This window comes from Tamandua tetradactyla, chromosome X, assembly GCF_023851605.1.
Source record: "Tamandua tetradactyla isolate mTamTet1 chromosome X, mTamTet1.pri, whole genome shotgun sequence".
In the NCBI taxonomy this organism is placed as follows: Eukaryota; Metazoa; Chordata; class Mammalia; order Pilosa; family Myrmecophagidae; genus Tamandua; species Tamandua tetradactyla.
The window spans coordinates 64,224,384-64,368,562 of NC_135353.1; the positions used below are offsets into that span (position 1 = coordinate 64,224,384).

At 39.3% G+C, this 144,179-nt stretch overlaps 1 long non-coding RNA gene across 1 annotated transcript; it reads right to left on the reverse strand.

Annotated features, from left to right (window-relative positions):
* Nucleotides 1–14,600: 14,600 nt before the first annotated feature.
* Nucleotides 14,601–99,414, reverse strand: LOC143670317 (uncharacterized). The gene is made up of 3 exons (XR_013169324.1): nt 99,340–99,414; nt 98,490–98,554; nt 14,601–14,901 (listed from the first exon to the last, which is right to left on the reverse strand). It is a non-coding gene; the product is annotated as an uncharacterized LOC143670317 (long non-coding RNA).
* Nucleotides 99,415–144,179: the final 44,765 nt, after the last annotated feature.

Here is a 144,179-nt window from a genome sequence, read left to right on the forward strand (position 1 = left end):
AGGTTTTTACAATCACAGTGGAAGAAAATAAAGGCTATACAGTCTTATCAGAGATTGAGGCAGGTGGATTACAATTTAGAGACTTCGGGTATTTCTGTCTATCTACTCCAATATTCCAGAAAGCAAAATGAATATCTATATAATGATTCAGTAATCAAAATTGCCCCTTAAATCCTGATTTTTTGCTTACAGTCTAACAAAAGATCCTGTAGATACTTGCCTATGTTTTCTTCTAGGAATGTGGTAGATTGATCTCATTTAGGCCTTTTATCCATTTTGAGTTGATTTTTGTATAAGGTGTTAGGTAAGAGTCATTTTCTCTCTTGCTCTCGCTCTCTCTCTTTTTCTTTCTGCAATTGGAGATCCAGTTATCCCAGCAATATTTGTTGAAGAGACTATACTTTCCCAATTAAGTGGTCTTTGGCCTCTTGTCAAAAATTAGGTGGGCATTAACATGAGGGTTGATTTCTGAGCTCTCAATTCAATTCCATTCATCTATATGTCTGTCCTTGTGCCAATACCATGTGGTCTTGATTACTGTGGTTTTGTCATAAGTTTTAAAGTCAGGAAATTTGAGTATCCCAACTTCATTTTTCTTTGCATGGGCAGGCACTGGGAAACAAACCCAGTTCTCTGGCATGGTAGGCGAGAACTCTGCCTTCTTGTATCTTCTTTTTCAAGATAAATTTTGCTATTCGGGGCCCCTTACATTTCCAAATCATTTTTTGTTGTTGTTGCTATAAAGACATTACCCTTTTTTTTAATTTTTAAATTTTTTTAAACATAATAACATACAAACATGAACATTCTTATCCTATGATCATTCCATTCTTGGTATATAATCAATAACTCACAATATCATCACATAGTTGTATATTATTCACCACGATCACCTCTCAGAACATTTGCATCAATCCAGAAAAAAAATAAAAAGAATAAAGAAAAAAATTCATACATACCATATCCCCTCCTCCTCCCCCTCACCAAATCACCAGCATTTCAATCTACTAAATTTATTTAACATTTGTTCCCCCTATTATTTATTTATTTTTAATCCATATGTTTTACTTATCTGTCAATAAGGTAGATAAAAGGAACATCAGACACAAGGTTTTCACAATCACACAGTCACATTGCAAGATCTGTATCATTATACAATCATCTTCAAGAAACATGGCTACTGGAACACAGCTCTACATTTTCAGGCAGTTCTCTCCACTTCTCCATTACACCTTAACTAAAAAGGTGATATCTATATGATGCATAAGAATAACTTCCAGGATAACCTTTTTACTCTGTTTGGAATCTCTCAGCCATTGACAATTTATTTTGCCTCACTTCACTCTTTCCCCTTTTGGTCGAGAATGTTTTCTCAATCCCTTGATGCTAAGTCCCAGCTCATTCTAGGATTTCTGTCCCACATTGCCAGGAAGGTCCACATTCCTGGGAGTCATGTCCCATGTAGAGAGAGGGAGGGTGGTGAGCTTGCTTGTCATGTTGGCTAAGAGGGAGGCCACATCTGAGCAACAAAAGAATTTCTCTGGGGGTGACTCTTAGGTCTAATTTTAAGTAGGCTTAGCCAATCCTTTGTAGGGTTAAGTTTCATATGAACAAACCCTAAGATTGAGGGCTTGGCCTATTGCTTTCGTTGTCCCCACTGCTTGTGAGAATATCAGGAATTCTCCACTTGGAGAAGTTGAATTTTGCCCCTTTCTCACCATTCTCCCAAGGGGACTTTGCAAATACTTTTATTCACTGTTCAAATCACTCTGGGATTTATCAGGGCATCACTCTGGACAAATCTACATAATCTCATGCCCTACTCAAGGTTCCATGCATTTATGGTGTTCAATTAAACTGTCCACATAAGTTATATTAGGATATACACTAGTCAAAGTATAAATTTTGTACCAAATCAACATTTTTTGCTTTAGTCTAACACATAAAGTGTAAAATATTAATTACCATCTATTTTCAACACCCTACAGTGTTGACATTCCTTTGTTCTTCCTCATGCAAAAGCATTTTTAAATTTGTATATTTAGTCACTATCATTATACACTCTAGGCATTTATAGATTATACCATCTCAGTTTTTATCATCTATCTTTCCTTCTGATTTCATTTGTGCCCCCAGGCCTCCTCCCTCTATCATTCTCACATTCAGCTTCATTCAGTGTTCTAACATTATTATTTTGATGATTGGCCTTTCAATTATGCAACAAGGTTGTTGGAATTTTTATTGGGATTGCATTGAATCTATAAATTGCTTTGGGTAGGATTGACATCTTAATGATATTTAGTCTTCCAATCTATGAATAGAGTGTATCCAGCCATGTATTTAAATCTTCTTTGATTTCCTTTAGCAATGTTTTTTAGTTTCCTGTTTACAAATCCTTTACATCCTTGGTTAGATTTATTCCTGGATATTTTATTATTTTAGCTCCTATTGTAAATGGACCCTTTTCTTAATTTCATCCTCAGATTGCTCATATTAATGTAAAAACATACTTCTGATTGGCACCACATTGCTAATTCATTTATTAGCCCTAGGAGCTTTGTCGTGGGTTTTCCAGGGTTTTCTCTAATTGGATCATATTATCTGGAAACAGGGAAAATTATACTTCTTTCTTTCCAATTTGGATGCCTTCTATTTCTTTATTTCTTTTTCATGTCTAATTGCACTGGCAAGAACTTCCAATACAATGTTGAATAACAGTGGTGACAGTGGGCATCCTTGCTTTGTTCCTGTTCTTGGAGGGACAGTGTAGTAGTCAGGGTTCTCTAGAGAAAGAGAACCAATAGGAGGTACCTGTAAATAGTATGAGATTTTATAAAAGTGTCTCATGCATGTGCAGGGATGCATGAGTCAAAATTCTGTAGGGCAGGCTGCAAACTGGCAATTTCAATGAAGGTTTTTGATGAATTCTCCAGGAGAGGTTGGCTGGCTGAAGTAGAGATGAAAGTTTTCTTTCTGACTGTTGAAGTGATCCACTCCCCCTTAATAGCCTTCAACTGATTAAACATCTCTCATTGTGGAAGACACTCCCCTTAGCCAACTGATGATGTAATCAGCCATAAATGCAATCAACGTGCTGACAATTTAAGTCTATAAAATGTCCTCACAGCAGCAGATAGGCCGGTACTTGCTTTACTAGACAAATGGGCATCATCACATGGTCAAGTTGACACATGAACCTAACCATCACAGAGAGTTTTCAGTCTTTCACTATTAAGATCACTAGCTGTGATCTTTTCTTTTTTTAAAAGCATTTTTAAATGTGAAATATAACAACATAACAGAAAAGTGTTGAATTTCAGGTATGGTTTAACAAGTAGTTATAGAACAATTTCTGTGAATTTTTCTTATAAACCCTTTACCACGTAGAGTAAGTTTCCTTCTTTTCCTAGTATTCTAAGTGGTTTTATTAAGAAGAGGTGCTGGATTTTGTCAAATGATGCCTTTTCTGCATCAATTGAGATGATCATGTGGTTTTTATCCTTCATTACATTGATATGGTATATTATATTAATTGATGTTCCTATTTTGAACTGATCTTGCATACGAGTGATACACCTCACTTGATCAAGGTATATAGTTATTTAACATGCTGTTGAGTTTGCTTTGCTAATATTTTGTTAAGGATTTTGCATTTATATTAATAAGAGATACTGGTCTGTAAATTTCTTTTCCTCTTGGTATTTTTATCTGGCTTTGGTATGAGGTTGATGTTGACCTCTTAGAATGAATTAGAGAGTGTTTTCTCTGCTTTAATTTTTTGGAAAAGTTTGATCAGAATTGGAGTTATGTCTTCTTGTAATGTTTGGTAGAATTCCCCTTGAAGTCATCTGGTCTGGGATTTTCTTTATTGGGAAGTTTTTGTTTAATTCCAGATTCAATCTCTTTACTGGTAACTGGTCTGTTGAGATCTTCTATTTGTTTTTTCAGTCTATGTAGATATTTGTGTGTTTCTAATAATTTGTTAATTTCATCTAGGTTATCTAATTTGTTGGTATTAGAGTTGTTCATGGTAACCTCTTAAAGTTATTTTATTTCAGCGGGGTCTGTAGTAATGCTTCCCTTTTCATTTATGATTTTACTTATTTATGAAATAATCATCTCCTTTTTTGTCAACCTGGCTAAAGATTTGTCAATTTTATGGATACTTTCAAAAAGAACAAGTTTTAGTTTTGTCGATTCTCTCTTTTTTTTTTGTTTGTCTGTTTTCTTTTCATTTACCTTTGCTATAATCTTTGTTATTTGCTTCCTTTTGCTTGCTTTGGATTTAGTTTGCTCTTGTTTTTATAATTTTTCCAGTTTTTAGGTAAGGTTTTTTCCTTTTTAAATGTCAGCTTTTAGAGCTATAAATTTTCCTTTCAGCACTTTCTTTGCTGCAACCCATAAGTTTTGGTATGTTGTAATTTCAGTTTCATTCACCTCAAGATATTTCCTAATTTTGCTTCTGATTTCCTCTTTAACTCATTGGTTGTTTAAGAATATGTGGTTTAATTTCCAGATATTTGTGGTATTTCCTTTCTCCTTCTGTTATTGATTTATTGCTTCATTTTGTTGTGGTCAGAGTATGTGTGTTTTACAATTTCAATATTTTCAAATTTATTGAGAAATTTTTTGACCTAAAAAATGGTTGATCCTGGAGAATGATCCACATGCACTGGGGAAGAATATATATATTCTGTTTTTGTTGGGTGACGTGTTCTATATGTGTCTGTTAGGTCTAATAGGTTTAGACTATCATTCACATCTTGCATTTCCTTATTGGTCTTCTCACTAGATGTTCTATCTATCATTAAAAGGGTGCATTAATTATTAATATAGAGCCATAATGTCTTCCTTCAAATCTGTGTATATTTGCCTCATATACTTTGGGGCTTTGCTGTTAAGAACATATATTTGTTTAATTGGTTCCTTTATAGTAAATAATTACTGTATTTGTCCCTCATAATAGTTGTATACTTAAGTTTTATTTTATCTGATATTGGCACAACTACCCCAGCTCTCTTTTGGTTACTACTTACATCGTATATATATTTTCCATCATTTCAATTTCAACCTACTTGTATTTTGTAGTTTAAGGTGAGTCTCTTGCAGACTGCATATAGTTGGATCATGCTTTTAATATCCATGTTGCCAATCTCTGACTTTTGATGGGAGAGTTTAATCCATTTATATTTCAAATCTCTTTGATAATACAGGACTTTCTTACATCATTTTGCTGTTTAGCCTTTTTGTAAATCTTATATCTTTTTTATCCCTCACTTCCATTAATGCCTACTTTTATTTATAGTTGCTTTTTTTGTATTGTATCATATTAAATGTCTTCTCATTTCTATTTGCATATAATTGTCATTGTTTTTCTTGTAGTTACCATGGGGTCAAAATTTAAAATCCTAAATATATAACAATCATACTTGGTTTGATACCAATTTAACTTCCAGGCATGTGCATATACTTTTCCTAAACCCCTCCTTTTTTTGTACTTGTTATCACTTATGTCTTTTCATGTTTTATGTCCAAAACCATAGATTTATCATTACTTTTTATGCATTTGCATTTTAGCACCTGTAAGAAGTAAGAAGTGCAGTTGCATACCAAACAATATGCTACAATAATACTGGCATTTATAATTACCCCAAAAGGTTACCGTTACATAAGTCTTTATTTCTTTATGCCACTGAACCACTGTCTAATGTTCTTTCCCTTCAGTGTGAAGAACTCCTTTTGGTATTGCTTGTAGGACAGGTCTAGGGTGATGAACTCCCTCAGGTTTTGTTTATCTGAGAATGTCTTTATTTCTCCCTCAGTTTCAAAGGAAAGTCTCCCTGGATATACATTTCTTGGCTGGCAGTTCTTTTCTTTCAGCACTTTAAGTAGTTTTAACCCACCGCTTTCTTGCCTTCATAATTTCTGATGAGAAATTGGCACTCAATCTAATTGAGACTAACTTGTACATAATATGTACTTTTCTTTTACACCTTTTCAGAACTCTGTCTTTGTCCTTTGCATTTGATAGTGTCACCAATATATGATGGGGTGTATTTTTCTTCATTTTTATTTTTTTGCTACCTAACTGCACTTCTATTTACTGTTTTTTCATGTTTATTGTTTGATATGTAACTGGGTTTCTTGAATGTGCATATTCATGTCTTTTGCTAAGTTTGAAAAGTTCCCTGTCATTTTTCTTTGAATATTTCTTTTGCCCCTTTCTCTCTTTCTTCACCTTCTGGGACTCCCATAATACATATATTCATATGCTTGATGGTGCTCCAGAGGTGTCTTAGGCTATTTTTGCTTTTAGTAATTTTTCTTTTTACCCCACAAACACATTTCTTTCTACTCCACAAACACATTTCAAGTGTTTGTGCTTGAGTTCACTTATTATTTCTTCTGTCAGCTCCAATATGCTGTTGAGATTTGTTGGGAATTTTTCATTTCAGTTATTATCTTCCACTCTAGTAGTTCTTTTTGATTCCTTTAAAACATTACTATTTTTTATTAAAATTCTCATATTTCTCATTCATTGCTTTCCTGATATCATTTAGTTCTTTCTCTGTACTTTTTTTCACCTCCTTGATAATTTTTAAGATAAATTTTTAAAGGCTTTTTTCAGTATGTACATTGATGTTTTCTGGATTCTTATCCTCTTCTTTTGGATGGTCCATCATTTTCTGTTTCTTTGTCTGTACTCTTTCATTGCACAGTGAATATTTTAATATGTTAACTCTGGAACTTAGTCCCTGAGATGTCTGTTTCTTGATTTTGTAACCACCAGGTAATAAGACAGAGTTTTTCTTGAGCTTCAGCCCTCTTATCAGGAATGTCTGTCCGAGGCAAATGCACTGGGCAGGATTTTCTGTCTTTCTGAGCCTTGTCTTGTTCTGGGTTTTTGCTTGTTGGTTGTTTTGGAGTTCCCCTATTTACAGGAGTTTGTCCCTTGTATTTCCCAGGAGACAAACTTCTTCTCCCAGGTGACTGAAGCCAGTAGGCCTTTGCCCGAGATTATCTGCCTCTAGGGTTTCTTACACTTGTTTTGTTGTCTCAAGCTGCTTTTGCCTAGAGGGCAAATTCTGGGAGGAGTGGCAGGACAGAGAGAACTTTCACAAGTCAATCTTTCCTAGTCAAAAAAGGACCTGGGATCCACGAAGGAGGTGTGTAATGGCTATAAAGTGCCCTAGGGATGGGGTTCTGAAAGGGTACCAAGAGCTTCTCTGACAGGTTCCCAAATCTGAGCTTTCCTAGCCTGCCCAACAAATGCAGCCTTTCAGCTAACTGTCCCCTACAGTCCTGAAGAAGTTCAGCATCCTAACATCTCCACTGATACAATCCCTCTCTGGGATGGGGTGAAACAGTGGCTGCCACTGCTTTTGACTGGGGGAGGGGGGATTGTTGAAACAATGGCTGCCCACAGTGCTGGGCCTCTAGCCATCCAAATTTGCTAATCAAAAGCTGTGATCATTGTTTGGCTATGTCCACCCCTGGTATTGGCTAAGAGGCATTTTGTGTCCCTGTCTTTCACGAGCATGCTAGCCAGAGGATGGATACCATGGCAGCCTGTAGCGAGTTTGGCAGATGGGCAATGGTAGCTGCCTCATAGAGAGAGAAATTTATTGTTTTACCGTAATTTATCAGCTTCTTCATCCTGCTCTTCCCTGGGTACTCTATAGTGCTGTTTTGGACTTCAACGTTTCAGAATGGTTGTTTTAGGCAGTTCCTACCTGCTTAATAGTTGTTTTGTGGAAGGACTGAGTCCTGGAGCTCCCTACTTCATCATATGCCTGCAATTCTCCTTTCTTCTTTTTAAATGGAGGCATTAAGAGCTATAAAATTTCCCCCTCTGCACTGTCTCTGCTGCATCCCGTAAGTTTTGGTATGATCTGTTTTCATTCTCCTCAAGGTATTTCCTAATATCTCTTGTGATTTCTTCTTGACCCACTGGTTGTTTAAGAATACGTTTGTGAATTTTTCATTTCTCTCTTTGCAATTGATGTATAGCTTCATTCTGTTGTGGTCAGAATATATACATTGTATTATTTCAATATTTTTAACTTTTTGAGACTTTCTTGGTGATCTAAACTATGGTCTGTATTGGAGAATGATCCATGTACACTAGAAAAGAATGTGTATTCTGCTGTAGGATGAAATGTTCTAAATATGTCTTTTATGTTACTGGGTTTAGAGTATTGTTCAAGTCTTGTGTTTCCTTATTGATATTCTGTCTAGATGCTTTATACATAAGTGAAAATAGTACATCAAAGTCTCCTACTATTTTGTAGGACCATCTATTTCTCCCTTCAAATCTGCCAATATTTGCTTCATATATATTGGAACTCTGCTGTTAGCTGCATATATATATTTATAACTGTTATATCTTATTGCTGTATTGACCTTTTATCAATATACAATGACCTTCTTTGTCTCTCATAACAGTTTTTTCCCTTAAAGTCTATTATTTTTCTGTTCCTACTATAACTAGCTCATCCCTCTTTTGGTTACTATTTGCAGGATATATATATTTTCATCCTTTAATTTTCAACTTACTTATGTCTTTGATTTTAAAGTGAGTCTCTTGTAAACCACATATAGTTGTGTCATGCTTTTTCATCCATTCTGCAATCTCTGCTTTTTGACTAAAGAGTTTAATTCATTTACATTTAAGGTAACTACTGAGAATGCAGGAGCTGCTTCTGCCATTTTTCTTTTTGTTTAAGAGTCTTTTATTGTGAAATATAACATATATACACAAAAGCAATAAGTTTCCAAGTACATTTTAACAAGTAGTTATAGAACACATTTTAATCTGCTATTTTCTATTTTGCTTTTGCCATGTTTTATACCTTATTTTCTTCCTTGATTCTTCCAATAATGCTTACTTTCATATTTTTTGGATTTTTAAATTGTATCATTTTGAATCCTGTCATGGTCAGGTTCATGTGTCAACTTGGCTGGGTTGTGGTACCTGTTTTTCTGGTTAGCAAGTGCTGGCCTGTCTGTTGCTATAAGGATATTTCATAGAATTAAATCATGATCACATTGGCTGTATCCACAGCTGATTCCATTTGTAATCAGCCAAGGGGAGTGTCTTCTGCAACGAGTGATGTTTAATCCAATCAATGGGAGGCTTTTAAGGAGGATTCAGAGGAGACAGTTTCTCTCTTCCTGCTTCAGCCAGTCAGCCTCTCCTGTGGAGTTCATCCAGACCCTCCATTGTAGTCATCAGCTTCACTGGCTGCCTTGTGGATTTTGGACTCTACATTCCCATGGTTACATGAGACAATTTTATAAATTTTATATTTATAGATTTTCCTGTTGATTCTGTTTCTCTAGAGAATGCTAACTATTAAAAATCCCTCCCAACTTCTTTTTGGATGTATTTTTCATGTATATTCTTTGTGGTACCATGGGGTTAAAACTTAACACCCTTATCAGGGGAAGGCTTATTATAAAAGTTCCTAGATTGTAAGATCTTACAGAATTCATTCCTATTCTTAATTTGTAATTGTTAATTTTAAATTCTGCGATGCTAAGCTCTTTGTGTATAACTTGATTGTTCCCTGAAAATTTGGGTATCTGTGTGATGCCTGAGACTCAGATCTAGAGATATATAGCTATGAAACTCAGTATTTCCCCATACAGAAACTGTTAACAAAAAACTGAAAAAGAGATCAGATTTCAATTAGAGAACTGAATGAAGCTGATCTGGTTAGACTGAGGTAAATAGACTGAAGGGTAAAGGATGATACTGACTTTATTTTAAAACTTCAACTTCTGTGTGAGATCAAAGTAAGAGATGTTGACTTGATGCAAAATTTATATCTTCTGTAATGCACTGCCTAATTTAACTTGTATGGTCAGTTTATTCAAACACCATAATTACATGTAACCTTGAATAGGGAGTGAGATTTTGTTGGTTTGTACAGATTAGTGTGATGACTTGATATACTTCAGAGTAATCTGGGCAGAAGATAAAAAAGCATTTGCTAAGCTCCCTTGAAAGACTGGGGAAAAAGGTGGAAATATTTAACTTCCCCACCTGGAGAAGGCTTGATATTCTCACAAACATTGGGAACTACCAATTTAATAGACCAAGCCCTCGATCTTGGAGCTTGCCCTTATGAAACTTATTCCTGCAAAGGAGAATCTAAGACTATTTATAATTATGCCTATGAGTTACATCCAGAGAACCTCTTTTGCTGCTCAGACGTAGCCTTTCTCTAAACTGACTCTGCAGGCAAACTCAATGCCCTGCCATGAAAGAGAAATGAAACAAAATAAAGTTTCAATGGCTGAGAGATTTCAAATAGAGTCAAAAGGTCATTCTGGAGGTTATTCTTATGTATTATATAGATATCCGTTTTCAGATTTTGGTGTTTTAGAATAGTTAGAGGGAAATGCCTAAAACTGCTCAACTGTAATCCACTAGCCTTGATTCTTGGAGATAATTGTATAACTATATATTTTTTATGGTGTGACGATGTTATTGTGAAAACCTTGTGGCTGACACTCCCTTTATCCAGTGTATGGCAGATGAGTAATGAAAATGCTCAAAAATCTATGATGATAATGAATGCACAACTATATGATACTGTGAACCATTAATTGCATACTTAGGATGATTATATGGTATGTAAATATATCTCAATAAAATTGCATTGAAAAATGTAACACCCTAAATCTATAAAAATCATATTTGATTTGATATAAATTTAACTTCAGTAACATATACTATTCCTATACCTTCCATCCCTCACCCTTCTTTTTGTAATTACTGCAAATGATATATTTTTATATTTTATGTCTCAAACCACACTTTCAATAGTATTTTTAAAAGCTTAATTGAGGTATAAATGACTCACAAAACTGCACATGTTTAAAATGTATCTTTTCATAATTTTGAATATGTATATACATCTGAAACCATCCACACAATCAGAAGTTTCCTCAGGTCTCTTTGTAATTCACTATCTCCTTCCCTCAGGAAACCACTGATCAGCTTTCTGTCACTATAGATTATGATTTTATATAATGGTATTATGTTTTATATATACTTCTGTGCCTGATTTCTTTCACTCATCATAATATTTGTGAGATTCATGCATGCTGTTATGTGTATCAGTATTCAATTCTTCTTACTGCTGAGTAGTAGCCCATGGTATGGATATACCACAATTTTCTTATTCATTTACCTTTACTGGACATTTGTGTTGTTACCAATTTTTGGCAATTGTGAGTAAAGTTTCTACTAACACTTGTGTACAGTTTTTGGGTGTACATAAGTTTTCATTTCTCTTGGATAGTTTACCCATGGATGGATCATTTGGTAGGGATGTGTTTAACTTTATAAGACATTGCCAAAGTGCCTTCCAGATTGATTGTACCATTTTGAAATCCTGCCAGCAATTAATGAGCATTCTAGGTGTTCCACACCCTTGTCAAAATTTGGTATTGACTTTTTAAAAATTTTAATATCTAGTAGCTGTTTAGATATATGTTACTGTAGTTTTAATTTGCATTTATTGAATGACCATTTTTTTCATGTATTCTTATGAGCCATGTGTATATATCTTTGTTTGTAAAGTGACTGTTCAAACTTTTTGCCCATTTTAAAAATTGATTTGTCTCAAAAAGCCTTTATACAAATAAGAGTTCTTTATCTGATATATGTCCTTTGTCAGATATATGATTTCCAAGTATTTTCTTCTATTTGTAGCTTGTCTTTTCATTCTCTTAAAAGTGTTTTTTGCAAAGCAAAATGTTCACACTCTTAATTCCAAATTCACTATTTTTTTCCTGTATAGGTAATACTTTTGGTGCCTTGTCTAAGAACTCTTTGCTTAAGGCAAGGTCACAAAGATGTTCTCCTAACTTTTCTTCTAAAATTTTATAGTTTTAAGTTTTACAATTAGATCTAATTACCATTTTATGTTCATTTTTATGAAAGGCATGAGGTTTAAGTTGAAGTTGTTTTTTAATTTAAAAAAACATGGATGTCCAATTGTTCCAGCATTATTTGTTGAAAATGCTATCTTTTCTCCTTTAATTTTCTTTTGCATCTTTGTCAAAAAAAGTCTCTTTGTATAGGTTTCTTTCTATTGTTCTATTAGTCTAACACCACATTGGCTTTATTACCCATCTTTATAAGATCTTAAAGTCATGCAGTGTGTTTCTTCAATTTTATTCTTTTTTTTACATGGGCAGGCACCGGGAATCGAACCCGGGTCCTCGGGCTTGGCAGGCAAGCATTCTTACTGCTGAGCCACCGTGGCCCACCCTTATTCTTTTTTAATAAAAGCTATTTTGATTTTTCTAATTCCTTTGCCTTTTCATATTAGTTTTAGAATGAACCTGTCTATGTCTACAAGAGACCATCTGGGATTTTGAAAGAAATTGCATTGAATCTATAGATTAATTTGAGGATAATTGGTATTTTAATCATGTTGAGCCTTCCAATCCATGAACATGGTATATTTCTCCATCTATTTAGGTTAATTTTAGTTTTTACATCAGTGTTTTATCATTTCCAGCATAAATATCCTTCACATGGCTGGGAACTGTGACTTTTAAAAAAGTCCTCATGATGTTCAGTTAGCTTTAACAGTCAGAAAACTCTTGTCTTTCATCAGCATTGGGAAGTTTTATTCTATTACTTCTTTGATATTTTTCCCCCTCCTTCTTTTTGGAATTTCTAATAGTTGGATATGAGATGTTGAACCTTTTGGTTTCTTTTTTTCATTATGGCTTTCCCCCACCTTTATTTTCATCTCTTTTTTCTTCATGGGAGATTTCCTTAACCTTATCTTCCAACCCTTCTGTGGTTGACAGAATTCTAAGATGGCCCCAAAGATTCCTGCCCTCTTGTGTTCATACTCTATATAATCCTCTTCCCTTGATTATGGGTGGGATCTATGAATATGATGGGATGTCATTGCCATGGTTAGATTTATGGCTAAGATGAAGGGATTTTGCAGATATAATTAAGGTCCCAGATTAGTTGTGTTTTAATCAAAAGGGAGATTATCCTGAGTTGGCATGACCTAGTCAGGCAAGACCTTTAAAAGGGGTCTGGGAGTCAGAGACAAAAGCAGTCATAAAGATTCACCTGCTGGCCTTGCAAAAGCAAACAGCCATATCATGAACTGCATACAGAGAATCCCTGCCTCTAGATGCTGAGGGCTTCATTCTTACAACTTCAAGAAATTGAATTCTACCAAGAATCTAAATGCACTTAGAAAAAAATCCCAGGCTCAAGATAGGGCTGCAGCTTGGTCAACATCTTCACTGCATCCTTGTAAGACATTGAGTAAGTTACCCAGTGTTTTAGTTTACTTTCACTGCTCAAGAAAATATCATGAAAATGGGTGTGAGGCTGGGAAAAAGTCCTAATCAAGTTTTCATCAAGGGGATGCTTTCTCCCTGAAGACTGTGATGCTCTAGGGCTGGCCACTGGTGATCCTTGGTTTTTAGCTTGTCACATGGCAAGGCACATGGCTGTGACTCCTGGTCTCTTTCTTTTCTTCTGAGTTCTGTTGATATTCAGCTTCTTGCTTCCTGTGGCTTTCTCTCTCTGTGTCTGAATTTCATTTTGCCTATAAAGGACTCATGTAATAGGATTAAGGCCCATCCTAATTGAGGTAGGACACACCTTGACTGAAGTAACCTAATAAAAGGGTTCTACTTATGATGGTTTCACACCAATAGGAATGGGTTAGGTTTAAGAACATTTTTTTCTGGAGTACACACAGATTCAAAGCACCACACACAGCTATGCCACACCTGGCTTCTGAACTACAGAAACTTTGAGATAATAAACGTGTGTTGTTTTAAGCTGCTAAACTTGTGGTAATTTGTTATATGGCAACAGAAAAAATGATACACCTTCTATGGCATTTTACTTTACACCATTAATTTATTTCCAAGAGCTCATAATCTTTAACACAATTTCTTTCAAATAATGCCTACATATGGCTCAAAAATCAAAACAATAAGCTTACATTCAGAAGTTTTGCAAAAAGCTCAGTTGTATTCTTCCTATTTTTGTAACATTCTATTTTTGTTTTACAGATATATTTCCAGATTTCTCTGTGGATATTACTGGGAGTTTTATTTAAATCTACATTTAGTTCCCTGAATTAACCCTGCTTCTATTTATCTTGCAGTTTCTCATTAATGCTCTAGATTTCCTCAAATGTCTAGTGTTCTGTCATTTCCTGTTCATCTTTTAAAATGAGGCAATAAAGAGTCTGACTGGAGCTGGGTGTTTATGAGAAGACTTACCAATGGGCAGATTTTGCTGAAGGATGTCAGGAGGGAAGCTGGTCATTAATCTTTTGGAGTGATTGGGGGTGGGGGTCCTCCAAATACCAGACCACAGAAGGCCTAGCTCTGAGGTACCGATGCCCAACTAGTTGCCCTGATTCTTTCTAGACAGTTTGTTCAATATCTGTAATGAGGAATCCAATTGTTTTTAAGGTAGCTGGTAAATATTTGGGTGTCCAATGTTCCCATGTAGGGGTTGGGGGGCTACTGCTCTTTATATAGGCCTTTAATTAATTACCCTTTTGTCAGCCATACTTTTCACTCTTTTTATTTGTCGTACTTGCAGTCTCTGAGTTTGCAAGGTAGATAGGCTGCATCTTTAGCAGCATCCCCTTCAACAGTTTAAAATGATTGTTTGCTCCACTCTGCTTCATCAGCTTCCACATTCCTCCAGATGATTTTTTACTTCAGAAGTTTCTTTAAATTTCTCATTCACTGATGGCCTCCTCCTTTTCCCTTTCTGGTGGGAATTATGCATTTTAAAGTTTGTGCTCTATTGTTTTAATGAGGTCTCTGAAGGAAGAAGACTTAAATTCTTCTCTTAAATTGTGCTCAGTCTATCATCTTGAACTGGAAATAAAATGAGGATAATAGTGGTGATTATTACATAAGCTTTTTTGGGGGGGATTAAATTTAAAAGCATGTAAATTGCATAGCACAGTGCCCAGCACATATTTGAATGTTAACTGTTATTATTGTCATGACAACCAATTGGAGAATAGGTATCTGGGCAGGGAACCCTTTCTTGATGCCATTGAAAATGATGTCAGGCAGGCAAACACTGCAGCTAGCATCAGGTAAGCCTGTTCTAAATATGAGCTTTTACAGTGCTTTTGGTTCTTAAAATGATGTTCCAGGAAACAGCTTTAGGTTTGGGGAGAAGGACGAGCTGAAATGGAAGCAATGAAGCAGGACCTGAACAAAAAAATCTCAATTTTTCCTTGAAGCAAACTGGGGAGCCAGCACTGCTAATGAATGGCGGGTGGTCAGCAGCTGCACCAGCAGGGTCAAATAGAGACCAGAACCAAGGCAAAGAAGCTAACAGCAAAGTACTCAGATTTTCCATTGATCTAAGGACACCAAAGGGGGTGGGGTCTGTAATCAGAAGGTGAATGAATAGGAATTGGAGTTATTTTTCTCTCAGAAGGGTTGGACATCTTCCCACTAGCAACTCATTCTTTTCCTTGTTCATCAGGCTTCCTCCTGAGTGTGGGCACTGAGACTGGCTGAGCCCATAACTCCTAAACAGAGGCCAGAAGGACCAGCTGCTGTAGTCTTCCCTTTCTGCATAGCCAGCTCCCTGAAGATGAGGCCAACCCTACATGGTGTAGGAGTAGGTAGCTTGTGTAGGTTTTGTGAAATCTTTAGCAGAGCTGCCAAAACACAGTCCTGCCCAGGGATACCTCTCTAGTTAGCCCAAGATGCTGCCTAAAATTTCACACTTCTTTTGTGTTTGGTGTCTTCAGACTCCCTAGTTAAAATACAAATACCATGGAAAGTTTGATATTCAGACATGATGCCATTACCAGCCAGAAGACACTAGACCTAGTTCATTTATTCCATCAATCAGCCACCTAGCAGGCTTCCCAAAAGAGGTGGAAGGGAAGTGAAAGAAGGCTACCTGTATCTGGTAGACAGAGAGGCAGATTTTAGAATTGAATGGAAAGCTGGAATGCTTTCCAAGGTCCTTTCTCTCCAGTGATTCTATGATTTAAAATTTTGAGAGGCTAGAAAGTAAAATGATTTGGGTATTCCTCTTGCTTATTTGGGAATTCCCTTAGAATTCAGACACTTGGGAAAAGAAGGAAAAACAACAGGGTCTTGGGAATGGATGAGATGGTTGGAAAAGAATTTAGGTCAAAGCTCTGTGAGGCTCCTTTCCATCACAGCACCTTCAGGAAAACACAGTAGAGCTAAAACAGAACTGAGATCTGGCTTTAGGGCTATATTTTATCCCAAACTCACTCTAATCCCCAGGGCAATCACTTGATTTCTCTGTCTCCATTTTCTTATCTATGCAATGGGGATGGTATTCCCTGCCTTACCTATTTCCACAGGACTGCTGTAAGTATCAAGTGAACTGATGACCATGACAGTGGTCCAAATTTTCCTGAGCTTTTTAAATATAAAATATTTGTATATATTAGGCAGAGCAATATACAAAATCATAGCAGTTGGCCTCAATTTGAAGGGAGCTGTTTTAAATAACTTTTTTTCCTGATTGTGAAAGTAATTAATTATGGAAAATATAGAGAGGTATAAAATATGAAATTAAAGTCACCCTTAATCCCAACCAGAAATAGGTACCTTTAATGCTTTGGATTTTAGCATGTTTCTTATCTCTTTTCCTCCATGAAGAAAAAGACTGTGTGTTTGGCCCCCTGTTGTATCCCAAGAATCTATTACCATGCCCAGGACATAGTAGATCCTCAATAAATAATTGTTGAATTAATGAATTCATATACTTCTTCCATTAAAAATTATTCTCTGTGTACAGTTTTGTATCCTGTTTTTTTTTTACCTAATTATGTCCTAGTAATTTCCATGACAATACTATCCAAAAACGTCATTTTTTAAAACTTATTTTTATTGTACAGTATAACATATATACAAAGTAAAGAAATAAAAAAGCAATAGTTTTCAAAGCACTCTTCAAAAAGTGGTTACAGTAGAGATCCCAGAGTTTGTCATGGGTTACCATATGATCCTCTCATATTTTTCCTTCTAGCTGCTCCAGAGTATAGGAGGCTAGAGGTCTTAAATACTTTTTATCATCACAATCAATCTTTTTTTCCTTCTCTTTTTGTGAACAATAGCATATATACCAAAAATCTATAAATTTCCAAACACAGCTCCACAATTAGTTGTAGAACATATTTCAGACTTTGACGTGGGTTACAATTTCACAATTTTAGGTTTTTTGTAGCTGTTCTAAAATGCTGGAGACTAAAAAAGATATCAGTTTAATGATTCAGCATTCATTTTTCATTTGGAAAGTCCTATCTTCTATGTATAATTTCACCATCACCTTTAATCTTTCCATACCTCTCTTTGGGGTTGTTTTGGCTATGGCAATTCTAAATTTTTGATATTGGAAGGGTCTGTCACTAATATGGGGTAGGGAGATGAAACTATCTGATGTTCTGGAGATGCTGGACTACGTTTCAGGGTTTATCTGGACCAGGGAACCACCTGGAGGTTGTAGGTTTCTGGCAAATTACTCTAGTGCCTGGAACCCTTGTGGAATCTTATATATTGCCCTAAGTGTTCTTTAGGATTGGCTGGAATGGTCCTGGTTGGGGGTTGGCAGGTTATGATAGGTAGAAAGGTCTAACTGAACCTTGCATAAGAGCAACCTCCAAAGCAACCTTTCAAGTCTATTTGAACTCTTTCTGCCATTGATACTTTATTAATTACACTTCTTTCCCCCCATTTGGTCAGGATGGAATTATTGATCCCATGGTGCCAGGTCTGGATTCATCCCTGGGCATCCTCTCCCATGTTACCAGGGAGACTTTCACCCCTGGATGTCATGCTCTGTTTAGGGGTAAGGGCAATGATTTCACTTGCAGAGGTGGGCTTAGAGACTGAAGCCACATCTGAACAACAACAGAGGTCCTCCAGAAGTAACACTTAGGCATGACTATAGGTAGTCTAAGCTACTCTGCTACCTACATAAGTGTCACATGAGTAAGCTTCATGATTGAGGGCATGGCCTACTGATTTGGGTGGCCCTTAAGTTTGACATAGTATCAGGGGATTTCCTAATCATAAGGTTTGATAGTTCTGTAGTCTTTCTCCCCTCCCTCAGGGGACTTTGCCAATACTATTTGATTATCTGCTTAATATACTTTAGGATTTTTCCAGGCATTGCAATAATCTATACAGGACTAAAGGACCTCATTCTTATTCTGTGCTTCCTGTGTTTCAATTGTTCAAATGAGCTACACAGATAGGTTGGATTAGATTATGCCCTGCAGAAAATTTCAGTTCCAGATCAAATAAACCTTTCTTCCATTGGCCTCAAAGAGTATATGTGGTTCTAAAATATAAATGCTGCCTTCCTTACCTCTATGTTCTGAATTACTTTAACCCCAAAATGTTCGGCTTCATTCTTATCTCTAAATATCAGGTTATGTATATAAAACAGCATTTCAAAATCCAGAAATAATAATCACGACACCGGACTGCTGTAAAAGTACACAATCTAGGCTGCTGTTTTCTTATAAGCATTTTCTAAAGGTGACCGTACCATTGTTGTACTGGTTTGAATTTGTGGTGGACCTCAGAAAAACCATGTCCTTGAACCTTCATTCAATATTGCTGGGTGGGAGCATTTTGATTGTTCCCATGGAGATACGATTCCTCCAATTGTGAGTGGTAACTTTTGATTAGATGATTTCCTTGGAAATGTGTTTCCACCCATTGAAGGTGGAGTTGCTTACTGGAATCCTTTAAAAGAGGAAATATTTTGGAGAGAGTCCTTTTTGTAGAGCCATGAGAAAGCCAGCAGATGCCACCATGTTCACCATGTGCCCTTCCAGCTGAGAGAGAAATTTTGAATGTCATTGGCTTTCTTGAACCAAGGTATCTTTCCCTGGATGCCTTAAATTGGACATTTCTATAGACTTTGTTTTAATTGTGACATTTTCTCAGCCTTAGAACTGTAAATTTGTAACTTATTAAATTCCCCTTTTTAAAAGTCATTCTGTTTCTGGTATATTTCATTCTGACACCTAGCAAACTAGAACTGATTTTGGTACCAGGAGTGGGGTGCTGCTGTGGTTTGCAAATACCAAACATGTTAGAACAGCTTTTTAAATGGATAAGGGGAAGAATCTGAAGGAATTGTGAGGAGCTTGATAGAGAAGGCCTAGAATGTTTTGAAGAGAATCTTGGTAGAAATGTGGACCCTAAAGATACCTCTGACCAAGTTCTAGACAGAAATGAGACATGTGTCATTACAGACTGAAAGGAAGGTGACCCTTGTTTTAAAATGGCAGATAATCTGGCAAAGTTGACTAGTGGCTTTGGCTGGAAGGCAGATTTTAAAAGCCATGAACTTGGATATTTAGAAGAAGAGATTTCCACATTAACTGTGGAAAGTGAAGACTGGTTTCTCCTTGTAGCTTATAGTGAAATGTGACAGGAAAGAGATAAGCTGAGAACTGAACTCTTGGACACTAAAAAACAGGAAATCAAAGTTCTGGGAAATTCTGGGCCTCCAGAAAGGGAGACCCCAGAGAAAAGTGCCCTATGTGAGGATTTAATCAAATGTGGAACCAACCAACCATTTCAGAGAAAGTCAGGCTCGGACATGGAGTTATCCAGGAAGGATTTGTGGAAATTTCTTATGTCTCATGGACATGATCCAAGGTTAATGTATAGAAAGCCAACAAGAGTGTTGTGGGATCTGTATAAAAAGAACCACTGGCAGTCAGGACTGAGAGGGGCAGAGAAGGGACACATTGGAGAACAAATAACTTCAGAGGCAAAGCCATTGAGACTGGAGTAAAGAAGCCTCAGGCCAGGAGAGCAGATCCACCCAAACCCATGGAGAGGGTGAGTTTTCCCCAAAGGCAGAGGATGGGCCTTCCACCTCGTTGCAGTGGAAGAGTCATGCCACCTCAGGCCTTGGAGAGGGTGACGCATGGTCCTTGGGGTTTCTTTGTAGAGCCTGACTGCCACCACATGGAGGGGTTGAGCGCGTGCCCTGTAGATGGCAGAGAGCCCAGGTGCAGCCCTGATGCTTGGAGAGGGTGGAGCCAAGAAAAAGGTGGTCTCCCCAGTGTCCCCCAAGGTTGCATTCAGAGAGAGACAGGCCTCTGCATAGGGCCTTGGATAGGCTGGGACTGCCACTTTCTAAAGTCCTGAAGATAAATGACTCTTAGACTTTGAAATCTAATGGACTTTACCCTGCAAGTTTTTGAAACTCTTTGGGTCCCATGAACCCTGTGTTCCTTCCTCCCTATGGAAATGAGTATATTTATCCTATGAATGTTCCTCTTTTATATGTTTGTGGTAAATAACTTATTGTGAATTTTACAGGCCCAGAGCCAGAGGAGAATTTTACCTTAGGACAGACCATGCCTGTAACTAACTTTGATGAGATTTTATACTGTTTCTAACTTTGTATTGCATTTGTATGATTACAGAAATGGTTCAAGGTTTCTAATACTGTAATGGAATGAATGTATTTTGTATTTGGAAAGAGCATGTCTTTTGGGGGTCCAAAGGGTGGAATCTGCTGGTTTGAATCTTTGGTGGATCTCAGAAAAGCCATGTCCTTTAATCCTCATTCAATATTGCTGGGTGGGAGCATTTTGATTGTTCCCATGGAGATGTGATCCACTTAATTATGGGTGGTAACTTTTGATTAGATGACTTCTTTGGAGGTGTATATCCACCCCTTGAAGGTGGAGTTGTTTACTGGAATCCTTTAAAAGAGGAAACATTTTGGAGAGAGTCCCTTTTTGTAGAACCACCAGAAAGCTAGCAGATGCCACCATATTTGCCATGTGCCCTTCCAGCTGAGAGAGAAATGTTGACTGTCATTGGCTTTCTTGAAATGAGGTAGCTTTCCCTGGATGCCTTAAATTGGATGTTTCTATAGACTTGTTTTAATTGTGACATTTTCTCAGCCTTAGAACTGTAAACTTGTAACTTATTAAACTCCCCTTTTCAAAAACCATTCCTTTTCTGGTTTATTGCATTCTGGCAGCTAGCAAACTAGAACAGTTTTTTTGTGGTTTCTGACTTATTTCATCTCACCAAATGTCCCACATGTTCATAAACATTGTTGCATACCTCCATTGTTCACCAGTCTACTTCTCTGTCACTGCATCCTTCAACCACCTGCATAGATTGGGCATCAAGTGGAGGGCACAAAGTCCACAGTCCATCAACATTCACAATTTTAGATTATTTGCACACTAATGTTCATAGCAGCATTTTTCACAATCGCCAAAGGATGGAAGCAAAGCAAATGCTCATCAACAGATGAGTGGGTCAAAAAAATGTGGTAAAAACATACAATGGAATATTATGTAGCTATAAGACAAAATGAAGAGGCAGCCAACTCAATGGGAGTCATAAAAGTAGAATCATACAATATCTATCCTTTTGTGTCCGGTATATTTCACTCAGCATTATGTCCTCAAGGCTCATCCATCTTGTCATGTGCTTCAGGATGTCATTTTGTCTTACTGCTGCATAATATTCCATCGTATGTATATACCATATTTTGTTGATCCACTCATCTGTTGATGGGCATTTGGTTTGTTTCTATCTTTGGCGATTGGGAATAATGCTGTTATGAACATCATTGTGCAAATGTCTGCTTGTGTCATTGCTTTCAGCTCTTCTGGGTATATACCAAGTAGTGATATTGCTGGGTCATAAGGTAACTCCATACTTAGTTTCCTAAGGAACTGCCTAACAGTGTTCCATAGTGGCTGCCCCATTATACATTCTCACCAGCAGAGCATAAGTGTCCCATTTTCTCCAAATCCTCTCCTCTGTTTAATAGCAGCCATTCTTATAGGTGTGAGGTGTATCTCATTGTAGTCTTGATCTACATTTGCCTTATAGCCAATGAAAATGAACATCTCTTCATGTGCTTTTGAGCCATCTCTATTTGCTCTTCAGAAAAATGCCTATTCATATCTTTAGCCCATTGTATATTTGGGTTGTTTGTTCTTTTGTTGTTGAGTTATATGATTTCTTTGTATTTACAGGAAATCAAACCTTTGTCTGATATGTGATTTCCAAATATTTTCTCCCATTGAGTTGGCTCCGTCTTCACCTTTTTGACACAGTCATTTGAGGTGCAGAAGCATTTGGTTTTGAGGAGTTCCCATTTATCTATTTTTTCTTTTGTTGCTTGTGCTTTGGGTATAAACTTTAGGAAGCTATCCCCTATTACTAGATCTTGAAGATGTTTCCCTACATTTTCTTCTAGAAGCTTTATGGTGCTAGTTCTTATATTTATGTTTTTCATTTACTTTGAGTTAATTTTTCTGCAAGATGTAACTTAGGGGTCCTCTTTCACTCTCTTGGCTATTGATATCCAGTTCTTCCATGCCCAATTATTGAAAAGACTATTTTGTCTCAGTTTAGAGGATTTGGGGGTGTTCTAGTTTGCTAGCTGCTGGGATGCAACACACCAGAGACGGATTGGCTTTTAATAAAAGGGGATTTATTTTGTTGGTTCTTCAGAGGAAAGGCAGCTAACTTTCCACTGAGGTTCTTTCTTACATGGAAAGCACAAGATGGTCTCTGCTGGTCTTCTCTCCAGGCCCCTGGGTTCCAACAACTTTCCCCGGGGTGACTTCTTTCTGCATCTCCAAAGGCCTGGGCTAAGCTGCTAGTGCTGAGATGAGGAATGCCGAGCTGCTTGGCTGTGCTACCTTGCGCTCTCTCATTTAAGCACCAGCCAATTAAGTCAAACGTCACTCATTGCAGCAGACACGCCTCCTAGCTGACTGCAGATGTAATTGGCAACAGATGAGGTTCACGTACTGTTGGCTTATGTCCGCAGCAACAAGATTAGGTATGCTCACCTGGCCAAGTTGACAACTGAATCTAACTAACACAGGGGGCCTTGTAAAAAATCAGTTGACCATAGATTTGGTGGTCTATTTCTGCACTCTTGATTTGAATCCATTGGCCAATGCTTCTATCTTTGTGCCAGTACCATGCTGTTTTGACCACTGTGGCTTTGTAATAGCTTTTAAAATCAGGGAGTGTTAATCCTCCCACTTTGTTCTTCTTTTTTAGGATGCTTTTAGCTACTTGGGGTCTCTTTCTCTTCCAGATGAATTTGGTAGTAAGCTTTTCCAAATCTTCAAAGTACATTGTTGGAATTTTGGTTTGTTAGTGTGTTGAATGTGTAGATCAATTTGGGAAGAATTGACATCTTATCTATACTTAGCTTTCCTATGCATGAATAGGGAATGTCTTTCCACCTATTTAGATCTCCTTTGATTTCTTTTAGCAATGTTATGTAGTTTTCTGTGTAGAAGTCCTTTACATCCCTGGTTAAGTTTATTCCTAAGTATTTGATTCTTTTAGTTGCTATTTTGAATGGAATATTTTCCTTAGCTGACTCTTCAGCTAGGTCATTGCTTATGTATAGAAATGTTACTGATTTTTGCACATTAATTTTATATCCTGCCATCTTGCTGAATTAGTTTATTAGCTCAAGAAACTTTGCTATAGATTTCTCAGGATCTTCCCAGTATAGTATCATATCAGCTGCAAATAATGAGAATTCTACTTCTTCCTTTCCAATATGGATGCCTTTTATCTCTTTGCCCTGCCTGATTGCTCTAGCTAGAACTTCTAGCACAATATTGAATAATAGTGGTGACAGTGGGCATCTTTGTCTTCTATCTGATCTTAGGGTGAAGGCTTTCATTCTATCTCCATTGAGTATGATGCTAGCTTTCAGTTTTTCATGTTACCTTTATCATATTGAGGTAGTTACCTTTGATTCCTACCTTTTGGAGTGTTTTTATCAGAAAAGAATGCTGAATTTTGTCAAATGCTTTTTCAGCATCAATCGAGATGATCATTTCATTTTTCCCTTTTGATTTGCTAATGTGCTGTATTATATTGATTTTCTTCTGTATAACCATCATTGTATTCCTGGTATAAACCCCACTTGGTCATGGTGTATAATTCCTTTAAGGTGCTGGTGGATTCAATTTGTTAATATTTTATTGGGAATTTTTGCATCTATGTTCATTAGGGAGATTGGCCTGTAGTATTCCTTTCTTATAGCATCTTTACCCGGTTTTGGTATTAAAATGATATTAGCTTCATAAAATGAGTTAGGTAGAGTTCCTATTTCCTTAATTTTGGTAGTAAAGTTTCAGCAGAATTGGTGTTAGTTCTTTCTGGAATGTTTGATAAAATTCCCCTGTGAAGCCATCTGACCCTGGGTTTTTATTTATAGGAAGATTTTTGATGATTGATTAAATCTCTTTACTAGAGATTGGTTTGTTGTGATTTTCTATTTCTTCCTGAGTCCATGTAGCTTGTTTGTGTGTCTCCAGGAATTTGTCCATTTCATCTCAGTTGTCTGGTTTGTTGGAAATTAGGTATTCATAGTATCCTCTTATGATTTATTTTATTTCTTCTGGGTCTGTGGTAATGCACCCCTTCTCATTTCTGATTTTGTTTATTTGCATTCTCTCTCTTTTTTTTCTTTGTCAGACTTGCTAGTAGCCCATCAATTTTATTGATTTTCTCAAATAACCGAGTTTTGATTTTACTGATTCTTTCTATCCTTATTTTGTTCTCCCATTCATTTAACTCTGCTTTAATCTTTGTTATTTCTCTTCTCCTATTTGCTTCGGGATTAGTTTGCTGTTCTTTCTCAAGTTCCTGCAAGTTTGCTGTTAAGTCCTCGATTTTTGTTCTTTCTTGCTTTTTAATATAGGCATATAAGCAATGAATTTCCCTCTCAGCACAGCCTTTGCCCTTTGCTGCATCCCGTAAGTTCTGATAAGTTATAGTCTCATTTTCATTCATCTCCAAAAAGCTGCTGTTTTCTCTAGCAATTTCCTCTTTGACCCACTGGTTGTTTAAAATTGTGTTATTTAATCTCCATATATTTGCACATGTTCTCATTCTTTGATGGCTATTGAGATCCAGCTTCATCCCATTGTGTTCAGAGAAAGTGCTTTGAATAATTTCAATGTTTTTAAATTTATAAAGACCTGTTTTGTGCCCCAGCATATGATCTATCCTGGAGAATGTACCATGAGCACTAGAGACGAATGTATAACCTTGTGCTTTAGTGTGTATGCTGGTTTGAAAGGATGTATGTACCCTAGAAAAGCCATGTTTTAATCAAAATCCCATTTCATAAAGGTAGAATAATCCCTATTCAATACTGTATGTTTGAAACTGTAATCAGATCATCTCCCTGGAAATGTGATAATCACGAGTGGTTGTTAAGCTGAATTAGGTGACGACATATCTCCACCCATTTGGGTGGATCTTGATAAGTTTCTGGAGTCCTATAAAAGAGGAAATATTTTGGAGAATGAAGGAGATTTGCAGAGAGCAGCACCATGAAGCAGAGAGTCCATCAGCCAGCACTTTGGATATTAAAAGGGAAAACCCCTCCCAGGGAGCTTCATGAAACAGTAAGCCAGGAGAGAAAGCTAGCAGATGATGCTGTGCTCACCATGTGCCCTTCCAGCCAAGGGACATACTATGACTGTGTTCACCATGTGCCTTCTTGGATGAGAGAGAAACCCTGAAATTCACTGGCCTCCTTGAACCAAGGTATCTTTTCCTGGATGCCTTTGATTGGATATTTTTATAGACCTGTTTTAATTGGGATATTTTCTTGGCCTTAGAACTGTAAACTAGCAACTCATTAAATTTCTCTTTTTAAAAGCCATTCTGTTTCTGGTGTATTGCATTCCAGCAGCTAGCAAACTAGAACACGGTGCAATGATCTATATATGTCTGTTAGGTCTAATTCATTTATGAAGTTATTTAACTCTCTATTTCCTTGTTGATCTTCTATCTTGTTTATCCATAGAGGAGAGTGGTGTATTGTAGTCTCCTACTATTATTATTGAAACATCAGTTGCAATCTTCAGTCTTGCCAATATCTGTCTCATGTACTTTGGAGCTCCTTGACTGGGACCATCAATATTTATGATTGTTATTACTTCTTGGTGAATTGACCCTTTAATTAGTATATAGTGTCCTTCTTTGTCTCTTCTGATGGATTTACATTTAAAGTCTATTTTGTCCTATATTAGCGTAGCTACTCCTGCTTTCTTTTGGTTACAACTTGTGTGGAAAATCTTTTTCCATCTTTTCACTTTTAATCTATTTATATCCTTGTGTCTAAGATGAGTCTCTTGTAAACAGCATATAGCTGGATTTTGTTTCTTAATCCATTCTGCCAATCTGTATCTTTTAATTATTAAAGTCTGTTAACAGTCAAACTTATCAATGAAAAGGCATTTCTTGATTCCACTATCTTATCTTTTTATTTTATTTGTCAGATGTATATATTCTTTTCCCCTTTTCTCTTTGTATTCTTTAAATTACACGTAGTGGTACTCTTCAGTTCTGTGCCCTCCTCCAGACCTCCCTCTCCTGTCTTTTTTTTCAGCTGGGGGAACTCCTTTTCTATTCTTGTAGGACAGGTCTCTTGTTGACAAATTCTTTCAGGACTCTTTTGTCTATGAAAACTTTATCTCTGCCTCAATTTTGAAGGACAATTTGGCTGGGTACAGAATTCTTGGCTGGAAGTCTTTCTCTTTCAGGATCTTGAATACATCATGCCACTGCCTTCTCACCTCTAGGGTGCTAGTTGAGTAGTCTGAACTCAGTCTTATTTATTTCCCTTGTATGTAGTAGATTGCTTTTCTCTTGCCACTTTCAGGATTTTCTTCTTCTCTTCAACATTTGACAGACTGATTAGTATGTGCTTTGGGGAAGGCCTATTGGGATTTATTCAGTTTGGAGTTCGTTTGGTTTTTTTGACTTTATATTTATGTCCTTTATGGGAGTGGGGAAGTTTCCCCCCATTATATTCTCAACTACTCTTCCTAGCCTTTTACTTCTCTCTTCTTTTTCTGGGACACCAATGATTCTTATATTTGCATGCTTTGCTTTGTCTATCATTTCCCTGAGTTACCATTCAATGTTTTCCATCTTTTTTTGTCACTTGCTGTTTTGAGTCCTAGAAGTCAATTATTCTGTCCTCTGTATCACTTATTCTTTCTTCTGTCTCTTCAAATCTGGTGTTGTGTGCCTCTAGTATGTTTTTTATTTGGTTAATCTCTGTGATTTCAGCTATTTTTCTATATAGTCTTTCAAATTCTTCTTTGTGTTCTTCTACTGTCTTCTTGATCTCCTATGTGTCATGTGCTATCCCACTTATTTTATTAAGTAGAATTGTATGACAATCTTTGATTATTGTTCCAATGTCTGTGTCTCCTCTGGTGGTTTAATTTGGTCATTAGGCAAGGCTATATCTGTTGGCATTGTGATATGCTTTGTGATCTTTTGCTGTCTTTGTGGCATGTAAATATCTTGACTGATTTACTTTGGGAGTTGATTTTTTTCAGTAGTCTATGGCCATTTGTTTGCAGGCTGGTTGTACAGCAGGAGCAGAGCACAGGGTGGAGCACTCATAATGGTGATTTGTTACATGGCAGCCATGGGCACAGGTTGGGGAGGTTACGCTGATACTTGTGAACATGGGCACACAGTGGCCAGGGAGGAAGTCGCTGTGTGGGTGCACCAGTCTGGGGGGCACAACCCTGTGTGCCCTGGTCTAAGGCACCAGGGCCTTTGTGTGCATGGGTAGAGCTGTGTCAGCAGGTCAGCATTACACCTTCATGGATTGGGGGCATATGTGACCCAGCTGTGCAGGTTGGCACTTTTTCAGAGCTGGGAAGTGAGACTGAGGGCTGTGCACATGTGGGCTTCTAGGACTCTGTAAAGTATAGTTCCCAGAGCTGAATGACATGATTGGGGTCCTGTGCATGTGCATGGGCCTAGGAGTACCATAAATGGATGTGCTGAGCTCAGTGAGGTTGGAATGAGGCTGTGTAACAGTATGGGTGGGGGGCAAGGTTAGCCTAGGTATGGAGGCTAGTGCCCACAACATTTATGGGCTGGCAACAACCTGCAGAAAACAGGGAGGGGAAGGTAGTGCTTGGGAGTTTTTCAGAAGAGGTAGGTTGGGCTGCACTTGGGGTTGGAGTGTGCAGCAGGTATGTGCACTGGGGCTGGTAGTGTGGGGGCACTTAGAGCATGAGGAATGGGAGTGGGCTACAGGGTTTAGGTGTGTGGGGTGTGGGATGAGTCGCAGGTCATGGGGCTGCACTGGTGAGGGTAGTGTGTCCAACGAATGTGGCCTGGCTTACTTCCTAGTCCTGTGTTCCCATCCGTGCATGCCTGTGGGCTCTGTGGCTCCAGGCTCCAGCCTTCTGCCTCTCTGCTCCTTGGCCTCTGCAACCAGAGCTGCTGCATGTGGTGCATAAGGCTCTTCCAGGTCAGCAGCTATCCCAGTTGCCACCCCAGTCATCCTCCTGTACCTTCGCTAACGTTTCCTTGAACCAGAGGTAATCTCCAGCCACTCTAGTCTGCCATCTTCCCGGAAGTCCCTCAAAAACATCATTTTTAATGTTTACATTATATTCCATCATGTCAACATACCAGTCCTCTATTGGACATTTGGGTTGCTTCCTACCTTCTGTTGTTACAATTAAAGCTGAGATAAATAGCGTCAAAGCAAAATCTTTGTGCCCATACATGTTTATTCCCTTTGGATAAATTCTTAGCAGTGGGATTACTGGATTGCCTGGGAAGCATATTTGAAAGGCTTTTAAAACATATGCCAGACTGCCTTTCAAGAAAGTTGTACCTATTTACTTACCACTAGAAGTGTGTGTATTTGTGTGTGTTTTATTGCACATTTAGGTTTTTTTATTTGTATGCTGTATGGCCGAGTCACATTTCATTATTTTTCCATGTGAACATCCTGTTACTGCATCCCCATTTGTTGAATTTTTGTTTGTTTGTTTTTCAGAAGGGAATTGAACCTGGGTCGCCCGCATAACAGGTAGGAATTCTACCACTCAACTACCCTTGCACCCCCTTGCATATTACTTTTTTATTTTGATTTTGTCATATTTGTCTGTAGTATTTGGCTGTGGCTTCTTCCATTGCTTTGACACTTATAATGTCCTTGGGGAAGATCTTTTTAAATTATAAAAGGTCAATTTATATGTGTTCTTGCTTTTGCAATACAATATTTTCTTGGAAGCTTTATCATAAGATAGTCTACATATTGGGAAATGGTTCAAGCTCATAGATACACATCACTCTAGTCATCAATTCCAACTTGATTAGTTCATTAGTTGAATGTGTGGGGTAAAGCAGCAAAGGGGTGAAGTATAGGTGTTTAAGAAGCTGTGGGGCAGGGCAGAGCTGCAAAGGACATCACTTGGCTCTAAATGATTTCTAGGTGTTTCTTGGATATTTGAGAGTTTTCAGGCAAACTCTGTTTGGCAAACCCCTTTCCAAAGCAGGATGAGCCCTACAGATGAGGACCATGTGACCAGCAGTGGAAGTGAGCCATAAGAAAAGCCTATAATTCAATGGAATATTATGAAGCAGTAAGATGAAATGACATTCTGAAGCACATGACAAGATGGATGAGCCTTGAAGACATAATGCTAAGTGAAATAAACCGGACATAAAAGGATAGATACTGTATGATTCCACTTTTATGAACATGGTAATGGTAAAATCAGGGGTTTGTAATATAGAATATAGGGAATTTAGGGATACATAGAAGCTAGAGTTGGGTGAATGGTTAGCTAATGACACTGAACTCAAATGTAAGGGAATAGATAGAAGTGAAGGCAGTTCACTAGTGAGGTTATAGGAAATATTACCATATTGAAGGTGAAAATAATTAAAAGATGTTGTATAGACCTACATGCCCCACTGATTAACACTAGAAATATGAATTAGTTCCCACAAGAATTACTTCAAAGATACGATTCTTTTATAAGAGCATATAATTTCAGGATATAGGAAAAACTGCTACTGCATGCTATGGCCTATGTTTAACAGGAAAACATCAACAATACCATAGCAACACCAGGGGTAAATAATGGGGGGAGGGACAAGATTTAAGGGGAGGTTTGGATTTTCTCTTTGGTTAGGGTGTGTTTATTGGTTATCTTTCTCTTGGGAACAATGAAATTATCTAAAATCAAGAGTGTTGATGGACTACTGACTTTGGACACTGTGCATGCTGCTCAATGAATAGAGGTGGCTGAAGGATGCACTGACTGAAAAATAAATTGGTGCATGATGGTGTATACATATGATTGAATATTGTGCTGCTACAAGAAGGAACAAAGTTGTGAGGCATGTAACATTGTGAATGAACCTGAGACATTTGGTGAGGCAAAATAAGCCAGAAACAGAAGAGCAAATATTGTATGGTCTCATTTAGAAAACACTTATAAGAAAAAAGTGGCCTAGATTATAAGCTGTTATAGCAGTTATATTTAGAACAGAGTGGTAGTTGTTATTTCTGGATTTTGAGAGGCTGTTTTATATATGTATAACTTTGTATTTAGAGATAAGAATGGAGCTGATCAGGTCAGGATTAAGATAATTCAGAATACAGGAGTAGGGAATAGATTGTCTATATTTTAGAACCTCATCTACTCTTTGAGACTAAAGGAGGAAAGGTTTATTTTTTCCAGAACCTAAATTTTCTGTAGAACAGAATCTAACTCAACCTGTCTGGATCCAAACACAGAGCCCAGAATAAGAATGAGGGCCTTTCATCCTGTTTATCTTAATGTAATGCCTGGATACATCCAAGAATATACTAAGCAGATAATCAAAAAGTATTGGCAAAGTCCCTTGAGGGATGGGAGAAAAATTATGAAGCTATTAAACTTTACCACCAGGAAAACCACTGATCCTGGGTCAAACATTAGGGACACCCAAATCAATAGGCAAAGCCCTTGATCTTGAAGCTTGCTCTTGTGAAGCTTATATATGTAGCAGAGAAGTTTAGCCTACCTATAGGTATGCCTAAGAGCTACTTCTGGAGGATCTCTTTTGTTACTCATATGTGGCCTCTCTAAGTCCAACTCTGCAAGTGAACCATTGTTCTCCCCCCTACATGGGACATGACATTCAGGGTGAAAATCTCCCTGGTGGCATGGGAGATGACTCCCAGGGATGAGTCTTCCCTGGCAACATGGGGTCAACAATGCCATCCTGACCAAAAGGGGGAAAAGAAGTGTAACAAATAAGTTATCAGTGGCTAAGAGAGTTCAAATAGTGTCGAGAGGCTACTCTGGAGGTCACTTGTTTGCATGCTTCAGTTAGACATTGCTAAGTACCATAACTTGCAAAACCCCAACTAAAACCATTCCTGCCAATCCTAAAGAACACATAGGGCAATATATAAGATTCTACAAAGGTTCCTCACACTAGGGTAACTTTCCAGAACCATACACCCTCCAGATGGGTCCCTGGACCAGAGAAGTCCTGAAATTCAGGGGGAACAGCCTCTCCAGAACATCAACTAGTTCCATTCCCCTAAGCCATATTATTGAGGGCCCCTTCCAACATGAAAAAGTTAGAATGGGAATAGCCCAAATACTCCTAAAGACTGGGAGAAAGATCAAAGGTGATGGTGGAGTTATGCAGAAGTTTATCAAATGAGTATGATTGCTGAATTATTGTATTGATATTTTTTTAGTCTCCAGTATCTTAAAGCAGCTAGAAGCAAAAACCTAAAATTGTGGAATTATAACCCACACCAAACTCTGAAATTTGTTGTACAACTAATTGTTGTGATGTGCTCTGAAATTTATTGCTTTTTTGCATATATGTTATTTTTCACAAAACATAAAAAAGTTGATTGTGATGATAAATGCAATCAGAGGAGAATGTGGAGTTTTAAAAGAGAAGATAGGATTTAACAAATGAGTATGATTTCTAAATCATTATATTGATATTTTAGTTTCCAGTGTCTTGGAGTAGCCAGAAGTAACAACCTAAAATTGTTTTTAGGAACCTAACCCATGCCAAACTCTGAAATCTTTTCTATAACTAATTGTTGTGATGTGCTTTGAAATTTATTGCTTTTTTGTATATATGTTATTTTTCACAATAAATAAATGAAAAGCCTATAATTGCTCCTAGATTGAGGAGAGGCTGGAGAGTAATAAATGCCTCAGAGAGGTTTGGCTTTGATTCTGACCTCCATTGACTAGGAGTCCTGAGTGATTTGAGGGCTGGATGGCTGGGTTTTGGAATGAATAATGGTTCAGCAGAAAGGTGGGACAGTGTCTCTGACCAGTGTTGCCTGTGAAAGTTTCAGTGGCTCACTCACTTTGGGGCAGAGGAGATGAGAGATATTCAAAAGAATACATTCAGTCAGTGATCATCTCTACCTCTACTATACCTGCAGAGTACCTAACATATAATGGACATAAATATCTGTGAATGGATAGATAAGTAAATGAATAGCTGCTTTTCTAGTCTATGTACCCAGAGAATTTCTTGTCTGATCCCTATTTTTTGTGCCTTGGCCTTCTCCTTTTACCATTCAGACTTCCCTGTTCTGTTTTCCATTCTCTAAGGAAGCCTTTCCCAAGGTCCTGATACTGCATATTCTAATTGTAATATTGGATAGAGGGTAAGAGCATAGGCTATAGAGCCACGTAGATTTAGGGTAGCTTCCTCATTCTACCGTTGAGCATTTGTGTGATATTGAGCAAGTTATTTAACAGTTCTAAACCTCAGTTTCTCCATTTATAAAATGGGATTAACAATAGTATGTACTCTGGGCCATTGTGAAGATTAAATGAGATAATGCATGTAAAGTACTTACCACAGTACCTAGTGCATAGTAAATGCTCAGTATTTGGTAGCTGTATTGGTTTTCTATGACTATTGTTACAAAGCATCACAAACTTGGTGGTTTAATACAACAGAAATTTATTCTTTTACAGTTTTGGAGGCCACAAGTCTGAAATCCATTTCACTGAGCCCAAATCAAGGGAGCAGCAGGGCCCTGCTCCCTCTGGAAGCATTCTATAGCTTGTGACCCCCTCACTCCAATCTCTGTGGTCAGTTGCCTCCCACTTATAAGGATACATCTGAATGCATTTAGGGCCCACCCAATAATCCAGGATATTTAATTTAATCACACCTGCAAAGAACTGTTGTTTTGTTTTATTTTGTCATAGAAGGTAACATTCACACATTCCAGGGATTAGGACATGGATATCTTTGAGGGGAACATTTTTTAGACTGCTCAGTAGCCTTTATTATTTAAGAGAGTGAAGATCCACAAACCTCTTGGCAACTCTAAAGGACTAATTATTTAATTCAGCATATCTCTGAGTTACTGTTGACTTTTCTGTTAAGAACACCAAGGACTTATTCAAACTCTTTGATCAAAGTGAGGCAACATTGAAGCATATAAACAATTTAAGATTATTTGTGAACATTACTTAATATTGGAATATTCCTCTCCAGTTAAAGAAATTTTATTCCTTTTCCCACCTCATACTTAATTTCCAGGAGTGTGGCAGAACCTGCTGGTTGTCTCCCAATATTCGTTCTCCTTTTTCTTTCATAATAATAGAAATTTTAAGTGGGTACACATCTACTCAGGAAAAATGTTCTGTTTCCTAACTTCCCTTTTAGCTAGGAGTGTTCATGGGGTGTAAACTAGTGGTATATAAAGCTTGGGCCAGTAGGATATAAGCTTAAGTGACATATGTCATCTCCTAGAAACCTACCTTAAGAAAGCTACATATGATCTTAGCCTCTTCTTTGAATTTTCCTTCACCCTAATGTCTAGAATTCAGACATGATGGTTAGAGCTCTAGACCATCACCTTTGACCATGAAGACAAGAGCAATACAATTAGGATGGCAGAACACTGAGCTGAAGGTAGCCTAGATTCCTGAGGACATCATGGCGCAGAATCACTATGAAACTGACATTTACGTGAGAGAGAAATAAAAAAATAAAATAAACTATTTAAGCATGGTTATTTTGGCTTTACTATCACTAGAAGTCCAACAAAATCTTAAATGAAACAGGATTTTTCCTTCCTATTCTTCTCATTTTTTTTTGTTCTTTGTTGTCCTCCAAAAGGCCACTTCAAGTACAATGACCTTTGCTCATTATTTTGTAGGACTCCACCATCCATGTGGATGACCGTTCAACTGACCTTAGTCCTTTGGTGCTTCATTCCAATGACATTGATACCCATGTCTGTTCAACCTCCAAATAAGTAACTCAAACACAACTTCCTCTCTGTCTTGATTATGTATATTGAGTCCTTAATTTTCTACTAGACCTTTAGCCTTATTTTTTTCTTTTCTTCCACTCCTATTTAGCTTATGTTACATGGTTCATCATTTCAACATCTTGCCACTATGCCAAAATTTATTGCCCCTTCAACTCTTTGCTGCACCTTTCTGGTAAAAATCTAATTCTGGATGAATGATATTATCGAATTTCTTGATGTCTTGACCTAAGCACTCAAGCTCTGTCAAAGGAGTTATAAAGTAAGGCAGACTGGGATCACTAAAAATTTATGATGATAGAGCCTTACAGTTAACATGGCACATTGAACACCTATTTCCTCTTGTAACCCCAAGAAAATGGGAGTGAAGAAAAAATTTTTTAAAGTTATATGCTCATGGGACTGCTTTCCAGAGAAACTGAGTGACCCCCAAACAATATAAAGATACAGGAAGTCTTGCTTTATACAGTAGTGTGGGACCATAAAAATGATCATTGCAAGATAAAACCATGCAAAATTATATGAATAATTATTAAGGAGCATAACTTGAAAATTTTTCATTAAAAATTCTCTTACTGTCAGTTATAAATGAAAAGACTGGTTTGCTAAAGCTGCTGAAATTCAATATACCAGAAATGGGTTGACTTTTACAATGAGGATTTATTATCTTACAAACTTATCATTCTAAGGCCATGAAAATGTCCCAATTAAGGCATCAATAGGATGACACCTTCTCTGATGAAAGACTGCTGGCATCTGGGACACCTCTGTCACATGGAAAGGCACGTGGCTGGTGACTGCTGGCCCTTCTCTCCTGGGTTTCATTGCTTTCATCTTCTGGCTTCAGTGGTTTCCTCTCAGCTTCTCTGGCTGTGACCTTCTCTCTCAGCTTCTCTGAACTCTCTGAGCTTATCTTCTTAAAAGGACTCCAGGAAGGGTATGAAGACCCACCTTGAATTGGGAGGGTTACATGTCAACTACTGCAGCCAGAAGTTCACACTTACAACAGATCTGCACCCACAGGAAAGGATTAAAATGAAATCGTAAGAATAGGGGCCAAGACGGTGGCTTAGCGAGGTGTGGGATTTAGTTCATCCTCCAGACAGCTAGTAAATAGCCAGTAACAGTACAGAACAACTTCTGGGGCCACGTCACTGACTGGACACACAGTGTACCCCTGTCTGGACAAGCTGGACCAGCTGCGAGCCCACCCAGTACCGTGAGTTCCCGAAACTGCGGTGCCCCTCTCTCACAGGCTGCTTCCCAGAGAGGACAGGAGAGAGACTTTACTAGCAGCAGGGGCTGAACACAACCAAGCTTGAATTGTGGAATTAATCAACAAATTTTAACTACTAAAAGTAGGTGCCCAGCTCAGTTGAAACTCGAGTAAAAGCAAAGCTTGCTGTTTTTGCCCCACTGCAGAGGGGGCAGGGCAGATGGAAAAAGAAAAAAAAAACAGAGTTTTATTTTGGATGAGATAGCACATAATACCTGAAAGTGTCTGGGCCCTGAAGGAAAGGTGGAGGCACACAGTACCTGAAGATACACAAGACAACATACCAACTTAAGCTCTTGATTAGCAAACCTGAGGAATGGGAGCCCTGCTCTGAAAAGGATTTTTCTTTTTCTTTTTTGTGGTTGTGTTTCTACAGCTTGGCTACTCTTTAGATTCAGCTGCAGGGCTTCTCTGGCTCCAAGTACCCCAGGCATTGTCTGGAGGCTGTGCCTTCCCTGGGAGGGTGGTGGGGCCCAGCTCAGATGGATGCCCTCAGTCAAGAAATTCAGACCACGGGGTCTGGAAAAGTGAAGCGATTACAGCCAGCCTACAACCTCTCCTCTGTCTCAACTATGCCCCCAGCTTGGAGAGTCTGCTGAAGTTAAAGATATCACATCACCTTGTGCTGGAGGGACCCACAGGTAGAAAAGCACCACATACTGGACAGGATAGGAAAGACACAGAGTCCAGAGGCATCATAGGAAAACCTTTCAATCTGCTGGCTCTCACCCTCAGGGAAAACCAACACAGATAACTCTTTCCTCCTGACAGGAGGCCAGTTTGGTCTGGGAAAATCTGGCTGGGGTCTATAATACCTAAGTAGATCCTCCTAAGGGGTGGGAAAAGGCACCATACAGGCAGGGCAAGAAACAAGAAAACAAGAACTGAAAAATTCTTCTCTGTTAAACAAAACCTAAGGTAGAGGTCCAGAATAAGCTGAACTGAATGTCAAGGAACAGATAGATAATAAAGTCATCCAGTAAGAAAACCCTAGGTAAAAAAAGTGAAAACAATCTCCAGAATAAACTAATTAAGGTAATTAAATACCTAGATGCCAGCAAAAAAATAACAAATCATACTAGCAAAATTGAAGATATGGCCCAGTCAAAGGAACAAACCAACAATTCAAATGAGATACAGGAGTTGAAACAATTAATTCAGAATGTTCAAACAGACATGGAAAACCTCATCAAAAATCAAATCAATGAATTGAGGGAGGTTATAAAGAATGCAAGGAATGAACAAAAAGAAGAAATTGAAAGTCTGAAAAAACAAACCATAGAACTTATGGGAATGAAAGGCACAATAGAAGAGATGAAAAAAACAGTGGAAACATACAATTTTAGATTTCAAGAGGCAGATGAGTGAACTTGAGGACAGGACATCTGAAATCCAACAAGCAAAAGAAAATATAGGGAAAAGAATGGAAAAATATGAGCAGGGACTCAGGGAATTGAATGACAACATGAAGCACACGAATATACATGTTGTGGGTGTCCCAGAAGGAGAAAAGAAGGGAAAAGGAGGAGAAAAACTAATGGAGGAAATTATCACTGAAAATTTCCCAACTGTTATGAAAGACATAAAATGACAGATCGAAGAAGTGCAGCATACCCCAAACAGAATAGATCCAAATAGATGTACTCCAAGACACTTACTAATCAAAATGTCAGATATCAAAGAGAAAGAGAGAATCTTGAAAGTAGCAAGAGAAAAGCAATCCATCACATTCAAAGGAGGCCCAATAAGACTATGTGTAGATTTCTCAGCAGAAACCATGGAAGTGAGAAGATAGCGGGATAATATATTTAAATTACTAAAAGAGAAAACTGCCAACAAAGAATTCTACATCCAGCAAAATTGTTCTTCAAAAATGAGAGGGAAATTAAAACATTTTCAGACAAGATAATCACTGGCAGAATTTGTGACCAAGAGACTGGCTCTGCAAGAAATACTAAAGGGAGCACTAGAGCCAGATACAAAAAGACAGGGGAGAGAGGTGTGGAGAAGAGTGTAGAAATGAAGACTATGAGTAAAGATTATAAGAAGAAAAATTGGATATGATATATAAAATCCAAACGGCAAAATGGTAGAAGGAAGTACTACCCATACAGTAATAAAACTAAATGTTAATAGATTAAACTCCCCAATCGAAAGACATAGACTGGCAGAATGAATTGAAAGACAGGACCCATCTATATGCTGTCTACAGGAAACACATCTTAGATCCAAGGATAAGCATAGGTTGAAAGTGAAAGGTTGGGAAAAGATATTTCATGCAAATAACAATCAGAAAAGAGCAGGAGTAGCTACAGTAATATCCAACAAATTAGATTTCAAATGTAAAACAGTTAAAAGAGACAAAGAAGGACACTATGTATTAATAAAAGGAACAATTCGATAAGAAGACATAACAATCATAAATATTTATGCACTGAGCCAGAATGCTCCAAAATACATTAGGCAAACACTGAAAACACTGAACAGAGAAATAGGCACATCTACCATAATATTTGCAGACTTTAATTCCCCACTCTCATCAATGGACAGAACATCAAGACAGAGGATCAATAAAGAAACAGAGAATTTAAATAATACAATAAATGAGCTAGACTTAACAGGCACTTATAGAACACTACACTCCACAACAGCAGGATACACCTTCTTCTCAAGTGCTCATGGATCATTCTCAAGGATAGACCATACACTGGGTCACAAAGCAAGTCTCCATAAATTTAAAAAGATTGAAATCATACAAAACACTTTCTCAAATCATAAAGGAATGAAGTTGGAATTCAATAATAGGCAGGGTCCCAGAAAATTCACAAATATGTGGAGGCTCCACAACACATTCTTAAACAACCAGTGGGTCAAGGAAGAAATTCCAAGAAAAATCAGTAAGTATCTCAAGGCAAACGAAAATGAAAACACAACATATCAAAATCTATGGGATGCAGCAAAGGTAGTGCTAAGAGGGAAATTTATTGCCCTAAAGGCCTATATCAAAAAAGAAGAAAGGGCAAAAATCAAGGAATTAACTGTCCACTTGGAAGAACTGGAGAAAAAACAGTAAACTAACCCCAAAGCAATCAAAAGAAAAAAAATAATGAAGATTAGAGCAGAAATAAATGAAATTGAGAACATGAAAACAATTGAAAAAATCAACAAAACAGAAGTTGGTTCTATGAGAAAATCAATAAGATTGATGGACTCTTAGCGAGCTTGACAAAAAGAAGAAGAGAGCAGATGCAAATAAATAAAATTAGAAATGGAAGAGGAGACATAACCACTGACTCCACAGAAATAAAGGAAGTAATGAGAGGATACTATGAACAACTGTATGCTAATAAATTTGACAATGTAGATGAAATGGACAGCTTTCTTAGAAAGGAATGAACAACCAACATTGACTCAAGAAGAAATTGATGACCTCAACAAACCAACCACAAGTAAAGAAATTGAATAAGTCATTAAGAAGCTCCCCAAAAAGTAAAGCTTAGGACCAGATGGCTTCACATATGAATTCTATCAAACATTCCAGAAAGAATTAGTACCAATCCTGCTCAAACGCTTCAAAAGAATTGAAGAGGAGGGACAGCTACCTAACTCATTCTATGAAGCCAACAAAACCTTCATATCAAAACCAGATAAGGATAGTACAAAACAAAAAAAAGAAAAAAGAAAAGAAAACTACAGACCAACTTCTCTAATGAATATAGATGCAAAAATACTCAACAAAATTCTAGCAAATCGAATCCAGCAGCACATTAAAAGGATTATACATCATGACCTAGTAGGATTCATCCCAGGTATGCAAGAATGGTTCAACATAAAATCAATTAATGTAATACACCATATCAACAAATCAAAGCAGAAAAACCACATGATCATCTCCATTGATGCAGAAAAGGCATTTGACAAAATTCAACATCCTTTCTTGTTGAAAACACTCCAAAGGATAGGAATAGAAGGGAACTTCCTCAAAGTCATAAAGGGAATATATGAAAAACCCACAGCTAATATCATCCTCAGTGGGGAAAAACTGAAAACTTTCCCCCTAAGATCAGGAACAAGACAAGATGTCCACTATCACCATTGTTATTCAACATCGTGTTGGAAGTAATTAGATAAGAAAAAGAAATACAAGGCATCAAAATGGGAAAAGAAGAAATAAAACTCTCACTGTTTGCAGAAGATATGATGCTATATGTTGAAACCCCCCAAAAATCCACAGCAAAACTACTAGAGCTAATAAATTAGTACAGCAAAATGGCAGGTTAGAAGATCAACACTCAAAAATTTGTAGTGTTTTTATACACTACTAATGAACAACCTGAGGGGGAAATCAAGAAAAAAAATTTGATTTAAAATTGCAACCAAAAGAATAAAATATTTAGGAATAAATTTAACTGAAGATAAAAAAGACATATACAAGGAAAAGTACAAGAAATTGTTAGAAGAAATCACAGAAGACCTAAATAAATGGAAGGGCATACTGTGTTCATGGACTGGAAGACTAAATATAGTTAAGATGTCAATTCTACCTAAATTGATTTACAGATTCAATGCAATACCAATTAAAATCCTCAAAACTTATTTTTTAGAAATAGAAAAACCAATAACCAAATTTATCTGGAAGGGCAGTGTGCCCTGAATAGCTAAAAATATCCCGAGAAAGAAAAATGTAGTCAGAGGTCTCACACTACCTGACTTTAAGGTGTATTACAAAGCTGCAGTGGTCAAAAGAGCATGGTACTGGCATAAAGATAGATATACTCACCAATGGAATTGAATTGAGTGTTCAGATATAGACCTTCTCATCTATGGACAATTGATCTTTGATAAAGCAGTCAAGCCAACTCATCTGGGACAGAACAGTCTCTTCAATAAATTGTGCCTAGAGAACTAGATATTCACATGCAAAAGAATGAAAGAGGACCCATATCTCACACCCTTTACAAAAGTAACTCAAAATGGATCAAAGACCTAAACATTAGCTCTAAGACCATAAAAGTTTTAGGAGAAAATGTAGGAAAATATAAATCTTATAATAGGAGGCGGTTTCCTAGACCTTACACCCAAAGCACAAGCATTGAATAAATAAATAAATAAATAAATGGGAACTCCTCAAAATTAAACACTTTTATGCATCAAAGAACTTCATCAAGAAAGTAAAAGACAGCCTACACAATGGGAGACAATATTTGGAAACGATATATCAGATGAAGTATCCCGAACTTATAAAGAGGTTGTTCAACTCAACAACAAAAAGACAGATAACCCAATTACAAAATGGAAAAAAGGTATGAACAGACACTTCTTAGAAGAGGAAATACAAAAGGCCAGAAGGCACATGAAAAGATGCTCACCTTCCCTGGCTATTAGAAAAATGCAAATCAAAACCACAATGAGATATCATCTCACACCCACCAGAATGGCCATTATCAATAAAACAGAAAATGACAAGTGCTGGGGAGGATGTGGAGAAAGAGGCACACTTATTCACTGTTGGTGAGAATATCAAATAGTACAATCTCTGTGGAAGGCAGTTTGGGAGTTCCTCAGGGAGCCAAGTATAGAATTGCCATATGACCTGGCAATACCACTGCTAAGTATCTACTCAGAGGACATGAAGGCAAGGACCCAAACGGACATTTGCACACCAATGTGTGCAGGTGTAAGACATAATAAAGTTACGAAGTATGTAACAGCATGGATGGACCTTAAGGACTTTATGCTGAGTGAGGTTAGCCAGAAATAAAAGGACAAATACTTTATGGTCTCACTGATATGAACTGACATTAGTGAATGAACTTGGAGAATTTCAGTTGGTAACAGACCATCAGGAGGTAGAAATAGGGTATATATTGGGTAATTGGACCTGAAGGGATACAGATTGTGCAACAGGACTGATTGTAGAAACTCAGAAATGGATAGCACAATCCTGCCTAACTGTAATACGATAATGTTAGAACACTGAATGAAGCTGAATGTGAGAATGAGAGAGGGAGGAGGCCTGGGGGCATGAATGAAATTAGAAGGAAAGATAGACAATAAAGACTGAGATGGTATAATCTAGGAATGCCTACAGTGTGTAATGATAGTGACTAAATGTACAAACTTAAAAATGTTTTTGCATGAGGAAGAACAAAGGAATGTCAATATTGCAGGGTGTTGAAAATAGATGGTAATTAATATTTTAAAACTTTAATTTATGTGTGAGACTAAAGCAAAAAATGTTTATTTGATATAAAATTTATATTTTGACTAGTGCACTTCCTAATATGACTTATGTGGACAGCTTAATTCAACACCATAGTATATAGAACCTTGAATAGGGCATGAGGTTTCGTAGGTTTGTCCAGAGTGATGCCCCAATAAATCCCAGAGTGATTTGAACAGCGAATAAAAAGTATTTGCAAAGTCCCCATGGGGGAATGGTGAGAAAGGGGGGAAATTCAACTTCCCCAAGGGGAGAATTCTTGATATTCTCACAAGCAGTGGGGACAAACAAAGCAATAGGCTGAGCCCACAATTTTGGGGTTTGTACATATGAAACATAACCCCACAAAGGATAGGCTAAGTCTACTTAAAATTAGGCCTAAGAGTCACCCCCAAGAGAACCTCTTTTGTTGCTCAGATGAGACCTCCCTCTCTCAGCAAACACAACAAGCAAACTCACTGCTGTCCCCCTGTCTTCATGGGATATGACTCCCAGAGGTGTGGACCTTGGAAACGTGGGACTGAAATCCTAGAATGAGTTGGGACTCAGCATCAAGGGATTGAGGAAACCTTCTTGACCAAAAGGGAGAAGAGTGAAATGAGTCAAAATAAAGTGTCAGTGGCTGAGAGATTCCAAACAGAATTGAGAGGTTATCCTGGAGGTTATTCTTATGCATTAAATAGATATCACCTTTTTAGTTAAGGTGTAATGGAGAGGCTGGAGGGAACTGCCAGAAAATGTAGAGCTATGTTCCAGTAGTCATGTATCTTGAAGATGATTGTATAGTGATATAGCTTTCGCAATGTGACTGTGTGATTGTGAAAACCTGTGTTTGATGCTCCTTTTATCTACTTTATCGACAGATGAGTAAAACATATGGACTAAAAATAAATAAATAATAACGGGAACAAATGTTAAAATAAATTTAGTAGATTGAAATGTGAGTGATCAATGAAAGGGAGGGGTAATGTGTATGTATGAATTTTTTTCTATTTTCTTTTTATTTCTTTTTCTGAATTGATGCAAATGTTCTAAGAAATGATCATGATGATGAATATACAACTACGTGATGATATTGTGAGTTATTAATTATTAATCAAGAATGGAATGATCATATAGTAAGAATGTTGGTGTTTGCATGTTGTTATGTTTAATAAATAAATAAAATAAGTAATAAAACTAATATTTATTTAGTACACTGTAATTTAAAATATTGAAAATTAAAGGGATTTTTCTTTGTAAAATACTCCCCAAGAGTAGTTTGAAAAGTATTTTCCTTCTTCTTCTTATCATATAACTTACAATATGGAGCAAGTATTGTCATACTCCTTTCTAAGTTTGGATCAGCTTCCACATTTTATCCTTTGCACTTTCAATCTTGTGAAATATCTCTGAGAGTTCTTTTAATGTGAAGATTTTTGCCACTTTCACTCCCTTGGGACATCATCTTTTTGTCACTACCACTTTCCTCACTTATGTCAATAAGTTAGCCTTCACTGTTTCTCTGCCTGTATATTTAGAGGCTCTCTATTATGGCTACTTCATGATACTTCATCTTTTGGCACAGAAGTTATTCGTGGGGTTTCCTTACCAAAAAACCTGTCTTATAAGCATTAAATGGTTGATAATCACCATAGACACCTCCAGTGCTGGCCTGAAAGGATTATGCACCATAGAAAAGCCATGTTTTAATCCTGATCCAATCTTGTGGGAGCAGCCATTTCTTTTAAACCCTATTCAGCACTGTATGTTGGAAACTTGATTAGGTTATCTCCAGGAATGTGACTCATCCAATTGTGGGAATTAAACTTTGATTAGAAGGAGATGTGACTCTACCCATTCCAGGTGGGTCTTGATTAGTTTACTGGAATTCTTTAAAAGAGGAAGTATTTTGGAGAGACCCAAGAGACATAATAGCCCACTCAGCCAGAGACCTTAGGAGATGAAGAAGGAAAATGCCTCTGGGGGGATATTCATGAAAGAAAAAGCCTGGAGAGAAAGCTAGCAGATGTTGCCATGTTCACCACATGCCTTTCCAGTTGAGAGAGAAACCCTAAACTTCATTGGCCTTTCCTGAGTGAAGGTAATCTCTTGTTGGTACCTTAATTTGGACATTTTTATAGACTTGCTTTAATTGGGACATTTTCATGGTCTTAGAACTGTAAACTTACAACTTATTAAATTCCCCATTTAAAAAGCCACTCCATTTTTGGTATATTGCATTCCAGCAGCTAGCAAACTAGAACATCTCACTTAACTAAACAGAATGAGTGTGAATTTCTCAGCAATATACTAATCTGTTCTATTAGCTTCACCAGATAGCTTAACATTAATCAATTCATGCCAACTTCTGAAATGATGAAAGCAGCCTTTACTAGCAGTAAAGGGTTCTTCTTTAGTCTCCTTGTAATTACTTTTTTCTCTCAATGTGGCAACTACCTTTAATGCTTTGAACTGAATACTAGCAACGCTAATTGGAATTTTTTTTATTGTAGTCTTCAATCAAAAGTAGAAATAAACACTCCATTCTAATCATAAGCAGTTTTCTGTTCCTAGTGCAATTTAAACTAAAAAATGTTGACATGATTTTACCTTGTTTTTATGTTCATTGTATTTCTCCAATATTGCTTGCATCACAGCTTCATGAAGGCTAAGGCCTCAACCTATCTTCATTTTACAGTAACCATTTACAAATCACATCTAAATTTCCCTTCCAAAATCTTTACTTTTCATTTCTTTGCTGTACTTTCATCTTTATTAGCCAATACCTTACTTTGATTATCCAGTTTTGTAAAATATGTGAGTATATCACTGGGTAACAAGGAGGCAGCACAGTTACGTGTTTTGCTTTCTGTATGTGAGCTGAATAATGGATGCATAGTGACCAATCACTAGCAGAACTTTGAAAGATGTGACATGGTCTTGATGCACATTTGTTATTTACACAGTGATGAAGAAACAGTAGCAAAGTTTTTATTTTATGCAATTACAGTTAATATAATGTGGTAACTAAAATTTGAACGGTGTCAGTGGTGTTATTTTAACTAAGCAATGATGACTGAAAGTGATGCATATCAGAACCAGACCAAACAAGGACTGCCTCTTTGGAAAACTGGTGCTCCTCCAGTAAAATATCTGGATTCCTATCGAACCACCTACAGTGAATCCTACCAGTTAATCAGCCTTAAAAACAATGTCTAACCAAAGATATGGATATACAACAGAGGATCACCAGGTATTTCAGGAAACCCTCTATCATAAAAGACTGAAATACCCACCCCCTCACACACATACTGAATAATAAACTCAAAAGAAACAGAAGCAATAGAGAGAGAAAAAAATATTTTTTAAAACCTATAATTAATATCCTTAGAGAAAAGATATTTCAACCAAGATACAGAAATAGGATCTTTAAAAAGAAGGATAGAGAACAAGAAAGAGCTATTTGAAATTAAAAATAGTATAATTAAATTTTTAAAAATCACCAGAGGAGATATAATGTAAAGACTCTTACACAGAAAATAAAGCAAAAAGATAAAACCTTGGAAAATGGGACAGAAAAGATAAGAAAGATTGAAGAAACAATCCAGAAGGCCAAAATTCAATCAATAGGAGTTCCAGGAAGAGAGAAGAGAGAAAATGGATTGCAGGAAATTATGAAAGAAATAATGTGAATTTCCCAGAACTGAAGGACATGAGTATTCAGATTACAAGGATCCAACAAGTACCCAGCTCAATAAATGAAAAAAGAACTGCACTATGGCAAATCATCATAAAAACTCAGAATGTGGACAGATTTTGGGTTGAAAGGTCATCAGTTCTCCTACTACGCACCTAGTAATAAATTCCTTACATACTCTTTGAAACCTCTGTGTGTGAGGAATTCATTACTGAGCTCATCAGGCAAAAGAATCCATGGTCTTTGTCTGGAAACAATGTGGTGACCCTCCAATGAGTCAAATGCCCAAAGCTCTGGAACCCTGAAGAGCATCTCTCCAGAGACTTTTGGCACCTTAAAAATCTTCAAAGAAAAAAACTGTTTCCAATTCTATGTCCAGATTTTAAGATAAACACTTGGTAACCTTTTTAAAAAACAACAAAAAAGCAAACAAAAAATTCAGAACAATGGGATAATTAAGAGATATTAAAATTTTCTAGAAAGGAAAACAGGCTACATACAAAGGATTGAGGAATCAGAATGGTGTCAGATTTTTTGACAACCAAACTGGAAGTTAGAAAAAAAATTCTAAGAGGACATTATTATTATTATTATTATTATTATTTGGATTTCTGTAATATATTACCTAGAAGTATAATTGGTAAAGTACATATTCAACTTTAGTAGATAATGTTAAGATTTTTCTAAATAAATTGTAAAATATGCTTTCACCAATAGTATATATTATTTCAGGGTATCCTCGCTACCCTGTTTATATATGGGTTTCTTTCTCCAGCATGTTCCAAATTAGTGTCATCAGAGTTAGGGGTTTCCCCCATGGCAATTGTAAGGGAACTGGACTATGTCAGGTTTGATTAATGCCTTGGCATGTTGATAAACTACAGCACTGGACTGAACCCAGAATCTCTGTTGGTATATTTTGCAGCCATCCAGGAGGGTGGTGGTGTCCTCAGGTCCTTTAAGAGGGGTGGTGGTGGGGGAAGCATTCAGGGCTGCTTTCCGTAAGGGTCAGTGCCATGGGGCTGCCATGGGTACTTCCCCCTGTGATGCTGAGGAGCAGGGTCACTGACTTTTGGGCACAAGTAAGCATCTGGGCCTGGTGTTTCCTTCCATGGCCTCCAGTCCAGAAGTTCAAACTCTGTGCCCACCTCACTCCAACCCAGGTCACTCTCAGTCTTCAGACTTCCCAGCACTCCCAAACCTGCTGTGGGGCCAGCAGCACAAGCAGGCTCCCCCCTGTCACTGGTGTGCCGTGGGGAAAGAGGAGGTGCCATTTCACACACCTCCCTGCATGAAGGTGCCAAGCTGCCCTTCCTTCTCCACTGCAGCTGCCTTATGTGGGTAAGGACCATCAGGTGAGAACCTTCTCTCAAAGCCTCTGGTGGGAAATGGGTGACAAACCTCACTGGGTGTCTGTATTGTACACAGTATAACTGAGGAATGCATCTGGCCTTACTAAGGAACACTTGTAATTTTTCAGCCTACGAATTGATTAGTTCCTAATCCATTGGTTCTCAAAGCATAGTCTCCAGACCAGCAGCGTCAGCATCACCTGGGAGCGAATTAGAAATGCAAACTCTTGGGCCCTACCCCAAATCTACTGAACCAGAAAATCTGGGTGGAAGGCTCAATAATCCATAGTTTAAAGACCCCTCCAGGTGATTTGGATGCATGCTCAAGTTGGAGAACTACTACTTCACCCCCCTCTCCTCACTCCACTGTGGGGCCAGAAAAGCTGAGATCTATTCAGATAGGTAATGGGCCCTGACTGAGAAACCAGCTGTTAGGCATGTTTCTCTGAGTGCTGCGTGAAGAGATCCAGCTGCAGGACGCTCTTGCCGTAGCTTGATTCCCATCTCGAGAGGGTGAGTTCACTCCCGGGCTGTTGGGTGTTTCTATTTCAGGGCAGGTTTCATAAGTACGATTTCAGATTCTGCATCACTGGGGCAGCCTGATCTACCCCAAATCCTAGCCTGTAGCAAGCCACGGGAGCCCATTATGGAGTCTGGTTGAAGAGGTGAATCGGCAAGGTCAAAGCTGGGGAGGCTGCTGCATATTCCCAGTTTTCTCTCTCTGTTGGGGATGGGAGACATGGAATTCCTGGTTTCACATGATTCTGTTTCAGTTCTAAGGTGTGTATTTCCAGGGTCCTGCTCTCCTCTGGTAAGAGAACTCAGAAGAAGACAAGGAGGAAGAAAGGACTCTTTCATTTTTAAAAATCATTTCCCAGGTGATGTTCCAGGTGAGTTAATGACTTATTTCCTTTCTGACATACTGACATCCAGTTCTGAATCCATTAGCTTTTAGTTTCCTGGGCTTTCATACTCTATTTTGCCATGTCTAATGGTGGGCTTTTCAGGTCTATCTCTTTAGATGAAACTAGTCAGAAAGCAAAAGTTCCTTTTCATTGCATTTCTAACAAGTTCCTAAGTGCTGGTGCTGGTCCAGCTTCATTCCCAATTCCAGTGCTTCATTCATTTTCTGCTGCACCTCCTCAGTGCACTTCCTAATAAATTCTCTGCCCTTGCTGACCTTTTTAGTGGTCTGCCTTCTGATCTCCTTGGTTAGTAACTTCTTGGGTCGTTTGTTGGATGAACATGCGTATATTTGATGGAGAGGCGAGGGCAATGAAGAGAACATTATTTTTAAATAAGAACTTCATACTCCAAAGACTCTTAATGAAAACATTGGGTAGAATAAAGAAATTTTGAAATATTCAAGGTCTTAGGAAACTTGCCCCCCATGCACACTTTCTCAGGAAGTGATTAGAGGAAGTGCTTCAGGAGATGGGACTATTTGGGAGTCAGAAAATAGAACTATCACAGTAGGGAAATGATAGTAAGCACTAAAATGATAGCTTGGAATAGGCCTAGGGGGAACTCAATCCCGATTGGGACAAGAAGATGAAGGGCTGCAGGACAAATGTCTCCATTTAAAAAATGGAACTAATAGAATTCCAGATGTCTTTGGCTATGTGAAATTTAGTATTTTATTGGAGTGTGTGCCAGTTTGAAACTGTTGTGTACCCCAGAAAAGCCAAGTTCTTTAATCCTCATTCAATATTGTAGGGGGGAAACCCTTCTGATTAGATTATCTCTACAGAGATGTGACACACCCAGTTGTAGGTGTGACCTTTTTGTAGTTACTTCCATGGAGATATGACACACCCAATTGTGGATGTGACCTTTTGATTAGATGGAGATGTGACTCCACATTCAAGGTGGTTTTGGTTAGTTTGCTAGAGTCCATTAAAGGGGAAAACATTTTGGAGAAACCTCAGGTGTGAATGCTTGGAGAACAGTTACTTTAGTGCTGACAGAGACGCAGATGCTTGGAGTGCTGACAGAGAGAAAGCAGATGCCTAGACATGGGCAAAGCCCAGAAGATGTCACCATGTGCTTTCCCATGAAATGCTAAGCAAGCCAGAACCCAGAGTTGTGCTCCAGAGGATCTAAGTGAAGGCCCACAGATGCTTAGAGAGGAAACTACTGGCATCGTAAGTGGGAAGCAACAAACCTGGAACAAGGTCCAGCAGACACTAGCCACATGCCTTCCCAGAGTGGCCTACCTTGAGCCAAGGTATCTTTCTCTGGATGCCTTAATTTGGTCATATTTATGAGCTTAGAATTGCTAACTTGCAACTTAATAAATTCCCCTTTTAAAAGCCATTCCATTTCTGGTATATTGCATTCCAGGAGCTTTAGCAAACCAATACAGAGAGTTTAAAGAATATTGGTGATAGATAGAGAAAATTTTAAATATCAAAAAGAATAAACTCATACTCTAGAAGACAGAGGGATGTAGAAGAAAGGAAATGTGACCATACTACACTACTTTACTCAATAGTGATGATACTGACATAGTTATAATGTAAACAATGAATGTTAACATTAACAATAAATGTGATACAACTCTATTGGAAGGATGTAGGATAGGGAAATCCATGCGTGTGTTTGTATGTGTGTGTGTGTGGAGGGAATGTTTCAAAGAGCTAAAACCTATACCCTCCTTAAATTATTAATGATCTGATTCTGATGACATTTTTCCTTTATATATTAAAATATTCCCTCTCTATGGAGTCTTTCCATCAGCTTTTTAGCATGTTTGAAACTCCCTATTAATGAAATGAAACAATAACAAAAAGAAAAGGAAACCCTCAAATTCAAACACCCTTTCAGCTAACTGCCCAATATCTCTTCCTTACTCCTTTATCAGTCAAATATCTTGACAGAGTTGCCTATATTCACTCCCTCCATTTCCTCTGCAAAAGCTATTTCCTCTAAAATATAAATGAGCTTGTCAAGGTTGCAAGTTACAAAATCACTATGTAAAAATCAATTGTTATCCTATATACCAGCAATGAATAATTAGACATTGAAGTGTAAAAAGAACATTTACAATAGCATCAAAAACATAAGATACTTAGAGATAAGTTTAATAAAATCTATGCACTGAAAACTACAAAACAATGCTGAGAAGAATTAAGAGCTACATAAATGGAGAGATACACTGTGTTCATGGATTGGAAACTCAATTCTGTTAAGATTTACATTCTTTGTAAATTGATGTACAGATTCAGTGCAAACCCAATGAAATTCCTAGCAGATTTTTTTAAGAAATGTACCAGATGATTCTAAAATTTATATAAAAAATCCATAGAGCTTGAATATCAAAAATAATTTAGAAAAAACAAGAAATTTGGAATATTTATCCTATCTGATTTCAAGTTTTACTACAATCTATACTAATCTAGACTGTAGTATTTATTAAATAGTAGACATATAAGTAAGTGAAACAAAATGGTGTGTTTGCATGTACATATATATTCATATATGTAAAATTATATATATTCAATGTATAGAATGATATATATGTATGTGCATCTATAGATTCAAATTATTTTTCAAAGAGGCACAAAAATAATTCAATAGGGTAATTATTGTCCTTTTAAAAAATGCTGCTGGAACAACTGGATATCTTAATGCAAAAAGTGGACCTCTACTGCTGCTTCATACTATACTAGATATTTAACTGAGAATGGATTATAGACTATGCTAGTTTGAAACTTTTATGTGCCCCCCAGAAGCCATGTTCTCTTAATCCTAATCCAATCTTGTGAGAGCAGAACTATTGTTTGGGTGGGGCTTATTGATTAGATTATTTCTATGGAGTTGTGACCCACACATTCAATGTGGGTCTTAATCTGTTTACTGGAGTCCTTTAAGAGAGGGACATTTTGGAGAGAACACTGACACTTGGAGATGCTGTGAGAGTCATTTGAAACCACAAGTCAGAAAGAAGGGCAGTAGATGTCACCATGTACATTCCCATGTGGCAGAGAAACCCTGGACTTTTCTCTTTTCTCAAACGATTGGCCTTTCTTGAGTGAAGGTGTCCTCTTGTTAATGCCTTAATTTGGACATTTTCATGGCCTTGGAATTGTAACTTGTAACTTAAGAAATCCCCTTCATGAAAGCCAATCCATTTCTGGTATATTGCATTCTGACAGTATTAGCAAACTTTTCCAAAAAATCGAGGAAAACGGAATTTTACCTAACTCATTTTATGAAGCTAACATCACTTTAATACCAACACCAGGTAAAGATGCTATAAGAAAGGAACACTACAGGCTAATCTCCCTAATGAACATAAATGCAAAAATTCTCAATAAAATATCAGCAAATCGAATCCAACAGTACCTTAAAAGAATTATACACCATGACCATGTGGGATTTATACCAGGTATGCAAGGAGGCTACTCTGGAGGTTGCACCTTTGCAAGCTTCAGGTAGACCTTGCTACCTATCATAACATGCCAACTCCCAACCAGGACCATTCCAGCCAATCCTAAAGAACACCTAGGGCAATATATAAGATTCCACAAGGGTTCCATGCAGTAGAGTAACTTTCCAGAACCCTACATCCTCCAGATGGGTCCCTGGTCCAGATAAGTCCTGAAACCTAGCCCAGCCTCTCCAGAACATCAGATAGTTCCATCTCCCTACCCCATATTAGTGACAGACCCTTCCAATATGGAAAATTTAAAATTGCCATAGCCCAAACAACCCTGAAAAGAGGTATGTAAATATCAAAGGTAATAGAGGAATTATATGTAGAAGATAGGACTTAACAAATGAGTATGAATGCTGAATCATTAAATCGATATCTCTTTTAGTCTCCAATATTTTAGAGCAACTAGAAGTAAAAACCTAAAATTGTGAAGTTGTAACCCATGTCAAAGTATGATATATGTTCTACAACTAATAGTGGTGCTGTGCTTAGAAATTTATAGCTTTTTGGTTTATATGTTATTGTTCACAAAAAAAAAAGAAAGAAAAAAAGTCAGTTGTGATGAAAAAATATTTAAGCCCTCTAGCCGCCTATATTCTGGAGTAGCTAGAAGGAAAAGTATGAGAGGATCAAGAAGGAAAACTATGAGAGGATCATATGATAGCCCATGACAAACTCTGGGATGTGTCTTGTAGCCACTTGTTGAAGAGTGCTTTGAAAATTATTGCTTTTTTATTTCTTTGCTTTGTATATATATTATACTATACAATAAAAAAGTTAAAAAATAGAAGAAAATCTTTGTGACCTTGAGGTAGGCAAAAGCATCTCAGAGCACAAAAACACAAACCATAAAAAGGAAAACAGATAAATTGAACTTCATCAAAATTAAAAACTTTTGAGCAGTGTGACAGTGGCTCAGTGGCAGAATTCTCACCTGCCACGCTGGAGACCTGGGTTCAATTCCTGGTGCCTGCCCATGCAAAAAAAAAAAAAAAAATTAAAAACTTTTGCTTTTCAAAAGATACCACTAAGAAAATGAAAAAGCAAGCCACAGACTAGGGGTAAACAATCAAAATATGTCAATCACATAAAAGATTTTCTTTCAAAATATATAAAGAATGCTTACAACTCAAAGAAGACAAACAGCAAAATTTCTAAATGGAGAAAAGATTTGAACAGTTCACAAAAGAAAATATGCAAATGTTCAACAAAGGCATTAAAAGATATTTAATGCCATTAATTTCCCCTTCCATTCCTCAGTTGTTGTACCCTTAGGCCACATCCATCTATTGTGAATTAGGAACACTGACACCATAAACACCAGTGTGCAAATGTCCGTTTGTATCTCCACACTCAGGTTCTCCAGTTATATGCTAAGCAACGGATTTTCAGGATTATATGGCAACCCCATCCCTAGTCTCCTATGGAACCACCACACTGCCCTCTAAGGGGCTGCACCTTTCAGCAAAACCACAATTTGATACCTCTTCACACCTACTAGAATTACTGTAATTTTTTTAATTGTAAAATTACAAGTGTTGGTGAGGGATGTGGAGAAATTTGAACCCTTGTAAAATGGGAATGTAAATTGGTACAGATACTGTGGACAAGAGTTTGGGGGTTCCTCCAAAAGTTAAACACAGATTTAGGCAGATCTAGCAATTCCAATCCTAGAAATATACTTGAAAGAATTGAAAATGGATACTCAGATATTTGTATGCCAGTGCCCATAGCAGCTAATATAACCCCTTTCACTATTTATACATAAATAATTTACAGAAGTAAGAATAAAGACCCTGTAGAAAACAACTTTATAAAAACATTTGAGGAGGATTTTAATAAAACGCATCATATTGCATCAAGTAAATTTTGACACAAAAACATCAGAGACAAAATATAATGTTGTCATATGGCCTTTTAGCAAAAAGAGATGATCCAGAGCGAGCCATGTCAAACTATTACATAACAAAGTATTTTCTGCTAAATAACTGTCAATCCTTTGTGTCTTTAGAAATATATTGTTCACTCATCAATTATTGAGTTACAGAAAATCCATCTAGGATATCATCTGAAGATACACAGTCTGAGATTTCACCTAAATAATCAATTTCATTATCATCATTAGAGTCTGGAGTGCTGACATCTGTCTCTTTGTATTCATATTATGATTTATCTAATAATTGTGAAACACTTTTTTGTTGGTTTCCTTCCATTTGCCATTATGTGAAGAAGAATTTTTAAAAAGTCTCTGTTCTCAAATGGGTTTATTAAAAGCTAGAAACAGACTACAAAACAAAACCAAAGCAAACTATTCCATTTACCATACCATTGATAAAAACCCAATACCTAGAAGTAAAACAAGTGAAAAGTGCTCAAGATTTCTAAACAGAAAACTCTAAAACATTTCTGAGAGGAAGCAAGTCCATTAAATGAATGAATAGATTGTAAAGTCATCAGTTCTCCTTGATTCTCTGTATATGTTTGAGGCAATTATCAATAAAAGCCTAGGATTTTTTTTTAATTGTGGAGATTAACCAATACAAAAATGTATATGGAGGGCGGGCCACAGTGGCTCAGCAGGTAAGAGTGCTTGCCTGCCATGCCTGAGGACCCGGGTTCGATTCCCGGTGCCTGCCCATGTAAAAAAAAAAAAATGTATATGGAAACTCAAAGGGCCAAGAATAGCCAAGGCAGTCTTGAAGAAGAAGAAGAAACAAAACAAGATGACATAATACCAGAAATCAAGATTAAATCTAGCTACAATTACTAAGATATTGTGGTATTGACAGAGGAATAGGCAAATAGACTAATGAAGCAGAATAAAGAATCTACAAACAAATCTACACATATATTCACCAGATTGGTGTCAAAGATGACATTACAGTTCAGTGGAGAAGGAACAGTCTTTTCAATTATTGGTACTGGATCACTTGGCTATCCATACAGGGTGAAATGCATCTTGACCCCTTCTTCATATCATATTCAAAAAAATGAATTTCAGATTAATTCCAGATCGAAATGTGAAAGGTAAAACAATAAAGCTTTTTAAAAAGAATCTTAGGGCGGGCCGCGGTGGCTCAGCGGGCAAAGTGCTTGCCTGCTATGCCGGAGGACCTCGGTTCGATTCCCGGCCCCAGCCCATGTAACAAAAATGGAGAAACAGAATACAATAAAAACAAGAAAATGTTTAAAGATGTTTCCCTTTCTTCCTTCCTTCCTTCCTTCCTTCTCTCTGTCTTTCCTTTAAAAAAAAAAAAAAAAAAAAAAAAAAAAAAAGAATCTTAGGAAAATGTCTTCATAGAGTAGGCAACTTAAAGAAATCCCCAATGGCCAAATCTGGGGCAATTTGAGAATCAAAATAAACAATGATAGTAATGGATTGTAACTCATAGAAAGGTAAGTATATATACATCCATACTGATGCAAATTACTAATTGAATAAAAAATGAAGAGGGGGCATAGCATCTTCTTACAGAAGAATTCCAATTAATAAATGATGGAAATAGATAATTATCATTAGGTAAACACCACAGAAATAATTATGGCAAGTAAGAACCACTGATGGATTGTAAAGTCAGTGGGAAAAAGTTTAAAAGAAAGGGGTCATTGGTATAGGTTCAAAGTATCTACTCCACATTTGGAGAATTTCTGACACTCTCTCAAGCAGTGGAAACAATCAAATAAATATGCTGAGTCCTCAATCTTGGGATTCACCCCTATGAAACTTATTCCTGCAATGGATAGACTAAACCTACTTAAAATTAGGCCTAAGAGTCACCCCCAGAGAACTTCTTTTGTTGCTCAGGTGTGGTCTCTCTCTCTCTAAGCCAACACACCACGTGAACTCACTGCCCTCCTCCCCATGTGGAACATGGCTCCCAGTGGTGTCCTTGGCAATGTGGGACAGAAATAATGGGATTAGCTGGGACCTGGCATCAAGAGATTGAGAAAACCTTCTTAACTAAAGGGGGAAATGAAACAAAGTAAAGTGTCAGTAGCTGAGAGATTTCAGAGTCAAGAGGTTATCCAGGAGACTATTCTTTTTTTTTCTTCAATTAATATTTATTGAGCACTTATTGAATGAAATTTGCTACTTGGGTGTAAAGGGAACTGATATAAAGATTTTTTTTAACTTTTTTATTGTATAGCATAACATATATATAAAGCAAAGAAATAAAAAAAGCAATAGTTTTCAAAACAGTCTTCAACAAGTGGTTACAGGACAGATCCCAGAGTTTGTCATGGGCTACCATATGATCCTCTCGTATTTTTCCTTCTAGTTGCTCCAGAATATAGGAGGCTAGAGGACTTAAATACTTTTTATCATCACAATCAACTTTTTTCCTTCTTTTTTGTGAATAATGTATATACCAAAAAGCTATAAATTTCCAAACACAGCACCACAATTAGTTGTAGAACATATTTCATACTTTGACATGGGTTACAATTTCACAATTTTAAGTTTTTACTTCTAGTTGCTCTAAAATACTGGAGATTAAAAGAGATATCAATTTAATGATTCAGCATCCTCTCTTTAGGGTTGACTCTACTTGAACTCTCTCTACCACTGATACTTGATTAATTACACTTGTTTCCCCCCTTTTGGTCAGGATCAAATTGTTGCTCCCATGGTGCCAGGTCTGGACTCATCCCTGGGAGTCATCTCCCACATCACCAGGGAGACTTTCGCTCTTGGATGTCTTGTCTCATGTAGTGGGGAGGCTGGAGGTTATTCTTGCACATTATATAGATAACCCTTTTTAGTTTATGGTGTATTGGAGTGGCTAGAGGCAAGTACCTGAAGCTGTAGAGCTGTGTTCCAGTAGCCTTGTTTCTTGAAGATGCTTGTATAATGATATAGATTTTACAATGTGACTATGTGGTTGCAAAAACCTTGTGTTTGATGCTCCTTTTATCTGGGGTATGGACATATGAGTAGAAAATATAGATGAAAAATAAAATAATATGGCAGACAAAGGTTAAAATAAATTGGGTAGATGGAAATACTAGTGGTCAAAGAGAGGGAGGGGTAAAGACTATGGGATGTATGAGTTTTTTCTTTTTTCTCTATTTTTATGGAGTGATACAAATGTTCAAAAAAAGTTCAAAAAATAATGAATACACAACTATGTGATGATATTGTGAGCCATTGACTGTATACCATGTATGAAAAGCCTGTATATTAAGAATGTTTGTATGTTAAGTTTTATCAATAAAGGCATATAAAAGGAAAGTATCTACCCCCAAATATTTACCAATTAAAAGGAAAAATACTTTACAGTGGAGAAATCTAGCAGACACCACCTGAATTAGTTTCCTAGGGCTATCATGACAGATTGCCACAAAGTGGGCAGCTTAAGACAACAGAAATTTATTCTCTCACAGTTCTGGAGGCTAGAAGTCTGAAGTCAAAGTGTTAGCATCTTGTTTCTTTCTGGAGGCTCTGAGGGAAAATCTGTTCCATGCCTCTCTCCTAGTTTCTAATGGTTGCCAGTGATCCTTGGAGTTCCTTGGTTCATCACTCCAATCTCCACCTGCATTTTCACATGAGCTTCTTCCCTGTGTCTCTGCCTGAATCTCCTTCTCTTTTGTCTTATTAAGCCACCAGTCATTGGATTTAGGATCCACCATAAGTCTAGGATGATTTTATCTTAAGTTCCTTAACTAATCACGTCTGCAAAGACCATATTTCTAAATAAGGTCACATTTTGAGGCTCTGGGTGGACTAAATTTGGGGTGGGACTATTCGATCCACCACACAACCTTAACTAAATGATCAAGGTTAACATCACCTGTACTAAGGCAAACTGACTTCATGTGCCTCCTGATATGATGCACTGAGAAAGGCACAAGTTCACTTCTGTGGTATTCTTGCAAAAAAACATAAAAACACACAACCTTAATCTAATCATGAGAAAATATAAGAGAAGCTCAAATTAGGTACATTCTACAAAATAACAGGGCCATTGTATTAATTTTTATTGCTGCTGCAGCACATTACCTGGAACTTAGTGCTTAAAGTAACACAAATTCATTCTCACACAATATTGGAGGAACAAAGTCTAAAATCAAGGTATCAGCAGGACTATATTCCTTTTGGAGTCTCTGTTTCCTTGCCTTTTCAGCCTCTAGAGATGGCGTGTATTCTTTGGATTGTGACCTCTTCCTCATATCACTCCATTATCTTGCTTCCATGGTCACAACTCCCACCACACACTCTGATCTCCTCCCTTTCCCTTATAAGGATGTTTATGATTACTTTGAACCCACCTGTATAATATAGGGTGATCATCCCATCTCGAGATCTAAACTTTCATCTGCAAAGTTCCTTTTGCTATATATGGTAATATTTGGAGTTTCCAGGGATTATAATGTGAACATCTTGGGAAGGGCACTACTCAAACTACCACAGTTATAAAAAAAAATTTGTGAAACTGTCACAATTATAGATTATGGAGACATAACTAGGTGCAATGCCAGATCCTGAACCAGAAAAAGAGAATTAGTGGGACAACTGGCAAAATTCAAGTAAGAACTATAAATATTGTATTAATGTTAATTTCCTGGTTTCTTTAATTATACTTTGGATATGTAAGATTTAACATTAGGGGAAGCTAGGTGAAGATTTTATGGGAATTCTCTGTGCTGTTCTGGCAAATTTTCATAAATCTAGAATTATTTCAAAATAATTAAAAGACATAAACAAGAATAGCAATAAACCACAATAAAATACCATTACATATCTACCAGAATGGCTAAAATAAAAAAGACAGATAATATCAACTGTTGGTGAGGCTATACAGGATGATAAAGAATCACCCAAAGCAGGAAAAAAATACAAAAAAGTTCAAAAAGATAAATTACAATAGAATCAGAGGACTATTGTCAAAGAGCCAGAGCTACAAAACTTGAAACTACCTATAAAAAATACTGAAATGTTGGGCCCTTCAGTACTTCCTCATAAGAATGCCAGACATGTTATATTAAGCCTCAGCATGGCACATTAAGCCAGATATATGGTAGATCACTGTGGAAATTATTTCACAGGAAAACAAATTAAGTCACTTACCTGAACAGTGAATTGACTATTACTTTGAAATATATTTTATGGTGGTAAAATATATATAACATAACATTTTCCATTTTAACCATTTTTTTTCACAGGCAGGCTCTGGGAATCAAACCCAGGTCTTTAGCATGGCAGGTGAGAATTCTGCCACTGAGCCACCATTGGACCACTAACCATTTTTGAGTATAGGATTCAGTGGCATTAGATTCACAATAGTGTGCTACCATCACCATTATCCATTTCCAAAGGCCTCTCATCATCCTAAACAGAATTCTCATTCAGCAATAACTCCCCATTCTCTCCCTGCCCAGTCCCTGATAACCTCTAATCTACTTTCTGTCACTAAGAATTTATTTATTCCAGATATATTTCAAATAAATGGACTCTTACAATATTTGTCCTTTTGTGTCTGGCTTATTTCAAATTAAAGAATAATGTTTTCTAGGTTCATCCATATTGTAGCATGTAACAAAACTTCATTTCTTTCTGTGGTTCAGTATTATTCCATTATATATATATATATATATATCATTAGTTGATGGACACTGGGGTGGTTTCCAACATTTGGCTATTGTGAATAATGCTGCTACAGGCATTGGCATACAAATGTCTGAGTATCTGTTTTCAATTCTTTTGGGTGTATTACTAGGATTGGAATAACGGCGTCTATCTAAATCTGTGTTTAATTTTTTGAGGAACCACCAAACTCTTTTCCACAGTACCTGTACCAATTTACATTCTCATTTTACAAGGATTCGAATTTCTCCAAATCCCTCACCAACACTTGTAATTTTACAATAAAAAATCGAGAGAAATTCTAGTGGGTGTGAAGTGGTATCAAATTGTGGTTTTGCTGAGAGGTGCAGCCCTTTAGAGGGCAGTGTGGTGGTTCCACAAGAGGCCAGGGGTGGGGTTTCCATATGTTCCTGAAACCCCATTGCTCAATGTATACCTGGAGGAAGTGAATGTGGGGACAGAAATGGTCATTTGCACACTGGTGTTTACGGTGTCAATGTTCCTGATTCACAATGGATGGAGGGGGCCTAAGGGTACAACAACTGAGGAATGGAAGGGGGAACTATGGTGTATACATACTACAGACTACTGAGTGGCAGCAAGAAGTAATGAAGTTGTGAGGTATGCAACTAGGTGTGTGAACCTTAAGAATTGTTTCTTGAATGAAATGTCAGAAACAAAAAGACAAATATTATCATGCCTCAATTATATGGACTAACTATATGATAAAAGTTGGTGAACTGAAGTTGAGAGCATCGGTTATCAGGTTGGTTATCAGAGTCAAATATATTTGACTCTTACAGCAGTCAAATATATTCAGTAACTGTAACTTTTATTTCTGAATTCTGAAATATTGAGCTGTTTGTATATAACCTGGTCACTCCCAGAAACTGTAAATATTTATGGGACAAAGGAGATTTAGAGTTAGAGCTCAGAAGCTAGGAAAGTCAGTACTACTCAATACAGGAAATGTTTAAAGAGTTGAAAAAGGGATCAGACTTAAAGTAGAGATATGAAAGAAGCTGATCTGGATTGGACTAAGGTACAGCAGAATACAGGGTTAAAGATGATATCATCCATATTTTAATATTTCAACTTCTATGTGAGACTAAAGGAGAGGTGGTTATTTGGTGCAAAATTTACATTTTTGGTTAAAGCATTACCTAATTTAACTTGTATGGTCAGTTTAGTTGAACATAAGTACATGGACTCTTGAATAATATATGAGATTTCATTGGTTTGTCTGGGTTAGTGTGATTCTTCAATATATCCCAGAGTAATTTGGGCAGTGAATAAAGAATTATTTGCAAAGTCCCCTTGTAGGACTGGGGAGAAAGGAAGAAATATTAAACTTCCCCATTTGGAGAATTTCTGATATTCTTGCCAGTAGTGGGGACAACCAAATCAATAGGCTGAGCCCTCAATCTTGGGGTTCACCCCTAGGAAACTTATTCCTGCAAAGGATAGGTTAAGGCTACCTAAAATTATGCCTAAGAGTCACCCCCAGAGAACCTCTTCTGTTGCTTAGATGTGGCCTCACTCTCTAAGCCAACATGGCAGGTGAACTCACTGCCTTTCCCACCTCATGGGACATGACCCCCAGGGGTGTAAATGTCCCTGGCACCATGGGACAGAACTGCAATAAGCCAGAACCCAGCACCAAGGGACTGAGAAAGCCATCTTGACCATAAAGGGGACAACATTTTTTTTTGTATTGAGACAAAGAAGTTTCAGTGGCCAAGATATTTCAAATGGAGTTGAGAGGTTATCCTGGAGGTTTACCTTATGCATTATACAGATATCCCTTTTTGATTTATACTGATTGGAGTGTTGAGCTGCATTCCAGTTGCTTTGATTCATGAATAAGATTTTATAAAGATTTAGATTCACAATGTATCTGTGTGATTGTGAAAACCTTGTGTCTGATGCTCCTGTTGTCCAGGGTATGGACAGGTGAGTAAAAATGTATGGATAAAAAAATAAATAATAGGGGGTATAAGGGGTAAAATAAATTGTGTAGATGGAAATACTAGTGGTCAATGAGAAGGAGCGGTAAGGGGTACAGTATGTATGAGTCTTTTCTTTTGATTTCTTTTTCTTGAGTGGTGCAAATGTTCTAAAATAGTATCATGGTGATGAGTACACAACTATGTGATGATATTGTGAGCCATTGATTGTACACCACATATGGAATATAAGTGTGTGATGATTTGTCAGTAAAAATGTATTTTTAAAAAATATTTTTATTAATGAAACAACATACAAAACAACAACAACAACATAAAGACACAAACATTCTTAACATACAAATATTCCCTACATGGTATATAATCAGTGTCAGGAATAAGTTTCATAGAGGCAACCCCCAGGATTAAAGGCTAGGCCTATTGATTTGGTTGTCCCCACCAATTTGTGGTATTGATTTACATTTCCCTAGTGACTAGTGATGTTGAGCGTCTTTTCATATGCTTGCTGGCCATTCATAAATCTTCTTTGAAGAAATGTCTATTTAAATCATTGTCCCATTTTTTAATTGAGTTTTAATCTTTTTGTTATTGCATTGTAGGTGTTCTTTATATATTCAGAGTATTAAACCTTTATCAGATATATGATTTACAAATATTTTCTGCCATTCTGTAGGTTATCTTTTCACTTTCTTGATTGTTTCCTTTCATGCACACATTTAACTTTTGATAAAGTCCAATTTATCTACTTTTTCTTTTGTTGTCTGTGCTTTTGGTTTCATATTTAAGAAACCATTGCCAAATCCAAGTTCATCAAGATTTTCCTCATGTTTTCTTTTAAAAGTGTACAGTTTTAGTTCTTACGTTTAGATCATTGATCTATTTTGAGTTAATTTTTGTATATAATGTCCAACTTCATTTTTTTTTGCCTGTGTGTACCCAGTTTTCCAAGCACCATTTGTTGAAGAGACTCTTTCCCAATTTAATGTAATTGGCACTCTTGTTGAAAATCAATTGACCATCAATATGTGGGTTTGTTTCTGGACTTTCCATTCTGTTCTGTAGATCTGTATATCTATCCTTTTGCCAATAACACAATTCTTTGATTACTGAAGATTTGTAGTAAATTTTGAAATCTGAAAATGGGCATTCTCCCATTTTTTTTATTCCTCATCAAGGTGTTTTTTGCTATTCAAGATCCCTTGAAATTCTACACTTATTTTAGAATGGATTTTTCCATTTCCTCAAAAATGGAAATGAATTAGTATGTTGTTTTTGATAGGTATTGTCACCTTAACAATATTGAGCCTTACAAGTTGTTGTAGTTTGCTAGCTGTCGGAATGTGATATACCAGCAACAGAACAGCTTTTAAAAAGGGGAATTTAATAAGTTGCTAGTTTATAGTTTTAAGGCCAAGAAAATGTCCAGTTAAAACAAATCTATAGAAATGTTCAATCAAGGGCATCCAGGGAAAGATACCTTGGCTCAGGAAGGTTGATGAAGCTCAGGGTTTCTCTCATGTGAGAAGGGCACATGGCGAACACAGTCAGTTTCTCTCTCATCTGGAAAGGCACATAGTGAACACAGTCAGGGTTCCCCTTTCATCTGGAAGGGCACATGGTGAACATGGCATCATTTGCTAGCTTCTTCTCCTGGCTTCCTGTTTCATGAAGCTCCCCGGGAGGCATTTTCCTTCTTCATCTCCAAACGTCACTGGCTGGTGGACTCTGCTTCTCATGGTTATGTTGTTCTGCTCTGCTATCTCTGAATCTCTTTCATTCTCCAAAATGTTTCCTCTTTTATAGGACTCCAGAAACTTACCAAGACCCACCCAAATGGGTGGAGACATGTCGTTACCTATTCCAGCTTAACAACCACTCTTGATTAAATCACATCTCCAGGGAGATGATTTAATCACAGATACAAACATAAAGTATTGAATAAGGATTATTCTGCCTTCACGAAATGGATTTAGATTAAAACATGGCTTTTCTAGGAGACATACATACTTTCAAATCAGCACACAAGTGATGAATGTGGGAAGCTTTTCCATTTATTTAGGTCTTCTTTAATTTCTTTCAGCATGTGTTATGGTTTTCAGTGTACAAGCCTTGCACCTCCATGGCTAAATTTATTCCTAAGTGTTTTATTATTTATGATGCTATTGTAACTTGAGTTATTTCCTTAATTTCCTTTTTGGTGTGTCCATTGCTACCATACAAAGAACTTTACTTTTTATGCAATTTTATTAAGATACACTCACATACCATATAATCCATTTAAAGTATACAATCAGTGAGTGGTTCATAGTATCATAATATAGTTGTGCATTCATCACCACAATCAATTTTAAAACATTTTCATTACTCTAAAAACAAGAAAAAGAAAAAAGAAAACCCCAAACAACACATACCCCTTATTTTCCCTATTATTATCATTATTATTATTTGTCTTTATTTTATTACTTTATTTCCCCATGTGGATATTTCATAGACCCCTCAAACATAATCGTCCAAGACTAAAATCTTGATTTCTCCCTGCCCCAAGCCATTTCCTTATTCATCTCAGTAACTTGCACCAGCACCTATCCATTTGCTCAATTCAGGGACATTTTAAAAATTCTCCAGTTGCCCACATTAAAAGCTGGGAATCCTACACCTCACTCCCTAATCGTCAACTCTAGTCATAAAAGAGCATGGGAAGATAGGTGAAGGTAGAGGGTTCACAGCAACCTGATCTGAAGCTTATTCAGATGTGTGGCCAGGTAAATAACTGTAGTGGATATTGTGGCACACCCACCAGATCCCTTCCTTCAGGAGGGAAGTACTTATTCCCTAAGCTTCTGGAAGCATTGGCTTCTGCTGATTCACAGTTGTGTCTGTTTCTGAGAATCGTCCGTAGGTAAAGGCAGCCTTGCCCAAGCTTCTGCTTTCTCAGGCAGTGTAGGAGGTGGTGAGCAGCATGCATCCAATGAAAGCACAAAGTCTTACACCTCTTGCCTCAATTTGGAAAAGCTCTGAAAGGCCATCCCAGCCCCAGAACATCCTCTGGGAACAGCTGTGTATTTTCTTGTGATTGCTCTACAATTGGAGGAGGTAACACCACAATTTAATGTGAAGAGACAAGTACTAATATTCAGGTGGAGTGGAGTAGCTTTGATGGCTACACTTCAGAAATTGAGTAGAGTGGTTTTAAAGGTACGGCTAAGAGATTTCACCTGTGCTCATGAGCCAATTTTTTTTTTTCTTTTTTTTAAGCTGGGCTCCTTCTTCTGCCTCACTTTTGTTTCCTAGAAAATGAACTCCTGGCCCACCAAGCCCATAAAACAGCACTTAGCCCATGACCACATTTCAAAGTAGGAAAAGGCTGATGGTGGAAGCTCCTTCATCACCTACGCACACTTATGTCCCCATCCCACCACACCAAAAGGATTATTTACCACACACTGAATTCTAAAAAACTTATTTATACATATCTCTGAGGTAATTCATATTTTTGAAATATCAAAAAAAGGAAAGGCAATAATCTACACTCAAAAATTTAAGGATTTCAGGCATGTATATGGAAATCATATGCATATTCAGTGGGAGGTCTTTCTAGGATTTAAATCACAGAACAATGTCCCTTTGTCTGGTTGTTCAGTTGACTATTTTTTCCCAAGATGCAATTCTTTATCCTCTACCCCTAAAGTTCATTTTGTAGCCCGGTACCCTTAAAGTCTAGCTTTCTGACCTTTTAAAGCAGGATACAACTGCAAATCCTTGATTTCTTATCCACCTCTTAAAAAGAATTAATGGACAACTGCAAGTCCTGTGTTTCCTATCTAGTTGCAAAGGAAGTAATGCAAACTACAAACTTTGGCTGCAAGCTTCACGGGACAAAAATTTCCCCTAAAGCCCCCAAATCTCCCTAAACAATCAAAACTTCACAAAACCATTGAAACTTTCTCAAACCATAAAAGATTGTAAAATAAAGGGCCCAAAGAAAATTATTAGTTAATAACAAAAAGCCTGGGCTCATGAAGATTGTTAAACATCTGCCCCAAATCAAATTTTGGATATGTGGTGTGCTGCCTGCAAATGCCAATAGTTATCTCTTTCTGAAACAATGCTAGCCCTGTAAACACCTGGTTAATACAAACCATGTAAGTCCAGGTGTTCAAAGGTCACTCTGGGAACCTGCACAAAGAATATACCTGGTGCTCAAAGATTACTATGGAAACCTGCCAATAGTCAAAACCTTCCTATAAAACAAGATATACCCCCCCTCAGTGCATGTCTCTCACTCAGACATGTCCATGTTAACCTCTTTAAATTTGTGCTCTTTCTTCTTGTTAAATTTTACTACTTATCCCTACTAGCCCTTTTGTTTGTCTGAATTCTGTTAGTGGTCAGACTCCTGACCCTGGAACAGGGCTCAGCTGGCACCATTGCCTGCGGGTCACCATTTATACTTTGACTAGTAGGAACAGATTGATCAGAGAAAGGGGTAAACAATCTCTGCTGATGTGTTAGCTAGTAAAAAGTGCTTACTTTATCCTGGAGTACAGTCATGCTTCCCTAATGAGAGACTAAAAGTGATAATTTCAAGGCAGGGGAAAATTTGAGGGCTGAATAGATTTTAAGGTTGCCATTGGGTTGGAAAGCATGGCCTTGGAGCTTAGTCTCAGCTGACTCTCTCCCAAGGATGAAGCTAAATATCTCCTCTCTGAGATAAAAACCTCCTCAGTGCTTTCCCTATAGGTGAAAGCTGCCTGTGTGACCCCAAGAACATGGCTAACCTTACCATCTCTAAACCTGAGATTTCTTATTTCTCAATTGACTAAATGGTTTCTAAGATAGCTTCCAGCTCTAATATCTTCAGTCTCCTCTTGTACCTGTCATTGGCCAGGGTTAACTGACTTAGCTTAAAAAGGGGACAGAGAAGCTGAAGCAGCCATTAGAGGTGAAAGAAGATACCTTCTGGCTTCTGTCACTTTGGCTGGTCTGGAGGCATCACTGTGGATGGGGGACAGCACACTGATTCTCTTCCTTATGTATTCTTCATTGCCAAGACATGCTGCCCAGAAAAACTATTCCAGCCATCTCAGAAGGAATGGGAAGAGAACATGAGAATAATTCAACCTCCATGACTTCCTGGGAAAAACAAAAGCTGCCTAACTCCTCCCCAGAGGACACCTCCTCCATCCTGGTATTCTTTGAAAACAAGAAGGTAGCAACAAGGGCTAAACCAAAGGTGTAGGTGGAGTTTCCACAAATTGCATACAGTTCTCTAAAATTTTTCCTTGAGTATTTTAGTTTCCTGACTGATATCAAATACCATGCAATATTTACTCACAGTTTTGAGGCTACAAGTCCAAAATCAAAGCATCATCAAAGTCACATTTTCTCCTAGAAGACTGCTATTCTGGGGCTGGCTGCCAGTGGTCCTTGGTCCTTGGCTTCTCTGTCACATGCCAATACACATGGAGATCTCCTCTGAGATTTCCATTCTCTTCCAGATTCCACTGATTTCTAGTTTCTCACTGCTCCCTATGGCTCTCTCTCTCTGATCTTCCCTATAAGGCCTTCAGTAATAGGATTAAAACCTAATCAGTTGGGTCACACCTTAATTGAAGTAATCTCATCAAAAAGTCCAATTTACAACCCAAACACAGGGAGCTCAGGATGGGAATGAGGGCTAGTAATCCTGTATAACTTAATGTTATGCCCAGATACATCTCATAGTATGTTAAGCAGATAATCAAAAAGTATTGGCAAAGTCCCTTGAAGGATGAGAGAAAAAATTATGAAACTACTTAACTTTACTACCATTGAGTATATATGAATACTTAATTACCTTTTAATAACTGAATAATAGTTCACATTATGGATATACCACATTTTGTTGATCCATCTGTCAGCTAATGGATGTGTGAGTTGTTACCACTGTTTGGATATTATGAATAATGCTGCTCTGAACAGTCGCATACTAGTGTTTGTGTGATGTAAGTTTTCACTTCTCTTGTATTGACCAAGGGATTGACCCTTGGATTGACCAAGAGATTCAAATCTTTTGGATGACTGTAATTCTACAGGGTAGAATTCCATAGAATTACAGGATCATAAGGTAACAATATGTTTAACTGTTTGAGGAACTGCCAGACTGTCTTCCAAAGTACCTGCACTATTTTAAATTCCCACTAGCAATGTATGAGGGTTCCAATTTCTCCACATCTTCACCACAATTGTTATTGTCTTTTAGATTATAGCCATCCCAGTGGACATCTCATAGTGGTTTCAGTTTGCAAATCCTGATGACTAATAATGTTGAACATCTTTGATGTGATTATTTGGCCCTTTGTGTATCTTCTTTAGAGAAATGACTATTCAGAACTTTTGCCATTTATTCATCTTTCTTTTCTTTTTTTTTTTTTTTGGCATGGGCAGACACCAGGAATTGAACCTGAATCTCTGGCATGGCAGGTGAGAATCTTTTTATTATTGAGTCAAAAAAGTTCTTTATATGTTCTAGATAGAAGTCCCTCATCAGATATATGTTATAAAACTTATAGAAATATGTGTTATATTTTCACTTACTTGATAGTGTTCTTTGAAGCACAAAAGTTTAAAATTTTGATGGAGTTCAATTTGTTGAGCTTGATTTTCTTGCAGTGCTTTCAGTGTCATATCTAAAAAACTGTTGCTTAATCCAAGGTCGTGAAAATTCACTCCTATGTTTTCTTCTAAGAGTTTTGTAGTTCTTATTCTTATATTTATGTCTTTGACCCATTCTGAGTTAACTTTTATGTATGGTGTGAGGTAGGGGTACAATTTCATTCATTGCATGTGAGTATCCAGTCATACCAGCACCATTTATTCAAAAAGCTTTTGTTTTTCCACCCTTGGCACCCTTGTCAAAAATCAGTTGACCAGTCAGAATACAGGGTGAGGGATGATATGGTTTATATTTTAAAACCTCAACATCTGTGTGAGACCAAAGGGATAGAAGTTTATTTGGTGCAAAATTTGTATTTTTGAGAGGAACTTCCAGGAAGATGGAAAAACAGTTTAAGATTAGCCCTGCTCCACAGAAAAGTCAGAGAAGGGACAGGAGGGCAACTGAGGTGGCAATTTGGGAATGCAGATGACCTGGGAGAGTCTTTTGCACCAAATGTGGCAGCCCTGATTGCAGAGGCCAAGGAACTGAGAGGCAGAAAACTGGAGACTGTCATGGAGGTGCGGCACAGCAGAGTCCACGGGGGTGCATGGATGAGTATACGGGACTAGGAATTAAGCCAGGCCATGTTCCTTGGGCACACTACCCTCACTGGCAACTCACTCCACACCCCATGCACCTGAAACCCCTCACCTGCTCCCATTTCCCATGCTCCAGGCACCCCCACACCACCAGCCCCTAGTGCACGTACCTGCTCCCCTCCCCCACTCCAAGTACAACCCAACCCACCACTCCTACACCCCTCCGAAGCACTACCTCCCCCTGCTGGTTCCCTGCAGGCTGTTACCAGTGCATAAAGGTTGTGGGCACTAACCTCCATAACTAGGCTACCCCGTCCCCTAACCATAGTGTTGCACAGCCCTACCCATAGTGTTGTACAGACCCACCCCAGCCTTCCTGAGCTCAGCGCATCTGTTTAAGGCACTCCCAGGGCCACGCATGAGCACAGGCTTCCAATCACATCATTCAGATCTGGGAACTGCACTTTACAGCAGTTCTAGAACCGTGCATGTATGGAGCCCTCAGCCTCACTTCCCAGCTCTGACAAAGTGCTGACCAGCACAGACGGGTCACATCTGCCCCCAATTCATGAAGGCATAATGCCGACCTGCTGCCTCAGCTCTATGTATGCACACAAAGGCCCTGTGCTGGATTGAAATGTGTATGTACCCTAGAAAAGCCATGTTTTAATCCTAATCCCATTTTGTAAAGGCAGCCATTTCTTCTAATCCCTATTCAATACTGTGTGTTTGAAGCTGTAATTAGATCATCTCCCAGGAGATATGATTTAATCAAGAGTAGTTGTTAAACTGGATTAGGTAATGACATATCTTCACCCATTTGGGTGGGTCTTGATTAGTTTCTGAAGTCCTATAAATGAGGAAACACTTTGGAGAATGAAAGAGATTCAGAGACAGCAGAGTTGAACAGTCTGTCAAATGTTGAAGAGAAGCAGAAAATCCTGAAAGCAGCAAAGAAAAACAATTTGCTACATACAAGGGAAATAAAATAAGACTGAGTTCAGACTACTCAACTATCACCCTGAAGGCAAGAAGGCAGTGGTATGATATATTAAAGATCCTGCAAGAGAAAGACTTCCAGTCAAGAATTCTGTACTCAGCCAAATTGTCCTTTAAAATTGAGGGAGAGAGTAAACTTTCACAGACAAAGAAATCCTGAAAGAATTTGTCAGCAAGAGACCAGCCCTACAAGAAATACTAAAAGTTCTGCCAACTGAAAAAAAAAAAAAAAGGACAAGTGAGGGATATCTGGAGGAGGGCACAGAATTGAAGAGTACCACTAAGGGTAGTGTTCTAGTTTGCTAGCTCCCAGAATGCAACACACCAGAGACGGATTGGCTTTTAATAAAAGGGGATTTATTTTGTTAGTTCTTCAGAGGAAAGGCAGCTAACTTTTGACTGAGGTTCTTTCTTACGTGGAAGGCACAGGATGGTTTCTGCTGGTCTTCTCTCCAGGCCCCTGGGTTCCAACAACTTTCCCCGGGGTGACTTCTTTCTGCATCTCCAAGGGCCTGGGCTGAGCTGCGAGTGCTGAGATGAGGAATGCTGAGCTGCTTAGGCTGTGCTACATTGCGCTCTCTCATTTAAGCACCAGCCAATTAAGTCAAACATGACTCATTGCAGCAGACACACCTCCTAGCCAACTGCAGATGTAATTAGCAACAGATGAGGTTCACGTACCATTGGCTTATGTCCACAGCAACAAGACTAGATATGCTCACCTGGCCAAGTTGACAACTGAATCTGACTAACACAGGTAGCAAATTGTTTTTCTCTTGCTGCTAGCCCTTTCATCCTGTTTCTTCTCTTCTACTGTGTTCTTAATCTCCTTTATATTATTTGCCATCCCACTTATTTTATTAAGTAGAGTTGTATGAACACAACAATGTTCATAGCAGCATTATTCACAATCACCAAAAGATGGAAACAAACCAAATGGCCATCAACAGATGAGTGGATCCACAAAATGTTGTATATACATATGATGGAATATTATGCAACAGTAAGACAAAATGACATCCTGAAGCACATGAGAAGATGGATGAGCCTTGAGGACATAATGCTGAGCAAAATTAGCCAGACACAAAAGGACAGATATTGTATGATTCTGCTTTTATGTCCAGCATAAAGGTATAATCAGAGGCTTATAATACAGAATATAGGAGACTTGGAGATATATAGAAACTAGAGATGGGTGAACTGTTAGCTAATGAGAGTGACTGCCAATATAAGGGAATAGATAGGATCAAAGGCGATTCTCTAGTGGGCCTACAAGTAATATTATCTTATTGAAGATACAGATTAAAAGGGGTTGTTTACATCTATGTGTCCCACTGACTCACTCTAGAAATATAAATGAGTTCTTGTAAGAATTACTTCAAAGATATGATTCTTGTATAAAGAGCATTTAAGTCCAGGGTACAGGGGGAAAACTGCTATTGCATGCTATGAGCTATGTTCAAATAGAAACCACCAGCATTACCACAGCAACAGCAGAGGTAAATAAGGGGAGGGGGACAAGAGTTAAGAGGAGGTTTAGATTTCCTATTGGTGAGGGCGTGTTTATTGGTTTACTATCTCTTGGGAACAATGAAATTATCAAAAAATGAAAATGTTCCTGGACTGTGGGCTTTGGGCCTTCTACATGATGCCTGATGAATGCAAGTGGCTGAAGGATGTACTGATAGAGAAGCTGAATGGCAAACAATGGTGTATACTTATGAATGAAGGCTATGCTGCTACAAAAGGAACAGTCTCATGAAGCATGAAATGATGTGAATGAACATGTGGGACATTTGGTGAGATGACATAATCCAGAAACAAATGAAAAGCAATGGTATGGTCACCTTTAGAAAATGCCTATAAGAGAACAGGGGCCTAGGTTGTACGCTTTTAGAGCAGACACATTAAGTCCAGAGTGGTGATTATTATTTCAGGATTTTGAGAAGCTGTTTCATATATATAGCCTGATATTTAGAGATAAGAATGAAACTGAACAGGTTGGGGTTAAAGTAATTAAGAACATAGGGGTAAGGAAGACAGTCTGTACATTTTAGAACCATATATACTCTTTAAAACCAATGGTAGAAAGGTATATTTGATCTGAAACTGAAATTTTCTGTAGTGCATAATCTAATTCAACCTATCTGCATAGCTCATTTGAACAATTGAAAAACAGGGAGCACAGAATAAGAAAGACATACTCTACTCCTGTATAGATTTTGTAATGCCTGGAAACATCCTACAGCATATTAAACAGATAATCAAAAAGTATTGGCAAAGTCCCCTGAGGGAGGAGAGAAAGAATATGGAACTATTAAACCTTACCATTAGGGAATCCCCTCATACTTTGTCAAACTTTAGGGATACCTAAATCAATAGGCCATGCCCTCAATCATGAGGCTTACTCTTGTCAAGGTTATATAGGTAGTGGAGAAGTTTAGACTATCTTTAGTCATGCCTAAGAGTTACTTCTGGAGGGTCTCTTTTGTTGGTTAGATGTGGCCTCAGTCTCTCTAAGCCCAACTCTGCAAGTGAAATCATTGCCCTCCCCTCTACGTGGGACATGACATACAGGGGTGAAAGTCTCCCTGGTGACATGGGAGATGATTCCTAAGGATGAATCCAGACCTGGCACTGTGGAATCAACAATTAAATCCTGACCAAAAGGGGAAAAGAAGTGTAATTAAGGAAGTATCGGTGGCAGAGAGAGTTCAAATACAGACAAGAGGCTACTGTGGAAGTTGCTCTTACACGAGCTTCAGGTAGACCTTGCTACCTATCATAATCTGCCAACCTACAACCAGGACCATTCCAGTCAATCCTAAAGAACACCTAGGGCAATATATAAGATTCCACAAGGGTTCCAGGCACTAGAGTAACTTTCCAGAAATCTACAACCTCCAGATGGGTCCCTGGCCTAGTTAAGTCCTGAAACCTAGCCCAGCCTCTCCAGAACATCACATAGTTCCATCTCCCCACCCCATATTAGTGACAGACCCTTTCAATATCAAAAATTTACAATCGCCATAGCCCAAGCAACCCTACTGAGAGGTATGGAAAGATCAAAGTTGGTGGTGGAATTTTACACAGGATATAGGACTTAACAAGTATTTATGAATGCTGAATCATTAAATTGATATGTCTTTTGTCTCCAGTATTTTAGAGCAGCTAGGAGTAAAAGCCTAAAATTATGAAATTATAACCCATGTCAAAGTCTGAAATAAGTTCTACAACTAATTGTGGTGCTGTGCTTTGAAATTTATACCTTTTTTGTATATATGTTATTGCTCACAAAAAAAGAAGGAAAAGAAAAGTCGATTGCAATGATAAAAACGTATTTTAGCCCTCTAGCCTCCTATATCTGCAGCAGCTAGAAGGAAAAATATTAGAGGATCATATGTAGCCCATGACAAAATCTGGGATGTATCCTGTAACCACTTGTTGAATAGTGCTTTGAAAACTCTTGCTTTTTTATTTCTTTGCTTTGTATATATGTTATAGTATAAAATTAAAAAAAATTTAATTAATATTTTTAATAGCACATTATCTAATTTAACTTGCATGGTCAGTTTATTCAAACACCATAATTACATGGAATCTTGAATAGAGAGTGAAATCTTATTGGTTTGTATAGGTTAGTGTGATGCCCCAATATATTCCAGAGTAATTTGGGCAGAGAATTAAAAAGTATTTGTAAAGTCCATTTGGGGGGACTAGGGAGAAAGGAGGAAATATTCAACTTTTCCATCTAGGGAATTCCTGGTATTCTTGCAAGCTGGGGAGACAATCAATTCAATAGGCTGAGTCCTCGGTCTTAGGGTTTGCCCCTATGAAACTTATTCCTGCAAAGAAGCTTAGCCTACTCATAATTATGCCTAAGAGTCACTCCCAGAGAACCCCTTTTGTTGCTCAAATGTGGCCGCTCTCTCTACGCCAAATGGGCAGGTGAACTCACAGCCTTACCCCATATGTGGGACACGATTCCCAGGGGTTTAAATCTCCTTGGTGTCATGAGACATGGCTCCTAGGGATGAGCCATGACCCAGCATCATGGGGTTGAGAAAGCATTCTTCACCAAAAGGGGAATGAAAGAAATATGACAAAATAAAGTTTCAGTGGCCAAGAGATATCAGAGTCAAGAGGTTATCTTGGAGGTTAGTCTTATGTATTATATAGATATTTCTTTTTAGTTTATGGTGTATTGGAGTGGCTGACAGGAAGTACCTAAAATTGTTGAACTGTATTCCAGTAGTCTTGATTCTTGTAGAAGATGGTATGAGTATATAGCTTTTACAATGTGACCATGTGATTGTGAAAATCTTGTCGCTGACACTCCCTTTATCTAGGGTATGGACAGATGGGTAAAAAAATAAGGACAAAACATAAATAAATAATAGGTATTCTAGTTTGCTAGCTTTCAGAATGCAATATACCAGAAACAGAATAGCTTTTAAAGGGGGGAATTTAATTAGTTGCTAGCTTACAGAACTAAGGTTGAGAAATTGTCCCAATTAAAACAAGTCTATAGAAATGTCCAATCTAAGGCATCCAGGGAAAGATACCTTGGTTCAAAAAGGCTGTTGAAGTTCAGGGTTCCTCTCTCATCTTGAAGGGCACATGGCAAACATGACATCATCTGCTAGCTTCTTCTGGGTTCCTGTTCCATGAAGCTCCCCAGGAGGAATTTTCCTTCTTCATCTCCAAAGGTCACTGGTTGGTGGACTCTGCTTCTCATGGCTATGTCATTCTGCTCTGCTCTTTCCAAATCTCCCTTTCTCGAAAATGTTTCCTCTTTTATAGGATTCCAGTAAACTAATCAAGACCCACCCAAATGGGTGGAGACCTGCCTCCACCTAATCCAGTTTAACAACCACTCTTGATTAAATCACACCTCCAAGGAGATGATCTAATTACAGTTTCAAGCATACAATGTTGAATAGGGATTAGAAGAAATGGCTGCCTTTACAAAATAGGATTAGGATTAAAACACGGTTTTCCTCGGGTACATACATCATTTCAAACCAGAACAATAGGGGTTTTAGGGGTAAAATAAATTGAGTAGATTGCAATATTACTGGTCAATGAGAGGGAGGGGTAAGGGGTATAGTATGAATGCTTTTTTTCTTGTATCTTCTTATTTATTTATTTTTCTGGAGTGATGCAAATGTTCTAAAAATGTTCATGATGATGAATACACACGTATGTGATGACGTTGTGAGCCATTTATTTTATGCTTTTGATGGATGGTTGTCCGGCGCCGTCTCGCTCAGCTTCTGGTCCCCGGCCGGCGGAGGGAACAAGAGGGAGAGAGAGACAGACGCAGACAAACCGACTCAAGTGACAGACACGGGTTCGAGACACGCTGCAGTTGTGAGCACAGACCTTTACTGGAGCTAAGCTTGCAAGCTCTGTTACAAATTCTGCGCGGGACAGAATACCCCGCGGGGGAACAACCTCTATGCGGCCGTCAGGTACGGCTCCCTATGGGTCGTCTCCCCCCACCCTGTCCGGGTAACCTCTTATATACTGTGCCCAAACCCAATAGGTTAGTGCCACGTATACAGAGGTGATTGGAAGATAGGGTTGGTGGGCGCGTGCGTCATACGCGGAAACAGGATGCGGGCGCCATCTTGACTCACTCGATGGGCGGGGGGGAACTCTAGAGCAGGCCGCAGCGTGTCCACTAGGCCAGACCCGGGAGGCGGCTCTCCACATTCTCCCCTTTTTTTATTTATTTTGACCCAGTGTCTCCATTGATGAGTGTGCTCCCGTGGGCCTGAGTGGCCCACTACATGTTTTGGTGCTTTGGGGAGTCTGGACTAGGCTTGCTAGGCACCAACCAGAATGCCACCTCATATAGAGACCGGAGAGCCCGTGAGCTGGAAACCACGTGACTCTCCCTGCAGTGCTTCGCCTCGCAACTGGGTTATGAGGGGGGGCAGGAGAGCGGCAACCAGAATCGAGAGTGTCGCTAGGTGTCTCTGTGCAATGGCTGGAGTCTAATCTGGCCAGGACTGCGACTTCGCCTAAGAGATCAGCCTACGACCAAAATTATGACTGCTGGTGCCGCCTTTTATACCCGGGACACAGCCATGGGCCTTGCAGCGGGTCTTGCTTTCGAGCGTCCCGCCCTGAGTGGCCGGGATGGGTCATACGGTGAAATGGGGGACTGGGCAGCAGGGCGGTCGTTGTCAGGAGCACCAGGGGCGAGTGACATAGCCAACATGGTAGTAACACGCAATTGCTGCTGTGTCTGGAACAAGCGTTCTAACAAGCATTTAACAGTGACTAATCCCACTAATAGTCCCACCGCTACGAGAATCCAAGTAGTCAAATTGGGCCAAGAGAACCAAGAGGTGACTCGGTTCCACAGACTTTGTACAGTCTCGCCCAGTTTGGAAAGGTCAAAGGCAACGGGGGTTAACTTGATCTTCCCAAGCACTTTAAGGTCTGATTCCACCTGTTGGGAGAGCGGGGGGTATTAAAACTGGTCCCCCCTTCTAAACAGTCGAAGGGTGACCGGCGTTTTCGTTGCCATCTCGTCAGTCGCCGCCGTCATCAGCAGAGTTGGAGGCCTGATCTGATGGTTCAGGTTGAAGGCTTGTTGGTTTTTTGGGCAACAGCTCCGTGGCCTCCTCGGGCGATGTCACGGTTCTCACCAGTCTTTCCGGAACCCACACTGGTTGACGTCCTGGCTCCTGGGGAAAAACACAAACAGAGCCTCTGGCCCAGCTGAGCACGGGGTCAGGGCCTTGCCACTGTCCCGACAGGACATCCTTCCATCGAACTAGACCTCTATGTGGAGGACTCGGAGTGGTGTGTTGAAGGGCAGGTGTCATTCCCTGTGAATTTTCATTTAAAAAATTGTACGTAAACAAGGCTATAGACAGTTGAGCCTTTGGGGACAGGCCGTGACCTATTCCCCCTTTCTGTTTCTTTAGTAAGTCTTTGATGTCTAAGATGAAAATAGACCAATGCTCTGGCAGAGCTGAGAGAAGGGGCAACCCCATCTGAACAGGTCCTAAGGACTCCATGCAATTATTAATGGCTCTTAAATCATGTAACAATCTCCATCTGCCTGATTTTTTCTTTATGACAAAAATAGGGGTGTTCCAAGGTGATGTGGAGGGAATGATGTGACCCTTTTTTAGCTGATCTGACACTAGAGTGTGTAATGCTGAGAGTTTTTCCTGTGATAAGGGCCACTGAGGCACCCAGACTGGAGTCTTAGTTTTCCACCTTAGTTTTATAGGTGTGGGTGGGAATCTCTCCTCAGTGGCCCCTAGGAAAAACCCAGGCCTCGTCTGTCAGAATTGGAGACAGCTTGTATAGGCCTTGCGCGCCCGTGCAATGAGGCTCCTAAGCCTTTGCCGGGGACATATCCCATTCCTTTTAACAAGCGCTTAGAAGTTGGAGAGCAGCCACTGGTCAAGGTAACGTCCATCTGGGTTAGAATGTCTCTTCCCCACAGGGAAACGGGCAGGGCTAATACATAAGGCTGAAAACTACCTTGATGTCCTTCCTCATCTGCCCAGTGGAGGGCAGTGGCACTCAGCATGGGTGCTGAGACCTGGCCTATTCCTCTAATGGTGTCCTCCGCCTTGCACGTCGGCCAGGTGGAGGGCCAGTCTTGTTGTCTTATAATTGATCGATCAGCCCCGGTATCTAGCAGGCCCAGGAAGGATCTGCCTTGTACCTTAATAGTCAGCATGGGTCGAGACTCCAGAGACATATGGAGGCCCTCAAAAACTTCTCCAGAAGACCCAAATCCCTTATCTCTTCTCTGTCTGGGTCTACTCGGAAAGAATGTATGTAAGCTGGGTAAGAGCAAGAGCTGTGCCAGCTTATCACCTTTTGCAATGACCAGAGTACCTTGCTGAGATTGTACCATAATTTGGGCGTAACCTGTGAAATCTGAATCTACAATGCCTGGTATGACTGTTAGTCCTTTCAGGGCTGTGGATGCCCTCCCTATTATGAGCCCAACAGTCTTCGTTGGTAAGGGCCCTTTAAAGGAGGTCCCTATCAACTGGACACCCATGGAGGGGGTCAGTACGAGTCTGGAGGTGGCACAGAGGTCCAGTCCTGCTGATCCAGGGGATGCGCGAATTTGGACGGGTGTTGTGTCGCCGGATGGCATGCAGGGGGGTCCACCGAAAGGGTGGACCCCCTCTGCCCGTTTTTTGGGTCCTGTTCAGGACGGCCAGAAAGGCGCACACCCTGCGCATTGAAGGCTGACCTACAGTCTTCTGCGCGATGGGGTCCCTTGTGGCAACGGCCACATAGCCTGGTTGCCGCATATGGTCTACCAAACTGTTGAGTGGCAGGTGGTTGGCCTTTATTGGGACAGTTTCTCTTAATGTGTCCCAACTGGCCACAATGATAACATCCTCTTGGCTTTGTTCCTAGGTCTTTGGATTTCTTTGCAGCTACTTGTAAGGAGCTGGCTAGCATGGCAGCTAGACCTGCATTAGTTAACGGGCTACCAGCATCTCTGCAGAGCCGAACCCATTCCGTCAGGTTTTTTCCTCTGTTTTGTGCTAGGATAACTTTACATTCCTTGTTGCACTGCTCAAATATCATTTGTTTAACTACAGTCTCTGCCACTCCTGGATCTGAGAAAATTCTCTCAGCCGCAGTTTGCATTTTGGCTACAAAATCCACGAAGGGTTCTGTGGGGCCCTGATGTATGTTGCTGAGTGAGGCTTGAGCCTCTCCCTCACCTGTCAGCTTTTTCCAGGCTCCTACGAAACAACGGAAAATCTGGGCGTAGACTTCTTGAGGGAACCCTGTTTGATTCTGGGAGTGGGCACCTTTCCCCAATAGCATATCTGCATTCCATCCGCCATGTCTCCCCGCTGCGTTTTTCGCAGCTTGCTCCTCCGCTAACTCTTCGAACCATGCTTTCCAATCTATGTATCGGCCCTGGGGCAAGCAAGCACGGGCCAGCTGATATATATCTGCGGGCGTATGATTCAGGGTGGAAAGGTTTTCAACCATATTCAAGGTAAAAGGAGCATTGGGGCCATACTGATGGACAGCTTGCCTCAATTCCCTTAAAACTTTGTAATCATATGGCTCATACTGGTTATTACCTTGGGGATTGATAATAACCGGGTACGTCTCTGAGACTGGTTCTGGCTTAAGCGGCTGGTAACCACCCATCATACCGAAAGGTCTAAAGGCTGAAAAGGGGTTCCATTTCCAGAAATGTCTCCCTCCATCACTTGGTGACGTAAGGTCTCGAGGGCTCGCGTACGCAGGCGGGGGGTACGGCTGTAACTGCCCTTCCCATGACCAGCCTGCAGGGGGCTCCGGATCTCGCAATGGAGGGCAGACGGAATTACCTGATGCTGCCACTCGAGGGAGCCCTTGCCTACCATCCACCGGAAGGCGCCGCGTCTCTAGGGGCGCAGCGGTAGGCGCGGGCGGGGCGGAGGGCAGCGGGGGCGAGACCGGGAGCCCCCCCAGATCGATCAGCAGAGGTGCGCCTGCACTCTCGGCCTCGTCACCATCTGACTCTGAGTCAGAGTCGTCTGAACTAGCGCCAGACTCTGGCGGCTTACAAGTGGGCGGCTCACTTTCACAGGAGCCGTCCGCTAAAAGGGTCTTTAAGGGAGCTAACAAAGGTAAACTTCCGGACTGCCCCATGTTTGCAGTCGGCACTGTACTTTAATCACTCGGAGAGCTCTTCCGAGTCCCCGGGGCTACCTGAAAGCCCGCGGGCCTTAACTCTCACGTAATAAGAAGTACTCACCTTCTCGCGGTGATCAGGCGCGGGAAGTCCGCTGCGAGCTCAGGATGCACGTCCTTCTCAGTTCAAGAAGAGACAGTACGGCTCTCCTTGCAGAAGAGGTGTCGAGAGAGGAGGGTCCCCGTACGGGCCACCACTTGTCCGGCGCCGTCTCGCTCAGCTTCTGGTCCCCGGCCGGTGGAGGGAACAGGAGGGAGAGAGAGACAGACGCAGACAAACCGACTCAAGTGACAGACACGGGTTCGAGACACGCTGCAGTTGTGAGCACAGACCTTTACTGGAGCTAAGCTTGCAAGCTCTGTTACAAATTCCGCGCGGGACAGAATACCCCGCGGGGGAACAACCTCTATGCGGCCGTCAGGTACGGCTCCCTATGGGTCGTCTCCCCCCACCCTGTCCGGGTAACCTCTTATATACTGTGCCCAAACCCAATAGGTTAGTGCCACGCATACAGAGGTGATTGGAAGATAGGGTTGGTGGGCGCGTGCGTCATACGCGGAAACAGGATGCGGGCGCCATCTTGACTCACTCGATGGGCGGGGGGGAACTCTAGAGCAGGCCGCAGCGTGTCCACTAGGCCAGACCCGGGAGGCGGCTCTCCACAGATGGTGTGGTGTATGGAGATATCTCAATAAAAATATTAAAAAAAAATAAGTTGACCATAAATTTCAGGGTTGGCATTCAGTTCTTTCTTTCCAAACCATGCATTATATATTTTCTTAAGGCAAAAGCAATGTATATTTACTGCAAAAAAATACATATAAGCAAAAATGATGATCACATATTCCGCCAATGTCAAGGTCACACTTTTCAGCACTATTTAAAAAAATCTCCTTCCAGGTTGTTTTCTGTTCATACACACTCACTTATGTAATATAGCATTTTATAAAAATATTATACTATAACGCTGATTTGTGCCTAGTTTTTTTTTTAACTTCACATTGTCATGAATATCTTTTCATGTCAATAAATACAATTCTACATCTCTGGTTTTATTGGCTTCATGACAGTCCAGAGTACAGATACACCTTAATTTTTTTAAAAATCTTATCCACTATTGTTGGATATTAGGTAGTTTCCAAATGTTTTCCCATTGTAACTTAGTTGTGGTGAACATCTTTATGTGTATGTCTTTGTTCACCTGTCCAGTTAATTCAGAAGTAGCAGATTTCCAACTTGCTTCTGATTTCTGTGCACAAATGTGTTTTGTTGGAACAAAACACCTTTGGCCAGCACATCTTTCTAAAAGTTATTTTAAATTGGAATGAGTCATTAGGATATATTCCTGGGAATAGGATTGGGTCTCATGTCATATGGTTCTAATTTGGGAAGGTTCTGCTAATTGCTTGCCCACAGATGACCACTGGGAACTCTCCCTGGGTGGCTGGAAGACTTAAAGGATGGTGGGAGGAAAGCTTTAGAATTGTTCTCTGAGTTCACTGATGACATGATAAAAAATGGCCTCCTTGGGGAGGCAGTATGCCAAACTAGAAGGAATACTGGATTAAACATCAGAAAACATGAATCTAGTCCTAACTCTACCATTATATAGCTCTGTGACCTTGGGCTACTTACTTAACCTCTTTGGGTCTCATTTCTTTACAAGTTTGTTAGAAAAATCAAATGAGATATTGTGTGCAAGCATGTTTTGAAAAGTAAAGCCCTATACAATTATAAGCTAGTATTCTTTTAAATTGCCAAAGTATGCTTATGCAGGGTCAAACAGACCTAAGCTTAGGAGGTAAAGCATTGCTATGCCCAGAACCCTGCTTTTACAAGAGCTTCTTTCCAATGATAGACATGATTTTAGGTTACTAGGGTCTGATCTGATTCACTTCAGTTCCACAATCATTTGTGGATAATTTCACATGCCAGGCAAACACTGTGGATACCAAGATGATTGTGATTAGTCCCTACCTTTGAGGAGCTTTACAGTCTACTAGAAAGAGATAAAAATTCATTGAGATCATTAGAAAATGGAGGGATAAAGAATGTACCAGAGGAGATAGTCAAGACAACAATGCAGAGGACTTCCAAGAAGATGGCAGAATAGGATAGGCTGAGTTCACCCCTGCTCCAAGGAACAGTTAGAGAATTGACAGAAAAATAACTGAGACAGTGATCCCAGGGTGCAAATGACCTGAGAGGGTCTTCTATATTACATAGAGAGGACCTGGATGAAAAAGTTGAGGAATTGAGTTGCAGAGAACTGGAGACCATCCAGCTAGTGCAAAGAGCCTAACATGCCCCTTTACAAATGGAGGCCCAGAGTCCTGAAATGCATGGATAAAGAGGTGGGGATAGGAAGTAAGCCAAGCTGCATTCTTTGAATGAGACACACCCATGCATGCTGAACCCCTCCTTGTGATGCACTGAGCCCCCATGCCCCATGCACCCAAGCCCTGTCCCACAGCATCCTAAGCACCTATACCCCAACCCCCTCTGGGATCCATGTGTCCTCACCACACACATGCACACACCCATGCCCTTCCCAGCCCTGAATCCATGTACCCATGTCCTGCTCCCTCTACCCTGGCACACTTGACCCGTCTCCCCACCCATGCACTTGTGCCTCATTCCCCCAACCTGGCAAGTGTTCTCGTGCACATCCATTCCCCAGCCTGCCAACCAATCAGCATGCACACACACACATGCCCCCTGCCACTCTGCACTTGTGCATCCAGGCCTCATGCCCCCACACCTCCCTGTGACTCGCACATGCATGCATCACCCCCTGACCCATATCACACCTTCCTGCACCCTACCCTTTATGATATTGAGGAGTTTCCTTTGATTCCTTTCTTTTGAAGTATTTTCTATCAGAAAAGGATGTTGAACTTTGCATAATCCTTTTTCAGCATTAATCAAGATGACTATCCAAATTTTCCTTTTCAAGTTGTTAATGTGCTGTATTGCACTGATTTATTTTCATCCTTGATTCTCAGTATAAAACCCACTTGGACATGGTGTATAATTCTTTTAATATGTTATTGGGTTTCTCAATATCATAAAGGACATATATAAAAAACCAATAGCCAGCATCATACCCAATAGTGAGAGGCTGAAAGCCTTCCCCTAAGATTGGGAATGAAACAAGGATGCCCTCTGTCACCACTATTATTCAACACTGTGCTAGAAATTCTAGCTAGAGCAATCAGGCATGAAAATGAAATAAAAAGCATAAAAATCAGAAAGGAAGAAGTAAAACTTCCATTATTTGCAGACTACATGATACCGTATGTGCCAGTTTGAAAGGATTATGTGCCCTAGAAAAGCCATGTTTTAATCCTGATCCATCATGCTGAGTCAGCCATTTCTTTTAATCCTTATCCAGCACTATAGGTTGGGAACTTGATTAGATTATCTCCACGGATATGTGGCTCACGGAATTGTGGGGATTAACATTTAATTAGAGGGAGGTGTGACTCCACCCATTCCAGATGGGGCTTGATTAGTTTACTGGAATCCTTTAAAAGAGGAAGCATTTTGGAGCGACCCAAGAGCCATGAGAACCAGGAGAGCCCACTCAGCTAGAGACCTTTGGAGGTAAAGAAGGAATATGCCCCTGGGGGAGCTTCATGAAATAAGAAACCTGGAGAGAAAGCTAGCAGACATTGCTATGTTCACCATGTGCCCTTCCAGTTGAGAGAGAAGCCCTGAACTTCATCAACCTTTCTTGAGTGAAGGTAACCTTTGGTTGGTTCCTTAATTTGGACATTTTTTAGAGACTTGCTTTAATTGGGACGTTTTCCAGTCTAAGAACTATAAACTTGTAACTTAATAAGTTCCCCCTTATAAAAGCCATTCTGTTTCTGGTATATTGCATTCCAGCAGCTAGCAATCTAGAACACCATACTTGGAATATCCTGAGAAATATATGACAATGCTTCTTTTTAAAAAGTATTTTTATAGAGAAATGACAAACATACAGTCAATGCATGATGTACAATCAATGGCTTACAATATCATTAGATAGTTGTGTATTTATCACCATGATCATTTTTGGAACATTTGCATCACCCCAGAAAAAGGAAAAAAAAAAAAGGAAAAAGAAAAACTCATGCATCCCATATCCCTTACCTCTCACTCTCATTGACCACTAGTATTTCCATCTACCCAAATTATTTTACACTTTATCCCCCTATTACTTATTTATCTTTTATTCTTTTTTTGCTCATCTGTCCATATGATGGATAAAAGGAGCATCAGAAACAGTTTTCACAATCACATTGGAAAAGTTATATCTTAATCATCTTCAAGAATCAAGGCTAGTGATTTCTTCAATAAATGGTGCTTAGAGAACTGGATATCCACATGCAAAAGAATGAAAGAGGATCCATATCTCACGTGCTATACAAAAATTAGCTCAAAATGGATCAAAGACCTAAGCATTAGATATAAGACCATAAAACTTTTAGTAGAAAATGTAGGGAAATATCTTATAAATCTTATAATAGGAAGCAGTTTCCTAGACCTTACACCCAAAGTATGAGCATTAAAGAAAGAAAGAAACGGGAACGTCTAAAATTAAACACTTTTGTGCATCAATGAACTTTGTCAAGAAAGTAAAAAAACAGCCTGCATGATGGGAGACAATATTTGGAAATGATATATCAGATAAAAGTCTAGCATCCAGAATATATAAAGAGATTGTTCAACTCAAAAACAAAAAGACAGACAACCCAATTACAAAATGGACAAAAGATATGAAGAGACACTTCTCAGAAGAGGAAATACAAATGGCCAAAATGCACATGAATTCCCTGGCTATTAGGGAAATGCAAATCAAAACCACAATGAGGTATCATCTCACATCCACCAGAATGGCCATTATCAATAAAACAGAAAATGACAAGGCTGTTGGTGGGAATGTCAAATGGTACAACCACTGTGGAAGGCAGTTTGGTGGTTCCTCAGGAAGTAGAGAATTGACATATGATCTGGCAATGCCATTGCTAGGTATCTACTCAGAGGACATGAGGGCAAGGGCACAAATGGACATTTGCACACCAATGTTTATAGCAGCATTATTTACAATTGCCAAGAGATGGAAACAGCCAAAATGTCCATCAACAGATGAGTGGCTAAAGAAGCTGTGGTATATACATACAATGGAATATCATGCAGGTGTAAGACAGAATAAAGTTATGAAGTGTGTAACCACATGGTTGGACCTTAAGGACATTATGCTGAGTGAGATTAGCCAAAAACAAAAGGACAAGTACTGTATGGTCTCACTGATATGAACTGACATTAGTGAATGAACTTGGAGAATTTCAGTTGTAACAGAAACAATCAGGAGATAGAAATAGAGTAGATATTGGATAATTGGAGCTGAAGAGATATAGAATGTGCAACAGGACTGATTGCAAAATTTCAGAAATGGATAGCACAATACTACCTAACTGTAATACAATAATGTTAGAACACTGAATGAAGCTGAATGTGAGAATGACAGGAGGAGGCCTGGGGGCACAAATGAAATCAGAAGAAAAGAGAGATGATGAAGACTGAGATGGCATAATCTAGGAATGCCTGGAATGTATAATGATAGTGACTAAATGTACAAATTTAAAAATGTTTTTGCATGAGGAAGAATAAAGGAATGTCAGTCCTGCTGGATGTTGAAAATAGATAGTAATTAATATTCTAAAATTTTAGCTTATGTGTGAGTTTAGAGCAAAAAAATGTTTATTTGATACAAAATTTATATTTTGACTAGTGCATTGCCTAGTCAACATAACTTATGTGGACAGCTTAATTGAACACGGTAGTACATGGAACCTTGGCTAGGGCATGAGATTTTGTGGGTTTGTCCAGAGGGATGCCCCAATGAATCCCAGAGTGATTTGATCAGTGAGTGGAAAAGTATTTGCAAAGTCCCCGTTGGGGAATGGTGAGAAAGGGGGAAAATTCAACCTCCGTAAGTTGAATTCTTGATATTCTCACAAGCAGTGTGGATAACCAAATCTATAGGCTGAGCCCCCTGTCTTGGGGTTTGTTCATATGAAACTTAACCCCTCAAAGGATAGGTCAAGCCTACTTAAAATTAGGCCTAAGAGTCACTACCAAGTGACCCTCTTTTGTTGCTCAGATGTGGCCTCTCTCTCTCAGCCAACACAACAAGGAATCTCACTGTCCTCCCACTGGCTACATGGGACATGACTTACAGGGGTGTGGACCTTCCTGGCAATGTGGGACAGAAATCCTAGAATGAGCTGGGACTCAGCACCAGGAGATTGAGAAAATCGTCTTGACCGAAATGGGCAAGAAAGAAATGAGACAAAATAAAGCGTCAATGGCTGAGAGATTCCAAACAGAGTCGAGAGGTTATCCTGGAGGTTATTCTTATGCATCAAATAGATATCACCTTTTTACTTAAGGTGTTAAGATGATGGTATATTGGAGTGACTCGAGGGAACTGCCTGAAAATGTAGAGCTATATTCCAGTAGCCATGTTTCTTGAAGATGATTATATAATGATATAGCTTTCACAATGTGACTGTATGATTGTGAACACCTTGTGTCTGATGCTCCTTTTATCTACTTTATTGACAGACGAGTAAAACATATGCATTAAAAATAAATAAATAATAGGGGGAACAAATGTTAAAATAAATTTAGTAGATTGAAATGCTAGTAATCAATGAAAGGGAGGGGTAAGGGGTATGGTATGCATGAATTTTTTTCTGTTTTCTTTTTATTTCTTTTTCTGAATTGGTGCAAATGTTCTAATAAATGATCATGATGATGAATATACAACTATGTGATAATATTGAGTTATTGATTATATATCAAGAATAGAATGATCATATGGTAAGAATGTTTATGTTTGTATGTTGTTACATTTAATAAATTTAAAAAAAGAAAAGAATCAAAGCTAATGAAACACAGCTGAACAGTTTCAGGTACTTCCTTCAGCCACCCCAAATTCACCATAAACTAAAAAGGAATATTTATATAATGCCTAAGAATAACCACCAGCATAATCTATTGACTCTGACATATCTCAGCCACTGAAATGTTATTTTGTCTCACTTTCTCTCTTCCCCCTTTTGTCAAGAGGGCTTTCTCAATCCCCTGATCCTGGGTCTTGCCTCATACTGGGAGTCAGGTCCCTCATTGCCATGGAGATTTACAATGCTGGGAATCATGTCCCATGTAAGGGGGCAGGGCAGTGAGTTCACCTGCTGAGTTGGCTTAGAGGGAGAGGCCACATCTGAGCAATGAAAGAGGTTCTCATAATTATAAGCAGGCTTAGCCTATCCTTTGAAGGAATATGTTTGATTGAGGGCTCAGCTTATTGATTTGGTTGTCCCCACTGCTTGTGAGAATATCAAGAATTCCCTAGATGGGCAAATAGAATTTTCCTTCTTTCTCCCCAGTCCCCCAAGGTGACTCTGCAAATATTTTTTATTCATTGTCCAAATTACTCAGGGATATATTGGGACATCACCTAACATTGACAAACCAACAATATCTTACACCCTATTCAAGATTCCATGTACTTATGGTGTTCAACTATACTGATCATACAACTTAAATTGGGTAATGTGCTACCCAAAATATAAATTTTGCACCAAATAAACTTTTCTCCTTTTGGTCTCACACAGAAGTTGAAGTTTTAAAATATGAATAATATCATCCTTTAACCTGTATTCAGATTTACCTTAGTCTTATCCAGATCAGCTTCATTCATATCTCTAGTTGAACTCTGATCTCTTTTTCAACCTTTTAAACAGTTCCAGTATGGGGTACTGCTGATTTTCATAGCCTCAGAGCTCTAACTCTGAGTCTCAGGTTTCACATAAATACCCACAGTTTCTGGGAGTGATCAGGATATATACAAACTGCTCAGTATCTCAGAATTTAGAAATAACAGTTACAACTCCTGAATACATATGACTGCTGCAAGAGCTTACAACCTAGGACATTTTACAAAAGGCCTCACCCATGCTCGTGACTTCGATTCACAGAGTTGTTATATTATACTTAGTCCATATGAATGAGGCATGATGATATTTGTCTTTTTGTTCCTGACATTTCATTCAGCATGCAGTCCTTAAGGTTCATATACCTAGTTGCATGCCTCACAACTTCATTCCTCCTTGAGGTCACTCAGTAGTCCATTGTATGTATACACAATTCCCCCTTCCTTCCCACAGTCACTGTACCCTTAAGTCACCTCCATCCATTCTGAATCATGAATACTGCCCCATAAACACCAATGTGCAAATGTTCACTTGTGTCTCCATGTATATATCTAGCAATGGGGCTGTAGGATCATATGGCAACCCCATGCCTAGCCTCCTATGGAACCACTACACTGCCCTCCAGAGAGGCTACACCTCTCAGCTTCCCTATTGGCAGTGAATAGGTACATCTCTTTCTCAGCATTTACTCTAGCACTTGTTTCTCTCTGTTCAGTTCTAAAGTTTTACTTGCACATCATACAATCCAACCTCAGTGAATAGACATGCCTTCACCACCATAATCTATATGAATACATTTCCTTTTCTTCCAGAGAGAACCCATACCCCTTCCCCATGCCACCCTCTAGTTGACATTTAATTTTGGCATAATGTCTTTGTTGCATTCAGTTGAAGCATATTACAATGTTACTGTTGATTATAGACCCTAGCTTGTATTGATTCTACTTTTTCCTGTATACCATCCATTTTCAACACCTTGCAATGTTGATATTCATTTGTTCTCCCTTATGCAGAAACATGTTTTATTTGCACATCTACTCACCATCATTGTCCACTCTAGGCATTCCTAAATTATACCATGTCAGTCTTTATGCTCTATCTTTCCTTCTGGTTTCAAACATGCCCCGAGCCCTTCTCCCTCAATCATACTCACATTCAGCTTCATTCAGGGTACATGTATTATTGTGCTACCATCAGGTAGTATTGTGCTATCCATTTCTGATTTTTTACAGTCAGTCCTGTTGCACAGTCTGTATTTCTTCAGCACCAAATGCCTAATCTCTACCCTATTTCTATCTCTTGATAATCTGTGTTCTTAACTTCAGCTTTCAAATTTCACTCATTAATGTTAGTTCATATTACTGAGACCATGCAATATTTGTCCTTTTGTTTCTGGCTAATTTCATTCACCATAATGTCCTCAAGGTTCATCAATGTTTCTACATGCTTCCTGACTTTATTCTGTTTTACACCTGCATAATATTCCATTGTATATATATATACCACAGCTTGTTTAGCCACTCCTCCATTGATGGAAATTTGAGCTGTTTCCATCTCTCGGCAATTATAAATAATGCTGCTAAAAATATCAGTGTGAAAATGTCCATTTGTGCCCTTGTACTCAAGTCCTCTGAGTATATACCTCGTAAACAGGATTATTGTATCATATAGCAATTCTATACTTAGCTTCTGGAGGGACCACCAAACTTCCTTCCACAGCAGTTGTACCACTTACCATTCCCACAACAGTGGGTAAGTGTGCCTTTTTCTCCACATCCTCTCCAGCACTTGTCATTTTCTGTAGTTTTTTTTTTTCCAATGGTCATTCTAATGGATGTGAGATGATACTTCAAGGTTTTTTTTTCCTAAATAGATAAATAAATGTGACACTAGGGAGAACAAGATACAATGTGCTGTAGCCTTTTTCAGGGACCTTAACAACTTCAGTGTCCTTCAGACTCGTATCATGGTTTTATTACTGCCAGCCTCATGGTTGTTTTGATTTGTGTTTCCCTAATAGCCAGTGAAGTTGAGTATCTTTTCATTTGCCTTTTAGTCATTTGTATTTCTTCTTCTGAGAACTGTCTGTACATGCCTTCTGCCCATTTTTAATTAAGTTGTTTGTTTTTTTGTTTTGAGTTGAAGAATCTCTTTATATATCCTGGATACTAAACCTTTATTTGATTTGTGGTTTCTCCCATTGTGTAGGCTGCCTTTTTACTTTCTTTTTTTTTATTAATTAAAAAAAGAATTAACAAAACAATTAGAAATCATTCCATTCTACATGTACAATCAGTAATTCTTAATAACATCACATAGTTGCATATTCATCATTTCTTAGTACATTTGCATCGATTTAGAAAAAGAAATAAAAAGACAACAGAATAAGAATTAGAACAATAATAGAAAGAAAAAAAAACAAAAAAACAAAAAACCTATACCTCACATGCAGCTTCATTCAGTGTTTTAACATAATTGCATTACAATTGGGTAGTATTGTGCTGTCCATTTCTGAGTTTTTATATCCAGTCCCGTTGTACAGTCTGTATCCCTTCAGCTCCAATTACCCCTTCTCTTTTTTTTTTTTTAATTAACGGAAAAAAAGAAATTAACCCAACATTTAGAAATCATACCATTCTACATATGCAATCAGTAATTCTTAACATCCTCACATAGATGCATGATCATCATTTCTTAGTACATTTGCATGGGTTTAGCCTTTTTACTTTCTTGACAAACTTCTTTGATGCACAAAAGTGTTTAATTTTGAGGAGATTCCATTTATCTATTTTTTTTCAATGCTCATGCTTTGGGTGTAAGGTCTAGGAAACTGCCTCCAGCTACAAGATTTATATTTCCCTACATTTTCTTCTAAAAGTTTTAGAACTTAGCTCTAATGATTAGGTCTTTGATAAATTTTGAGTTAATTTTTGTATAGGGTGTGAGATATGGATCCTCTTTCATTCTTTTGTTTAGGGTTATCCAGTTCTCCAAGCACCATTTATTGAAGAGGTTGCTCTGTCCCAGGTGGGTTGGCTTGACTGTCTTATCAAAGAACAATTGTCCATAGACAGAAGACCTATTTCTGAACCCTCAATGTGACTCCATTTGTCAGCATATCTGTATTTATGCCAGTACCATGCTGTTTTGACCACTGTAGCTTTGTAATATGCTTTAAAGTCAGATAGTGTGAGACCTCCCACTTCATTTTTATTTGTCAAGATATTTTTAGCAATTTGGGACACTGTGCTCTTCCAAACAAATTTGTTTATTGGTTTTTCTATTTCTGCAAAGTAAGTTGTTGGGATTTTAATAGGTATTTCATTGAATCTATAAATCAATTTGGGTAGAATTGACATCTTAATTATATTTAATCTTCCAGTCAATGAACAAATTATGCCCTTCCATTTATTTAGGTCTTTCATGATTTCTTTTAGTAATTTCTTATATTTTTTTGTATATAAATCTTTCATATCCTTAGTTAAATTTATTCCTAAATATTTGATTCTTTGGTTCCTATTGTAAATGGAATTTTTTCTTGATTTCCTCCTCAGATTGCTCATCGCTAATGTATAGAAACACTGATGATTTTTGGGTGTTGATCTTGTACCCTGTCAGTTTGCTGTACTCATTTATTAGCTCTAGTAGATTTTCTGTAGATTTTTCTGGATTTTTGACATATAGCATGTCATCTGCAAACAGTGAGATGAGTTTTACTTCTTCCTTTCCAATTTGTATGCTGTTTATTTGTTTTTCTTGTCTTATTGCTCTGGCCAGAACTTCCAGCACAATGTTAAATAACAATGGTGACAATGGGCATCCTTGTCTTGTTCCTGATATTAGAGAGGAAGCTTTCAGTCTTTCCCCATTTAAGATGATGTTAGATGTGGGTTTTTCATATACTCTCTTTATCATGTTGAGGAAGTTCCCTTCTATTCCTATCCTTTGAAGTGCTTTCATCAAGAAAGGATGTTGAATTTTGTCAAATACCTTTTCTGCATCAATTGAGATGATCATATAGTTTTTCTGCCTTGATTTGTTGATGTGGTGTATTACATTAATTGATTTTCTTATGTTGAAACAGCCTTGCATATCTGGGATAAATCCCACTTGGTTGTGGTGTATAATTCTTTTAATGTGCTGTTGGATTCAATTTGCAAAGTATTTTGTTGAGGATTTTTACATCTATAGGTGGTTGTATCTATTGGCGGTTCCTTAGAAAACTAAATATTGAATTAGTCTGTGACTCAGCAATACCACTACTCAGTATATACTCAGAAGAGTTGAAACCAGGTTCACAAACAGACATTTTCACACTGATGTTCATAACAGCATTATTCAAAATTGCCAAAAAGATGGAAACAACTGAAGTTCCCATGAACAGATGAGTGGACAAACAAAATGTGGTACATAACACACTGTTCTAGTTTGCTAGCTGCTGGAATGTAATATACCAGAACTAGAGTGGCTTTTAAAAGGGGGAAATTTAATAGGTTACTAGTTTACAGCTCTAGGACTGACAAAATGTCCCAATTAAAGCAAGTGTATAAAAATGTTCAATTATTGCACCAACAAGAGGTTACCTTCACTCAAGAAAGGCCGATGAAGTTCAGAGTTTCTCTCTTGGCTGGAAAAGCACCTGGTGAACATGGAGATATCTACTAGCTTCCTCTCCAGGCCTCTTGCTTCATGAAGCTCCCCTTGGGACATTCTCCTTCATCTCCAAAGGTCACTGGCTGGTGGACTTTGTGGTTTGTTCATCACTCTCAAGCTTTCTCCAAAATGCTTTCTTTTTTAAAGGATTCCAGTAAACTAATCAAGACCCATGTGGAATGATAGGAGGCATGTCTCCATCTAATCAAGTTTAATACCCACAATTGGTTGAGTCACGTGTGCCTGGAGTTAACCTAATCAAGTTTCCAACATACAGTACTGAATAGAGTCTAAGAGAAATTGTTACTCCCACAAGATTGATTAGGATTAAAGCTTGGCTTTTCTAGGGTATATAAATCCTTTCAAACTGGCACACATATTATGCATTATTATGCAGCAGTAAGATGAAATGACTCTCTGAATCATATGACAACATGGATGAAACTTGAGGACATCATGCTGAGGAAATAAGCCAGAAACAAAAGGATAGATCCTGCATGACTTTGCTTTTATGACCTTGGTAAAGGTAAACTCAAAGGCTTATAATGTTCTAGTTTGCTAGCTGCTGGAATGCAATATACGAGAATCAGAATGGCTTTTAAAAAGGGGAATTTAATGAGTTGCTACTTTACAGTTCTAAGGCCAGGAAAATGTCCAATTAAAACAAGTCTATAGAAATGTCCAATCAGAGGTATCCAGGGAAAGATACCTTGGTTCAAGAAGGCTGATGATGTTCAAGGTTTCTCTCTCATTCTGGAAAGGCACATGGTAAACACAGTCAGTTTCTCTCTCAGCTGGAAGGGTACATGACAAGCAAGGCATCATCTGCTAGCTTTCTCTCCTTGCTTCCTGTTTCATGAAGCTCCGTGGGAGGCATTTTCCTTCTTCATCTCCAAAGGTCTCTGGTTTATGTGCTCTCTGCTTCTTATGGCTGTGCTGTTCTTCTCTGCTCTCTCTGAATCTCTCATTCTCCAAAATATTTCCTCTTTTATAGGACTTCAGAAACTAATCAAGACCCACCCAAATGGGTGGAGACAAGTCGTCACCTAATCCAGTTTAACAACCACTCTTGATTACATCACATCTCCAGGGAGATGATCTAATTATAGTTTCAAACATACAATACTGAATAGGGATTAGAAGAAACAGCTGCCTTTACAAAATGGGATGAGGATTAAAACATGGCTTTTCTAGGGTATATATATCACTTCAAACCAGCACATACAGAATATAGGGGACCCAGAGGTACATAGAAGCTAGAAATGGATGAATGGTTAGCTAATGAGGTTAAACTTAAATGTAAGGAATGGATAGAAGTGAAGGCAGTTTATTAGTGACATTATAAGAAATATTGCCATATTAAAGGGGAACTTGATTGAAATGGACTGTATAGAGCCATATATCCCACCGATTAATACTACAAATATAAATAAGTTCTTACATGAACTACTTCAAAGGTTTGAATCTTGTCAAAGTGTTTTTGATATCAGGGTATAAAGAGAAAACTATGATTGCTTGCTGTGCCAGTTTAAAAGTATCATGTACCCTATAAAAGCCATGTTTTAATCCTGATTCAATCTTATCAGGGCAACCATTTCTCTTAACCCTGATTCAACGATGTAGGTTGGAATCTTTTCATTAAATTACTCCATGGAGATGTGACACACCCAATTGTGGGTGTTAACCTTTGATTAGACCCAGGTGGGTCTTGATTAGTTTACTGGAATCCTTTAAAAGAGGAAACATTTTGGAGAGAGCCAGAAATGACAGAACCATGAGAAACGAAAGGATCCTCAGAGCCAACAGGGAAAGCAGATGTAGACGCTTGGAGAACAGTTGCTTCAGAGAACAGAGACACGGAGATGCTAGGAGTGCAGCAGACATCACCATGAGATGTTAAGCAAGCCAGAACCTGGAGAGAGCCAAGGGAAGCCAAGAGATGAAAGCCAGCCCTGGAGAAGCAAAGTGAGGAACCCCCACAGCTGTTCATGACCCATTGGCCTTTCTTAAGTGAAGATAAATCTTGTTGGGGCCTTAATTTGGATACTTTCACTTCCTTAGAACTATAAACTTGTAACTTATTAAATTCCCCTTTTTAAAACCCATTCCAGTTGTGGTATATTGCATTCTGGCAGCTTCCAAACTAAAACACTTGCTATGGGCTATGTTTAACAGGACCACAGCAATAACAAGGGTGAACAATTTGGGGTAAGGACAAGAGCTGGGGGAGGTTTGGATTTTCTATTTGGTGAGGGTGTGTTTATCAGTTATTTTTCTCTCGAGAGCAGTGAAAATTGTCTAAAATTGATAGTGTTGATGAATATACTACTAAGCGAGGATAAGGTGAGATATGAACTGTTGACTTTGGACATCATCCATGATCCCCAGTAGATTGAGGTGGCTGAAGGAAACACTTACTGAAAAGTAGAATGGTGATCTGTGGTGTATACATATAGTCGAATATTGTGCTGTTACAGAAAGGAACAAAGTTGTGAGGCATGCAATGATGTGAATGAACCTGGGTGTCATTATGTGATGTAAAATAAGCCAGAAACAAAAGAGAAAATACTGTATAGTCTTATTTAGGAAACACTGATCAGAAAATTGGGGCCTAGATTGTGATCTCTTATAGCAATTACATTTTGTCCAGATCTGTAATTGTTATTTTGAGATTTTGAGAGGCTGTGATATATATGTATAACCTGGTATTTCCCTGGAACTTTGGGTACCAGTGTGACACCTATAACTCAGAGTAGGAGTTTTGCAGGTCTGAAAGTCAGTATTACCACATACAACAACTACTAAAGAAACTGAAAAAGAGATCAGGCTTCAATAATCAGGCTTCAATTAGAGATAAGAACGAGGCCATTCAGGTTGGGACTAAGGTAAATCAGAATACAGGAGTAAGGGAGGCATTGTCTGTATTCTAGAACTTCACCTACTCTATGAGACCAAAAAAAGAGAAGTTTATTTTGTCCAAAATCTAAAATTTCTGTAGCACATAATGTAACTCAACCTGTCTGGATAGATCATTTAAACAACACAAACACATGGAACCCAGAATGGAAATGAGGGCTTGTAATTCTGTATAACTTAATGTCATGCCCGGATACATCCCAGAATATGTTGAGCAGATAATTAAAAAGTATTGGCAATGTCTCTTGAGAGCTGGGAGAAAAAATATGGAACTATTAAACTTTACACCAGGGAAGCCCCTGATGTAAATATTAGAGACTCAAACATTAGAGACTCCCAAGTCAATAGGCCAAGCCTTTGATCTTGAGGCTTGCTCTTGTGAAGCTTATGTATGTAGCAGGGAAGCTGAGCTGACTTATGTTTATTCCTAAGAGTTACTTTCAGGAAACCTCTTTTATTGCTCAGATGTGGCCTCCCTCTCTAAGTCCAACTCTGCAAGCTAAATCATTACCTTCCTCACTACATCAGACATGACATCCAGGGGTGAAAGTTTCCCTGGCAACATGGGAGATGACTCCCAGGGATGAGCCTGGCCCTGGCACTGTGGGATTGACAATACCTTCCTGACCAAAAGGGGTGAAAGAAGTGTAAAAAATAAGGTATGAGTGGCTGACAGAATTCAAACAGTCAAGAAGCTATTCTGGAGGCTACTCTTTTTTTTTTTTTTTAATGTGTTTTTTTAAATTTTTTTATTAATCAAAAAAAAGAAAAGAAATTAACACAACATTTAGAAATCATTCCATTCTACACATGCACTCAGTAATTCTTAGTATCATCACAGATGTATGATCATCATTTCTTAGTACATTTGCATCGATTTAGGAAAAGAACTAGCAAAACAGCAGAAAAAGATATAGAATGTTAATATAGAGAAGAGAATTAAAATAATAATACTAATAATATATATATATATAAAGGAAAAAAAAACAAAAGATACAAACACACAAACAAACAAAAAACCATATTTCAGGTGCAACTTCATTCAGTGTTCCAACCTAGTTACATTACACTTAGGTATTATTGTGCTGTCCATTTTTGAGTTTTGTATCTAGTCCTGTTGCACAGTCTGTATCCCTTCAGCTCCAATTACCCATTATCTTACCCTGTTTCTAACTTCTGCTGGTCTCTGTTACCAATGATATATTCCAAGCTGATTCTCGAATGTCGGTTCACATCAGTGGGACCATACAGTATTTGTCCTTCAGTTCCGGGCTAGACTCACTCAGCATAATGTTCTCTAGGTCCATCCATGTTATTACATGCTTCATAAGTTTAGTCTGTCTTAAAGCTGCATAATATTCCATCGTAGGTATATGCCACAGTTTGTTTAGCCACTCTTCTGTTGATGGACATTTTGGCTGTTTCCATCTCTTTGCAATTGTAGATAATGCTGCTATAAACACTGGTGTGCAAATGTCCGTCTGTGTCTTTGCCCTTAAGTCCTTCGAGTAGATACCTAGCAGTGGTATTGCTGGGTCGTAATCCATTCTGCCATTCTATGTCTTTTGATTGGGAAATTCAGTCCATTAACTTTTAGTGTTATTACTGTTTGGATAATATTTTCCTCTACCATTTTGGCTTTTGTATTATATATATCATATCTGATTTTCCTTCTTTCTACACTTTACTCCATACCTCTCTCTTCTGTCCCCTCGCATCTGACTCCAGTGCTCCCTTTAGTATTTCTTGCAGAGCTGGTCTCTTGGTCACAAACTCTCTCAGTGACTTTTTGTCTATAAATGTTTTAATTTCTCCTTCATTTTTGAAGGACAACTTTGCTGGATATAGGAGTCTTGGTTGGCAGTTTCCCTCTTTTAGCAATTTAAATATATCATCCCACTGTCTTCTAGCTTCCATGGTTTCTGCTGAGAAATCTACACATAGTCTTATTGGGTTTCCCTTGTATGTGACAGATTGTTTTTCTCTTGCTGTTTTCAAGATCCTCTCTTTCTCTTTGACCTCTGACATTCTAACTAGTAAATGTCTTGGAGAACGCCTATTTGGGTTTATTTTCTTTGGGGTGCGCTGCACTTCTTGGATCTGTATATTTAGGTCTTTCATAAGAGTTGGGAAATTTTCAGCGATAATTTCTTCCATTAGTTTTTCTCCTCCTTTTCCCTTCTCTTCTCCTTCTGGGACACCCACAACACATATATTTGTGCACTTCATATTGTCATTCAGTTCCCTGATCCCCTGCTCAAGTTTTTCCATTCTTTTCCCTATAGTTTCTGTTTCTTTTTGGAATTCAGATGTTCCATCCTCCAGTTCACTAATTGTAGCTTCTGTCTCTTTAGATCTACCATTGTAGGTATCCATTGTTTTTTCCATTTTTTCTTCTTTGTCCTTCACTCCCATAAGTTCTGTGATTTGTTTTTTCAGATTTTCTATTTCTTCTTTTTGTTCAGCCCATGTCTTCTTCATGTCCTCCCTCAATTTATTGATTTGGTTTTTGAAGAGTTTTTCCATTTCTGTTCGTATATTCAGCATTAGTTGTCTCAGCTCCCGTATCTCATCTGAACCATTGGTTTGTTCCTTTGACTGGGCCACATCCCCAATTTTCCGAGCATCATCCATTATTTTCTGCTGGTGTCTGGGCATTTGATCAGATTTCCCTGGGTGTGGGACCCAGCTGGTTGAAAGGTTTTTCTGTGGAATCTCTGGACTCTGTTTTTCTTTTCCTGCCCAGTAGGTGGCGCTTGTGGCAGTCGTCTGTCGGCCCGGGAAACCGCACGTGGAGGTGGGGGTCGCTGGCTGCTGCGGCTTGGGGGAGTGCCGGTCCAAATTGCCCAGCTGGCCTTAGACGCCAAGCGTGACGGGAGGGCCCCGCTATCCAACGTTCCCAGTCAGACCGGGGAGCCACGTGCGTGGAGGGGACCCCAGTCGCCAGCCGCCCCAGCCGGGAAAACGTGCGCCCCTCGGGTATCTCACCGCAGCGGATTCTCCCTGCCCTTTCAGCCGTTCCAGAATGGGGTATGCTGTCTTTTTGGTCTCTGTCGTGACTCCGGGAGCTGTTTCGTATTGTTTCTGTTTCTTTAGTTGCTTTTCTGGAGGAGGAACTAAGACCCGCGCGTCTTACTAAGCCGCCATCTTCTCCGGAAGTCCTGGAGGCTACTCTTGTGCTAGCTTCAGCTAGATATTGCTATTTATCACAGTGTGCCAACCCCCAACCAAAACTATTCCTGACAACCCTAAAGAACACCTAGGGTTTTCTTTGAGATTCTTCAAAGGTTTCATGCACTATGATTACTTTCCAGATGCCTACAACCTCCAGATGGGTTCCTAGGCCAGATAAGTCTGGAAATGCAGAGAGGCCAGCCTCTCTAGAACATCTAGTTCCATCTCCCTACCCCATATTATCAACAGCCCTTTCCAACATGAAAAATTTAGAATGGGCATAGCCCAAATACCCCTAAATATTTGGAGAAAGATCAAAGAAGAAAGTGGAGTTATAACAGAGAAGATAGGATTTAACAATTGGTTATGACCGGCGAATCATTATATTGATATTTCTTTTAGTCTCCAGTGTCTTGGAGCAGCTAGAAGGAAAAACCTAAAATTGTAGAACTGTAACCCATACTAAACTTTGAAATCTGTTGTATAATTAATTTGCAGTGTGCTTTGAAATTTATTGCTTTTTTGTATATATGTTATTTTTGCTAATTAAAAAAAAAAGACCACAATGCACCAGAGAAACATTTGAGGCCTATAAAGAAGAGATTTGAGGCAGGTTTCCCCAGATAGTTTGAGGAGGAGAAAGGACCAGGTGTGCCTTTGTGTGTGTATATGTGTGTGTATGTGTGCACATATGGGTGTGTGGTAGGCTATGCCATTTGGGCCAATCTGGGACTATACTTTATCTTAGAATCTGCTCACTTCTATGCATTTGCATTGTCATTTTTTAGTTTTGTGTTTCCTTTTATTTCCTAATAAAGTGCTTTTTGAAAAATGCTGATTATAGTCTTAGCTTTACTAACAGGAAAGGAGATTTGTCTACACCCATGCCAAGAGACTTGGAGAACCCAGAATGTTCTTGAAGTCAATCATGCTGGTGAAGGTAAAGATGCCATTTGTAAATGAGGGAAGAGCTTAGAAGCGTTCCTTCCTCCCTCGCTGCCTGTATCATCTTGTGCTCTTCTTAGATCATTTCCAGAACCATCACTCTACAAACAATTTGTCTCCTGTGACTGTGGCAGCAACAGTCACAGACTTTTAGAAAAGGCCAGCTAAACATCTCCTTTTCTCTCTTTCTACCCCACCTCTTTTCCCCAGTTTGGGTCACCTGAACATTTCCACTCTAAATAAAAAGCAAATGCAATGATTATTGGAGCCAGAGGAAATAAAGGATGCTGTTCTACTCTTTATGCTTAATCAAATTTGGACCTAATCTTCTTCATTGCAATTAAGCCTTTAAACCAGCCAACATACTTAAACGAGGTGAAATGAAAAGTCTTACTGTAAAAGATGACAGGAGGCTCTTCAGGAAATTAAAATCACCAGAGATTTCCAAATTGAACATTACTGAGCCAGGATGGGGAAAGACAGAAAAGAGTTTTTAAAGCTTAATAAGCAGGATGCTGATTAGGTCTTGGAATGAAAAAGCTAGTTGATGCCAGTATTATTGATGGGAGGAGGAGTTAAGCAGAGCCAAGGAATTTTTAAGTACTGTCTTGTTTCCAGATCCTTCTTTGACTCACTATTTTTTTTTAACTGGCTAGTTATACAGTCCTTTTCTCAGCTTGTCCATCTGTGATATGGTGATGAAGAAATACCTAACTGCTTGTGTAAAGGTTCAAAAAAGTTTTTCCCCTATTTTCTGAGTCCCAATAGTGGCCTGACACTGTTAAGGCCGTAACTTGTGTGGGCTCCCTGCCTAGTGGCCACAGATTGCGACTATGCCAGCCCAGGAAGAAGGATGCTAAGGTTACCCAGTGTCTCAAAACAGGTTTTTGCTGGAGAAACGACCTCTGTAGTTCCACAAGTGCCTATTTTTCTTTCATGTTTTTAGACAGGGAGCCATTCCCCAGATGCCCTTCCTTTCTTCACTGCTCCCCTGGGGCAGACGAGAAGCAGCCCGGAGAACACCTCCTAATTTGTGAGGCTTTCCAGGACCCCACTTTACACCAGCCAGAAGTTTGATTTACTGGCACCATCTGTGGGAAGATAAATGGCCCCTTCTGGCTGTACTGGTCAGATGCAGAGAAGGAAGGAAAGACGGAGAAAAAGAAATGGAGGAGAAAGGCAGATTAGTAAATCAATAAATACCCAAGTGACATATAAGGAATGAACAAATAAAAATTCCTCACAGGAAGGTGGCAGGTGTCCTGAGATGGTGACGTTGAAGTAGAAGAAAGACACTTTCTTTTTTTTTTTGCCCGAGGATAATCTCTTAAATTCTGGGTACAAACAATACAGTATAACTCTTATGGTTGCCATGGCAACGCAAATACCTCTCTTCTGATGTCAGGCTGCCCTCCCCCCTCCTTTGGAATTCAGAATGCCTGTTTTCTTTCTGCAGTAAATACTGCATTGGTTTCAAGGTCTCAATGATGAACTCATCTAATAACTCTCAGTCTCCCAGGGTTTTTTTTTCCAGACCCATAAGGTGACATTCCTTTTGGGAAAAAGAGAGCCTGCCATATGGGATACTAGGCCAAGGCAGACAGATTGTTCAAGTTAGGCATGCTACCTAATTCTGCTGATGTCTGTGCTAGCCTCTGACCAGTCTCAGGTACACACTTCTCCTTCCTCCATCTTATACTGGCCCATGCTGTGAAATTCAGGACCTGCCTTTAGGATACCACGGGCCTGCTTTGTGGAGTAGGCTGTGGCCTCTGGTATAATTTACAGCTCTTCCACCAAAAATCTCTCCCCCATTTGGCCTATCTGAAACTTCTCTTATTAGAATCACTTTTTTTTTTTGACATTTGGGTTGTTTTCACCTTTGGGCTGTTATGAATAATGTCACTGTGAACGTTTGGTACAAGATTTTGTGTGGGCAGGTGCTTTTAATTCTTTGGGGTATATATACATAGGGGTAGAATCCTAGGGCCATTTGGTAATGCTATGTTTAATGTTTTAATGAATCTTGAGTCTCTCGTTTTTAATGCTATTTTATTGAGATAGAGTCACACAGCAAAGAAACCATTATAATTATAAATCACTGGTTCACAGTATCATCACATAGATGTGCATATAGCTCCGTTATCAAATTTTGAACATTTTCATTACTCTACTGGAATCACTTTCAGCCTCAAAGATAGCTGCCAAATGAAAATGTTTCCAGTGTAGGGCAATAGCAACTAGCTTGGAACACCCTAGATTAAATGAGAAAGGGAGGACAGAGGTCCTGAGGGATTAATATACAGAATGGATCAATTTTAATGCACCAAGGGGACAGAATAAGTTCATAACATTGGGAGCTGTTCACCATCCTTCCAAACCATTTCTCCTTCCTATTTCCTATCTCAGTAGATTCCTAGGGCATTCTTAATACCTCTCTCTCATCACTTGTATCCAATCAATTGTTAATTCATGCCAATTCTAATGTTTTAACATCTCTCAAATTCATCTACTTCTTTTCACCTCCACAGTCACTATTTCTAATACAGACAACTATCATTTTTCATCTGGGTCACTTTATCTCATGAGCCTCAAAACATATTTTTCTTCTCCCATTTTTGCCCTTTTCCTACCCACTCTCCACTCTGTAGCCAGAGTGATCATTCTAAAATAAGAATCTAATCATGTTATTCCTCCTCTGCATAAAACTCATCAATGAGTTCCTATTGCTCACTGGTTACAGTCTGTGCCAGCTTGAAAGGATTATGTACTCCAGAAAAGCCATGCTTTAATCCTGAGCCATCTTGTGGAGGCAGCTGGTTTCTTTTCATCCCTATTCCACGCTGTAGGTTGGAAACTTGATTAGATTATCTCCATGGAGATGTGACACACCTGATTGTGGGTATTAGCCTTCGATTAAGTAAGAATACAAATGACAAAATAGAACAAGATATCACTTTTGACCAACAAAGGACTAATTTCTTTAATTGCCAAAGAGCTCAAACAAATTAACAAGAAAAACACCAATGACCCAAAAGACAAATTAGAAAAGGATATGAAGAGGCAGTTCAAAGAAAAAGAAACAAGTGGCAAACACGCATATAAAAAGATGTTCAACCATGCCCTTAAAAGAATGCAAATTAAAACAAGATGCTGTTTTTGTCACCAACTGTACTGGCAACTATCAAAAAAGATTAATAACATCCAGTTTTGATGAAGGAGTAAGGGAATAAGCAATTTAGGTACTATTATTCTAATGCATATGTCCTTTGACCTAGCAATTCCATTTACATAGCATAGTGGTTTAGAGCACAGTCTTTGAAGTCAGACTGTCTGCATTCAAGTTCTGTCTCTGCAATTTAGCTTTTTGACCTTGGGAAAGTTCCTCAACCTCTTTAAGCCTCGGTTTCCTCATTTGAAAAAAGGGGTTAATTATAGTACCTACCTCATGTAGTTGTTGTAAGGATAAAATGAGATAGGGTATGTAAACTGTTTAACTCAATAAATGTTTGCTTTTATAATGATGATGATATACCCAAAGTGGCACATTTTAGTATATTCATTCCAGTATTGTTTATAATAGCAAACAAACAAAAAACCAAGAAACAATCTAAATATCCACCAATAAGGATTAGTTTCATAAATTATGATATGCAATGTAGTGCCATGCCACCATTAAGAAGAATGAGATACATCTATATGGATATATCAATGTGGATAAATCTCTCAGCTATGCGCAGTATAAAAAGTGTGATTCCTTTTGTGTAAATAAAAACACTATACATACATACATGCATGTGTGCGTGTTTTCTTGAAGGCTAACTAGCATACTGAGAATAGTGTGAGCCTTTGGGGAAAGGGAAAGGATAGATGTGTACTGTTTGATTTTTTAAAAGCATGTACATATATAACTCTTTTTAATTTAAAGAAATATTTTGAACTCAGATCTTCTCACTGTTCACAACCCTCCTATGGCTTCCCACCTCCCTCTGAGTAAAAGCCAAAGTCCTTCCAAAGGTCTGCAAGGTCCTCCTCATCTGGCCTATTTCTTGCCATTACCTCTTCAGCCTCATCCCCTGATGCTCCCTCCCTTGCTCACTCTGCTCCAGTCACACCAGCTTGTACACTGTTCTGCGGACATGCCAGCCACAGTCTCATCTCAAGACCTTTGTCTTTGCTGTTTTCCAGTACCTTTGAAGTTCTTCCCACAGTTATCCACATGGCTAACTCCTTCACAATCTCTAAGTCTTAGCTCAAATGCCACATTCTCAGTGAGGCCTTTTCTTCTCTCCACCTACCCCCACTTTAAAATGGCAACTTTTGACACCTCTTATCCTCATATCCTGCTTTATTTTTTTCCATAGTGTTCATAGCAATCTAAAAGACTGCATGTTTTCCTTATTCATTTATTTTCTATTTCTCCTTACTATCATGTCAGATCCGTGGGGGCAGGGACTTTTATCCGTTTTGTTCATGTTCATGGTTTTATCCCTAGTGTCTGGAACAGTGGCTCATAAGTAGTAGGTGCTTAAAAAATATTGTTGAATGAATGAATTAATGAATGGGCTTTCCATGCAAGAAGGAGCCTACGAATTCAGCCCCTTCTTTCTCCTTATCCCAGCTAATCTCTGGGATTCTCTCTCAATTCTTCTGTCTCCTGAATTTTCAAGTTCTCCTTTATCCTTGTGCCTGGCACAAAGTTCAATAGACATTTGTTGAGTGAATGTATATGTATGTATTCATTCTGAGATATGAGTCATTGATAACTAAATAATAAAAGCCTAGAATTATTTGCATTTTAATAAGAATCAAAATCTATAGACAACAAGATTAGCCAGCTTTTTGGAGCCCCTGAGATCTCTGTGGAGGATCCTGGTGCACTCATTAGAAACTTTAGGGACTCACCACCTCCACTTTCCCCTCCCACTTATTTAATGCACCCCATGTGCCTAGCAGTGGCTTTATGGTTTCCATGTGATTTTTCAGCTTTCAGGGCCTATAGAGAGCATATAACAAGAAAACAAACTCACCGTGCAAATTATGAATACTCTTAAAGAAACACACACACATAAATACATGCACAAATTTACATTCACCAGATGTCAAGATATATCAGAGGAATTCCTAAGCAACTTTGCACAAATGACAGCAATATTTTAAATGCTTAAAACAAGAAAATCCTTGAAAAATTCTTAGTCTTGCCAAGTCCAGTAATTCTTAACATCAGCAGCCACCATCTGAGTCTGTGTCCACTAAACCGAGAAATCTTTAATCTGAAGGTGCCTAGGGCCAATGAAAAGGGAATCTCAGATTAGGGCATTTCCAGATCATACAAATTGGTTCCTTCTTCTCCCAAAAGGCAGGCAACAGGATGAACTCTGCTAATAGAATTATGCTTGGATGTGGAGAAACCAGAGTGGGCAGGAGTCATGATCAACCCATTCAGGTTTATTCAGGGGACCAACCATTTTTTTGTGCTTGTGTGTGTATGGTTTGGGGAGCATCATCTATCTTGGGTTGTGGGATTAGAGGGTCTTAGAATCATCTCAGCTTCCAGCTGGCTTCCACTAGTGTTTCATCTCTGTCTTCGTCCAGCACTGGCTCCAAAATCTTCTGTTGACCAGGCTGGAATTCCCTATGGAGACTTGTTCATTCCTGGGAATTGAGAATGGTGGCTGGAGAGCTTAGAGTCAGATGGGAAATTGGACCATCTGGGATACCCAGTATAGCCCTCTGGCACTAACCACTCTACCCAAAATAAGTGACTAGCAGCAAGAGCATAGCACGAAAAGCTCAGAGGGGAGAATGGAGAAGCCAAATCTATTAGCTTAAGAGAATCGAGTCATTGGTATGAAAGAATGTCCTTATTTTCAGGCCTCAGCTTATTTGCCCCTTATAGAGAGGTAGTCTAGTGAGTTCATATTCTGTGACTTGTGGCTGTCTAACTTTAATGAGCTTGTTAATAAAACAATAACAGTTCCTAGGCTTCATTCCCATAGATTCTGATTAGGTTAAGTAGAGATGGGGCCTGTGAATCTGCATGCCCACAGGTGATGTCAATGCACTGTATTTAAATATTTTATCTCAGTGCTTCTCAAACTTTAAAGTACATATTAATCACCTGGGGATCTTGTTAAAATGGAGTTTCTGATTCAGTACATTGGGGGTGGGGCCCAAAATTCTGCATTTCTTAGCCAGTTCTCAAATGATGATGATGCTGCTGGTCCACAGACCATAAACTGCTGGTCCGCAGACCATACTCTGGTCAGTGAAGGTTAAGCATATGTCATATTTGATTTGAAACCCACTGCGCCCTTCACCAATGTTTGTGCCAATGATTGTACATTATGTTTCTATGGTAGGAGATATCAGTTTATATTAGGATTCTGAGGCCTAAAGAGCCACACTCTTTGGAATTAGAAGCAAGGGCCAAAATCTGCTACAAGTTCATGGGTTCTCTGAGCCCTAAAACAGTGCCAGGGTGCCAGAAACTAAGCTATATATTCACATGAATTATCTTATTGGAAATTTCTAACAGGTGCTACTACTATCCCCACATTATGAATGAAAAATGGAGACTCAGTGAGTTTAAGTAAGAGAGGCATGACCTTATTTCTTTCTTCTATTGCCAAAAGAAATTTTGGTAAGTGATACAAGGGAGTTTTGAACCCAGACAGTTTCACAGTAGAGTCCAAGCTTTTATTTTTCTTTTGCATGTTGTATGGTGGGGTGTGTGTGTGTGTGTGTGTGTCACATTTCATTCTTTTTCCATTTGAGTATCCCTTTATTGCAGCAACATTTGTTGAATTTTTTTGTTTGTTTGGTTTTCTCATTTGTTTGTTTGCTTGTTTATTTGTTTAGGAAGTGCATGGGCCGGGAATCAAACCCAGGTCTCCTGCATGGCAGGCGAGAATTCTACCACTGAACGACCCTTGCATCCCCGAGTCCAAGCTTTTAACCATTATACCACATTGTCCTCGCTATTGATCAATTGTGCGATTGCCTGATTCACATGAAAGCTTGAAGGTAGATTTTGCTGACACATCTGCCTGCTAGTTTCCCAGGAGACACAGTGAAAAGCCTTAGTTTTATTTCCCTGTTCTTCAGTGATTGTGGGTTGCTTACATACTAAAATTTAATGACAGCTGTCATCTCTGCCCAGCTCATTTTTGACTGTGTGTTGGGTTTGCCTGGTATAGGCAGGTTACAACCAGTACCTTCTTTAGGCTCATATCAGCCCAGAGCTTTGGACTGGCTGTTTTCACTGGGCAAACAGCACTTAAGCATCTTGTGTGCATGCCTCAATACTGCAATCTTCAGTAGTCATCAGCTCCCAGATGATGGGATATAGCACTTTGGATGATGGACAAGGAGCCTGTATATTTCAATCCTCAACAATATTTCCTTTCTGTGTAGGTGGCAGGAAGCAGAGGGATGAACCAAATGAAACAAACAGTTCCAGGAGTGGCCCAAGTCCAGATCCAGTAAGAGATTTCTTAAAAGCTCCCATTTCTGAAACAACCCATAATTCCCAGAGGAGAAGAGCATGGCTCATTCAGAAGCCAAAAGACAAATCCTTTTAGAATAGATTAAACCTTTTGCCTCAGAGGTAAAGCTCAAAACCAAAAACTAGCCAAGTAGGTCTGATGATGAAATGCCTGTCCATCATCAGGCCAATCTAAGGACCAGTCAGACCACACATAGGACAGAGAACAAAGCCAAACCCGTTGAATTAACTGGACCCTTAATTGTCAGAATGAAAAGTATTTTTCAGTTCAGCTGATGGCATTAAGATCACAAGCTACTGTGGCTCATTTATAGTGATAGTCAATACATTTGCTTGGAGATCATATATGCATATGTGTTTGCCTCTTCACTGTGTGGGCCTCCTCTCTTCTCCATGCAATTACTGTTGCGCCAACCCAAAGGCCTTTTGGAGTGGAAATCTGAGTCGCTTGGTTAGCAGTCATCCTTCGTGTAAAACAAGGTTTTGGTGAGGAAAAGAAACTGGTGCTGGGTGGCCTATAAGATCTGAATAGACTTTTGTGGATTCAGCTAAATATGCCTATGCTGTCACCCGTTCCTTTTCTGTGCATTTGTATTTGAGTTTTAATTCCAACCTTATCTCTGGTGAGCCAAGGGATTTGTCCACAACTGGCCAGCTTAGATAGGGAAACAGTGGGTGTCAGAGGCCAGGTGAGGGGGTGGTAGCATTCATCTAATTTCAGGATTTTAGAGAAAGCCTGTTGAGGTAGAAGAGAGGCAGATGGAGTGTGGAAGACTTAGGACGAAGAGGGAGGACAGGTGAGGCTATTGCATCCTTCCTGATGGAGGTTGCCCGTCTTTGGTTTCCTCAACAGGAATAGCTGCACCACTTAATTTTAACATCTCAGTCCTTACATAAAGAAATGCCACTGGTGCACCTTGTTCACAGCACCCGAAAAAGGAGAGGCCAGCAGGACCATTGGGCCCTGGTCTCAAGTGAAGTGTTAGATTTTAGCTGCTGCTTGGTGGACAATTAGTACAAGGGAACAGGATGGGTCTCTTCTCACAAATATTGATCTATCTATCCTGTCCCCACCCCTACACAACCATTAGCCAGATCTGTAGGTGAAAGGATGGATTCCATGTAATGGGACCTCAAAATCGAAAAGCTGCATGGGTTTCATTGAGAGTTTCTAGGGGCTTGTGAAGCAGCATTTTAAAAATTATTGTAGGTTAGACATCTTCACAAGGGTCATTGCAGTTTCCTGCTTCAACAGTGCTTGAATAGAATGGTGCTCAACCCTTTCAGCTGGCTTCTCCAAGCCAGCCCTCTGCTACCTCCTTACAGCACCTTGAGACCACCCCACAGCCTGTTACCACTTCAGCAACATGCAGCTGCCACTGCCTCTCCTCAGCCACCTCCATGATGACCACATCCTGTGACAGGTGTGCCAGAACTGCAACACTCAGAGGCCACCATCAAGCACGGGATCAACCTGGAGCCTATGCCTCTTACCTGTCCATGTCTTACTATGTTGACCGTAATGATGTGGCTTTGAAGAACTTTGCCAAATATTTTCTTCACCAATCTCATGAGGAGAGGGAACATGCTGAGAAACTTATGAAACTGGAGAACCAATGAGGTGGCTGAATCTTCCCACAGCATATAAGGAAACCAGAACATAATGACTGGGAGAACAAGCTGAATTCAACAAAGTGTACATTATACTTGGAAAAAAAAGGTGAATCAGTCACTACTGGAACTTTACAAACTGGCCATTGATTAAAAACAACTCACACTTGTGTGACCCATTAAGCGGCATTACTAAATGAGCAGGTGAAATTCGTTAAAGAGCTGGCTGCCAAAATAACCAACTTATGCAAGATAGGGGCCCTGGAACCTGGCTGGGGAGAGTATCTCCTTGAAAAGCACCCTCTGGGAAACAGTGATGACCAGACAGCCGAACCCTAGGCTAGTTTCCCCATAACCATGGGGGTGGCTTCCAGGGTCACCGTGGTGCTGCATGCATGTTGAATTTTTTACTTTTCTACCTTTCCCATAAGTTCTATTAACATCCATGAAGTTCTTTTATTTGTACCATTACTTCAAATAATGTAATTTGGGATTCTCCCCCAAATTATTGTAGCCAAATCTGCATGTCAGCTCAGCTTGAAGATTTTCATTATTATGTTTTAAAAAAATCCCTTGAATGTATTCTCTTAGCTAAGTCAATTAAGGCCAGCAGTCACCTTTGTGTAAGAGAAAGGGTGTTATAGGGTCTTTTGCCTGATGCTTCTTCAACTCCCTCTTTCAGCAGAGCTCCAGGTATGTGTGTGGGGGGTGGGGTGGGGGGTGCAGGGAAGAACTTCTGAGAGGAGAGGGGATGGGATCCCAGGCTCTCTTCACAGAGATTCCAGGTTGAAAAAATCTGATGGATCAGAACAGGCTTGATCATGGTTTCTTATCAGGAGAGGATGCTGAAGGCCCGGAAGAGAAACTCAGTGCTATGGAAGGGGCAATTGCCATTCTGGAGGGCTTTTTTCCCCCTGGCTCTCACTGTGCTTCTGATTTCTATATCTACACATTCTGTTTTTATTTTCCCTGAACCACCAGGTACAACCTAAATCCCTTCTTAGATTTCTAAAAGAAATCCTGTCCTATAGTGGGTCTGGGTAAAGTTTACTGATGTTTTGGAAGAGCCCTGAGCCTCCTGCGAGCTCCCTTGCATTCCTGCTTCTCGCTCTCCTTTCTCTGATCTTTTTACCCTCCACCCTCATAGATTGTGTTTCCACGCCTCCAGTAATTATTTTCTCTCTCTATTAGAGCATGTAGCAGGTCAACCCTTAACAGAATTAAGAAACTTTCTTCCAGGTGCCAGAAGCCACTCTCTTAGAGGGAGGTTGGGATTATAAATAGCTGTTTATTTATTTATTTATTTTGCAGTACCATTTATCCTCATACATTCTCATAAGACAGATGAAAAAAGTGAGGTAATGCACAGCCACCTGGAAATCCACTAGTATTGCTCAGCAGCAGGTGCAAAAAGTCTGTAAACCAGCCTGGATCTCTTTTCTTCAGAGCACTCTACCTCTTTTCTTTGTAGTAGGTTTGCAAACTGTACATATTCTAACGGGGAATCTTTTCTGGATGGTGGATGATATTGTTGCTATCCCCCAGGCTTCACACTTCTCTGGATCCCAAGAGAAAACATCACTTACCCAGGAGGTGGGAGCTCTTGAAATACAGCAAAATATCCTTCCGAGGTCCAGGAGAGTGGTGTAGCTTCTTTGGGGGTATATTTTCCACTTTTCAAAATCCACTTCAACACTGGCTGCAAGAAGAGTTGGGGAGGGATGACTACAAAAGGCTGGGCAAAGCACTCTGCCATCGAGGTGTTTTTAAAAGTCACCTTCCACCTGTGCTCAAAGAAGTCAATCAAATATTGGGCCTGCTGAGAAAGACCTGTGCCTTCCCTTGTACAAAGGATTTGTACCCCAGAATTTTGTCTTTAGGGAGATAGAATAGAGCTGTGTAAGGCTCATTGGGACAGTGAATGCAGATGCAGTTATGAAATCTACAAGACTTTCTCAGAACCCACTTGAGGCTTGAAAGAAGTACATTTAGATAAACCCAAATAATGTGATTTTATACAACAGGAAACAAATGTATGGAGTTCATTATACTCAACAGTTAGTGCAAGCTGAAAATATGAATAAACACCTTTTTAAAAAGGTTAGATGCATTCATAAACTTATGCATAGCTGGTCACTAAGGGCAACTAGGATGTTTTCCTAGAAAGATGGAAACAGGAGAGCCTTTAGATATCAGCTAATTTCCACCCCTCCAGGTCTTACCACTTCTGTAGTGAAAGGGTGGCAGAAGAGGGACATCCTGAGGCCAAAAAGAATGTCGTATCTGGACCAGGTGATTCTTGGTGGGTTCCCAGGTAAACATCACTCCCATCTCAAACATTTCCTTCAGAGTTAGGTTTTGAAACAGGAAGGGAGGGAGCAAATGGGCTATAAAGTCTCTAATTGGCAGCTTTGTGCCTAGAGGAGCCACATAGTCTCTGTGAGGGGGAGAGTGCTGAGGGGGAGGGGCGAATATATGAACATAAGAAAAAGATCCTATCCTGTCCTTAAGTCCAATGAGGTAGGTGGATAAGTAAGCAAATATTATATTTATGTGTAGTCCAACAAGGTGTACAGTGGGCATATAAAAGAGATGAGTAGTGAGTACAAAGAAGGTGGGGCTCACAGTTCACTGACCTCCAGATGTAAGAGAATCTAAAGAAAGCAGCAGCATTTGGTTTAAACACTAATGGGGGAGCGGTTAGCCCAACCACCATCCAGTCAGGCTTACCGAGTCAGTTTCGAGTTGAAGGTTCTTCAGGAGCAATGTGAATGGCATCCACCCAGAGCTCTGCATCTCAGCAGCACTCCTCAAAAATTATCTGTAAGAGTATCTTTTAAATATAATTTAAAAACAGCAAGCAAGCTGGAAATTGTAAATCGCCTTAGAATGTAACCTTTGAAACAACCTTTGAATATAACTTGAAAGCTGGAAGCTGGTTGTCAATGGGAGCTCTTAGTCCCACCAAAGAGCAATAAGTAAATGTAAAGTCTGCACCCAGACCTGAATAAGCTGTATTGCCCAGACCTCCCAGGTATGAACAAGCCTTTCATCTATCTCCCTAGCCTCGGGAGGTACCTTTCCCAGGTATCACAGGATGTCAATCCTGAAAGAAATAAGAAATAACTAAGATAAACTACTGAAATTCTACAGACCTCTGTTACCTGTTAACTAAGATAATTATCTCTCTTTGTCTCTGATATGCATAAAAGCCTTTGGGGAGGCTGATTTGGGAAATCTCCGCAGTCCTCTGGCTGGCGAAAATAAACCTTTTTCCTCCTCAGCAGGAGTGTGACTGCTGTTAGCCATGATGGGCAAAGAACTTAGATTTGGGAAATGCCCCTTCTACCCATCTACTCCAACTCCCTCATTTCTAGATAAGGACATGGAGGCCTTGAGATGTGAATGAGTGGGCAACTTGGGTGGCAAAGTGATTTCACCTCAGAATGGGTCTCTGCTTCCTCGATATCACATTATTTTTTCATGTAGGTTGAGTTGAAATAACAAAGGTAGCCAGTTCTCTCACAACACATGCCTTGAGGTCCCATTTAGTAGGGTTACAGCTAGCCAATACACGTTAGAATTAAGTAGATTTTATTAATTAGTATTAGAAACACTTCTTTCCATGAATGAGTAAAAGGGCAGCACTTGCCCCAGGGAGATTTGCAGGCGCTAAAAATGAAGTTTGGCACCACATTTGAGAACTTCCAGCAGTGTTGAAGGAAACTTTTTTTTTTCCAGACAAATTTTAATCATTGTACTGTTTACTTAATACTGACATAATATCTTATGTTTAAGAACTGTCTGATAGCTTGAGAGATTCCACACCACTTTACAGACCTCAAAATCAGAGAGAAACTAATCAGGGATTGCATTTTCCACCACTGAAGTGGCATCACTTGGGGGATGGGGAACAAGGGTGCCTAGGAATTGGCTGAGGCAGTAGCAGTGGCTTTACACAAATTATGCCCAGGACAGATCCACCAAGCAGGTTCCAGAATCAGGCCTCCTACTGACAGATACACAAAGGGAGTTTTTGCAGGAGAAGGGAACCTAGCCAATTGGTAGGTTGGTCAGGATTTTGCTTGGAGAAAAAAGAACCCAGTCTGAACTGGATCTAGAGGCATTGCAGATAGGGTGCCAAATGTTCGCAAGGGTCATACTATACCTGATCAAGCTCAGAGAAAGGACTGTTTTGTATTATCTCAGTTAAAACAGGGCAAGGCTTAGAAATAAGGGACAATCCAGTTCTTTTAGGGCATTTAGCAAACCTCTGGGTACTGCTGGCAGACCTTGGCTTAATGTTGGTGGAAAAGCCTGGGGCCTGTACCCCTTGGCTTCCTGCCCCACTGCCCTTGAAAACCCATTGCTTACCCTTCACTCCCAGAGGCTTCCTCAAACTTGACTGAAGATCAGAATCACATGAGGGACTTTTAAAAATGCAGATTCATGGACCCTAATCACAACCCCCACTCTTCTTCACTGTATCTGGAGTGGAACCTAGGAATCTGCATTTTAACAAGCGTTTTAAGTGATGTCGAGGTAGTTAATCCTCCAGCCATGTTTGAGAAATATTGATTCTAGATTCAACAACACCCCAGGGGCTGGAACTAATCCTATCCTTGTTCTGCAACTCTGGCAAGTAACTGAGCACAAAGTGAGTCTTGAGCCATTCTGCTTTGCTACCTAGGAGTGAGATCTTCCTAGCACTTCCCCAGGTTGCACTGATTAGGTCCTGAATGTCTCGGGCCCAGGGGAGCTCCCTGCTGTGTAAAGTTCAATATTGATGACTATTGAGACTGTAGGTCCCTCTGAGTAATAAAAAAAACCACACCAAGCCCATTGGAGAATAGGGCAGTTACCAACCCTCTCCCTCTCCCCTCCCACCATCATAGGCCACTATTGAGATGACTTTTCTCACTTGGAATCAATGGAGCAGGCTCTTTCCTGTAGTGGTTGCAGCTCTGAAAAGTCTATGGGTAGAGCTTAGGTGTCATACTAGTTGGAAGGGGGAGGAGGTAGGGCCTTGTTTTGAAGTTGTATTGGCAAAGCAAGCAAACGTTTTTATTCAGCGCAATATTTTCTAGAGAAGTTTTTGTTTACATTTAACTTTAAGAAAGCATCACTTGGGCCATCACTCTTTAATAAAAGATAAAAGAATTATTCTTTAATGAAAGAATGAGGAAGGAGGAGCCAATGGAGATTATGGAGGACTAAGGGCCCTTCCTCAGCTAACCCTTGACATTGCCATCACCTACAGCCATGAGTCTGGCTGAGAATAATGCTTACCATCTAAGAGTTATGGAAACAGAACTGCACCTCACATTCTCCTATCTGGCCTACACAATTTTTCTCCCTTCTAAACCACCTGTCAGAATTATGAGCATTTAAACACAACAGAAACACTTGAAGACAAGCTTATCTGTACTCCTCCATTTTTCCTTACTTTCCAGTGACTTAGAAGATGAGTTTGAGCATGGAGCACGGGGAATTTTTTTTCCACTGGCCTTACCATTTACCAGTGCCTGGATTTTCCCATGAGAATATAATTTTTTGCCTAAGGGGTGACTCCTAGTATCTCCAGATAATTAAAAATAGCTCTGATAGGAAAAATGTATAGTGTCAGTAGCTAAAACGGGCAGTGTAAATGCATTTGCCATACAATGAGCAGAAGGGTACGTAAACCAAGAGATATGTAAACATCCCATAATAGATGTAGATATACTCTATCAAAGTTAACTAAAGTGAATTTTCTTCTTTTGTTGTTGTTTTCTCTCTCTTTCACTCTTGCTCTTGCTCTCACTCTCACTCTGTCTCTCTCTTTTTGGGGGAGGGTTGATGACTATAACAATGAAATTATTGTGGGGTGAAATTCCTTTAAACAGACTGAGTCAAAATGTTAGATACTATTTTAGCGGGACACAGAAGGAGGAGTGTTTGGGAGAGGCAGAAATGTTACTGTGTCTGTCTGAGATTGTTCCAATGTATAAAGCCTGAAATGTAAATGGGGTTAAGACCCATGGCAGAGCCCAGTATGTTCTACAAGTTTTAGTGGGAGGAATTTGGATTTTACTCAAAATGAAATGGGAAGCTTTTGAAGGGTTATAAGCAGGCTCATGAAATGATCTGACTTAAATTCCTAAAAAATCACTCTGGTTGCTGTGAGGAAAATAGAATGGAAGGGAGCAAGAGTGACAGTAGAGAAACCATTAGGAACTATTGCAGTAGTCTAGACAGGAAGACTTGGGTGTCTGCACTTGGGCAGGAGGACATTGACAGTTGAGACAGAGAGATGTGAAAATGAATGAAGGGACATCTATTTTGACAAGTATTGGCTAGACACTTACAAGCTATATTAATCGGGCAATCTCACTACCTCCATCCAGCCATGGAAGTTATTTCCTCCACCTCCAGTCTGTGGGTTTATTTCTCAAGAATCTCAATTATCTAGAAGCTACAAAGTCATCCCATGGGTCCTTATTTTATCCCAATATGTTCTAGAGGTGACTATTATAGTTCCCTGGGCCTATCAATGACATATGTTCAAAGGTGACAACTGTCTCCATCCCAAACAGGTGTCTCTACATTCTAGGCACACTTCATGTAGTGCATACCCTTAGGAGTCCTGTTCTTATCTCTTCCAGGTATTTATATATTTAGAATGATATTTAAAATGATTATTGTTCGGCAGTCCACTGGCTTCTACTAAATGGTGTGAAAGAAGGAAGAACTTGGACTATCAGGGTGATTAGATGGTCAAATGGATTGCCAGAGGAGGTTTTGAAAGTTTCTTCAGACAAGCTACTGAAATATGAAGACATTAGGCATCAACATGAGCAGCATTGATATACCCTAAAGGTGGCTGGAGAAAGCAATTCAAGTGACAAGGGGAGTAAGCAGAAGGTCGCTGTCAATGCTAGGTCATGGGTAGCTGCCAAACAATCCAAGCCTGGACTCACAGCCAGCCTGGACCAGCAGATGGATCAGGAAGCTAGAACGAATGACCAGGGAGCTAGTTACAGTGAATTATGAGAGTGAAGCCAAAGTCTAACTCCAGAGAGTAAAGCCGAACTGGAGAATACAGACAATGTCTGCAGGCTGAATAGACAAGCAAGAGTGAACATACAGAGTTCCAAACTAGAAAGAAGACTGTCAGGAGAACCCTGGTCTAATGGTGGTATTAGTCTATGGCTGGGTTTCAAGTTAGGAAAAAGGAAATAGGTAGAGATAAAGTCAGAGTGGAAACAGAATCTCCTCAGTCATAACGTTAAGAGGGCCCACACCATAGCTCAGCCAAGGTGTGCCAGTGGGTCTTGGAACTGGGACCCATCTGCCATCTGTCCGGTTTTGAAGCTTCCCAGAAAGAGGTGGAGTTTCACAGCTTCCCCTTAACTTTAACACAGGTCTAGGGGTTCTGGGGAGTGGGGGTGGCATGTAGGGATCACTGGATGACCTGCTGCCTCTGTTCTTTGTATTCCTGCACCTGGTGGATGTCTTTATTACTTGTGTGCTGGTTTGGAACTCTATGTACCCCAGAAAATCATGTTCTTAAAGCTAATCCGTTTCTGTGGGTATAAACTTATTGTAAGCAGGACCTTTTGATGAGTTTACTTTAGTTAAGGCATGGCCCAGGGTGGGTCTTAATCCTTTTACTGGAGTCCTTCATATGATAGTGAACTTCAGACAAAGAGAGAGAAAGCCAAAGAAACAAGAAGTTGAAAGAAACAAAAACTAGAAGAAAAAGGAGACCAGCAGACACTGCTATGTACCTTGTCATGTGGCAGAGGACCCAAGGATCACTGGCAGCCAGTCTTAAGGCCTTGATCTGGACATTTTTCTCAGCCTCAAAACTGTAAGCTAATAAATTCCCATTGTTAAAATACAACCCATTTTATGATATCTGCTTTTAGCTTTTTAGGAAATGAAAACACTTGGGAAACAGGCTGGTAGTAAAATCAGGTTCACAATATAATTACAAAAGGGAATGTCTCTGCCTCTGCCCCTGCTTGCATTTATCCTCTTCAAAGCTATCCACCAACCCAAGATTTCTGGGTGTCTCTGAGAGGTCTGTCATATAGATAAATTAACTGATTCCTCTCACCTCCTCAGTGACTTCCACAATTTTCTACTCTCCTACTCTAGCTCTCTGGAGGTGATAATCCACTGTCAAGGCTTATAAGGCTCATAAAAAAAGGCATAGATGCATTGAGGTGGTTACTGTTGCTACAGTCACAAAGCTGCCTCCTGTTCAACTAAATCTACTAAAACCAATGGTTTTGATGTGGCCTATGTACTCAATACTTCATAGAGATTTTAGTGAAACAGTCCTTTAAATTGGTACTTTCTCTGACTGTGCCCCCTCTACTTAGGACTCAGGATGAGCCCTGGGAGCTATACCAGAAGATAGTCTGGTAGGTATTATTTTATTGTTGCTTTTGCTTTTTGTTTTTGGCTATCTGTCTGCCTAGCAAGCTTTCCTACCTCACTGCACCCACAACACCTTCACCTTTTTACAGACTCTACCCCTAGCCTCAGAAGTAAGCATGTGACTAGGCCTGGCCAATCACAGATCATCCATTCTCCTGGCAAGAGTGTTTGGGCAACAAGCTAACTTATGAGTATGCCTAAGGGCCACCCCTAGAGAACCTCTTTTGTTGCTCAGATGTGGCCTCTCTCTCTAAGCCAACTCTGCAGGTGAACTCACTGCCCTCTCTCAAACATGGGACATGACTCCCAGGGGTCTGAATCTCCCTGGCAATGTGGGACATGACTCCTGGGGATAACCCTGGCCCTGGCAATGTGGGAGTGAGAAAGTCTTCTGGACCAAAAGGGGGAAGAGAAATGAAACAAAATAAAGTTTCAGTGGCTGAGAGATTTCAAATAGAGTCAAGATGTCATTCTGGATTCTAATGCAGTATATAGAAATCCCTTTTCAGTTTTTGTTGTATTGGAATAGCTTTATGGAAATACATGAAACTGTGGAATTGTCACCCAATAGCTTTGATTCTTGAAGATAACTGAATAATTATAGAGCTTTTAAGGTGTGTTCATGTAATTGTGAAAAGTTTGTGACTCACACTCCCCTTATCCAGTATATGGACAGATAAGTGAGGAAAAAAAGACAAAAAATAAACAATAGGAGGATGGAGGATGGGATGTTTTGGGTGTTCCTTTTTACTTTTATTTTTATTTTTTGGAGGGAGTAATGAAAATGTTCAAACATCAACTGTGATGATGAACACACAGCTATATAATGATACTGTTAATCACTGATTGTACACTTTGGATGATTGTATGGTATGTGAAGATATAATATATCTCAGTAAAAAGTAAAATAGACTTCAGTTCATGATAATGTATCAACATTGGTCCATTAATTGTAACAAATGTACTGTACTAATATAAGATCTTAATAACAGGGAAAGGGGTACAGGGTTTAAGGAAAGTCTATGTACCAACTTCTGAAATTTTCTGTAAATGTAAAATGGTTCTAAAAAATAAAGCCTATCTTAAATACTAAAAACAAGAGTGATTGGGCCAAATGCTATACATATGACCAAGACAGACTATCCAGAATTGTTCCCTGGAATAGATTCGTGAACTCTGGGAGACAGAAGTTCCCTTCCCTAAGCTGTTGCTGCTGGTTGCCATGTTCTCTGCCAAATAAAAAAACCATTCTGCAACAGGAGAGAATGAGACAAATGGAAAAAGAGAAGCATAGACAAGCTGAGATGAGATTTAGATACAGAGATTTCTGATAATGTTGTGTACCAACCCTGGTTCCTTTGAGCACCCCACTTTCTTTCCTAGCTTCTTTTTTTCTTAAGCTGAGCGAGTTAAGCTTTTGTCATTTCTTACTAAAAAAATTCCTTACTACAACCTGAGAATAATACTCAAGCTATTCCCTCCCTTTCAACTCTGAGGTCCAGGGGAACCATATATGTCCATTATTTCTTCCTTTAATATGAGATCTTTCTTGGGAGGCACCTTGGGCTCCTAAAGAAATAGTTCCCCATTAGACCCTCCTCCAAGATCCTGAATAGAAACACATGACTTATGTGAATCCTAGGACAAATCCAGTTTATGTTGCCAAGTTGGGGACTCTTCCATATAACCATCTACTCATTTAACAAATATTTATTGAGCTCTTGCCAGGTGCCAGATCCTATTTTAGTAGCTGGGAATATAGAAGAGAAAAAACAGACAATGTACCCAAATATGCACTGCCCCCTGCAGTGTACATTTTACTGAGAAATAGATAATAATTACATATATAATATAATCTCATCTAATATTTTGAAGAAAAATAGAGCAGACTAATAAGAGAAAGTGCTGGGGTATGGGTACTACTTTAGCCACTGTAGTATGGGAAGAACTTCTGAGGAGCGGCTGAATGATGTGAGGATATGAGTGATATCGATATTTGGGGAGAAGGTATATATAGGCTAAGGAGACAGAAAGTGCTAAGGTCCTGAGGTGCTTAACATGTTCAAAAGTAGCAAGGAGGCCAGTGTTGCTAGAGTGAGGTAAGCAAAAGGAAGAGTGATAAGAAATTAGATCACAGAGTACCCAAGCATCAAATCATAGAAGGCTTTTTAGGTTGAGGTAACAATTTTGTATTTTATTCTAGTTGTGATGTGAAAATATTAGAATGTTTTTATCTGGAGGTATGGGATTTACCTTTTAAAAGCATCCCTCTGGAGAGATACTTATTTGGTACAAAATTTATATTTAGTGCATTATTTAATTTAATTGTATGGTCAGTTTATTTCAGCACCATAATTACCTGGAATCTTGAGTAGGGAGCGAGATCTTGTTGGTTTGATCACGTTAGTGTAACACCCTGATATATCCCAGAGTAATTTGGGCAGTGAATAAGGAAGTATTTTTAAAGTCCCCTTGGGAACAGGGGAGAAAGGAGGAAATATTAAGCTTCCCTATCTGAGGAATTCCTGATATTCTCACAAGCAGTAAGGACAATCAATTCAACAAGCTGAGCCCTTGATCTTGGGGTTCACCCCCATGAAACTTATTCCTGCAAAGGAAAAGCTAAGGCTACTTATAATTATGCCTAAGAGTCAACCCCATAGAACCTTTTTTTGTTGCTCAGATGTGGCCTCTCTTTCTAAGCCAACTTGGCAGGTGAACTAACTGCCTTCCACCTACATGGGACCTAAATACTAGAGGTATAAATCTCCCTGGCAAAGTGGGACAGGATTCTAGGATCAGCTGACACCCAGCATCATGGAATTGAGAAAGCCTCCTTGACCAAAAGGGGGAAGAGAGAAATGAGACTAAATAAAGTTTCAGTGGCTGAGAGATTTCAAACAGAGTTGAGAGGTTATCCTGGAGGTCATTCTTATGCATTATATGGCTATCCCTTTTTAGTTTATGGTGTATTGGAGTGGCTAGAGGGACATACCTGAAACTGTTGAACTGTATTCCAGTAGCATTGGTTCGTGAAGACAGTTGTATAACTACATAGCTTTTACAATGTGACTATGTGATTGTGAAAACCTTGTGTCTGATGCTCCTTTTATCCAGGGTATGGACAGATGAGTAAAAACAAATCAATAATGGGGGTGGGTAAAAGGTAAAAGTTGGGTAGATTGAAATATTAGTGGTCACTGAGATCAGGGGATAAGGGGTTTGGGATGTATAGTTTTTTCTTTTTTCCTTTTATTTCTTTCTCTGGGGTGATGCAAGTGTTCTAAAATGATCATGGTGACAAATTCACAATTATGTGGTGATATTGTGATGCATTAATTGTATGCTTTGGATGGTCTGTATGGGTGTGAAGATTTATCAATAAAATATATTTTTAAAAAAGCACCCCTCTTCTGCTGTATAGTAAATATACCGTAGGAAATAAGAGTGGAAGCAAGGAGACCAGATAGGAGACTATTGTGACAGTCCAAGTGAAAGATAATGGTGGTAGCAGTAGCAGTGAAATATTTCTATTCAGTATATATGTGAGGAAGAGTCCAAGAATATTTCAAATGTTTTGACCTGAGCAATGAGGGGAGTTGGGATGCAATTTATTGAGAAAGGGGAAAATGGGAGGGAAATAGGATTAGGGAATTGTGCTGGTTTGAATCTGTTGTATACCCCAGAAAAGCCATATCCTTTAATCCTCATTCAGTATTGCTGGGTGGAATCTTTTCTGATTGTTTCCATGGAGATTTGACTCACACAATTGTGGGTGGTAACTTTTGATTAGATGGTTTTCATGAAGATGTGTCTCTGCCTATCCAAGGTGGGGTTGCTTACTGGAGCCTTATAAGAGACATCCATTTTGGAAAAAGCTTTAGAGCCACCAGAGCCAAGAGACCATGCAGCCAGAGACCTTTGGAGCAGAAAGAAAAATGCTCCCAGGGAAGCCTTATGAAATGAGAAGAGAAAGCTAGCAGATGTTGCCATGTGCCCTAGCAACTGAGAGAGAAATCTGGAACATCAACAGTCTTCCTGAACCAAGGTATCTTTCCCCAGGTGCCTTAATTTGGACATTTTTATAGACTTGCCTTAATTTGGACATTTTCACAGCCTTAGAACTGTAAACTTGTAAATTAATAAATTCCCCCTTTAAAAAGCCATTCCATTTCTGGTATATCACATTCTGGCAGCTTACTAACTAAAACAAGCATAATAAGTTTGAGACACTTTTTAGGCATCTAGGTGGATATGTCAGGAAGTCAGGAAAAAGGAAATATACATCAAACAAAGGGATATAAAGTGTGATGATGAAAAAGGGAACCCTCAGAAGAAGAGTCACACCTACACTCACACAGGCCACATCACACTGCCAATAATCAAAGGAGAGCAAATTCTTTCCTCTCTTCTCAATAGCCCCCTGTGGTAGTTAGATTCAGGTGTCAACTTGGTCGGGGGATGGTACCTAGTTCTGTTGCTGTGGACTTGAATCATTAGCATGTGAATTTCATCTATGGCTAGTTATATCTGCATCCAGTTAAGGGAGGGGGAGCTTCCGCAATGGAGTGATGTTTAATTTAATTAGCTGGAGGCTTAAAAGAGAGGTCAGAAGAGAGCTCAATGCAGCACAGCCCAAGCAGCTCAGCATATCTAATCCTCAGCACTGCAGCTCAGCCCAGACATTTGGAGATGCAGAAAGGAATCACCCCAGGAAAAGCTGTTAGAACCCAGAAGCCAGGTTCCAACCCAGAAGGCCAGCAGACATTGCCCTGTGCCTTCCTGTGTAAGAGAGAATCTGATGAAAAATTAGCTGCCTTTCCTCTGAAGAACTATAAGTTTTTAACTAAATAAATCCCCTTTTATTAAAAGCCAATCCATCTCTGATATGTTGCATTCTGGCAGCTTTGGTAGACTAAAACACTCCCTGACCAGGGCCTGGCAAAAACTCAAATATTTTAATAAGAGGAGGATTTTGATACTGCAAATCAAAGTAGCCAGAGGGACAGAGACTCTTTCAGCCTAATAATCTATGTAGGGCACGCTAAGAGAATGTCAATATTAACAGCGTGGACTGTCCAATTTTCTCATAGATATTCTACCCCGAGGCCTGGCTTTGGTGACAACCTCTTCTGTCTCTGACCCCACAACCCATATTATTGGAGAGATTCCCCTCATCTCTATCCAGCATTGGAACTGGATGGAAGGAAATGCCTGATAACCCAGTCTAGAGACCCACAGAAGAAAAGAAAGCTCCCAGGGGCATGGAGGAGAGATATAAGGGGCAGAGGGAGTTTCACCACTGACTGGAAGGGTGCTCTAGAGAGTTTAGAACAAAGGTTGTGTTCCCACTGGGGAACTGAGAATGAGTGGAACAGTAAAGGCCACTCAAAAATCTACATGTTCTATTGACTCCATATTGGTTTGAATACACTATTTAATCTGGTAATAAAGGACATTTTTGTACTTTCTTCTGAACTTCATGTATACATGGGTGACCTACTAAGTCAAGTCCTTTAATCACACTCTCCCTTCCACTTTGTGGCTACACTATTATTTAAAACACATTGAAATATTGAATTCCTTGAGGATAGGGACTAGCACTTAAAGTTGTTCAGTAGCTGGCACATAGTAGGTACTCAAAAAGTGCTTTTTGAAGTTTTAAAAGCATATTAAGGAATAATCCAAATAAACTGAGGTGAGAATCAAATCAAAAGGACAAGTGAGCAGTATAGGAGGAAAGGAGGGAAAAAATTTAATTGTGAAGGCTAAGAATTCTATGACCTGGATTGTACTTCAGAGGATAATAAGATGTAACAGAGGGACTTCAGGGAAGATGGCCAAGTAGACTAGCTCAAGTTTAGCCCTAATCCATGGGAAAGTTAGAGAAGGGACAGGAGGTAGGTCTCTGAGGTGGCGATTCAGGAGTGCGGCTGACCTGTGAGAGCCTTCTGCACCACATGCGGCAGCCCTGGTTGTGGAGGCCAAGGAACTGAGAGGCAGAAAGATGGAGCCTGGCTCAGAGGCCCAGAGCCACAGAGTCTGCAGGATTGCACAGATGGGAGCTCAGGACTAGGAAGTATGCCAGGCCACATTCCTTGGGTGTGGTACCTTCACGAGAGCAGCCCCATGACTGGCAACTCACTCCACACCCCATGCACCCCAACCCCATCATCTGCTCCCATTCCCCATGCTCCAGGCACCCCCACCCCACCAGTCCCCAGTACACATACCTGCCCCACCCCTCCACCCCAAGTACAGACCAACCCACCTCTCCTGCAACCCTCCTGAGCGCTATCTCCCCCTCTCTGTTCCCTGCAGGCTGTTGCCAGTGCATAAAGGCTGTGGGCACTAACCTCCCATACCTAGGCTACCCCTGCCCCCCTCAACCCCCCCATAGTGTCACACAGCCTTACTCCACCCTGCCTGAGCTCTGCGCCTCTGTTTATGGCACTCCCAGGCCCATGCATGAGCACGGGCCCCCAATCACGTAATTCAGCTCTGGGAACTGCACTTTACAGCAGTCCTAGAACCCTGTATGTGCACAGGCCTCAGCCACACTTCCCCACTCTGAGAAAGTGCTGACATGCACAGTTAGGTGACATCTACCCAATCCATGAAGGCATAAGAATGACCTGCTGCCACAGCTCTATGAATGTGCACAAAGACTCCGTGCCTTAGACAACCACACACCAGGGTTACACCCTCAGACCAGTGCATCTGCACAGCTAGATCCTCCCTGGCCACTGAACACCCACGTTCACAAGCATCAGTGTAACATCCCCAACTGTTCTAGTTTGCTAGCTGCCGGAATGCAACACACCAGAAATGGATTGGCTTTTAATAAAAGGGGATTTATTTTGTTAGTTCTTCAGAGGAAAGGCAGCTAACTTTCCACTGAGGTTCTTTCTTATGTGGGAAGACACAGGATGGTCTCTGCTGGCCTTCTCTCCAGGCCTCTGGGTTCCAACAACTTTCCCTGGGGTGACTTCTTTCTGCATCTCCAAAGGCCTGGGCTGAGCTGCCAGTGCTGAGATGAAATATGCTGAGCTGCTTAGGCTGTGACCATCTCTTGTTGTAGGCCATCTCTTGTTGACAAATTCTTTCAGGACTTCTTTGTCTGTGAAAACTTTAATCTCTCCTTCAATTTTGAAGGACAATTTGGCTGGGTACAGAATTCTTGGCTGGAAGTCTTTCTCGTTCTCTCATTTAAGCACAAGCCAATTAAGTCAAATGTCCTTCATTACAGCAGGCACACCTCCTAGCTGACTGCAGATGTAATTAGCAACAAATGAGGTTCACGTACCATTGGCTCAATTCCACAACAGAACTAGGTGCCTTCACCTGGCCAAGTTGACAACTGAATCTAACTACCACACCAACCTATGCCTGTACCTTCCATGAAACAAATCAATGCACTGAGTACCCCATGCTGTGACCTGCTCCCTGCTGTACAACCATCCTGAAAACACAAGGCCTTAGACTACTGAAGGAAATCAACTCTCAAAGTAAATCAATTAAGATATTTACATGCCACAAACACAGCAGAAGATCACTAAGCATATCACAATACAGACAGATGTAGCCCTGCCTAATAACCAAATTAAAGCACCAGAGGAGGTACAGACATTGGAAAAACTAATCAAGATGTTCATACAATTTGACTTAATAAAATAAGTGGCATAGCAAATGACATAAAGGAGATCAAGAAGACAGTAGAAGAGCATAAAGAGGAATTTGAAAGAAAAAATAGAAGAATAGTGGATATCACAGAGATTAAAGACTCTCTTGACCAAATAAAAACAGACTAGAGGCACACAACACCATATTTGAAGAGACACTGAAGAATGAATAAGTGATATAGAGGACAGCATAATTGACTTCAAAGACTCAAAAGAGCAAATGGCAAAAAAGATGGAAAAAATTGAATGGGAACTCAGGGAAATGATAGACAAAACAAAGCATGCAAATATAAGAATCATTGGTGTCCCAGAAGGAGAAGACAGGAGGAAAGGGCCAGGAAGAGTAGTTGAGGATATAATCTGGGAAAACTTCCCAACCCTCATAAAGGACATAAATATACAAGTCAAAGAATCCCAAAGAATTCCAAACAGAATAAATCCTAATAGGCCTCCCCCAAGGCAGATACTAATCAGTCTGTCAAATTTTGAAGAGAAGAAGAAAATCCTGAAAGGAGCAAGAGAAAAATAATCTACTACATACAAGGGAAATCAAATAAGGCTGAGTTCAGACTACTCAACTAGCAACTTGGAGGCAAGAAGGCAGTGGTATGATGTACTCAAGACCATGAACGAGAAAAACTTCCAGCCAAGAATTCTGTACCCAGCCAAATTGTCCTTCAAAATTGAGGGAGAGATTAAAGTTTTCACAGACAATGAAATCCTGAAAGAATTTGTCAACAAGAGATGGCCTACAAGAAATGCTGAAGGGAGTTCTGCTGGCTGAGAGAAAAAGATAGGAGAGGAAGGTCTGAAGGAGGGCACAGATAGAAGAATACCACTAGGGATAATTTAAAGAATATGAAGGGAAACAGGGAAAAGAATATATAGATCTGACCAATAAAATAAAAATGATAAGAGGTGGATTCAAGAAATGTCTTTTCAGTAATAACTTTGAATGCTAACCAACTAAACTTTCCAATTAAAAGATACAGATTGGCAGAATATGGATTAAGAAACACAATCCAGCTATATGCTGCATACAAGAGACTCATCTTAGACACAAGGATTCAAATAGATTGAAAATGAAATGATGGAAAAAGATTTTCCATGAAAATTGTAACCAATAGAAAGCAGGAGTAGCTATACTAATATCAGACAAAATAGACTTTAAATGTAAAGACATCATAAGAGACAAAGAAGGACACTATATACTATTTAAAGGGTCAATTTCAAGAAGATATAACAATCATAAATGTTTATGCTCCCAATCAAAGAGATCCAAAGTACATGAGACAGACATTGGCAAAACTAAAGGGAGAGATAGAGGTTCCAACAATAATAGTAGGAGACATCAATAAACCACTCTCCTCTATAGATAGAACAACCAGACGGAAGATCAACAAGGAAATAGAAGTTAAATAACTTGATTAATGAATTAGACCTAACAGACAATGCTGGGGCACCACACAGGTCTTTATAAATTAAAAAATATTGAAATTATTCAAAGCACTTTTTCTGATCACAATGGAATGAAGCTGGATCTCAATAACCACCAAAGAATGAGAACATTCATGAATATGTGGAGATTAAATAACACACTCTTAAACAACCAGTAGGTCAAAGAAGAAATCACTAGAGAAATCAATAGCTATCTGGAGATGAATGAAAATGAGAATACCACTTAACAGAAGGTACGGGAGGCAAAGGCTGTGGTAAGAGGAAAATTTATTGCCTTAATGCCTATCTTAAAAATAAAGACAGGGCAAAAATCGATGATTTAACAGCAAACCTGGAGGAACTTGAGAAAGTACAGCAAACTAACCCCAAAACAAATAGGAGAAGAGAAATAACAAAGATTATAGCAGAGATAAATGAATGGGAGAACAAAAGAACAGTAGAGAAAATCAATAAAACCAAAAGTTGGTTCTTTGAGAAAATCAATAAAATTGATGGGCCACTAGCAAGACTGACAAAGAAAAAAATAGAGAGGATGCAAATAAACAAAATCAGAAATGAGAAGGGGTGAGTTACCACAGACCCTGAAGAAATAAAATAAATCATAAGAGGATACTATGAATAACTATACACCAACAAACTAGACAACTTAGATGAAATGGACAAATTCCTGGAGACACATACAAGCAAGCTACACTGACTCAGGAAGAAATAGAAGATCACAACAAACCCATCACAAGTAAAGAGATTCAATCAGTCATCAAAAATCTTCCTACAGTGAAAAGCCCACGACCAGATGGCTTCACAGAGGAATTTTATCAAACATTCCAGAAAGAACTAACACCAATCCTGCTCCAACTTTTCCAAAAAATTGAGGAAAAAGGAACTCTACTTAACTCGTTTTATGAAGCTAATATCATTTTAATACCAAAACTGAGTAAAGATGCGATAAGAAAGGCAACCTTCTGGTCAATCTCCTTAACGAACATAGATGCAAAAATTCCCAATAAAATATTAGCAAATTGAATCCACCAGCATCTTAAAGGGATTGTACACCATGACCAAGTGGGGTTTATACCAGGAATGCAAGGATGATTCAATGCAAGAAATCAATTAATGTAATACAGTGCATTAACAAATCAAAAGGGAAAAATCACATGATCATCTCGATTGATGGTGAAAAAGCACTCAACAAAATTCAGCATCCTTTTCTGATAAAAATGCTCCAAAAGATAGGAATCAAAGGTAACTACCTCAATATGATAAAGGGAATATATGAAAAACCAAGAGTGAGCATTGTACTCAAAGGAGAGAGACTGAAAGCTTTTCCCCAAGATCAGGTACAAGAGAAGGATACCCACTGTCACCCCTATTATTCAACATTGTGCTAGAAGTTCAAGATAGAGCAATCAGGCAGGACAAAGAAATAAAAGACACCCAAATTGGAAAGGAAGAAGTAAAACTCTCATTATTTGCAGAAGATATGATACTATACTTGGAAGATTCTGAGAAATCTACAGCAAAGTTACTTGAGCTAATAAACCAATTCAGCAAGGTGGTGGGATATAAAATTATTGTGTAGAAATCAGTAACATTTCTATATACAACCAACGACCTAGATGAGGAGTCAGGTAAGGAAAAAATTCCATTCAAAATAGCAATTAAAAGAATCAAATACCTAGGAATGAACTTAACTAGGGACGTGGAGGAGTTCTACACAGAAAACTAAATAACATTGCTAAAATAAATAAAAGAAGATCTAAATAGGTGGAACAATGTTCCCTGATCATGGATAGGAAAGCTAAATATAGTTAAGATGTCAATTCTCCCCAAATTGTTCTACAGATTCAATGCAGTACCTATCAAAATTCCAACAACCTACTTTGAAGATTTGGAAACACTATCTATAAATTCATCTGGAAGGGAAAGAGACCCCAAATAGCTAAAAGTATCCTAAAAAGGAAGAGTGAAGAGGGAGGATTAACATTCCCTAACTTTAAAACCTATTATAAAACCACAGTGGTCAAAATAGCATGGTACTGGCACAAAGACAGAAGCTTTGACCAATGGAGTCAAATCGAGAGTGCAAAAATTGACCACCAAATCTATGGTGAACTGATTTTTGACAAGGCCCCCAAATCCTCTGAACTGGGACAAAATAGTCTTTTCAATAATTGGGCATGGCAGAACAGGATATCAATAGCCAGGAGAATGAAAGAGGACCCCTATCTTACACCCTACCAAAGTCTGAAATATATTCTACAACTAATTGTGGTGCTGTGCTTGGAAATTGATCCTTTTTTGTATATATGTTATTTTTCACAACAAAAAAAAGGGAAAAAAGTTTATGTGATGATACGAAAAATATTTAAGCCCTCTAGCCTCCTGTATTCTGGAGCAGCTAGGAAGAAAAATATGAGGGGATCATATGGTAGCCCATGACAAACTCTGGGACCTGTCCTGTAACCACTTGTTGAAGAGTACTTTGAAAACTATTGCTTTTTAAATCTTTGCTTTGTATATACATTATGCTACACAATAAAAAAGAGTTAAAAGAAAAGATGTATTAGAAGCAAGAAAATGAAAAGGAAGCAAATGAGAGAGGTTAAAGTTATCATTTAGGGATAAAAAGGTAAAACTGGGCAAGTTTTGACTGCCAGATTTTCTTCCTGACTCCAGCCAACAGGATCTGAAGCTTCATTGAGGAGGACCTATCTTTGGCTTTGTGAAACAATAGAGCAAACAGAAGGAAGCTCATAGGTTCAGCATTCAGAGGTCATAGCCAGGCAGTAGGGAGGGGAGCCAGACTTGATCAATGCAGAATTGATTTACAATTTAATGCTTTTGTGTTTCAAAGTAAGATACCAGAAGAGGAGAACTGGGGGACAGGCTTCAAATTCCTTCTGCCAGCACTGAAAATCTAATAGGAGGAACACATGTCACTGAAAGCAAGATACACAGTACTGGGAAAGGGTAACCTGTGGAAAGGTCATGACAAAGAAAAGGTAATGGGTAAAAGAAAGGTCAGGGACTTAAAAGAGATGATCAGGAAGGTGATGTACAGAAAAACATCAAAGAAGGGCTAGGCCAATAAAATAAAAATTCATGGATGAGGGGATGAGCACAATAAAAAGATCTTTAAGAAACTTCAGGGAATGTAAGAAGGGGGTCAAAAGAGGGATGTCATTTGAAATACTTTACATGACAAGCACTAGTGAAACCTTATATATAACATGATAGAAAGAAGGGTAGGTTTGGGGGGGAGGGAGGTGTGCCCCAGCACCCAATGTCTGAATGCAAATAGAGGGAACATTATAGCTATTGAGCTAATGAAATCTTGTTAAAATGAAGGAGGGTCCTATGGACCTTCTCTTTAATACAGAGAGGATACTGAGGCAATGTGGTGACAGTGCACCAGTGTCACTAGTGTGGTATTTGTGTCTCACTTCTGTTGTTTAAAAGTTAACTGATTTGGGAAAATTCCCTTAACTTCTGAGACTCTGTTTCCTCATTTGTAAAATGGGAACACCACCACCCAAACCACAAGGGTGTTTAGGATTAGCAGTGCATGACCAGTGCTTTGTACACAGATGCGGTCAATAAATGACTCCTAAATTTTCTACTATTAAACAATGGTCTCTTTACTTTTTTAAGCAAAATGAACAAATTAACAAAATCAGCATCGAGGATAATCCCAGACCTGATAAAAACTAGTGTTCTCATGATAAGGAATGAGAGTGAACCAAAAAAGAATGATCTCAGACATAAAGGCTCATCCAAAGAGGAGATTGCTGATGGATGTGGGTACAGCAATGAGTCAGAGCAGGAATAAATATCAGTACAGGGTAAGGGGACATTGGCTGGGAAAGGATGAAGATTAGAGTTTAGAGTGCAGAAAAGTGATATTTATCGTTTGCAAATGGGTATTTGGTGACAAGAAATGAACTGTAAATGGGAAGAACATTATAAATCTTTTATAATTAAAATCCTCATGAAGTGGCCTTCCCTGGGACTCCTTAACAATTAACCTCCCATCTATCTGGCATAAAGATGTAGCTCTATGAAGAGAAAGAGAATGGAAGTGGATATTGTTATCTTTCTCAGAGCTTTCTTTTGCTTCCTTTCTTTTCCAATCCAGTCCCCACCTTTATTCAACTGTCCCAGAGCCTCAGAGCTCTGCTAATCCACATATTTGATAACAGCATCTGCTGTTAGGTCCTTGATTTTTGCTCTTTCTTGTTTTTTAATATTTAGGGCAATACATTTCCCTTTCAGCACAGCCTTTGCCACATCCCATAAGTTCTGATAAGTTGTATTCTCATTTTCATTCATCTCCAGATAGCTATTGATTTCTCTAGCAATTTCTTCTTTGACCCACTGGTTGTTTAAGAGTGTGTTATTTAATCTCCATATATTTGTGAATGTTCTCATTCTTTGGTGGTTATTGAGATCCAGCTTCATCCCACTGTAATCAGAGAAAGTGCTTAGAATAATTCCAATATTTTTAAATCTATAAAGACCCGTTTTGTGCCCCAGCATATGATCTATCCTGGAAAATGTTCCATGAGCACTAGAGAAGAATGTATAATCTTGAGCTTTGGGGTGCAATGACCTATATATGTCTGTTAGGTCTAATTCATTAATCAAGTTATTTAACTTCTCTATTTCCTTGTTGATCTTCTGTCTGGTTGTTCTATCTATAGAGGAGAGTGGTGTATTGAAGTATCCTACTATTATTGTTGAAACCTCTATCACTCCCTTTGATTTTGCCAAAGTCTGTCTCGTGTACTTTGGAGCTTCTTGATTGGGGGCATAAATATTTATGATTGTTATATCTTTTGGTGAATTGACCCTTTACTTAGTATGTAGTGTCCTTCTTTGTCTCTGTTCTAGTTTGCTAGCTGCTGGAATGCAACACACCAGAGATGGATTGGCTTTTAATAAAAGGGGATTTATTTCATTAGTTCTTCAGAGGAAAGGCAGCTAACTTCTATCTGAGGTTCTTTCTTATGTAGGAAGGCTCAGGGTGGTCTCTGTTGGCCTCCTCTCCAGGCTTCTGGGTTCCAACAACTTTCCCAGGGTGATTTCTTTCTGCACCTCCAAAGGCCTGGACTGAGCTGTAAGTGCTGAGATGAGATATGATGAGCTGCTTGGGCTGTGCTATGTTGTCTCATTTAAGCACCAGCCAATTAAGTCAAACGTCATTCATTGCAGCAGGCACGCCTCCTAGCCTACTGCAGATGTAATCAGCCACAGATGAGGTTCACATACCATTGGCTCATGTCCACAGCAACAGAACTAGGTACCCTCACCTGGCCAAGTTGACCATTGAATCTAACTACAGCAGTCTCTTGTGGTGTCTTTCCATTTAACGTCTATTTTGTCTGATGTTACTATAGCTACTCCTGCTTTCTTTTGGTTACAACTTGCATGGAAAATCTTTTTCCATCCTTTCACTTTCCATCTATTTGTATCATTGTGTCTAAAATGAGCCTCTTGTAAACAGCATATACCTGGATTATGTTTCTTAATCCATTCTGCCTATCTGTGTCTTTTAATTGGTAAGTTTAGTCAGTTAGCATTCGAAGTTATTACTGAAAAGGCATTTCTTGAATCCACCATCTCATCTTTTTTATTTTATTTGTTAGATCTATATATTCTTTTCCCTCTTTCCCTTTGTATTCTTTAAATTATACTTAGTGGTACTCTTCAATTCTGTGCCCTCCTTCAGACTTCCTCTCCTGTCTTGTTTTTTTTCAGCCAGAGGACCTTTTAGTATTTCTTGTACGGCCAGTCTCTTGTTGACAAATTCTTTCAGGACTTCTTTGTCTGTGAAAACTTTAATCTCTACCTCAGTTTTGAAGGACAATTGGGCTGGGTACAGAATTCTTGGCTGGAAGTATTTCTCATTCATGATCTTGACTATATCAAATCACTGCCTTCCAACCTCCAAGGTGCTAGTTGAATAGTCTGAACTCAGACTTACTTGGTTTCCCTTGTATTTAATAAATTGTTTTTCTCTTGCTGCTTTTAGGATTTTCTTATTCTCTTCAACATTTGACAGATTGATTAGTAAGTGTCTTGGGGAAGGCCTATTAGGATTTATTCTGTTTGGAGTTCATTCGGCTTTTTTGACTTGTAGATTTATGTCCTTTATGAAGGTTGAGAAGTTTAACCCCATTATATTCTCAACTACTCTTCCTGGCCCTTTACTCCTGTCTTCTCCTTCTTGGATACCAATGATTCTTATATTTGTGTGCTTTGTTTTATCTATCATTTCCCTGAGATCCAATTCAAATTTTTCTATTTTTTTTTTTTTGCCATTTGCTGTTTTCAATCTTTGAAGTCAGTTATTGTTTCCTCATATCACTTATTCTTACTTCTGTCTCTTTAGATCAGGTGTTATGTGCCTCTAGTATGTTTTTCATTTGGTCAACAATCTTTAATCTCTGTGATATCCACTATTTTTCTATTTATTCTTTCAAATTCCTCTTTATGCTCTTCTACTCTCTTTTTTTAATCTCCTTTATATCATTTGCCATCCCACTTATTTTGTTATGTAGAGTTGTATGAACATCTCTGATTAGTTGTTCCAGCATCTGTCTCTCCTCTGGTGGTTTAATTTGGTCATTAGGCAGGGCTATATCTGTCTGCATTGTGATATGCTTAGTGATATCCTGCTGTCTTTGTGGTATGTAACTATCTTAATTGATTTACTTTGGGAGTTGATTTCTTTCAGTAGTCTAAGGTCTTGTGTTTGTGGAATCGTTGTACAGCAGGGAGCCAGGCAAGGAGTGGTGCACTAAGTGCAGTGATTTGTTTCAGGGCAGGTATAGGCACAGGTTAGTGATATTAACCTGATGCTTGCTGACGTGGGCACCCAGTGGCCAGGGAGGATGTTGTTGTGCAGGTGCAGCAGTCTGGGGGCTGTAACCCTGGTGTGTGCTGGTCTAAGGCACAGGGTCCTTTGTGCACATGCCTAGTGCTATGGCATGTGGTTGGTGTTATGCTTTCATGGATTGGGGGCAGATGTAGCCTGGCTGCACAGGTCAGCACTTTCCCAAAGCTGAGAAATGTGGCTGAGGACTATGCATATGCATGGTTCTAGGACTGCTATAAACTGAGGTTCACAGAGCTGAATGATGTGATTGGGGCCCTATGTGCATGTGTGGGTCTAGGAGTGCCATAAACTGATTCACAGGGCTCAGGGCAGGTGGGGTGAGGCCCTGCAACACTGTGGGTAGGGGGGGCAGGGTTGATCTGGGTATGGAGGTTAGTGCCCACAGCTTTTATGCACTGGCAACAGCCTGCAGGGAACAGGGAGGAGAAGGTAGTGCTCGGGAGGGGTGCAGGAGAGGTGGGTTCGGATGCACTTGGGATTGGGTGTGGGGCAGGTATGTTCACTGGGGGTTGGTGGGGTGAGGGTTCCTGGAGCCCTGGGAATGGGAGTGGGTAATGGGGTTCAGGGGTATGGGGTGTGGCCTGTGAGGTGAGTCACTGGTCATGGGGCTGTGCTGGTGAGGGAGGCACACACAAGAAACATGGCCTGGCTTACTTCTTTGGTCCCTGGCTCCTATCCGTGCACTCCCACGGGTTCTGGGCCTCTGTGCCAGGCTCCAGTGTTCTGCCTCTCAGGTCCTTGGCCTCTGCTTGAGTTATTTTATTTCAAGTTTTGCTTTGTGAATTTTAAAACCTCTATAAGAATGTGATAGTATAGTTATAACGGCAAAATGAAGAGAAAACATTATCACCTTTTGCAGACCTGTGTGAGTGGCCAAGCACCTATCCTTCCAATAGCTCAGTTTCCCATTTCTTTTAGTTTGACCTGTCCTGTGTGATTTTTACTTTGAGGCTTTGTAAAATGTGGGATGACAGCAGGAAGGGTATTGCCGGTTTTGTCCTTCTCCCAGCCCTGTACTGCTCTACGTGTCCTCATCTAGGCTCTTCTCTCCACTCCCCTTCTTCCCAATTCTTTCCCTGAGCTCTAACATTCATACCCTTTACAAATAAAGGGTAATTATTTGTCACCCTTTGTGGCAGTCATTAAATCAAATCTTTACCTTGAGAATTGGTAGTTAAATGGAAAGAATTATGCATTTATCCTGCCTTTCCAACAGGAACTATATTTCAGTATAATCACATAGCCGTAGTTTTATTTTAAAAATTTATTTAACTCTTACATAGTACCTACCATGTGACAGAATGTATTTTAATTGATTTACTAAGGTAACCTCACTTAATTCTCATAGTGACTACATTTTACAGGTAAGAAAATTGAGGGATGGTGAAGCTAAGTGAATTGGTCATACAGCTAGTAAGTGGTGGAGCCAGGATTCAAATCCAGACGGTCTGACTACAAAGTCTGTGTTCTTATCTACTGTACTACACTGCCCTGGTTGAACAGGGAAAGTTCCACTTTCATGAAAATGCTGGCCAGCAAATATAGATGGAATGATAAAATTAGAAAAATCTATTTTTAGCCTTTCATGAATTAATTGAGTCAGGAAGGAAATTATCAAGTAGGATTCAAACTAGTAGGTGACTAGTTGATGGGGAGCTGGATATTTGAATGCCTATTTAACAGCAAACAGACTGCTTTCTACTCACCAGGGAGAAAACTTAACTGAACAATGAACCTGGATGCCATCATATTAATCCGGTGTTCAACTGTAGTATCACTAACAGTGTGGCTACCAAATATGAATGTCTCCTGATGTGCTGCAGTATGTGATGCAATGCCACATATGATGTATTCTAGCCAAGAATCTTTATCTTGAATGCATCCAGCCCTTTACTTTTTACTTTTTTAAAAAGTAAAACAGATTACAGGAAAAAAGAACAAAACAAAACAGATTACAGGAAATTCAGGGGATTGAGGAAAAAGTAAATATCAAATATGAGCACTTGGACAAATTCAGAAGGTGGGATATTCTGCAGAACAATTGGTCCAATTTTTTCAATAACTCAATATGCTGTGAAATAAAAAGGAGCATTCTTAAGTGCAGGAAATTTAAATGACATTACCAGATTAATGCTTGAGTTTGGACTGCATCCTTATTTGGGCAATCCAGCTGTAAAGGATATTTCTAGAATAATTAGGGTTTTTGAATATAGATTGGATATTATAAGGTGTCAAAGAATTATTATTTTTGTTAAGTATAGCATTATTTTGACTATGAAGGAAGATGCTCTTATTTTTTTTAACAATGCACACTGAAGTAAAGAATAAACAAAATTTTTTTAATGTCCATTCCAAAGGAAATTACATACTCCACTCTCACTTTTTATAGACTGGTCTCTCCACTTCTTTGCCCTGACAGTATCCTAGCTCCCTCCTTGCACATTGCTTCCTGTAGCACATACTGTTAGTGCTCTACCCATATTCCTTGGTCCTTACCAGTTTGACTTCCAAATGCCAGCCCCTGCATCTCTTTGTGTGAGAGCTTTCCTTTGGCCTCCAGAGTCCTTTCTTCCTGAGCACATAGCAAATCTGAAGTGCAGGGGTTAATGACTTCCCTAGAACAGCTCTGAAACAGTGACTGACAGGAATCGGCCATCCCTCAGGTTGGCTAAAATCTGAGATGAATGTTCTTCGTTACCTGCTAGAATTCCTCAGCATGATTAAGCTCCAGTTGCCCTTGGTGGTAACTTGCTTTATAATATGTCCCTTTTTTGGCTTTTTTCCCTCCCCTGTATCATTGCCCTGCTCATTTATGGGTACTTTCTGGAATTATTTCCCAACAGACTATTTAGACAGGAGTCCTTATTTCATAGTCTGCTTTTGGGATAATCCAAACTAAAACATTTTCTCTGGAGCCCTCTCTGTGGGAATTGTTCATTCTCTCATAACCTGAGAGCACAATGCACCACTAACAATTTCCTAGCCTCGACATTTTTTGACCCTTCCTTCTTTGACACACATACCATTTACCCTCTTCACCTCCTCACTGTTATAATTTATTTGCATCCTGGTTAGTACCCCACATCCATGGAAGATTCATGTGCTCTCCTCCACCTCAAATCCTATCATTAGTTTAAGGGTTCCATATGCACATCCAAACCACTCCCTGGCCTCTCAGTTACTTGACCTCCTCATCTCAAGTTACCTTCATCTCTGCTCCATTTCAGCAATACACTGCCTTGGCCACCCTGTGGACCTCATCATTACCCAGAATTGCTTTACCTATGAAAATTTAAACTTTAATATTCCATTCTTAGGCTCAAGATTCTACCTTGCCACTTCTTACTCCTTCAACACTTGTTCTTGGCCCTTGCCGCATCTGCCCTTCAAGCCTCCACCCAAAGTGAGTCCTGTAACCTACTTTTACTGCTCCTGAGGACTACTGGAAAAGATAACTCAAGCTTATAGGCTGTTGACATGGTCTTCAGCCTCAGTTAAACTCTCAGATCTTAGTCAATCCTTTTACTTTTCTTTGGGAAGCTCCCTTTTTCCTCTCCAGTAATGTTCTTGGCATGTATTTAGGATTCTTCTTATTTGTTCTCAGCCCACTCGCTCCCTTTCCAATTTATTTTCCATTTTACCATTTACTCTTGGCTCTGTCCTCTTTACAACCACCCTTTTGCCATTCAGTGGTTCCACTGTTTCTCAAAGTCTTGGCTCAAATGTATATATATCGCATTCCCTCAAGTTGTCCCTTCAGGACCTCAACTCTGTCTGTAGCTTTAGACTAGCAGTCCCACTGGGCACATCCAACTTCACTCCTTCTCCAATTTTTTCTTTCTCAATTCTCAATCATAAGGGAGAATTCATATAATTCCTGTTCATTGATGCATCATTTAAAAGACACTAATTGAGTAGCTATTGAGCCTGGAGATATGCACAGTGTCAGGAAATATGTTCAGTAGTGGGATAAAATGGTAAATAAGAAAGACAAGGTTTTTATGAGGACAATGGCATGATTTTATTTAACTTTTTAAAAGATTACCTTAATTTATAATAGTCTGGGTGAGAGATTAGGATCTCTTAGATTAGGATAGTGATAGTGCAAATAGGAGAAAGTATGAATTAGAAATTCATATTGGATGTAGCATGGTCAGAATTTACTGGCATATTAAATTTGAGGAGTGTTCTAGTTGGAAAGCTGCTGGAATGCGATATCCCAGAAATGGAATAGCTTGTAAAAAGGGCAGTTTATTAAGTTGCAAGTTTATAGTTCTAAGTTTGTGAATATATCCAAATTGAGGCATCAACTAGAGTTTACCTTCACTTAAGAAAAGCTGATGAAGTTTTGGGGCTTCTCTCTCAACTGGGAGAGCACATGGTGACATCTGCTGGCTTTCTTTCCTGGCTTCTTGTTTCATGAAGCTCCCTAAGGGCCATTTTTCTTCTTTATCTCCAGAGGACTCTGGCTATGTGCCCTCTGGTTCTGGTAGCACCTAAGCTTTCTCCAAAACTGATTCCCTCTTAAAGGGCTCCAGTGAGCAACCCCACCTTGAATGGGTGGAGACATATCTTCATGGAAACCATCTAATCAAAAGTTACCACCCACGATTGGATGGGTCACATCTCCATGGGAACAATCAAAATTATTCCACCCAGCAATATTGAATGAGGATTAAAGGGCATGGCTTTTCTGGGATACATAATAGCTTCAAACTGGCCCAAGGAGTGAGAGAGGAGGAATCAGTTATGACTTTCAGGTTTCTGACATATGTTAATGCAATTTTCTAAAATGGGAAAGTTAAAAGAAGAACAGATTTGGGGGAGGGTGTCAAGAGTTCTGTTTTGCATGTTCTATTAGAGATGTCTAAGTAGAGATTTTAAATGAGCAGGTTTATATATGAATCTGGTTTTTAGTCTTTTTAGGGTCTTCACTGGGAGTCATGACATAAAGATAGCATTTAAAGCCATGGGAATTGATGAAACTAACTAATGAGAGAATTGAGAGAGAGAAGAGAAGAAGGCTCAGGACCAAGCATTGGTAACTCCAAAATTTAGAGTTCAGGTAAAGGACACTGAGGAGAGGCCATATTGGTAAAAGCATGGTGTTAGCAAAGTCAAGAGAGGAAAAGTTTTAATGAAATAGGTAGATACTTAAGTCAAATGCTAGTGAGAAGTCTAATAAAATCAAGACAGAAATCTGATAATTGGACTTAGAAGTCTCTGGTGATCTCGACAGGCATGCTTTCAGTGGATTGATTGGTATGAAAGCCAGATTGGAATAGATTTAAGAATAAATAGGTGGTGAAGAAGAAGAGATTACATGTGTAGATAATTCTTTTGAAAATATTTGCTCTTAATGGTTGTAGAAATATGGAGCAGTAGTTGAAGGGTTAGCAGAGTAAAGGAAGGGTTTATTTTTGGAATAGTACATGCTAAATCAAATTTGTACACTGATAAGAATTTCTTAGTAGTGAGGAAGAATGTACTTAAGAAAGGAAGAAGTGATGGTGTGACAAAGAATTCAAGCTAATCCCTAATATCTGCCTTCTTTTCTTCCATTATGGAATTCAAAATTTGTAACTGAGCCCATGGTCTACAAGAATAAAAGTTTTACTTCCCAGGCTCCCTTACTGCTAGATATGGCCATGTAACTATCTCTGGACAATAACATGTAAGCAGAAGTGTCATGTGACAGCCCTTGGGAACCTTCTTTAAAAAATCCTTTGTCCCATCTTCCATCCAACTGCTTGAAATTTGGATACGATGTCTGGAGGAATTCTATGTACCATCTTGGACCTTAAGAACAAGGGCCACACTCCAGGAATGTGGTGAGTTGGGAGGAGCCTGAGTTTCTAAAGATTTTGTGAAGTAGGGTCACCATATCAACCCAGGACTGCCTACTTCTGGTCTTTTATGTGAGAGAGAAATACACTCTCTTGTTTAAGTCACTATTATTTTGGGCCTCTGTTGCTGTCAGCTGAACCTAATTCTAACTGATTTAGATGGGATCCAATGCACAAGTGGAGGGAATGGCCTTTAACCAGAGACAGTTCATCCAATGTAACAGGAGGAAAAGGTACAGATATGTGGTGGTGGGGAGGTGAAGTAATTCCCATTTAATAAATTATATTTTCTCAATGAGGTGGGATGAGAGTCTTCAGCTGAGAATGAAGAGTGGATGGTATAGGATATTATATGGGAAGGAGAAGTTGTCATATAGTCTCTTTAATATCTAGAAGAAAAGGGAGAAGGCTTTGGCATCTGTGAGGAACCCTGTAATGGAACTGAATTATTTCCTATTTTGTTTCTGCCAGCCCTTTTCCCTTGGATCCTTGACCCTTGGACCACTTTTTCATGCTTTATTTTCTACAGAGTACCCTGACTCTGATATTTTCATTATCTTCACCCTGTACTTCCAAAGCTGTGACATCTTTCTTAGTTCACCAGGTATAATGCCCCTGGGACCTCAGAGCTTTGCTAAAACCTAGCTCAGCATGCCAAGACTTTGTTTGGCTGGATTTGTAATTTTTGCCATTTACATTTCTGATGTGCCTTGTAGTCCCTCAAACTTCCTCTCTGTTAAGCAAACTCTAGCCATCAACTGAACCTGAATTATTATTATTTTAAAATTAATTTTTAAATAAAAAAAATATATATCAACAAGCAGACACAAACATTTTTAACATATGATCATTTCATTCTACATATATAATCAGTAATTCACAATGTCATCACATAGTTGCATATTCATCATCATGATAATTTCTTAGAACATTTGGGTCAATTCAGAAAAACAAATAAAAGGACAACAGAAAAAAATTCATACATACCATACCCCTTACCCCTCCCTTTCACTGATCACTAGCATTTCAATCTACTAAATTTATTTTAACATTTGTTCCCCCTATTATTTATTTTTATGCTGTATGTTTTACTCATCTGTTGATAAGGTAGATAAAAGGAGCATCAGACACAGGATTTTCACAATCACACATTCACATTGTGAAAGCTATATCATACAATCATCTTCAAGAAACATGGCTAGTGGAACACAGCTCTACATTTTCAGGCAGTTCCCTCCAGTCTCTCCATTACATCTTGAATAACAAGGTGATATCTATTTAATGCATAAGAATAACCTCTAGGATAACCTCTTGACTCTGTTTGGAATCTCTCAGCCATTGACACTTTATTTTGACTCATTTCTCTCTTCCCTCTTTTGGTTGAGAAGGTTTCCTCAATCCCTTGATGCTGAGTCCCAGCTTATTCTAGGATTTCAGTCCCATGTTGCAAGGAAGGTCCACACCCCTGGGAGTCATGTCCCACATAGACAGGGGGAGGGTGGTGAGTTTGCTTGTTGTGTTGGCTGGAGAGAGAGGCCACATCTGAGCAACAAAAGAGTGAACCTGAATTATTAATGGTGAGGTTCTTGAATTTGCATTTTTATTTGGGAGCCTAGGTGATTCTAAAGTCTGAGTACTACTGACATGAGACCTGTAAGTAACTCAGAGGAACTAAGGTATCTCATGCTGCCTCTCTCTAATAAAGCCAGAAACCTGGTGGTAAGCAGTAGATCAGCTAAAGACCCAGGGATCTGTGGATGAGGGGAGGAGGAAGAGAAACTAAAGAGAGAAGGGACCCTGAATACCTTTCCCAGATGCCTTATGTCTGTGGCCTGTTAGAGGACCTGACACTTTGGAAAAGCCAAGATACTTTTTTTTTTCATGGGCAGGCACTGGGAATCAAACTGAGGTCTCCAGCATGGCAGGTGAGTACTCTGCCTGCTGAGCCACTGGGCCAGCCCCTAAGATACTTTTTATACCATCCTTTGACTCCATATTTTATTTGCAATTGGTGATAGAAAAGACTTTCTGGGAAATGACACATTTTTCTAGATATTACAGACATAAGTTTTTTTTATGCCCTTACTACAAGCTCCACTAGAGTATGGGTTGTCTTTTTTTTTTTGGCATGACCTTAATAATGCCATGCACAGAGCTGAGCATCCAGTTGGTGCCTAATTCATATTGATTAATTGATTGATTAGTAACTTAGATAAAATGTTTGGCAGGGAAGAAGTTATAAAGTAATGACTAAAATGGATTTACCTTTCTCCAGAATTAACTGCAGTTGTCTCATGTATATCAGATTGACTAACTGATCAGTTACTTTCAGTTCTAAATAACCCAGACATTAAGAATCCATGAGGCATTCACTCCAAAACATTATAAAACACTGAGCTGCTTGAAGTTTGAACTCTCTAACAGTTTGACATTTCCTTTAAAAACTGTTGGAATCCCTCTCTCCAGGAAGCCCAGTCAGAGGGAGGTTAATGTTTTACTTATCCAACTCTTTGCAGCAATGAATTAAACATGTATCAAAAAGGGAGACATCACATCTTGCAGCATCTCCATTTCCCATGCTGAACTGGCACATCCCAAGGGCAAGGCCAATCAGCCTCATGATGGAATCGTGGAGTCAGAGAGATTTATTGGAGATGAGTGAAAAAGCAAAGAAAACCCTTTCGTTGGCAAAGAAAGAGCCTTTGATTTCTCTGCTCATCATCCCAGACAGACCTGCTGAAACTGTTCCTTCAGTTCCCACCAGCTGCACTTGACCTTTGGGAACTGAAAGACATGTGGGGAATGGGCATGGGGGGCGGGGGGAGAAAGCAAGAGCTAGACCCTGCTGTAACAAGGTGAAGAGGAAAGATGCTAGGAAAATCTGGCCCAACCCTAGTAATAACCATCCATTCTGCTCACCATATACTTTGTAGAGCACATTTATGTCTACTACTTCATTTCACCCTCTCAAGAACCTTAGGAAATAGGCAGGGCAAGTAATATTCACCCCTCATTATAGATAAAGAAAAAAGCATAGCGAAATGGAGATGTGTACAGTCAAATAGCTTGTTGGTGGTAGACATGGGTCTGGCATCCATGTGTTCCAGACTCCAAATTCAGGGTTCTTTCAACCATGCAAAATAGAATGATTCTCTTTGGGTTAAGAATTCATTTAACCCTCCTCCCACCCAGATTATAAATAGGGGGGAAGAGGAGAGGATTTGCACCATAGACTTTTAGAATTGGAAAGTAACCTTAGAAATCATCAGAAGAGAGTACAAGAATTCAGGGAAAGACCCAGAAGATGCCTAAAGGATTATTTATTTCTATAATCTACTCTATACAACTGCCTCTGTATGCTTGCCTTATTTCTGCCTCTTCTGCAACATCCAACTCAAATAGTGGCACATGAGGCTTCCCTTTGTAGACTCTTGCTTACCTCTTTGGGTTCTTCTTTCTCTGGGCCTCCACTAGTGTCCCATGATTGAGCCAACAAGACTATTGAACTGTTCCCAGAATATGCAGGGCTGTTTCATACCTCCCACTCTTCTCACACTTACTCTTCCAACTCATAGAGACATTCTGTGTCCTGATACCTTCATTCTCCCAGCCTGTCAGTCCCTTATTTGTCTCCCTTCATTCCCTACCAAGCAGTGCCTCATGGGTGGGCACCTGAACCCTTCTCTCAGGTCCACTTCATCCTCTTTGCTGACACCCCTAACTTCTGCCACACATTCACGCAACCCCTAACTGTCGAACAACACAACACACTACGTTCCCTGCTCCTACATTTGAATAGCTAAGCACTGCTGGACGTAAATCCCACAACTGTGGAGATTGATGCTGGTACAGATTTCCAATCTCCAACTTCCACTGGTCCCATAATCCCAGTTGCCAATCTCTCACTTGTCCTTGGTCCAATCCCTCCCACTTTCCCCTCAATGACTTTTCCAAACTTTTCTCTCTGCTCCTCAAGCTCCTTCCTTGACCTTGCTTTCCTCACTTTTGGCAAAAACCTTGGCCTCCTACCTCACTGAGAAAATCAAGGCCATCTGGATGGATCTTTCTAGCTCTCTGCCAACTACAGTATCATCTACATTCATACCCATCCCTTCTTAGTTCAAAATCCTGAGAGGGGAATTCTGATCAGCAGCCCAGCTCATCTTTTTCACCAGGCTATCCTTGAGTCAGGGGCCTACTCAGATCTCATTAGCTGCAGCCAAGGAAGGTCGGAGGAGTAGTAGGATAGGCTGTATAGAACAAACCTTGGCTGCTTGGGCAGCAGAGTCAGAGCATGTGGCAGGTTCCCTTAGAAGTGGTGTAAGCATGGCAGGCCGTGACTAACATCCCTACTATAATCTCAAATAAAAAAATCTCTAGTACAGATCTTCCCAAGGACCTTTTTCTATCCAAAATGCCTGCTAAGTGCTTCCCTTTGAATGCTGCACAGGTACTTTAAACTCAACATGTCCAAAAGGGGAATTTTCCATTTTCCCTCTAACTCAGCTCTGTCTCCTGAATTCCCTACTGTAGTTGATGGCACTTCTACTCTTATTATTACTGTTTTCACTATTATTATTATTATCTACATAGCTACCAAAGCTACCCATAGCTACTCAGTGTCATTATTGATATCTCCTTCACATATATCATCCATATCCAATTAATTTGTTTCATAATTTAGACCTCTCCTTTTCATACACATATCTCCAATTTAAGCCACCATCATCCCTCATTTGGACAGCAACAATGTCCTCCCAACTGGGTTCTGCTTCTCTTGTCATGTCCATGTATAACCCATCCCTCACACTATCAATAGAATGATCTCTATTTCTGTAAGCATACATGACCATTTATTTCCACTGTTTTAGATCATCTAGTGACTTTCAGTTGTTTACTGGATAAAAACTAAGTTCTTAAAATATCATATAAGACCTTGTTCTTTCTTCTGCTCCGGCTCATCTATTGCCACGACTTACCTTTCATTTTACTTCTCAACATCACTGCATTGCTTGTTGCCTCCATATACCGTGCTGTTTCTCACCTCTGTGCCTTTGCTTATGCTAACCCCCCTCTCTTTGGGATACCCTCCTCCCATTACCTTCTTCCACACCCCTCTGCCAAGATAATTCAGATTCTGTTCTTCCTGCAGCTGACTTTCTCTGTCTTCTTTCACTTTTCAGTTTGAATAAGGCAGTTTTCTATGTTATCATTTTGTCCTGGTCTTATTTCTACCACTTAATATCTTCCCATAAGTATTTGGACTACTTTAAGGGTAGAACTTTTGCTTTATGCATTTCTATATTTCTAATATCTAGCATAAGGTCTGGCACACCTTAGGGGTTCAATTTATGTTGAATGCATGAAAGAAAAGGGAGGGGGAAAGGAAGCTGAGGCAAGAATAGGTAGGCTGGTGAAGCATACATTGGATATAGAAAGAGAAAGAGAGGGAAAGGGAACCACAGTGTGTTGAAATCAACTTTCCTCTGATCTCCATACTGAGAAACTAGTCAGAGGCTAGGATCTGGCTCATGCCCTTTTTGCCCTCTCCTAGGTTCACAGAAGCTGGCAGAGCTATGTCAAGGGTTGGGCACAAGGGGCCCTGGAGAGAGCTGAAAATGTGGGTTAAGGTACCGTCAGCTGGGTCACAGCTGACAGCTGTAGCAAAAGGGCAGCAGACTGTAAGAGGGTGAGGTTCTGCTGGGCTACTGGAGCCATAGATGGGAGAACCATCAGTTATTAATGACCATAACTGGGCTGTGGGTGCCCAGAGAGGTCACTGTTTCCAATTGAATAGGGTTCTGCTTTTCAAAAAAGCAGTTGTTTCACATATTTATGGGTAATGATGCAGTTACCAGAAAGAAGCCAGAGTCCTATCAACCAATCCCAGGGGCTTTGGCTTTTAAGCTACTTACAGAAAAGACAAATGACAAGTGCTTTGAAATAAGAGGCTGAAAGGGTAAAGATGATGACAACGTGGTCTGTACTCAAGTAAGGCCAATCCTAGTAGAAGCAACAAGAAGGCCCTTACCCCAGAACCCCTGAACAGATTTCTCCTCCATCTTTCTGTCACTCCCAAACTACTCTCAGGCTAAGTTTCCCCATTTCTGTCAAAGGTATTGATAGTCTATCAGTTACTAGGTCTTCCTCACCAATTATCATTAAATAATCAAGGCTTACCCATTTTTTCTTCAAAATCTCTCTCTGCCTTTCTCCAGTTAAGTTCCTATCACCTCACTCTGAGGCTAGCATAGTTGGCTCATAAAGCCCAAAGCATTCAGTGGCTCTGTGATGTCCAATAAATGAAGTCCAAACTCCTGATACCAAGCTCTTGTTCCAGTTTTGGTTTTTATCATCCCCAGCGTGAGTGCTCTACCTTTGCCAGTCTGGAAACTCATGATTCTCTGAACTCCCCTCGTGCCACCCCACATTTTGACTTGACTTGGGGATTTCTTCTACCTGGAATGCTCTTCACAAATCTCTTCCCCAGTACATTGCAGCAGTAAGTACTGGTAAGTTGGTAAATCCATACTTGAAGTCAAGTCCAGCCCCTGTCATTTACTATCAGTGTGATCTTGGACAAGTTACTTTGCCTTCCCTAAGCTTGAGTTTCCTCATCAGTAAATGGGGATCCAAACAATAATACCACTCAGGG